The following is a 141,571-nucleotide window of genomic DNA, read 5'->3' as shown; positions in this document are numbered from 1 at the left end:
GTGGTTGGTAAATCCACAGTAACCGAATTTAAACATGCCTGGGATAAACATATATCCATTGTAAGATAAAATACAGGAAATAGTATATGGGCAGACTAGATGGACCATGAGGTCTTTTTCTGCCGTCAGAATTCTATGTTTCTATGTTTCTAACAATGGCACACAGCAAGGCCGAGGGAGGGTTGCCCTTTTGTAAGCAAAATAAACAAATAAGCATTATTTTTTTAAGTTCATTTATATTTTTCTTATGATCAGGAATGTTCAATTTTGTATATCAAACCTTTTGGGGGGAAATCCCTTGGAGATTTGTAGCCTAAATAAATTATAAACTGACACAAAATGTTCAAAAATTGGGTGGGAAGGGTTTTTGATCAAAATAAACCGATAAGCATCAATTTTTTTCAGTTCAATTTTCATATCATTTTGTTCAGAAATGTGCAAACTAGTTGCCCAGTGAAAAAAGTTTTCAAAAAGACCAAATTTAAGTACCTAAAATAATTTATTTTATTTCGGGTCAAATAGTGGGTAAAATTTTGCCCAGAAAAAAGTTAGCCCCCACCCGCCAAAAAATATTTTTATGATGATCAGCAATGTTAAATTTAGTAAATCAATGCCTAAGATATTAAAAATATTTCTGATTTGGAGCGTATAAAAATTTAAAGTGAAAATGATTGCAAGCATTTATTTGGGGGGGGGGGGGTGAGGCCTTATTTCTGATTTAAAAACTGTTCTGTCTGGGTCCCCCCAGACGCCAACACCAACCAAAAAGAGTATCCAGACACACTGGTAAAAAGCAAAGGCAGTTTATATAATTGAAAGCAAACACAGGTAACAAAAACTGTTCTTACAGACAGGAACACTATGAAGCTTCACAGGGTTTTCACGAAGGCCAGGCAATAAAACAGGATTCTTGTTGGCAAAAACAACACTGGAGATAATGAAACCCACGCCTCCCCCAAGTCTTCCAGGCTTCTAGGCCACAAGCCAAGATCAGAGACGCCAAGAATCGAAGCAAGGTCACAGGATTCCCAGTTGATAACTCTCCACAAGACTGTAAGGGCGGGCCTGCCTTTTCAACCCTGCTGAGGAGAACCACACCCAAACCCAGCTGTTGCCAATTCAGGGATGGAAATACCTTTCTAATTGGCCCCGTCTTTGAGCTGCACGTCGCTGCCTCATTTCTATTATAGCCTGTGCGTCTTCATCCAATGAATCCAGGCTACTAGCTGGGGAGAGGCCCCCCCTGGGGGTCTCAGCCTGCTCTCCCTCCTCCTCTTCCTGACGTTCCTCTCCCCCGTCTGCCTGGTCCTCCCCCTCCTGTTCACTGTCCTCCTCCTCTGGGCATGGATCCGGCAGAGCTCCAGCCGGTCCCTGAGGAGCCTCAGGCTGAATCACAACAAAAACCCCCAATAAGCATCATTTTTTTCAGTTCATTTATATTTTTCTTATGTTCAGAAATGTTCAAACTACCAATCCCACACCAATTTTAGTAAAATTGAACGCATTTTGCAGGCTAAACTATCTATAAATTGAAAAAAGTTCACAAAAAGGGGGGTTGCCTTTTATGAGCAAAATAAACCAATAAGCATTAATTTTTTCAGTTCAATTTTCATATCATTGTGTGCAGAAATGCTCAGACTTCTTTCCAAGTGAAAAAAGTTTTCAAATTGATCAAACATAAGCACCTCAAATGAAGAATTTTTGGTCCAGGTCAGGGTGACCCGAGAACAGAACTTTAGGGACTTTTTTTTCAGCAAGAAAGAAGCCCCCCACCCCCAAAAAATTATCATAGAGAGAACCCCTGAAATGATGCAAAGTCATGAAATTTCAAGTTTCAGATATGCAGGGAAAATTTTTGACAGGGTCTCAAACTTTGATTTCGGGTTTCGCAGACCCGAACAGAACAGCAGGGTCAATATTGACTCTCCCTGTCAGTCTTCTGCAGTTTTCCTGGCAACCTTTACAGAAATTTTCCCCAGTCTTTTTCTTAAGGCTGACAGAAGGGGGTGGGGGGTGGGCAGGATTGTCCCAAGGTCACCCAGCTGGATCGATGCCTAAACTGCGACTAGGATTCCCGCTCTGCCCGTTTCTAGCCTGAGGCCTTAATGCCAACCCCAAACTGGCTCTCAGCGGCCAAGGAGAAGTGTGTGAATAAAATGATCCATTCTGGGTGTCAAATGTATCACATTTGCTACAGCTCTCTTGCCTCAGTTCATCTCGTCTTCCTTCTAAAAAGGGAACGCTCAGGTAGAGATGTCAGCTCCGCATCCTCAGCGGTGAATCCAGAAGCCAAAATTTCCTTTTCTTTGTTATTTACTTTTCTTCCTTCAGTGCATGTTTAAGACTTCCATTTTGCGATGGCCCAACAGCTTCTGTAGTTGCTTTCCTATTCCAATGTAATTTAATATTTTTGCTGCATATTTATCTGAATAAATGTGCTTGTCTTAATGCTTGCATTATGTACTGTGTTGTTGCTTCTTTATTGCTTACTATCTTTTATCATAGTAGTATTTCTCTCTCTCTCTCTCCTCTGTCTGTCTGTTTATCTATCTATCTATCTATCTATCTATCTATCTATCTATCTATCTATCTATCTATCTATCTATCCATCTATCTATCTATCTATCTCTATCATCTATCTATCATCTATCTCTGCCTATCATCTGCCTATGTCTATCTGTCTATGCCTGTTTATTTGTCTCTGTCTGTCTGTTTCTCTGTTTCTCTCTAGCTATCTAGCTATCATCTATCATCCAAATTGCTATCTAAACTATATCTCTCCATCTCTTTGTTCTATTTGTCTGTCTGTCTATGTCTTTATTCTATCTCTCTTCACTGCAGGTAAGTCTCAACATATAACCACAATTGAGACCAAACTTTATATTGTTAAGTGAGAAATTTATTAAGTGAGCTTTGCCCCATTTTATGGCATTTCTCATCACATTTAAATTTAAGTGATTTGCTGCAGTTCTTAAATGAGTAACACGGTTGTTAAATGAAGCTGGTTTCCCCATTGACTTTGCTTGTCAGAAGGTTACAAAGGGGATCACATGACCCCAGGACACCAGAACCATCATAAATGTGAGTCGGTTGTCAAGCATCCAATGTAAATCATGTGACCATGAGGATGCTGCAATGGTGATAAGTGTGAAAAATGGTCATAAGCTACTTTTTTCCAGTGGCATTGTAACTTTGAATGGTCACTAAATGAATTATTATAAGTTGAGGACTACCTTTATTCACCTCCCCTTTTAGTATTATATCTCACTTTGTTGTGTCTTTCATTAATTGTTCTATGGCACAATCATACTGGAAATCTAAAAATTAGTCTCTTTGATGTATTCATAGCATTGATTGTTCCATTCTAAGTGGACCAGAATACCTCCAGAACCGCCTTCTACCGCACAAATCCCAGCAGCCGATAAGGTCCCACAGAGTTGGCCTTCTCCGGGTCCCTAAACAATGTTGTTTGGCCTTCTCTGTGGCAGCCCCGGCCCTTTGGAATCAACTCCCCCCTGAGATTAGAACGGCCCCCACCCTCCTTGTCTTTCGCAAATTACTCAAGACTCACCTATATCGCCAGGCATGGGGGAACTGAGATACCTTCCCCAGGCTTTTATATTTTATGTTTGGTATGTATGTGTTGTATGGCTTTAAATGATGGGGTTTTATGTGTCTTCTTTCTTTTAATATTAGATTTGTTCCATTGTTATATTATTTTTTATTATTGTTGTGAGCTACCCCGAGTCTTTGGAGAGGGACGGCATACAAATCTAATTAATAATAATAGTAATAATAATAATAATAATAATAATAATAATTATTATTATTAAGTCACCATTTACTATTCTTATTTCTTTTTCTAGTACTTCCCTAATTTCATTTTTCTACCTGAAGGTCACCTTTGGCTCCTTAGGGGACAGCAAAGGGGTGGCATCATTAGATAGTTCCAGTACTAACTTGCAGGGTGAAACACTCCTGGTTCCCTCGTGCCTGTCACTGATTGGAGAGCCAGTTGTGAAGGGAGCACAAGTCTCCGCCCACCTGCCTGGAGGCCACCATTTGGGTTCTTTTACCTGCTGTGCATGCGCAAAGCATTCTGTGCACAGAGGTTAAGAGAACAAAAATGGGGACATCCAAGTAAGGTGGGTGGAGCCAGCTCTCTGATGACTGGCAGGCACAAGTGAACCAGGAGCATTTCACCCCCGCTAACTTGCCTTTGGGAATGATTTCAGAGGAAGAGAATACTCTACTAAGAGATTCTATGCACTTTTTCTTTTGCTCTTATTATGACCTCTGCTGTCTTTTTGATATAGTTTATACAGTGATACCTTGTCTTACAAACTTAATTGGTTCTGGGACGAGGTTCTTAAGATGAAAAGTTTGTAAGATGAAACAATGTTTCCCATAGGAATCAATGGAAAAGCGATTAATGCGTGCAAGCCCAAAATTCACCCCTTTTGCCAGCCGAAGCGCCCGTTTTTGCGCTTCTGGGATTCCCCTGAGGCTCCTCTCCATGGGAAACCCCACCTCTGGACTTCTGTGTTTTTGCGATGCTGCAGGGGAATCCCAGCAGGGGAATCCCAGCATCCCAAAAACAAGCTCGCTGGCAACAGAAGTCCGGAGGTGGAGTTTCCCAGCGATGGGAGCATTAGTGAAATCGCAGCATCGCAAAAACATTGAAGTCCTCGAAACCCAACCTCTGGACTTCTGTGTTTTTGTGATGCTGCAGGGGAATCCCAGCAGGGGAATCCCAGCATCCCAAAAACAAGCTCGCTGGCAACGGAAGTCCGGAGGTGGAGTTTCCCAGCGATGGGAGCATCAGTGAAATCGCAGCATCGCAAAAACATTGAAGTCCTCGAAACCCAACCTCTGGACCTGTGTTTTTGCGATGCTGGGATTCCCCTGAGGCTCCCCTCGCTGGGAAACCCCACTTCTGGACTTTGTTGCAGCATCACAAAAACACGGAACACGGAAGTCTGGAGGTGGGGTTTCCCTTGGAGGGGAGCCTCAGGGGAATCACAGCAGCGCAAAAATGGGTGCTTCACTGGCAATGGAAGTCCGGAGGTGGGGCAATCCAGTGGCGGCGGTGGGTTTGTAAGGTGAAAATAGTTTGTAAGAAGAGGCAAAAAAATCTTAAACCCCGTGTTTGTATCTCGAAACGTTTGTATGATGAGGCATTTGTAAGACGAGGTATCACTGTATTTAGATACAGCCACACTGGTAATTTCCTTTCCCTCCAATTTCTCTAATACTTGTGATATATACATTTTCTTTAAATGTAATCATTTTAATTTCAAGACTCCCTGCACTAGGCCAAAGGGACCTAAATGCAACCTCATCCTTTGATTTTCGGTGACATGTGTTTTGTGACCTTGTGGCTTTCTTGAAAGAGCATATTTATTTCCCAAGTCTACTCTGTCTCCTGAACGGTTACAAAATTTTCCTTTCAGTGTCCCGCTCTTTGGGAGGATAAAGAAAAGGTCTTGACCTTCTGTGTGAAGATTACTCATGTAGTTTTTTAAAAAAATGCTATCATATTCTCCCTGCAATGTTTTTCCCCCTCAAGCCTAGGCAAGCTTAGTTCCTTTGATCTATCTTCATAAGTCTTTGCTTCCTATCATTTAATCATACTCCTGCCCTTCTCAAACCTCTTCCAGATTTAATTCTTTAATCCTTCTTAAAGCATGAAACCTAGAACTGGAGGAGGTCCCTGTGTAATGCAAAATAAACTAGAAATATTCATTAAATAATTGTTACATTTTAGAATGACCCAGTTTAGGAATGAATTCAGGTTTTGGCGACCAGTTTTCAACTATGCTCTATTATCCTCTATATTGCTTCTTCAACTTTCTACCATGACCATTATAAGGACCAGAAATCCTTTGGGATCCTTTATAAACAGAGGTCTTCAACCTTGGCAACTTTATTTGGTGTGGACTTCAAATCCCAGAAATCCTCAGCCACTCATGCTGGGGCTGAGAATTTCTTGGATTTGAAGTCCATACCTCATAAAGTTGCCAAGGTTGGAGACCTCTGCTTTAGAACCTGCTCTTCTAGGTATCTGGAAATTGCTTGTGTCAGTGTTTTCCAAACTTGCCAATTTTAATATACGTGGCCTTCAGCTCCCAGAATTCTAGTAGTTGAAGTCCACATATCTTAAAATTGGCAAGTTTTAGAAACACTGATCTACATTACACTCTACAGCTACTCCTTAATGTACAACCATTCATTTAGTGACCATTTGAAATTATAACTGCACTGAAAAGTGACTTGTGACCAGTGAAGGGCTACAAAATTTTTTACTACCACACTGTGGGTGTGACTTATTTTGTGGGTGTGGCTTGCCAGCCATGTGACCAGGTGGGAGTGACTTGATGATCATGTGGCCAGGGGTGGCTTAAAGGTCATGTGACTGGCTTAAAAGTGGCCAACCTGATGTCACTGACATCAAGGGTTAGAGTTAGGGTTAGGTTGCCTGGCCTCTCCTAACCTCAAAGAGATAAAATTTCCCTATCTATTTACTATTACTGAATATCCAAAATATACTATTTTGGATATACTAATTCTATGTATATATGCCATATGTGCATATACATATTACACACAGGCACACAAAAATATACATTATCTACTATATAAACTGTATGTGTATGTACACACGCATGCAATTTTACACATTCAACCTCATTTACTGTGACAGGAAAAACATACCCAGAGCCCAGAAGAGAAAAAAAAAGAAAAAAATTCAAAAATTTTCTACCGGTACTGCATACCTGACTAAAACTTCTCTACTGTACTGCGTACCTGACTGTACCCGTAGGAGCCCATCACTGCTTGTGACTATTTTGCACACATATGTCCACCATAGCATTCCCCAAGGTCATGTGATCACAATTCATATACTTCAAAACCAACTCACATTTGTAATGGTTGTAATGTGCCGGGGTTCATGTGATCCTCTTTTGAACCTCTGACAAGAAAAAATTAATGGGCAAGCCAGTTTAATCTAAAAATCACGTTACTAATTTAATACTAGCCACGATTCACTCAACATCTTTTGCAAGAAAAAATATAAAATGGGGCAAAAACACACTTAACAAATGTCTCAGTTAGCAACAAAGAAATGTTGGCTTCAATGGTGGACATAATTGTAGGACTACCTGTATATTATGCTCCCTGCAGTCTTTGTTCCTTGATTTTCCCAAGTTTCTTGCAATTCTACTAGACATTCGCAGGAAAGATTTATTATTATTATTATTATTATTATTATTATTATTATTATTATTATTATTATTATTATTTATTGGATTTGTATGCCGCCCTCTCCGTAGACTTGGGGCGGCTAACAACAATGATAAAAACAGCATGTAACAATCCAATACTAAAACAACTAAAAAACCCTTATTATAAAACCAAACATACACGCAAACATACCATGGGCGTCCTCTTCGATCCACAGCTCACATTAGAGAAACATCTTTCAGCTGTGGCGAGGGGGGCATTTGCCCAGGTTCGCCTGGTGCACCAGTTGAGGCCCTATCTGGACCAGGACTCACTACTCACAGTCACTCATGCCCTCATCACCTCGAGGTTCAACTACTGTAACACTCTCTACATGGGGCTACCTTTGAAAAGTGTTCGGAAACTTCAGATCGTGCAGAATGCAGCTGCGAGAGCAATCATGGGCTTCCCAAGGTATGCCCATGTTACACCAACACTCCGCAGTCTGCATTGGTTGCCGATCAATTTCCAGTCACAATTCAAAGTGTTGGTTATGACCTATAAAGCCTTTCATGGCACCGGACCAGAATATCTCCGGGACCGCCTTCTGCGGCATGAATCCCAGCGACCGGTTAGGTCCCACAGAGTTGGCCTTCTCCGGATCCTGTCGACTAAGTAATGTCGTTTGGCGGGACCCAGGAGAAGAGCCTTCTCTGTGGCGGCCCCGACCCTCTGGAACCAGCTCCCCCCAGATATCAGAGTTGCCCCCACCCTTCTTGCCTTTCGCAAGCTCCTTAAAACCCACCTATGTCGTCAGGCATGGGGGAATTGAAATTTCCCTTCCCCCTAGGCTTATAGAATTTATACATGGTATTCTTGTATGTATGAGTGGTTATTTAAATTGGGGTTTTTAAGATTATTTTAATATTAGATTTGTTTACATTGTCTTTTTATATTGTTGTTAGCCGCCCCGAGTCTTCGGAGAGGGGCGGCATACAAATCTAATAAATACAAATACATGCATGAATTGTAAAGGCCTAGGGGGAAGGAATATCTCAGTTCCTTGTCCACTCTCCAAGGTTTACTCCCCAAGATTGTCATATCTGGATTTTCCCACTGCTGTTTGACTTTTTAAATCAGAGTATGATCAAGGAAAATCTTTTCTGAATAAATGGTTTTGGATTTTCACAATATTTGAGGAGAAGCTCCCAAAAGTCCACTGTCAATCAAACAATTAGGTTACCACCTCTGGATCTTCAATAACCACATTTACAAGTGGTGCTTAAGCTGGAGTCCTAACTGTCAGTACTAACTAACAAGAATAGGTTGCAATTTTTCTTAGCTGATTTCTTTATTGTTTTTCACCTCGAGACAGGAATCTTGCCAAACTAAAGCAGAGTGCCGTACTTGGACCATAAATTACATACTTTGGGAACTATTAAAGAAGAGCTGTCTTCACTCTCTCTCCCACAAACTGCCTTGTCTTTTGCTCAGCTGGAATGAAATCACTCCTTCCTGGGAATCCGCCCTGAGTCTTCGGAGAGGGACGGCATACAAATCCAATCAATCAATCAATCAATCGATCGATCGATCGATCGATCGATCGACCGACCGACCGACCGACCAACCAACCAACCAACCAACCAACCAACCAACCAACCAACAAACAAACAAACATAAAAAAGCATCTCATCACACTTATAATTACACATACACACACACACAATTATATAATTGCATGCATTAGACAAATCCAGATAGTCCTTGTTTAGTGACTGTAGTGGAGCCTGGCAAGTTGGTATTAAATGAAACAGATGCTGAGTAAAAACACAACTGTGCCTATGATTTTATTCTAACTTTCCTTTCCTTTGCTTTGCAGACCTGCAGAGGGCATGAGTACAAGGTTGCAAATTACTTATGCATCACTATCATAATGGCAAACAGTTACTAAACAAAGCAGTTGATAAACAAGGACTACTATATAAGATGCTGTTTAACAAATGCAAAGCTTCTTACTCCCAGCAGAGTACGGTGCTATTTGACTACCACTTTGGGTACTGTCTCACCTTACCTGTTTGGCTAATAGCTGAATAGCCTTTTCACAATGATTGTTAGTACAGTACTTGAAGCTTTAACTGAAACTCTTAAGGACCCTTTCTTCTTTCTTTAGAAACTCTCTCTGGCAAGACAACCTAAAGCTGACCTTCTAGCAGTGGGAGAGAACATGCTGTACTATTCAAAAAAGAATTGCTGAATGTAACCTATCCAGGAGCTTGGAGTGGGACAGAACCCAACCCATGTTGACCTCTCTTGCATCAACCACAAACAAATCATTAAAATACTTTTCAGCATAATGTCTTGTACAGCTAAGAGCAATATGGTCCATTGACATGGGACTTGGAAAATCTGAATGAAGGTGAAAAATTCACACCCTAGTTTATAATAACACAGTTATTAAATAAATCTGGCTTCCCCATTGAGTTTGCTTGTCGGAAGGGATCACATGACCCCAGGGCACTGCAGCCGTCATAAATATGAGTCAGTTGCCAAGTGTCTGAATTTGGATCACATGACCATGGGGATGCTGCAACGGTGGTAAAAGTAAGATACAGTCATAAGTCACATTGTCTGTTCAAACGGCCACTAAATGAACTGCTGTGCCTACTGTATATATGGGTATCTGACTGCACTATAATTACATTTCTTTCTAAATGTGTATTTAGGGTTTGGGCTTTAAGTCACAATGCAAAGGGAGAATAGAATTCTTTCATACATGACAAAATAAAAATATGTGCTACATAAAGAGTCGGACACGGATTGCTCGGAATGACGTTTATTCAAAGGTAATAACAACAAGAACAGTACGGAAGCAACGTACAACCTTGTTAACCTCTATTTATATCCCCAGCTGGCTGAGGAGAGAACCAATAGCCGTCTCTCGATTTTCCCGCTCAGAGTTGTCACCACCCCCTTTTTACTAACCAATCAGGGTATATGATAGCTCCTCCTATTGCTGTTTGTCTCTAGGCAAATCCTGCTTGTTTGTTTATATGGGGACATAACAGGTATCTGACTGCACTATAATTACATTTCTTTCTAAATGTATATTTAGGGTTTGGGCTTTAAGTCACAATGCAATCCTGGCTTCCAAATGATGTTTAGCTGTTGCATCCACAGTGCAGATTCCATATGCCCCAAACAATATGATCATGGATGAGAGATGCTGGGGTGCCTTTTTCACAACATCAGCAGGACCACATATCCCTGCTTTATGCCTGCATTACGACTCCACTGGAACAATGAGAGTGGAGGTATGGAAGATAGTTTGTTCCATTGTTATTTTATTTATTAATTTATTTGCAAAATTTATTACCTGCCCATCATACCACATGGCGGCTTACAATATTATTGCTACTGCATCTGTGGTCATTAGCTCACCCAAATCGTCTTATGTGCCTTTTTCTCATTCTGTGCTTCCCTCTTCCATGTTCATCAGATAAAGATAGATGTTTTTATAGCAACTGGATTTAACCGGGGAGAAAAAAGAGTGCTTTGTCAAGCTAGCAATAGTAAAGGCCTGGCATCTCTGACGGAACTGGAGCTAAGCAGTGGTCTCTTGGGCATGCTTGATCTCTCCATGTGTTCACACAGTTTTTTTAAAAATCTAGATGATGTGACTTAACATATGGCAAGAATGTTTTTTTTATAATCCAAGCAGCTCTTAAAGAGACTTTGGGGAGGATCAGCTTACAACTCTGAGCGCAAGAGAAATCTTGCCTCCGCATCAATCAGATGTTCAAAACTTAATGAACGGAGTTGGTCTTTTTCATCGTTATGAAAGCCGCTCCAACTATTTGATATGTACAACTGAGAAATACTTTCGCTGAGATTACATACATACATACATACATACATACATACATACATACATACATACAATATTTAATATTTAATAACACGATTTAAGTATTGCCCACAAGATCATATGCTGCAATGTCCTACCGGTCAATGACTACTTCAGCTTCAACCGCAACAACACAAGAGCACACAACAGATTCAAACTTAATATTTACCGCTCCAAACTTGACTGTAAAAAATATGACTTTAACAATCGAGTTGTCGAAGCGTGGAACTCATTACCGGACTCAATAGTGTCAACCCCTAACCCCCAACATTTCTCCCTTAGACTATCCACGATTGACCTCTCCAGGTTCCTAAGAGGCCAGTAAGGGGCGTACATAAGTGCACTAGTATGCCTTTCGTCCCCTGTCCAATTGTCTTTCCTTTATCTCATATATCATATATATTTTCTTCCTTTCATATATCTTCTCCTCTATTTTTACATATTATCTTTATATATATTACTTCATGTCCATTCTCTTCCATATGTATTGTGTATTGGACAAATGAATAAATAAAAAATAAATAAATAAAATATATACCAGGCCGATTGCCAACATTATCCGTAGCTCAACAAAATGCATAGATAAGAAGTTCTCTCCACTCTGACAAAGGTTTCTTTCTCAAAGTTGGGAAATGAGGACATCCCCACTTACCTAAGTCATAGTTTATTGCTTAAAAGACCCATCTCTGGTTTGTGAGATCTCTTCAATTGGTTCTATATATAGATTAATAGCTACCCATAAATGGGAGGAAAGGGGCAGCAGCTTTCCTTTAGACATTATTTTTATTTTCCCTTGCTCAGAGCTGAGCCAGACTGCCTTCCACTCAGCTCTGCAGTCTTGACATCTAATTAAGTAAGTACCCTAAGTCTTTCTTTTCTAGAATGTATAATATATCATGGTCCCAATGAGAAGAAAACACAGGTTGTCTAAAGTGCTTTTTTTGCTTCTTCATTGAGTGACTTTTTTTTTTAATTTAAGAGCAGAGATAGAGAAATGATAACAACAAAAACATAATGGGTGTGGGTATGAAGGGCTTAATTAAAGCCAATGGGATGTGAAGAGCTTTAGAGCTGCTACCCAAAGGTCCGTCAGGTGTTTAAGAGGCAGCTCTCGGAGGAGAGACTTGAACTCTAGATCTATTAGTGAAGCAAGCAAGGAGAAACTGTTTTCTTAAAATTCACGGAAAAGCATTGTGTTTATTAAGGGATTAGGCATGGCTTCATTCACCAAACCTTTATTCAATTTATAGACCTATTAAGGCCAAAGTTAGAAATCGAGTGAAGCCATAAAAAAGTTTTCATTTGAATTCATCTAGGAATACTTTTCAAGTAACAAGCGAAACTTATCAAAACTCACAACGGTTTTTCCCATAGAAACATCCCATTTCTTCCTCCATCACATTTGACGGAGATGGATGGATGGATTTCTGATTGTTTCTGATTGTTGACGCATTCTAGCATTCGCTCGATGATACAGAATTATCTTTTCTAAAACAAACAAAGAAACAAAACCCCAAAACCTTGGTCTCCTATTGGTTGGAAAAATTATTTTTTTGCTTCTTTCTTAAATGATGCCTGCTGCAGAATAGAATTACATGAAAAAAGGCAGAGGGAAAAAGTCCTCCTCATGAGGAATAGCATAAATTGGGGATGTGCGGCAGTGACTTCCTTTGATTAACACATCCTTTAGTGCCTAACGAAAAGGATGCAGAATATTCAGAGTGCATTTGGGATCTGCATCTTGTACTGCTGTGGGCTTTAAGCCTATTTTTATACATGGGATTTGATGGCTCGTGTTTTCAGCTGAATCTAAATTATGTTGCCGGGTAGCTTAGCTCCAGGGCTAATTAAAACACATGAGTATGGTAAAATAATATTGCCTTTTGTCAGCATATTTAAGTTTAGTGGAAGCATTCTACGGGTGCCTATCCATTCGTCATAATTCTTAAATGAAATTCCCAGGATAGGATGAAAGGGCAGCTCCATAACTTTTTCCTACAGGTGTGATTTTAAAAAGCATCTCTATCCATAAATTGGAGGCAACGATAGGTATACCTGACTTGCATGATTATTGTGTAGCAGTGTCAACTTCACAATATTCTTTTACACAAGATAGTAAGCATTTCATCTTCATTAGAGGCACCCTGTGGTAAGATGGGTGACCAATACATTTAATAAATAAAAATACATTATAATTCAGCAAAATTAATCTAATTATGAATCATTTAATAGCGCCAGTGTGTTGGATGGAATAGGCGATCATTTTAAAAACAGGGATAATTAAAAATTTGCACCAAAATGTGGTAGGGAACCATCCTGGCCCATTCTATGTATCTGGGAGAATTAAAATCTGGTAGAATTAGAATCTGGTAGAATTATCCCTACTTAGTGATAAATTACTATATATTAACTTGATATATTCATGAAAATCACTTTTTATAGTCCCAGCTTTAAGTTTTTACTTTTGTGATGTGTACCAACTACAGTTCACATTTTGGATATTTATTTATTTATTTATTTATTTATTTACTTACTTACTTACTTACTTACTTACTTACTTACTTACTTATTTATTTGGATTTGTATGCCGCCCCTCTCCGAGGACTCGGGGCAGCTCACAGCATATATAAAAAAAGAACAGTAATATAATCCAATTAGCACTACAATATTAAAAACAATTAGAAAGAGAAGATTAACCTAAAAAATTAACCAAACATTCAGCAATCATACTTAAGGCATTCAGTGGTCAGGGGAAGATCTAAGAGTCCCAAGCCTGGCAGCAAAGATGAGTTTTTAAGCTCTTTCGGAAGGCAAGGAGGGAGGGGGCAGTGCTCTTCCCCTAGGTCCCACCAACCGACATTGTTTGGTTGACGGGACCCTAAGGAGACCAACTCTGTGGGACCTCACCAGTCACTGGGATTTGTGCGGGAGAAGGTGGTCTCGGAGATAATCTGGCCCTGTGCCATGTAGGGCTTTATAGGTCATAACCAACACTTTGAATTGTGCCTGGAAACTGATCGGTAGCCAATGCAGTCCACGGAGTGATGGTGAGATGAGGGCATTTCTTGGAAGGCCCAAGACTGCTCGCGCGGCTGCATTTTGGATAAGTTGAAGTTTCTGAACACTCTTCAGAGGTAGCCCCATGTAGAGAGCATTTAAAATGCTCATTTAATGTTTTGTTATGTCTTATGTGTTATGTTTGTTTGTTTTTTTCTTTTTTATAATCAATAAAAAATATTTTTTAAAAAAAATAGAAGGAGGGTTGGATTCAAGTGTGGGTTCTGACTTACCTCGCTACTGGTTCCCTTCCTCCTGTGCTGTGTGGGAGTGCACAGGCACATTGCTGAACACCCACTTTCAGCCGGTGCACAGAAGTAAAAAACAAGATGGTGGCACTGTAGAGTCGGTTTGGGGCGTGTCCAGCCAGCCATCGCTGCCATTTTGGTGAGCGGGGGAAAATTCCCTCTACCAGGTCTAAAGAACTGCTCTGAACTGGCAGGAACCTACCTATGGTTTTGTTTTGGATCCCACCAATGGATAGTGGGACTGTGACCCACACTATGTTTCCAGTGTTCCCATCAATCCTCTCCCAAAAGGTTTATTTATTTATTTATCTATCTATCAGTAAAGAAGAATATGTGCAGCTCAGGGTTGAACTGTGGGGTCCTTGGTGCTCCCTGACCTTGGCTGCTTACTTGCAGATGTTTCATTACCCAACTAGGTAACATTGTCAATGCTAGCACAGGATAATTTTATTTTTATTTATTTTATTTATTGGATTTGTATGCCGCCCCTCTCCATAGACTCAAGGTGGCTGACAACAGTAATAAAAACAGCGTATAACAATGAAATGTCTCCAAGGAAACAACCCAGCGCAAGGAGTGCTAGGGACTGATTTATTTATCACCTTATTCATTTATCACAAATGAATGCCCAGCTGCCACAAAGAGAGGGATTCTGGGTGGTATACAATAAAATGTTAAAACATAAAAAGAATGTGCAAACGTTATCACTTAAAAAAGAGGCAAAGATGACTAATAAAAATGTTAAAATTTCTTTAAAAAGCCAAGAGAGGGCTTTCAGGCTGCTAACCTCCTCCGTGGTGGTGTGTGCTCTTCTGCGCTCCCTGTTCAAAGCTGCAGAGTCATGTTTTTGTGCTTTTCTGAAAGGCCAGGCGGGTCAGGGGAGGGGGATGAAGGGGATGGGTGGGGAAAATATTCCATGGGGTGGGGACAATGGAAGAGTTGGCTCTCTTCCTGCCATTGGAGTTTAATTGACAGGATCTGCAAAATACCTTCCCTGCCTGTCTGGATGGTATAAACCAATATAATGAGGCAAAGACGGTTGCATAGATAACCTGGCTCCATGCCACGTAGAGCTTTAAAGGTCATAATCATCACCTTGAATTGGACTCAGAAGCAAGCTGGCACCCAATGTAGCTTGCGCAGCAGAGGTTTTCTTTGGGAGCATGAAATTATCTATGGGCACACATGGTGTACCAGTGGAAGTTTCTGGATACTTTTCAATGGTATCCCTGGGTGACGTGCATTGCAAGAGTCCAGGTTCAAAGTAAAGGGATTGAGTTCACTCTTTGATTCAGTTTTTACTAAACTGAAAAATAGCAGGTCTGTCTTGTTCCCTAGGTATGTGTGAATGCATAAAATCAATGAATATTTAATCTCATCTCTTTTACTAGAAAACATACTGCATACATGCTGCATGTATTGGTACATTTAGATGTGATCTGACTATTTGAGATTGTCTTAGTGTGTCTTTTCAAGTGGGGGAAAAAAGGCAGAGGCTATTTTCCATTTCTTTATTTTTACAACCCAACCACCATTTTGTGACGTGCGTGTTTGTGTGTGTGTGTGCGAGAGAGAGAGAGAGAGAGAGAGAGAGAGAGAGAGAGAGAGAGAGAGAGAGAGAGAGAGAGAGAGAGAGAGAGAGAGAGAGAGAGAGAGGCATGTACATTCTCAATGAATAAAACAGACAAATGCAGGTTCATTCCTCTTTCTACACTCTACAATTTAATTTCCTCACACTTTCTTGTTTATAATACTATCTAAAAATAAAATGTTTCTTGCATTTTGCTTAGAGAGGGAAAAATAGCTTCTTGTTTGTTGCTTCAAACCGGAACTGGTAAAAGAAATTCCTAGCAGAAGCTAAAGTGTCAAGCCATCTAGATTTATCTCAAAAATTGATGAAACCTGATTTTGAAAAAGAGAAACAAACAACCAATTATGGCAACAGCAACCAGAATCTATAATCCAAGAAATAACCAGTGGCTTGTTTAGGAAATCACACTATTAACTTAAATGTTTTTAAATATTAAAAAGAACAGTTTAAAGAAACACCCCAAATGGCCACTAAACAGTTGCACAGGAATTAATTAACACTTTTTTGGTAAGAGTCCAAGCCTTGGCATCTGTCCAAGAAAAGCTGTTTTATAAAATGGTCCCAGGGATTTCCTGTACTGTGTTCTTCTTCTGAAAGAAGTGTTTGTTCTCAACGGTTTTCACCATTTGAAAGTTTAACAATAATTCTTTTGGTTTTAATTCATTCAAAATATGGACTTCTAAATGCTACAGGATCTCTGCCTTGATGGCTTCTATAAAAATCTGGATTTGATCTATTATAATTTCATAATTTTTCACTATCATAGCTCTTTTAAAAAAAACAACAATCTAGGACTATGTTTTTACTCCCTCTTTTTCAGCTTCAGTGAACCAAGTAGCTACAATGCACGATGGGTCTGTATTTTGTTTAATTAAGAAAATGCATTTTTATCAAGATTTGGGCAGATTAAAGTGAGAAAGCAGTGTGTTTCAACTACCCCTGATACTGGGTTGGCCCTACATAATTGGCCCTTTCAGACATGATCTGAAATTATCAACTGGCTATCAGCTATCCATCTTTTCCTTGCAGTAGGAAGAATAACTTTTCACTATCATAGCTCTTTTAAAAAAACAACAATCTAGGACTATGTTTTTACTCCCTCTTTTTCAGCTTCAGTGAACCAAGTAGCTACAATGCACGATGGGTCTGTATTTTGTTTAATTAAGAAAAAGCATTTTTATCAAGATTTGGGCAGATTAAAGTGAGAAAGCAGTGTGTTTCAACTACCCCTGATACTGGGTTGGCCCTACATAATTGGCCCTTTCAGACATGATCTGAAATTATCAACTGGCTATCAGCTATCCATCTTTTCCTTGCAGTAGGAAGAATAACTTGCATTCGGACATGTTTGTTCATAGCTGGTGGGTTTCATTGCTTGAAGACATCGCAGCAGACTTGATTTGGCTGTAGTGCAGAAAAGGAATTCTCCTGGGGAATACCAAACATGAATTCTTGGTTTGCATCTACATTTGCTGAACCCTTCTCTCCTTTGCTAATTTTCATCTTAGACTATTGCAAGGGAAAATGCCTGAAGGTAATTTATTGGTGAACATTGTAGCAGGTTACACTCTGCATTTTAACACCAACTTCAACTTTGGATTGTGACAGGGCAATTAGAGCATTCCAAGCAATTAATGCCACTGGATTTAAAGAATTCCACAATACAGGTAGTTTTCTACTTATGATTGTAATGGAGCCTATTTATCATGGCCATATGTTATGATGCTTTTTAAAACAAGTCACGTGTCCCAATTTTATGACTGCCAAATCAAATGCTGCAGTCATTAAGCCAACAAATGGTTTGCTATGGACTGTTTTTGCCAACATTCAGAAATAAATGCCATGGTTATTTTTTTTTAAAGCAAAAGCATACTAAAACATGATCACATGACTATGGGATGCTGCAAACATAATTATGGGTTGGTTGTTGAGTGTCCAGCGTAACGTCATATGACTGCAGATAGTGTCTGGCTATCAGAACTTCAGAACCAGGTTGTAAGAACCTATGGGGAGATCCATTGTAACTTTGAACTAAATGACCAGCTCTAAATCAAAGACTATTTGTATTTGAAGATGTATTTCCTTGACCAGTGATGGCAAACCTTTTTTCCCTTGAGTGCCGAAAGAATGTGTGTGCACACTATTATGCATGTGCGAGTGCCCACACCCATAATTCAGTGCCTGGAGAGGGTGAAAACAGCTTCCTCCACCCCCAGGGGCCCTCTGGAGGCCGGAAATGGCCTGTTTCCCAACTTCTGGTGGGCCCAGTAGGCTTGTGTTTTGTCTTCCCCAGGCTCCAAAGACTTCCCTGGAGTTGAGGGAGGGTCAAAATGCCCTCCCCATCCCCCCGGAGGCTCTCTGGAAGCCACAAATGCACTCCTAGAGCCTCTGTGTGAGTCAAAAATCAGCTGGCCAGCACACATGTGCACATTGGAGCTGAGCTAGGCCAATGGCTCACGTGCCAGAAGATATGGCTCCGCATACCAGCTGTGGCACCCATGCCATAGGTTTTCCATCAGTGTCCTAGACCAATACTGACTGCATAACACAACCCTTTGTCTGCATGACGTTTTCTCCAAGACTGTTTTTAGATATGACTATTAACATCAATATACAGGGTCCATTCTTCTTCTAGAATGAAAAGTTTCAATGTTTAGGTAGTAATTCCTTACTCTTTTCCAAATTAGGTAATGGCTAGATAAATATATATTGTCCTGGAGGCTTACATAGAGTTTATTTGTCTCTCAAAGTTTAGAGTGAGTCAGTAGTGTGGACTTCCTATTTCATTGTCTCCTTTAGTTGGTGGTTTGTAGAAGACTCAGATATCTTATTGCTTGGAAAGAAAATTAGCTCTTTGTCTTTCCTTAAGAGGAAGTCAATTATTATATTCTATCAAAGGGACTAACTCTTAATTTTTAGTGGAAACATGATCCAGCTCCAATATCCTTGTAGAAGTTGACCTATGGAAAGCTTCAGCAGCCATCGTAATTTGATCACCTTAAGTGCAGAATGTAATGTATGTCATGTTGCTTGTGGAAGTATGGTCTAACCATTTAGGACAGGAGGTTGAAGTAGTTCATCATTCAATGAAATGTACAAGTTGGATCTGGACAGTATGGTGGCACTTGCAGGTTCTCACTGCTTTTACAGGCGTAATGTAAGCAGAGTCTCATCTCAGCTTCTATATTTGTAGGAGATGTGGGCCACACCAGTCCACAAATAGCAAAGAGGTGTGGCTTGTGTTTTGATATGCAATACTGCTTATGTCACCATCCTTGATCTCATCTACTCTCAAAGCTGAGATAGCAGCTCTTGAGAGAGTCCAGCATAATAGAATTGGAAGGGACTTTGGAGGTCTTATAATCCAACCTGTTGCTCAAGTAGGTGACTCTTCTTCAGACAAGTCCAGAAAAGAAGCATCAACCATGAGTACTAATATTACTTTTAGTACTCAGAGTAGTAGAACCTTGCAAGTCTGAAAGTACATTTCTCTTCGCATACCTAGTTAGAAAACTAGGAAGGGTCCCCTCTGAAGTACTTTTTCCATCCTGACCATTCATTCAGAGTTGTGGCTTTTCCTCCTGTTTTCCAAGGCTTTTTTCACATACCATTAAAACAGCCCAGATCCAAGCTGCTCCCTGCTTGAGATAATGGCAAATAGTATGCTTTCTTCTAATTCAAGGTGGCTGGTACTCAAAGCTGGTCATGTATTACTTGAAGCAGAATCATCCTCAGGTGCCTTTATGTCTTTCTGGAAGTAAATCTACAACAGCACCAAGCTATATAACAAATATTTTGCTATGGATTTGAGGCATTCCTTCTGCTTAATAGCAGAGCTGTTCCTGTTATCTAGGATTTGGCGATAATACCACATCCTTAATCTTCCCATAGTACACACACACACACACACACACACACACACACACACACACACACATATATATATATATATATATATACACACACACACACACATAAAGTATGAAAGTAAGTATGCAACATTGGATTTCACTCTACAGAAATAGGACTCCTGCTAGCAAAGTGAATTCTTCTAATGCTTGGGAATTAGCTTATATCTAATTCAGTGAATATCTGTCATCAACATAAAATAGTAAAGTTCTTTCCAGCGGCTTTCCCATCTTTGACATGATCACATCCAGCCATGCTTGATGCTAATGATGACAATGATGGTGATGAGTTGTACAATATTTAAAATAAGCCAAGCAAATATTTTACAAGCATTTCAGAAGACGAGGTTCATCATCTTAATGCAGATTAGATGTAAGTAGGAAAGGTTGGCAGAGAGAGCAGCAGAATATGTAAAATATTTCATTTTGTAAAGTTATATTGAGAAGACTTATCTAGATTTATAACTCAAAAGATCTTGCTTTATAAAATATTTAATCTCCCCATGCAACAAATGACAGATTGTAGGGAGGAAACTGTCTTTTAAGGGATCTGCCATGTATCAATCAATGAGAATATCTGTAGCTCAGGGTTGAACGGTTGAGTCCTAGGTGCTCTCTGAACTTGGTTGTTTTGTCAAATATGTCAAACACACATTAGATAGTACATATGTATAAACATGATTTGAATACATGAAATGAATAAAAATAAAAATAAAAGGGTACATTAGGAAGGTAGGCATGCTGGTGTGCTTATGCACACTCCTTACAGACCTCTTAGGAATGGGGTGAGGTCAACTTGCAGATGTTTCATTACCCAAGTGGGAACTTCATCATTTTCACTGATGATATTATCTACTTTGGTAATAAAAGGTCTACAAGGCAACAACCAAGCTCAGAGGGCACCCAGAACCCTACAAATCAGCCATGTTTTCTAACCATTGGTTGTGGATCCCATCTAGCCAATGTCCCTAATTCCTGCATCCAGTAGGAGAAAGAGTTGTAGATGCACTTTAGATATAGGACCTCTTAGCAGAATACTGTAAAGCAAAACAGTATTTACCGTATTTAAGGACTGTGTATTGGCACACTTGAAAAATCTTTTGGAGTTTCTGAACCTTGAGGGCATAAGTAAAGGGATGAAAGGAATTTTAGTTACCCCGTCAAATCCATTTAAAAAAAACCCAGAAAATGAGGAAACAATGTTGATGACCCATCATTTCATTTTATAGTGATATACAGAAAGAGATGACAGTTATTGTATGGTGACCATAACCAAATAAAACAGTGAGGAATTATTTCAGTGAACTATAAGATGCAGACGCCATGTTTTTCAGGGAAAATAATTGAGTGGCATCTGGTAATATTAATACAATCAAATTATCAAAATAAAATAGTTATATAGCAAACCACACTACTTCAAAAATTGTAAAGAATAACTCTTATGAAACTGTGAATAAGGATTTCAGTTCTATAATCCTGGAAAAGTTATATGGTTCTTACATGGGAATTAATTGTGGACAAAAGCATAAAACTTGTAAAGAGTGATTTTTGATCGTAGATATCAATTCCTAGGCAAATATTTTGGAGGTGTTTAATATTACATAATGAAATAATGAAATGAAGTGGATTGGACTTAAGACATCAGTATTATGCTAATTGAAGAGCTTGGTTGATGGATTTATAAGCATTCTTAGGATTAAAATGTATATCGCCTAAAAAGTGAAATGAAATATTCAATCCAACCTATTTTGATGGCATATTTTAATTGCTGCAGCCACTGGCGTTCAACAATGAATGCTTTTACATAGTCCATTTCAGTCTGAAGGATGTGATGAAGTGGCCAGAAAACTCTGATCAAAATGAAATGTAATGTTTTTAATTTATTATAATTTTTAATTATTATTATTATTTATTAGATTTGTATGCCGCCCCTCTCCGCAGACTCGGAATAGTGAACAGTGGCAGATTCCATCATGTCGCCTAAGAGAGTACCGTTCTACCAAAAATCGCACAAGCATTTTGACCTGTCTTATCACAACCGTGATACTAGATATATGCTCCAGGAATATTCAGCAAGGAGGTAAGGAGTATCACTACTGTTCCACATGAAAGCAATTAACATCTGCATACCTTTTAGTTTATAAAACTAATCAAAGTGAAAGAGCTATGCTATTATTAGATAGGAATCTACAATTTCTTGTTCCGGTGTTTTTCATGAGAGCATTGAAATTGACTTCCCAAAGGTATAACAGGATACAATTGAAAATTGTGGGCTAACAATTTGAAGATTCCGATTGATTGATTTACTTACCACATATGTAAGGTTTAACCGTAACCCTCTTTCTGTTATGACTCTGAGTGGCATGCAATGTTGAAAGCAAGTTAATAAGAATACAGTAGTCCCTCACCTATCACTGGTGTTACGTTCCAGACCTGGCCGCGATAGGTGAAATCCGCGATGGGGAATTTATCGACTGATAGTACTTATTTAAGTATTTATATTGTAATTGTTTGGTAGTTTTCATTGTTTTAAGTGTTTATAAACCCTTCCCACACAGTATTTATTTTAGATACAGTATTTAAATACAGTATTTACAATTTTAGATATACTGTATATATTTTTTAAAAAAACATGACGATCGAGTTCGGCGGGCTGTTTAAATCTGCCGATCGGCTTCCTCAGAAACCCGCGATGAAGTGAAGCCGCAGTAGGTGAAGCGCGGTATAGCGAGGGACTACTGTAGTAAAAACAAATAGTGCAACATTCAGAAACAGTAGCATAGCAGTAGCAATGTAACAGTAGTACTGTTTCAATACTATCTCAATTCACAATATTCTTACCAAGGATCCACCATTCAACTTAACCTTAACCTTAACCATAATGCTGGGCATAGATCCCTCTAAGCTGAGCAGTGAGCAATCGCTCACTTAAAAATCATTATCAACTCAGAGTTTTCCAAACCTGTCCAGAAGCCGAGAGGGAAAGAGTGAGAGGGAAGGAGAGAGAGAGAGGAAGAGAGGAAGAAAGAGAAACAGATAGAAAAAAGAGAGGAAGGAAAAGAGAAAGAAAAAGAATGGGAGTAAGGAAGAGAGAAAGAAGATCAAAATCTAGTTTGAAACTAGCTCAACTATTTAAGTGGCATTTTGATATTGATAGAGTTGCCCTATTATGAGCTCACTGTTATAGACACACAGTACAGTATTTTATTTTGAAATTCTCTGAGGCAAAACAGGGTGGGTTTTTTATTTATTTGTTTGTTTGTTTGTTTATTTATTTATTATTTCTGTGCCGCCCAGTCCCAAAGGGACTGCCGCTCAGACACTATACTTTTCCGCCCACCCCCCCAAAAATTAGAGGGAACACTGATGCTGGGGGAATAGCCAGGTTTTAAGAGTTCATTTAAATGAAGGTCCAGAGTAGGGTCCATACATTTACCCAACAATTCATAGCATTGTCAGGATGATAATACACTTCTACCCAAAAAAATAATAGAATTATAGAGGTAGGAGGGCATAGTCCGCTACAACACCTCTGAGAAGTGACTATCAAATCTGTAGTTGAAAGAATACATTCTTCCAAATTAATACATTCTTCCAAAGAAGAATGTATTACTTTACGTGGCAGCCTTTTTCTACCTTTTGCCTTATTATGGAAGGATGATATTAGGAAATGTATGAGCCGGTATTGGGGCCTAAAAATTTCATAAGAACAAAGCAACAATAAAAAAAAATCAAGATGGTTCTGCAGGCACATTTTGAAAAGAATCATCTCCTGTTTGCAGTCTGACTATCATTTTGCAAGGGATTAGCAGCTTCTTCCTTCTACTAAATATAACAAGGAATTATTTTAGCAAATTGAATAGGGAAAATGAAACTTGCGTTTTCTTTTGTAAAACACAAACTTTGGCATTTTCACTATAGAGATATTAAATTTATTGTTTTTAATATAATGAATTTATTGATAAATTCTGAATGTTCATGAATTTTCCTATTACAGTGGTATCTCAGTATTCATTGTTAATTGGTTCTGGGATGTGCGATGAGTACAAAAAATGTGTGCCAAATAAATTTCCCCCCTAAGGAATAATATAGTGAGTCAAAAGGCAGCCAACACCAACAAATTCTAGCTTGTGGAACAAATTATGAGTACTGGGACAAAACTTTTACATCAAAATGTGTTGAGTGCCTAATTGGATGAGTTTCAAAGCAATTGAGTACCAAGGTATCAACGTATTCTCTTGCGATTTGAATCTGTGATGGAACTCTAGTTCCTCTCAGCAGGGAAGTGGAAATGTATCCTCACCACATTCCCTTGTGGGAATTACTGAGTCTGAAATATTCCCTGGATTCAGAAAATGTGAGAAGTTTGAGATAAGTCTTCATGAGCCCCAACAAAAGAAAGAAATACGCTTTGCCAATCTCAGCCTTCACAAGTTACTTTGTTTTAGATGGTGGTTCAAGAGAGCACATGGTTTCAGCTAATTTGCCCCTCATGGCCCTATCTCCATGCAAGCACCACTTGGGCTACTACAAATTCCAAGAAGGAGAATTTTATGCAAGATCCAGAATTCAATTCAATTCAATTCTAATAAATTGAATTGAAGATCCAGAATTGTGCCATGAAGAAAGCTCATGGGAGATAACTTAATTATTCTATCTGGGAATGTTTTGTTTGGAAAAAGGAATATCTCCTTGGGCAGTGAGGGCAAACTTTTTTTTCCTTGGGTGCCAAAAGAGCATGCATATGCGCTATTGCACATACGTGAGTGCCCACATCCATAATTCAATACCTGGAGAGGGTGAAAACAGCTTTCCCCATCCCCCTGGAGGCCCTCTGGAGGCTGGAAATGTCCTGTTTTCCAATTTCTGGTGAGCCCAGTAGGCTTGTGTTTCACCCTCCCCAGGTTCCAAAGGCTTCCCTAGAGCTGGGGGAGGGTAAAAATACCCTCCCCCATTCCCTGGAGGCTTTCTGGAAGCCACAATTGCCCTCCCAGAACCTCTGTGCAAGCCAAAATCAGTTGGCTGGAACACACATGCACGTTGGGGCTGAGCTAGGACAACGGCTCACGTGCCAGCAGATATGGCTCCGCATGCCACCTGTGGCACCTGTGCCATAGCTTCACCATCACTGCCCTTGGGGATATTGGTTTATCATTCCAATCAAAATGAGGTCTAGAATGGAAAAAGTGTTGTTTCAGATTCCTACAACTTTAAAATTTAGTGTTTCTGACCCCCTTCCTCCTCCTCTTCCATCTCAAAGCTCAAATTTATTATTTGAAATAATTTCTGTACCAATTTGACTTTTGTATGGTACGTCAAAGATTACACTCCAGAGGTGGATTCCTACTGGTTCTATAGAACCATTAGTAACTTGGCAGCCTGGGTGGTTGGAACTTGCAGCGACGCAGGCCTGCCACCCCCCCCGAGCCAGTTCCCTCGGAAGCGCCATAGGTGCTGCCATCTTGTTTTTTGCTTCTGCACATCCACAGATGCTTTCCTTTATTACTGTGAAAGCATGTGCATGACGCACAATTCACCTGCCCATGTAGCATAGCTCTGAGTGAACTGGCAGTAGCATAATCCAGAATCCACTCCTGCTACACTCCCCAGAATAGTGGCTGGTGCTAGAGCCAAAATAAAATGCAATTTACTTTAAAATTTAATTAAAACTAAATGAAATGAACTCGTGCAATTAGAATCCTCCTTTTATAACAGTAAACTTGGTAACACTTTTGCAGATGTATAAGAACTACCGTATATACTCGAGTATAAGCCGACCCGAGTATAAGCCGAGGCACCAATTTTTGCCACAAAAACTGGGAAAACGCATTGACCCGAGTATAAGCCGAGGTTAGAAAATGCAGTGGCTACTGGTAACTTATAAAAATGGAAAACAATAAAATTACATTAATTGAGACATGTTTTAGAATATTTATTTTAAAGAAAACCAGTAAACTAGCTCTGTAAATTTAAAAGAGGGTAAACAAATTAACAATATTAACAATAAATTAAAAAGTAAAAAAAGTAGCTCGATCAGGAACAAAGCTAAAACCTAACAGTTAAAATCCTTCAAAACTGGATTCCTTCTCATCATTAATTGGATTTACATTATTGTTCTGTTTTTATATATGCTGTGAGCCACCCTGAGTCCTTGGAGAGGGATTGCATACAAATCCAATTAAATAAACAAACAAACAAACAAATAAATAAGTGTATCCAAAGAAGAGCTTCAGCATTAGCTGCTGTGAGGTTATCAGCATAGAAAACCAAATAGATAGATAGATAGATAGATAGATAGATAGATAGATAGATAGATAGATAGAAAGATAGATAGACAGACAGACAGACAGAAAAATAGATAGATAGATAGATAGATAGAAATAGATACAGATAGATAGATAGATAGATAGATATAGATAGAAAGATAGATAGACAGATAGACAGACACACAGACAGATAGAAAAATAGATAGATAGATAGAAATAGATACAGATAGATAGATAGATAGATAGATAGAAAGAAAGAAAAATAGATAGATAGAAAAATAGATAGATAGAAAGATAGAAAAATAGATAGATAGAAATAGATACAGATAGATAGATGATAGATAGATAGATAGATAGATAGATAGACGGATAGATATAGATAGAAAGATAGATAGACAGACAGACAGATAGAAAAATAGATAGATAGATAGATAGATAGAAATAGATACAGATAGATAGATAGATAGATAGATAGAAAAATAGATAGATAGAAAAATAGATAAATAGAAATATAGACAGATAGAAAAAGAATTCCTGTCTAGCTCTGCCTCATAACACATTATTAGATCCTATCCAAGCAAGGACAGCAACTACCACAAAATACCATTTTTTAAACAGTTTAAATCCTTTCAAAGGAGGGGGAGGACAACCTGACAGCAGGGGGCCTTTTTAATCCGACTAAGGACAATGCAGAGAGAGCAAAGAATAGTTACTCACCATTGCTTTTTCTCCCTCTCGGTTGGAGCAAATGGCTGCCTCATTTGCTTGAGGCAGGGAGAGGAACTACGGCGTGCCAGAGGGGACAAAAGCTGGTGCCTCCTCGCTCTGGCTCAAGCAATGGCGCCCTCGTGTGGTGACTTTGTCAATGACCCGAGTATAAGCCGAGGCTGTGTTTTTCAGCCCATTTTTTGGGCTGAAAAACTCGGCTTATACTCGAGTATATACGGTATACCTAAGACCTTTGAAGGATGCAAGACTTCATTTTGTATCTCTTTGCTCTATGTGATCTAGGACCTATCCATCTAAACTGAAATAGCAATGGTCTAGATTAGGATCAGAATAAATCGTCCTATTAGATTATCTTTCCCTACTTAAAAGGTAGACAAAGGCAGATGAGAAATGTATGAATAGGTGATGTATACAAATTTGCCAGCGGCCAGGTATTTTCCCCGCTCTGCCTAAAAAATTATAGAAAGCTTAAACTTGTTCAAAGTGTTGCTGCCATTGTTATTATGATTACTGCTACTAGAAGTATTATTATTCATTTTGAAGGGCTGCTTCCAGACAGGCCTACCAAATACCACCCAGCCCAGGAAGAACAACCTGCGTACTTTGTGCCCGAAAATACCATACGACGTCAGAAGATGCCTCACAGGAATATCAGGAAAGGTAAACCTTTCTTTAGCTCTAACCCTGAAGGCTATCCAGGGCCAAACACTTGTCTACTGCTTGGTTAAGCAACTTTAAGGTACTGGCATGTGGAGAAAATGTCCTTGATTGAAATGCTTAGATGTAGCAAGGGTGGGTGAAAAAGGAGAAGAGTAGCAGTTGGCCCATATAAGGGAAAAAGCCAGAGAGGAGGAACTAGGAAAGACATCAGGAGTAATCCAGAATAGATATATTTTTATTGTCAAAAAGCAATGTTGAGTTGGAATACTCAACTGGATCTTGGACAACATTTTTTTTTAACAGTCAGGGGCAGGGGTAGGCAAAGTTGGCTCTTCTATGACATATGGACTTCAACTCCCAGAATTCCTGAGCTAGCATGGATTGGCTCAGGAATTCTGGGAGTTGAAGTTCACAAATCATAGAAGAGCCAACTTTGCCTACACCTGCTCATGGGGAATGATGCTTATCTCCATAGCTTCACAGACACGGAGTCTCAGGTATATCCCTGAATGTTGCCTAGAATATTGTTATAAAAGGGCCCTCTTGCTTTTGCTCCCAAAGGCCTTCAGAATTTTTTTTTATTAACTTGATAATTTTCAAATCCTCAGAGCTCTGGTGAATTGGCTGATGAGAGCTTCAACACACGTTCACTTGCAGCATAGCAAGTTCTTCATTAATTTATTAGACTGAGAATACCAAAGCATTGGGTGTCTCTTAAATCTCATACCTGATATCTTCCCATGTTAAAAATAGATTTTAAAATTGGGTTAAACACAAGTCAGCTTTTCAGTTTAAAACAAACATGCAAGGTACTTAAACTCTAAAAGGTTGAACAACTTACCTTGAGTATAGATGTTTCTTAATCATTGAGGAGGTTTAAGGTGATCTCGAGTTGAAGCCAGGAGATGTCCTCCAGGCTACTCTATTCCTATTTGTGGGAATGGCTGTGTGCCCACTGACGTTCCATACATCAAATATATCAGTGACCTGCTCTCACTGTGTTGTGAAAAATAAAGTTATGGCGATACCTTCATCCCGTTCCTCCGCAGTTCAGTTGAGGATCCTCATGTTTCCTCTTGGCAGTCTTGCTTCTTGCAAGGAAATGAATGCTGACCTTGGTTCAAGTGACCAATCTATAGTTAGTGATTTGGTCTACCATGAGGAACTGGGTCCAGAATGTACAGAAATCAGCTGGGATTCCACATGAGGCAAAATGGTTTCCACAACAGGGAAGACTTCCTTGGTATTAGTTGTTTATTTATTAATTTATTAATTTATTAATTTATTAATTTATCAATTTATCAATTTATCAATTTATCAATTTATCAATTTATCAATTTATCAATTTATCAATTTATCAATTTATCAATTTATCTATCTATCTATCTATCTATCTATCTATATCTATCTATCTATCTATCTATCTATCTATCTATCTATCTATCTATCTATCTATCTATCTATCTATCTCTCTTTCTTTCTATCTCTCTCTCTCTCTCTCTCTATCCATCCATCCATCCATCCCTATCTATCATCTATCTATCTATCTATCTATCTATCTATCTATCTATCTATCTATCTATCTATCTATCTATCTATTTGATTTCTAGGTTGCCCTCCTGAGACTTAGGGCGGCTTGCAACATATTAATACATAACAATGGAAGGAATCGAAAGTAGATAAAACATCACTATAAATCCCCTTAACTTAAAACATATCATGGACAATGCATCTCATACAAGTCTGTCATACTTCCAACAATCAAACAATAACAGGGGATGTAGCAAAGTGACCAAGTTCAACAGCCCCATGTCTGCTGGCATACATTTGTTTTTAAGCTCTTCTGGAAGGACGGGAGAGTGGAATCTCCGGGGGGGGGGTTGATTCCAGAGGGCAGGGGCAACCACAGAGAAGGTTCTTCTCCTAGGTCCCGCCAGCCAGCATTGTCTAGCTGATGGGACCTGGAGAAGGCCGATACAGTGGGCCCTAACTGGTCGATAGGATACATGAGGCAAGAGACGGTCCTGTAGTTAATCAGACCCTAAGCCATGTAGGGATTTAAAGGTATCACTAGTATGGTGGTCCCTTGGAAAAAAAGAGACATAGCATTCACATTAGGAATATCCGATAGGAGAAAGAGAGGTGTGTGTGTGTGTGTGTGTGTGTGTGTGTGAGTGTGTGTGACTTATTTTCCAAATCTTATTAGTACGTCTGTCATCAATCTTTTATAGCAGCTCTGCCATGACAGCATGGTAGCGTCAGCTCTTCAAATATGCTGCATAACTAACTACGCAGTAGAAAAGGTGACAATGTTGAAAATATTTTCCTCTTCTTGTCAGCCTTTTGCTCATTTAAATTCATATTTATTTTAGAGATGGTTAGACACATATGCACATGTATGGTTTAAAAATGAATTGGATAGGCTGGGCTATTTTTCCAGTTATCTGAATTGTGCCTTGCTATTTGAGAAATCTGAAATGGTATTTTTAGTACTGAAAATACCCCTCCAGTGCTTGAAGCAATTCCAACTTATTTATGTAGGTGTCTAAAAGTTCTTCTTATTGGTTTAACTTCTTTAGAGATGGACCACGATCCCCTTCCTCTTTCCCTCTCACTTTCTTTTCCCTCCCTCCCTTCTTCTCACTTTCGTTTTCCTTCCTTCCTTCTTTCCTTCCTTCCTTCTTTCCTTCATCTCACTTTCCCCCCTTATTTGCTTCTTCCTTCCATCCCTCCCCTTTTCCTCCTTCCCACCCTCCTTATCAATTTCTTTCTCCTTCCTTCCTCCCTCTCTCCCTCCCTCCCTCCCTCCCTCCCTCCCATAGTCAGTGATGTCATGATGCAGCCAATAATATCATGACTTTATTGTGGTAATCAGCTTTGGAAGGATGTTAGAAAGCTTCAGGAATAAAATAGATAGACCTCTTCTCCCCGGCCCAAGTCTTCGGGGTGGGGCGGCATACAAATCTAAATAATAATAATAATAATAATAATAATAATAATAATAATAATCTCTCAGAATCACAAAGAAGATTGGGAATGAGTGTATTCTAGAGACATTGATGTTATCCCAATCCCATTTAGTCTTACCTAAATTTGCCCTAGTCTATTGTATGGTAATTCTCATGTCTTTGTGGTATATTTGTTGTTATATAAAGCTGAGGAAGACTGGCTAACATAGGTTTTTTGATGTCAAGAAAGATGGTAGAGTTGGAGACAGGAGGAACTGTGGAGAGGGGTGACATACAAATCTAAATAATAAAATAAATAAATAAATAAACAAACAAACAAACAAACTGTTGCCTGGAAAGTTGTTTTGTGTAAACCTCTTTATAAAGACAACACAAAGCAACTTTGTTCAAACTAAGGACTTCCCAGCTTTTTGACGAATTCCTTCCCTGTGATTGGGGATTCTCCACCAAAGAATCTCAAGATAGTCTGATGTGGTTTGAGCATTAGATTAAATATAAACAATAGTATGTCCTCATTGGATGTTTCATTGTTTACCATATGATCTTGATTGCAGAATTACCAACCTCAAGGGGTTTTTGTGGGGATAAAATGGGATGTACATGGATGCATCTTAGAGGAAATGTACAACTTACATGTAATTAAAGAGGGCCACTTCAATAGAGTTCATTTATTGATTAGATTTTGATCCTGCCTTTACTATTTCTATAAATAACTCAAGACGGTGAACTTACCGGTACTTGGTACTCCTTTCTCTTCCTATTTTCCCCACAACAACTCTGTGAAGTGAGTTGGGGAGAGAGTGTGGGGTGGGGGGGGGGGAGAATGGCCCTAGGTCCCCCAATGGCTTTCATGGCTAAGGCGGGACTAGAACTCCTAGTCCCTTGGTTTCTAGGCCAGCACTTCCACCACTACAGCAGAATGTAGTTTTTCCAACTTAATACTGTCAAAGGGATAACTTTCATAACTTCCCTTGACCTGCTGCAGTATTTTGGTAACTTCAATAATAGGAGAAACCTAATTAGTTTTCCCTCTGATCTTGCAGGAGTCTGGAGAAAAAGTCTCTGCACTGGAGTGAAGAGAGAAGGATCCGATATGTCAAGAGTTTGGCTGCTTTACAGGATGAAATTCATATAGCCCGACACCTTGCTAGAGAGCAATTGGATAAAGTTGCCATACAGAGGATGGTACCTTATTTTCATTTCTTTTCTATTAGAAGAAAATAATCACCACCAATTACTTGTTTTCCTACCAGAACAGGCTGAACAACTCATGCTTGTTTGTATGATTGGTCTCTTAAATTGGGGTTTTTTAGATTGTTTTTTAATATTGGATTTGTTACATTGTTTTCTTCATTGTTGTTAGCCACCCCGAGTCTTCGGAGAGGGGTGGCATACAAATCTAATAAATAAATAAACAAGCAAGCAAGCAAGCAAGCAAGCAAGCAAGCAAGCAAGCAAGCAAGCAAGCAAGCAAGCAAGCAAGCAAGCAAGCAAGCAAGCAAGCAAGCAAGCAAGCAAGCAAGCAAGCAAACAAACAAACAAACAAACAAACAAACAAACATTAAACCATCAATTATTTGAACTGTGATTTGTTAAATAAGTCACGAGGGCTGGATTGCCATATTATACTGCATTCCAGGGTCTCCAAACTTGGCTACTTTAAGTCTTGTGAACTTCAACCCTCAGAATTGAAAGTTGGCTGGCTGGGGAATTCTGGAAGTAGAAGTCCATGAGTTTTAAAGTTACTAAGTTTGGAGACCCCTGCTACGTTCCATCATTTCTAAAAATTGTTGCTAGCGTCAAGGCAAAACAACACAAGCCAACCTTGTTATGAGAACAGCTGAAGTTGACCTGAAGTCACACCTGTCATTTACAACTCTGGTTAACCAACAGCATTGCTTGATTCTTTCCAGAGAATATTCCTTCCCCGGATCGGTAGAATTTAGAGATTTTAAAAACCCACCTCTGCCGCCAGGCATGGGGGAATTGAAATACTCTTTCCCCCTAGACTTTTACAATTTTATGCATGCTATGGCTGTACGTATGTTTGGTTTTATAATAAGGGTTTTTAACTGTTTTAGTATTGGGTTATTATTATATGCTGTTTTATTGCTGTTGTTAGCCGCCCCGAGTCTGCGGAGAGGGGCGGCATACAAATCCAATAAATAAATAAATAAATAAATAAATAAATAAATAAATAAATAAATAAATAAATAAATAAATAAATAAATAAATAAATAAATAAATAAATAAATAAATAAATAAATAAATAAATAAATAAATAAATAAATTTATTAACATTCTAAATATTTATTTAGTGGTGGTTTGAATTAAACTAACTAATTCTGGTTAATAAAAATAACACATCTTATTTGATGTCTTCGAGGATTATTTAAAAACATGAAATTGTGGGCCATAGATTTTTCTAAGTTAAAAAAATGCTATAAAATTATAACTTAGCTTAATGCATGAACTCAAGGGCTCTTTCCAGGTTATGGAGTGATTTTGCCACAATTACTTTACAGGTAGAGGAAAAAATGGCCTTGGAAAGATATGCGGTTGAAGAAAACATCAGCCGAGCCCCGGAATTTTTAGTGCGGCTGAGATCTCATACCGTGTGGGAAAGGATGTCCGTCAGGCTTTATTGTACAGTCCAAGGATTTCCCACCCCTATTGTACAATGGTAAGCCTTTGACTCTTCTCAGGAATCTCAAGACGGTGCTAAGTGTTAATCATTGGCTATGTTTAAGAACCCTTTATAATCCTTAAAGGCATTCTGGATGGATGCCGTTGCCTTGACGTGAATAACACAGAAGTTTCCTACTTTATCCTTGAAGGCATAGATCGGAGACTTCAGAGCTTGAAATGTGTTGCACGCTGAGACGTTCATTAAGAAAAGTTCAGGGGGCAGAGTGCTATATGAACCTTCTGAACAAAGCTGAATAACTCTTCAATCAGTCGTTAAGTCCCAAAGTGATTTTAATAGTGCTTAATTAGGATATGAAAATATAAAAACTTAAAACTCAACAGAGAAAATGATATTCAACTGAAACTATATGTGTACACAGGAAGAATCTAGAGGTGGGCTGCTAAGGTGGAACAGTGACGTGTGCTCGCCTCCATGGCTCTGAGTGCTAGCAGAATCCAGTGCAATTATGCTACTGCACCTGTGCAGGTAGCAAAATCGCACGCAGAGACGCAGGTGTGCTTGTGTTTTGGCACGGTTTTTTTGCTTTCTGCGCATGTGTTCCACCTTGGCAGCCCACCTCTGGAAGAATCATACTATAAATCAGTGAAGGGCTACCAAAATGTTTACTACCACACTGTGGGCATGTCTTATGCATTTTCTTTCAACATCTTTCAGTGCAAATTGGGTGTTCTGGGGTGGGGCTCCATTTTCACTACCTCACTGTGTTCCCCCCTATCTGGGCAGTAGCCCACCACTGCTATAAATCTATTCTCAGGGTACCTCAAATCTAACCTCAGGGAACCTCTGTGAGTAACCTTTGCAAAGCTCCCAATGAAATCCAACAATTATCCTCCATATTTGGCAACTGATTTAATTTACTTCTGGCTAAACTGAAACTAAGGCAAGGCTAGTTTGGGTTTGGAAACACTACCCTGGGAAGTTATAATTGAGCTACTTCCCAATTTATGGAAATTTTAGCTTCATTCCACCTAAGGTTCCTGGGACACAGCTTTCCTAGCAGGTCTTTAAGAGAGAAGTTAACTTAATGGCTTTTCAAAGTGCCACCTTCTCCTGTGGAGATGCCAAGATATGTGTGTGTGTGTGTGTAATGTGATCTATCTATCTATCTATCTATCTATCTATCTATCTATCTATCTATCTATCTATCATCTATCCATCTATCCATCCATCCATCCACCTATCCACCTATCCACCTATCCACCTATCCACCTATCCATCCATCCATCCATCCATCCATCCATCCATCCATCCATCCATCCATCCATCCATCTATCTATCTAATCCCAACACATGCCAAATCTTTCAGTTTTACCTGAAAACTCCTGGTGATTTTCATATTCTTGCTTGTTTCTGCAATATCATGTTGATGGTTATCGAAAATGAAGCCAGCACTGAGTGTTTTTACTGTCAAACTAAAGAGTGCCATCAATTTTGCCTGAATTACATTGCAATTTGATTTTCAGCATAAACTGAGAGCTTTTGATGTTTATGTTTTTGGTTTTGGTTTTGCTTCTCAGGTACAAAAATGAAGAATTGATAACTCCTGCAAGTGAGCCTGGGAAGTATACTGTCGAAAGCAAATATGGAGTGCACATGTTGGATATAAACAGGTAGATATCTGTGATGGAGCAGTTATTAAGGCAATCTTGATACTTGCTTTACAAAAAAAATAAATGCCATCAAAATCCACAGGACTGATTTCCAGTTACAGAGCATGGGAGATTTGCCTACAGTTGAATGTATATTGTGGTTTGGGTTCTTTGTGAAAGTTAACATTCTGTCCATTACTTAACTCTTACATCCCAATGTTCATCAGCCATAAAGAAGGCACCATAAGCAAGGGGGATCCTGGCTGGGTCAGATTTATCCACTCTGGACAGTTTCCACAACCTTGACAATATGCCGATGAAGCTTCTCAGTCATCCAGGTAGAATTGTTGAGCAATGGCAACTGGACATCTTTTCTTTTTGACTATCTGATGGTTTGAGAGAGAAGTGAAGATTTTTTTAAAAATGCCAAAGTAGAAAATCCCTCCGTCAACAGAGGTGGAGCCTTAGGCGCAACTTGTCCTCGGAGAGGGGTGGCATTCAAATCAAATCAAATCAAATCAAATCAAATCAAATCAAATCAAATCAAATCAAATCAAATCAAATCAAATCAAATCAAATCAAATCAAATCAAATCAAATCAAATCAAATCAAATCAAATCAAATCAAATCAAATCAAATCAAATCAAATCAAATCATAAATTTTATATGCTACTTTTGCCTCAGTCCCCAGGAAAATCAAGATCACCTCACAGGCTCACCAGAGAGGGCATACTTATTTATTATTTATTTGAGTTGGAAGGGTCATCTAGTCCAACCCCTACTCAAGAGGGAGACCCTACATTATTTAGGACAAATGACAGTCCAATCTCCCTTTGAAAGTCTCAAGTGTTAGAGCACTCACAACGTCTGAAGGCAAGCTGTTCCACTGGTTGATCGCTCTCACCGTCAGAAAGTTCCTCCTTATTTCCAGGTTGAATCTCTCCTTGATCAGCTGCTATCTGTTATTCCTCGTCTGGCCTTCTGGTGCCTTAGAAAACGGCCTGATCCCCTCTTAATGACCTACTTAGGAGAAAGGACACTTAACTACTCTCTGCCTTCTAATCTAATGAGCCCATCCAGACTAGGTGAGAAATAAAATCACCCAAGAGAATATATACGGGGTCTCTCTTAACCAACTTACAAAGAGACTGAAGAAGCTTCTTGGATAAGCAGTGAAACATTTCAAACCAAAAAGAAATGACACCCAGTTGCCATGACTCAACTTACTGTCAACTTTGTTCACTTTAAGATGTTTGGACTTCAACTCCCAGAATTTCCCACCAGTATAGAGTTGCAGTCCACACAGCTTAAAGTGGCCAAGGTTGAGAACCTTTGACCGATGGTATATTCTTTCTCAGGTAAGCGTTGGAAAAAGACAACAGTCTTTGTTTGTCTCATAGGGGGTTGGATGGGAACTCTTCCTTCACTTCTTTAGCAACTTTGGGAATGAAGAGAGGTGCTGCTGGAGAGTCAAATAGGTCTATAAATTCACAATGAAGATTGCGCTGACACACAATCACACAGTATACACAATGGCCTAATCCATTAAACCAAACATTTATATTCATTTCATTTATTCAGCTTTATTTAATTTTTTATTATTTTTATTTTTATTTTATTTATTTATTTTTATTTATTATACAGTTTTATTTAATTTTTTTAAAAAGAATCCCTGTGTATCCCTGTGTGTGTATGCAGTTATATTGTGTTGTTTAAGTGTTCCCTTATGTTTTTGAGTAGTGTGTGTGTGTGTGTATACACAAACATACATACATGAATATATATAAATAAAAGGGAAGTGCAATGTCTTGAGATTTATTTTTCCCTGTTCCAGGGAGAGAATCTGATGAAAATCTCCCTGCCTTTCCCATAGCAGAAATCCCCAGGAGGGGAGAGGGTGTTTTCCTTTCTGTATGGACAATGGACAGTCTAGGAGAGCAGACTTTGAAGAGCTTGTGATTTTAAAAGACTTGTGCATTATGGTTCTGATGTAATTTGTCCTCTTTGGCCTATTATTACACCCACATCCAGTTGCAGCTTGCTACACATTTAATGGAGTGGCATTCATTCCTGGATCTTTGCCACAAGCAATTTGGCTTCCAAATGCCCCACAGAAGAAAAAACAGATCCTAGATGTGATATTTCATCTACTTTGGCCATTGTTCATTAATTATTATAAATCAAGTTCCCTGGAATTAGCTGCCAAGTCAGCCAATTAGCTTACAAATAAAAGGATGTGATTTAGTTGAATGCTAATAGCCGAAAGAGTTTTCCTTTCATGGGGTTCTTTTCCTTTTATACAAACTTGTTTTGGAAGCTACACCGAGTGCTCCTGTCCTCCCCCCGCAAACTACAGTGTTCCCTCGCTTTTCGCGGGGGATGCATTCTGAGACCACCCGCGAAAGTTGAATTTCCGCAAAGTAGAGATGCGGAAGTAAATACACTATTTTTGGCTATGAACAGTATCACAAGCCTTCCCTTAACACTTTAAACCCCTAAATTGCAATTTCCCATTCCCTTAGCAACCATTCAGATTATTACTCACCATGTTTATTTATTAAAGTTTATTAAAAAAAATATTTATTAAAGGCAGGCGAAAGTTTGGCGATGACATATGACGTCATCGGGTGGGAAAACCCGTGGTATAGGGAAAGAACCCACAAAGTATTTTTTAATTAATTTTTTTGAAAAAACGTGGTATAGACTTTTTGCGAAGTTCGAACCCGCAAAAATCGAGGGAACACTGTACATATAACAGAAAGTTATTAAATATCTGAATAACAGCCTGATATTTTCAGGATATCTAACAGTTAGGATTCTCTACGTATTTCAGTATTCTTCTCAGCTGTTCATGCCACTGAGCTGAGTTTCAAGTCATCTGATATGTGGCCACTTAAAGCCGCTGAGCAATTTCTTGGCTCTCATCTTCTCGGGACTCTGAAGCTGAGGCTAAGAAAACCTTTCCATCTGATGTGAGTGTGACATTCATTCCTAGGAACATACGAGTGCTCCTTGGCTCCACTGGAAACATTCTTGAGGAGCCAAAGCGATGGCATCGTCTCATCATTTTAAAGGGGCAACTGGGTACCTTTTTGTTTGCACAATTGGATATCTCAGTGGACTTTTACATCTGCCCTAAAGTCTAAAGCTTTTAAACTTTGGTCAATCTGATTCATATTCTCTCCCTTCTCCCTCTCCCTGTCTCTGTCTCTATGTGTATCTGTCTGTTTGTCTGCCTGTCTCTCTCTCTCTCTGTGTGTCATCTATAACTCTCTCATCTCTCTCTCTCTGTCTCATGTACCTACCTACCTACATCTATCTATCTATCTATCTATCTATCTATCTATCTATCTATCTATCTATCTATCTATCTATCTATCTATCTATCTATCATCTATCCAGCCATCCAGCCAGCCATGTATATGTGTATCTATCTATCTGTAATCTATCCATCACCTACCTATCTACTTATTATCGCTCTCCTTCTCTCCCCTTATTTTCTACCACCTATTTATCTTTATCATCTAATTACCTCTCCCTCTCCCCTCCCTCCCTCCCTCTCCTTTCAAATACGAGATCTTATTTGACTCCTCAAAAAATGTTTATGTGCTTCCTTCTTGAATGTAAGCAAGAGGACAGAATGGCTTCCCAACAGACAAGAGACTAGTGGAGTTACTTCAGGGAGTAATTTCCAGCACCTTATACAAAAGGCAGGGGGTTTAAATAGGGAGCCAATTTGGCAGGGAACCAATCAGAATTTTCCTACTTTACTTCCCTGTCAGACTGGAGTAAGCCAAAAATCAGCTGCCTGGCACACACATGCACGTTGGAGTTGAGCTAGGGCAATGGCTTGCGTGCCAGCAGATATGGCTCCATGTGCCACCTGTGGCACCCATGCCATTATTATTATTATTATTATTATTATTATTATTATTATTATTATTATTATTATTATTATTATTATTATTATTGCTATGTCAATACAACACAGCAAATGAGATCACTATGCTGGATTTCGTATTTCATCACCAGTCGGGCGCTTCCCAAGCACCTAGGACTGTGTGATGTAGTGGCGAATTATGTTTGCTGATCCCAGTAAAGCGGCCTTTTGCAATTGACAGATGGAGATTTTGTCAATTCCAATGGGTTTCAAATGTCCGCTGAGATCCTTTGGCACTGCATCCAGCGTGCCAAGTACCACTGGGACCACTTTCACTGGCTTATGCCAGAGTCGTTGCAGCTCGATTTTTAGATCTTCGTATTTCACTAATTTCTCTAGCTGCTTCTCCTCAACTCTGCTGTCCCCTGGGATTGTGATGTCGATGATCCATACTTTCCTTTTCTCCACAATTAGGATGTCTGGTGTGTTATGCTTCAGAATTCGGTCAGTCTGAAGTCAGAAGTCCCACAGTAGTTTTGTTTGCTCATTTTTGACTACTTTTTCGGGCTTATGATCCCACCAGTTCTTTGCCACTGGTAAATGGTAGTTCCGGCACAATTGTTATTGTTATTGTTATTGTTATTGTTATTGTTATGGTTATGGTTATGGTTATGGTTATGGTTATCATTATCGTTATTAATTAGATTTGTATGCCGCCCCTCTCAGAAGACTCAGAGCACCTAATAGGTTCACCATCACTAATCTAGGCAGTCCTAGAAGTTATTGGCTTCCAGGAAACAGTTGAACCTGGCCATGTAATTTTCCCAGGTTTCTCTGGCTTGGTTGAAAGGCATCGGTGGATGTATGAATGAAGACATTGTAGCTTCTGTTACAGTCTTTCTCTTTGTTCTTTGTTCTGCTTTTGAATCTGGCGCCTCGTGTTCCCCACTACCATCTGGTCAGGCTGGATTCCTTTGCCTTGGTTTTTAAAACTCTTCAGCATCCCATCTTCATTGCCAATGTTGAGTTCCAATACTGAAGAGACATGAGACTGGGGGAGTGACTTCAGCTCTTTATTAGGTTACAGGTAGTAACTTTCAGCACCATATGCAAAAGGCAGTGGGTTTAAATAGGGAACCAATCTGGCAGGGAACCAATCAAAATTTTCCTACTTTACTTCCCTGATGGACTGGAGTGAAAACTTCCCAACTTTTTCAGGCCATAACAGTAATTCTTCCTTACTTCTACAGATACAGCATATTCTATCTTATTAAGTTGCTTTTATTAATGTAAACATTCAGGCTTCTCTCAAGGCTAGACTCCCCATGATGCAGATCTGTGATTCTTCTGCAATACAGCCAAGCAGCCTGAGTGAAAGGATGAGCCAATTAATAATTTAGGGAATTAATGTTGGAGAAGGCCTGTGCTGTTTCCCCAATAGAAACACCTTCTCCACCCAAATTGTATTAATTCCACTTTGAAGCTAGAAAAGACAGAAGCCCACTGTGAGAAAAACAGTGACCACACAATAGATTTCTGGAAATATATAGGAAGTCTCTCTGGTCCAATGTGGACAATTGAGATCTATGTGGTCTTTTACATATTCTTCCTTTTCTGATACACATTCTTTTATTTATTTATTGTTTATTAATTGGATTTATATGCCACCCATCTCCAGGGACTGGGGCGTCTTACAACATATAAAAAGGACAATACAATACAAATCCTAAATCCAATTAATATAAAACACACTTATCTAATCTAAAATCACCATTATTTTAAAAATCAATCATTCCCACTCAACAACAAACATACATAGCAGTCGTTGACCAGGGGGCTAGAGTCTAATGGCCCCAAGCCTGGCAGCATAGATGAGTCTTTAGACTCTTACGGAAGGTGAGGAGGGTGGGAGCAGTATGAATCTCTGGGGGGAGCTGATTCCAGAGGGCCGGGGCCCCCACAGAGAAGGCTCTTCCCCTGGGTCCTGCCAAGTGACATTGTCTAGTTGACAGGACTTGGAGAAGGCCAACTCTGTGGGACTAACTGGTCGCTGGGACTCATGCAGCAGAAGGCGGTCTCACTATAGTAATTCTTTTGCCGCAAGATTCTTCAGGTGTGATGAACTGCTTATCATCAAGGCTGTTGATTTTTCCTCAAGGAAATTGGAAATTTAAGATGCCTAGGCTGAAGAGAGTTGGCACTAAACAGACCTTTATAAATATTGATATGGTAACCAAATGCGGCTTTCTGTAATCCTATTGGTAAATCTCAAAATCTCTTCCATCTTCTACCATTCCAGCAACATTAAGTTGAAATATTCCAAATGGAGTAAATCTAACACAAGGCATCCCCCCAGCTTGGAGTTGGATTAATTCCTAGCTATGTTGAGTCTCCTTGTCAAGATTTTTTTTAAAAAAAGAAATCCTTTTAATTCAAACTTCATCCCTCATGCTTTTTAATAGCGATTTTGTAACATAAAACACTTTTGTGTCTTCTAATAGAATGCAATGCACAAGTAAAGATTTATCTCTAGGGGGCGCTGTAGTCCTTATATATACCTAAAGAGAGTCAAAAATGAATTCTCAAAATGAAATGAATATGAAATTTCTGAGAGGTGTCATAATGCCTAAATCCTCTGACTATGAGGTCTTTCCTCAAGGTTTATTTTGTCTTTTTCCTCTTCTTTCACTGGCTTCTTGTCATTTAAAATAGGGCTATGATAAGCCTTCTCTCCTTTGTAGAAAATAACCTTGCCTGTACTGTAAAATCTCCAGCTCTATGACAGACCTTCGGTGTCACTTTTTTGTCGTTCAAACCATTTTGCATAACACCCCCAGTCAAGTATGAAAGAAACATTACATTCGTTTTCCTGGACATTCTCAGAAGTTCTTTCCTCCCTCGACTTGAACTTTGGAGAGGAAATCTGATGCTTAAACTTTCAATCAAAGGGGCGGAAACTTTAAAGAGACACCCACAAAGATGATGTCTATCACCCAGCAAACAATTTAAGTAATATGACCCCAGATGTGGACACTCCCATTTATATCATTAGAAAAATCCAAGAGTTTAAAAAACCTTTTTTTTTTTTTGCAGGAGATTATGTACTTGGAGCGCCACAGAAAACAGGATTCTAATATGAGTCCTTGTCAGCTTTTGATAGTGCTTGGACCTACATTTTATATTATTCTTAGCATGTCATTTGTTGAAATGGACAAGTTTGATTATAATATCAGATGTTAAGGCACTGGATGAAAAGGCCTTTTTTTTGATGAATAGAATTCTAGTGGATCTATACAGGATTCCTAATAAAACTTCATTAAACCATTAACATGTCTGGGAAGTCAAAAAAACTTCAAGAAACTTATCTGTCCCATGATACTAATTTAACAAAGAGCAGAGTTTCTCTCTGTGCTGATATTTCTGGATGCCATCTTGTACTCTCATCAAAACTGTTTTTATCCGTACTTGCAAGGTTATTTTAAGTTGCTGGGTGGTGGCAAGGAGCTACAGTAACTCACCGCCTGAGAAGTAATAGCTTCACCTCCGGCTGAGCCAGTCCTGATCAAAGGTGACTTGAACCCATGGCCTCTCATTTTCAGAGAGAGAGACTGACAAAGGACAAAAGGGAGAGTGATGGAAGCAATTGCACTGGCCATTTGTGACTTACTTTTATTGAACAGAAAGAACCAGGGGAAATGACAGGAAAGAGAGAGGATAGATCTCATTTACTCTGACAAAGAAAAAAAAATACACAAGAAAATGTAGCTCACATTGCCCACATTTCTCTACTATTATACAGCAAGTGTAGTGTTTCCCTTTTCCTTGGTTTGATGAAAGCCTGCTCGATAGTAAATTGAATCTCAGTTATGGAACTAATGTAATAAATGATAGAAGAAAGCAACTACCTGTTAGAAACCAGCACAATCACAGCCACTAAACATTAAACCGTCTCTCCAGATTCTTGACAATTGTCTCTCCTGCATTTTTTATTTATTTATTTTGTCCAATACACAATACATAGAAGAGAATAGACATGAGGTAATATATATAAAGAAACATAGAAACATAGAAACATAGAAGTCTGACGGCAGAAAAAGACCTCATGGTCCATCTAGTCTGCCCTTATACTATATTCTGTATTTTATCTTATGATGGATATATGTTTATCCCAGGCATGTTTAAATTCAGTTACTGTGGATTTATCTACCACGTCTGCTGGAAGTTTGTTCCAAGCCTCTACTACTCTTTAGGTAAAATAATATTTTCTCACATTGCTTCTGATCTTTCCCTCAACTAACCTTGTTCTTCTGTTCACTTTCCTATTAAAAACATTTCTCTCCTGAACCTTATTTAGAAACATAGAAACATAGAATACTGACGGCAGAAAAAGACCTCATGATCCATCTAGTCTGCCCTTATACTATTTTCTGTATTTTATCTTAGGATGGATATATGTTTATCCCAGGCATGTTTAAATTCAGTTACTGTGGATTTATCTACCACGTCTGCTGGAAGTTTGTTTCAAGGATCTACTACTCTTTCAGTAAAATAATATTTCCTCATGTTGCTTTTGATCTTTCCCCCAACTAACTTCAGATTGTGTCCCCTTATTCTTGTGTTCACTTTCCTATTAAAAACATTTCCCTCCTGGACCTTATTTAACCCTTTAATATATTTAAATGTTTCGATCATGTCCCCCTTTTCCTTCTGTCCTCCAGACTATACAGATTGAGTTCATTAAGTCTTTGCTGATAAGTTTTATGCTTAAGACCTTCCACCATTCTTGTAGCCCGTCTTTGGACCCGTTCAATTTTGTCAATATCTTTTTGTAGGTGAGGTCTCCAGAACTGAACACAGTATTCCAAATGTGGTCTCACCAGCGCTCTATATAAGGGGATCACAATCTCCCTCTTCCTGCTTGTTATACCTCTAGCTATGCAGCCAAGCATCCTACTTGCTTTCCCTACCGCCTGACTGCACTGTTCACCCATTTTGAGACTGTCAGAAATCACTACCCCTAAATCCTAAAAGAAAAATATAAAATAGAGGAGAAGATATATGAAGGAAGAAAATATATATGATAAATGAGATAAAGGAAAGATAATTGGACAAGGGACAAAAGGCACACTGGTGCACTTATGTACGCCCCTTACTGACCTCTTAGGAACCTGGAGAGGTCAATTGTGGATACTTTAAGGGAGAAATGTTGGGGGTTAGGGGTTGACACTATTGAGTCTGGTAATGAGTTCCACGCTTCGACAACTCGGTTGTTAAAGGCTCTGTTGAGTCTGTAGTGAGATTGCCTAGTGGTAAAATCCTATTTGCCTCCTAGATTAACCCTCCCCCTTCCCAACCCACATGTATCAGCATTTGAAGGGAAATATCAGTTATTTTCTTGGATGTGAACCACGGTTTGTTCTTTTTGCTGTTTAGGGCTCACTACGATGACACTGCTACCTACACTGCAGTGGCAACAAATGTTCATGGACAAGCCTCAACCAATGCCGCTGTGATTGTGAGAAGTGAGTAAAGCTACATGATGCTGCTGTAAAACAGATACAAATATAGGGATGTACTTGAATGACTTGGTTCACAATGTGGTCACTTTCTTCTAGGATACAGAGGAGACGAAGAACCATACCCTGTTGGAATATTTCCCTATCGCTGTAAGTTCTCCTTGTAGTTCAAAGCAATTCTAGACCTGTCATAAGGCTCAAAGATGTTCCTCCTTCTAGAATCTTAATAAAAGACGGCCAGAAAAGTGTACAGTAGTACCTCTAGATACGAGCTGCTCCACATGCGAGTATTCCAAGTTACGAGCCACGAGGGGAGCGAAATGTCTTTTTGAGACCCGGACTCAAATTCTGGATATGAGCCGAGCGTCCACTAGGTGGCACAAAAATCCTTGCTTCTGGTTATCTCGGAGAGGAAAAACAAAGTTTAAAGCCATTTGTTCCAGATACGAGTTGTTCCACATACGAGCTCCGTTCTGGAATGAATTAAACTCGTATCTAGAGGTACTACTGTACTAGGCTCAATTAAAAGTGTTGATTTTAACCTAGAAACTGAAACCAGTGGACCAGAAGCATTTGACCTGTTGTTAAGTTACACTCTGCTTTCAGTTTAAGATGCATCTTTCTTCTGAATAGAGGTGCTTTCTAAATAATGCCTATAAGGATTAAGAGCAGGAGCGTCTTATCCTCTTGACTTTATTATTTAGGTGAAACTTTTTACCAATTCTGAAAGAGGGTCTTGTGAAATTCCCAACCCCTAAACCACTTATTTTTAAGCACTTGAAAGCGAGTCTTACATTTAATTAAAAAGCAAGCATATTGTCTTTAGAATCTATCTATCCATCTCCTCTCTTTCTCTCTTCTCCCTCTCATCCATTCACCCACCCACATAGAGAAAAAAGAGAGTCTAGCATTTCTAATATTTATTTGTAGCTATTGTGATATTACTTCAAAAAGAAATGTGCAGATTTAATGCATTTTAATCTTTGGCTCCAAACTTGAAAAAAGAGAGATGGCATTTTTACACAAATAATCTTTAAAATGGCACATATTAGGCACTACATGAATTTTCTTTTTGTTTCCTGAGTTCATTATTCTAACCCTGGCTGTGGGGTCACTGGTGCTCTCTGTGTTTGATTGTTTTCTTGCAGACATTTTATTACCCATCTAGGTAACATCTTTTAAGCCAGGCTTTGTGCATGTCCCTTTGAAACTCCAAACATATCTGACATAGTTAGTCTGCAGAGGGACACGGACATCTCTTTAGACTAGACAGGTAAAGATATTTTCCAGGAACTTATAGAAAAGCTTGACTCCTAATGCTAACCTATCTAGCCTATTGAATCCAAAGGCTGGAAATAGAGAACAAGCAATAATCATAATAAAAATAAAAATGACTATCTATCATTCCAGCTCAGGCACAGAATAAAAATCTCTTTTCAAAAATCTTGAAAGATTTTAAAACATGAGGGCTACTTTTTAGCATTAATTTCATCCCATCTTTCCCACAATGTAGCAGAACCTGGCCAAGTATATAGAGTAGAAGACTGGAATTATTGAACTATGTAGTTACTTCAGTTCTCTAGGTGTCCATGAGTGCTATGGTAATTGTGTCGTGGCTTGGTAATTCCTGCTACCATCACCAAGTTCCCAGGTTTTTCTCCTAACCCTGCAACTAAGGCTCTCGTACCTACCACTGGCTTTCTGGCAATAAAAAGTAAATGAATGAATGAAAATAATTTCTGTAATGCAATCTCTTGACTATGTAACTTAGAGATCTCTACATACATAATCCTTCCTTTGGAGATAATCAATCTCACAAGAGATAAAGTAAATCAAGAGTTATTATTTAAAAAAGAAGAAATAAAATTTCAAAACAATGTAACATTAACTGCCCCAAATACACAATTCTAGTAGTGAAGAAGAGTAATTACAAAGCTATTCAGATTATAGGAAAAACAGCAAGTTAATTAAAATAAAATTTGCAAAAATAAGTGATTCTGGTAGATCACAAATCTAATACATGGGTCTAATACAAATATCTATTAGAACTTGAAAGAAAATGATTAGGCAGAGAATGTCAAATTAATATTATAGATCACAATAGATTTAAAGGAAAGAGAATGCTATAAGGCTGACATAAAACCCAAATTCTTTATCTATGTAGAGAAATGGAAACAATCTGTATCACACATACACAAAAAGGAAAAAAAACACCCTAATCTTCCTGCTAGAATTTAATACTATTCTCCCATCCCCAAAAGTACAATTTGAAGCATCTATTCTTCTGCTTTAACTTTGATGCCCATCCAACTTCCTAAGGCAGTGATGGTGAACCTTTTTTCCCTGGGGTACTATAAAAGAGCATGGGTGCACACTATCACACATGTGCGAGTGTCCACACCCATAATTCAATTGGGAGGATGAAAACAGCTTCTCATGCACCCCTGGAGGCCCTCTGGAGGCTGGAAATGGCCTGTTCCCCAAATTCTGGTAGGCCCAGTAGGCTCATGTTTCACCCTCCGCAGGCTCCAAAGAAGACAGGGGAAGGTAAAAACTCCCTCCCCTATCTCCCAGAGGCTCTCTGGAAGTAAAAAAACCTCCCTTCTAGAGCCTCTGTGCAAGCCAAAAATCAGCTGGCCAACACACACATGCACATTGAAGCCGAGCTAAGGAAACTGCTTGTGTGCCAGCAGATATGGCTCTGTGGCACCTGTGCCATAGGTTCGCTATCACTGCCCTAAGAAGTCCAGTAAATTAATTTTCAGTTTTCTGTATCTCTTTGCTGCCATCTAGTGGTCAATCTTTGCAGCTCAGATGTGGGCACTTATCTTCCTTTTTTGCTTACTTTATAACAAGAGGAAGAGTGTGGTCAGCACAATTCCCAGAGAAACCACTAAGCCCTCTGAGGAACAGAAACAGTATTTCCAGTATTTAAAACAGTCCAACTGCCTGCTGTCATCTAGACATTTGCAATCCAGCTACAGTATCTGGACCATGTAATCTGGTTGCTAAAGTTTGAAAAATGAGTGATCTACTAGCAGGAATATAGCAAGCCGTGTACATTTGTGGTTATTAAATGATTTCTAAGGTTCATCTCAACAATTGCCTTTTCAATTAAACCTCATTCTTGTTTGTTTCCAGTGCCACTGCCAGATGAACTCTGCTACACACATTTTGAAGTTCAGTTTTTGGAGAGGTTTGGAGTCACCTTTGCAACGGAGGGGGAAACACTTACTTTAAGGTGTAACATCTTGGTCACACCACAACTGAAACGTCTTCATCCTCGAGTTGAATGGTATAGAGATGGTAAGAACCTCAATTATTAATGTGATTTACAGAGCTTCCTTTACATTTCTGAATTTTTCAAGGATTGCTGAAATTCATGGTAACTTTCCATGAGCTCTGCACCCCAAATGCAGCGGTTGTCAATTAACCAAATGGGTTTTTAATATTTCTTAAACAGTTTTGCATATTTCGTTCAGTATGACGGGAATGTGCCTACAGAGCTCAGAACCTAAAATTTAGGGCACTTTGACTAAGAGGTATCTAAGCAAAACAGTTTTAAGTTTTTAGATTCGGTTACATTGATACAGATTAGTGAATATTTCATAGTATCTGTGGACTGCATCAAATATTACAAAACCAGCCTATAGCATCCATCTGAAACTAGCATCCACCTGAAACATGATAGCTTCTTCCCAATACATTTGCTCTAAAATGGCTGATTTGGAGATCCCAGTGCAAAATATATCTTTATCATTGCTATCTTATTAACATATACTGAAGTGCAACCTGTCTTCCAGATGTTCTAATTAAAGAATCCAAGTGGACAAAACCCTACTTTGGTGATGGACAAGCAGCACTGTCTTTCTCTCATTTGCACAAAGACGACGAAGGCTTGTACACCGTGCGCATAATTTCCAGAGGCGGAGTGCATGAATATACTGCATTTCTGTTTGTCAGAGGTATGACAGCCTTGCTATTCAAGAGATGATCCTGCTTGATTCTTTTTGAGAGAGGATCAGAAGGGGTAGGGAGTTGGGAATTTTTGGCTTTCCAAAAAAAGGTTGAACCTGTTCCTTTGAAATGCTTGACTATTTTGCTTGCAAAATTGTTTCAGGGATTGTAAAATGGACAGGCAAAACTTTGTTGTGGTCAACGTAAAGAGGGAATTCATGGTTAGCATTTATTTTGTCGTATTAGTATCACGAGAAAGAAAAGGAGAATTGTTGTCTTTCTGGTTTGACAAAAAAAAAGGAAATGACTATATAAGGTGGAACAAGGGCTGTAATTTGATCTCATCCTGACATGGACAAGTCCCTAGCAAATCTGGGATGGGTTATCTCAATCCTTAAGGCCAGAAGTGCAGCTGGAATACCATCTTCCTTTACATCCTTTTAGACTGAGCTAAATATCTCAGCTAGTGTTCTCAGCAGATGAGAACACCATAGAGATGAATTGATTTAAATTCCATGACATTTTGGCTCGGCTGATAAGCTCACCACCTTGTAAACAAGTCTAGTTGGTTTCAGTGGAATTCACTGAAGCTCACTGACTGATACACAGTGGCTTGCATGGTACTTGCAAGCTTTCCATGCTATACCATTTGTTCTTGTGTAGTTGTATGGTATGACTGATTTTTTTTCATTTCCTGCTCTGCCGGAAGCACCAACGTTCTCAGTGAAAAGGCTCAGCAGTTCTTCTTCCTACCTTCTCTGGAACTATGCGGTCTTTCTCTGCAATATTGTTCCACGCTCTTCAACAACAGGAGGAAATCAACCTCAGGAGAATAAAGATGGTATCAGGAGAATTGAGCCAGGGAAACCAGAGAAAGCAAAAGTTGCCCACTGTTCACTTCAGTCAAATATTTGGTAACACAACTCCTGAAATATCTCGCTATTAGATCTATTGGCTTGGGTTAATGGAAGTTGGAATCCAAAAATATCTGAAAAGGATTAGTGTGCTAATTTCATATAGCCATCCATTAATCCTTAGACTATTGATATTTGAGGCCAATATGAGTTGTGAAAATGCTTTCATGTTATGGACATACAATATGGAAAGTGGTGGATATGGAGGCCTATCTAGTATACATAGGTTTCTCTTTATGATAGTATTACTGTTTGAATGTTCTGTATTAGCAACCTTTTTGATTCATCTGAATAATTCAGACTGAACCTTCAGCAAATTTGGCTGAAAGCAACTTAATTTATATAAAAAGCCACTGAGAATTTCAGAGTAAAGTCTGAATTAGGATATAACATCTTTTTAAAATGCCCTGCTGCTTATTTACATAAAGGATTCTTCGATTTTGTTAAGGAAGTAAGAAGATGCCTCCTTAATATCTTTAAAGGACATGTTCTTATAAATTGTCTCATCTTCAATCCACAATGGAGATAATATTTAAGTATTCCATTTTGCAAGTCTCTTACAAATTTTCAACAATTACTTTTTTTTTAAAAAAAACCCTTCATATGCTCTCTGCCCCTATTTTCACCCTATACTTCAAAAGGACCAACCTAAGTCAAGATAGATACCCAAACGACTTCTGACAATTGAGAGGAAAGAAGGTTAATTTAGGATGGAGTTTTCAATATACTCTGCAACGATCTTTTCAGCAATCTTTCATTTTGGTCTCTTTTTTGACATGGATATGGAGTTGTTTCAGAATACCACTGCTTTGGATGAGAAGTGTTCCAGAATAATGTTATTCCATACATATAACTTAGAGCAAGATTTGATTCGAGAATCCCCCAATCATTTTCCCTAACATGACTTGCACTAAAACAGTAAGGACATCATCATTCAGTATCTTTATTATTTAAACTGAATAAGGATCAGCAATGAAGACAGTGAGGGGTCCTTGCTGCTCTCTGCTTGGTTGTTTTCTTGCAGACATTTCATTACTCAAACTAGGTAACATAATCAGTGCTAGTAAGGCATGGAGTTTGCTCTTAATTTAAAGTTTAGTGTCTTGCCCTGTCAGTGATGGTGAGAGTGGTCTTAAAGGTTCTAAGGTTCTAAGGTTTACCTGGATTGGCTATCAATGGAGACATGTACAACAACTATTAATGGAGACATAAACCACATCTATACCACAGTAGTAGGTTCTAAAACCTGTTGCTACTGGTTTATATTCACGTGCATGTGCAGAAGCATCCCAGGTAGGTGGAGCCTCCTGCTACTGCCGCTACCAGTTTGCAGAACCGGGCTGAACCAGGAGCAACCCACCGCTGCTACAGACTATGCAAAAGAGATAATCAACAAGCCAAAAAAGATCTTCCCACTACCAATCAAGGATAGGCTAACAACCAAGATCAACATCAGACCAACAATCAAGAAGTAAACAATACCCAATCAAGGAACTGCCAAGCAAGCCAACGTTAAACAGCCCAACCAAAAAGCCTCCCAAACCACTCCCACCAACAACCAACCCAGCTCAGAGAGCATAAAGGACCCCAGGTGCTACAAACCCTGAGATACAAATATTCCTCTTAATGAGGACAACATAATAATTGATGCTAGTGCTTTTCTCCTAGCTCGAGAATGGAAAAAAGGTGAATTCACTTCATTGTGAGGGAAACCCCACTGTCACCCAGTAGTGCTATTTATGGTGTCATATTTATAATAGCTGAATTATATGAGGGTGATTTTATCTGAGCTTTTATTGGGGTTTTAGATGCTGATGCCCTAGTGATGGGAGCCCCAGGGGCACCAATGGATGTGAGCTGCCATGATGCCAATAGAGATTATGTTATTGTTACTTGGAAACCACCAAATACAACCCATGAAGCTCCAGTGATTGGCTATTTTGTGGACAGGTATCTATCGAAGAAATAGCATTTGATTCTTCTATATTGCAAATAAAGTATCAGTGCTGAAAGACAGTTTTTGTATTTGATGTAGGTTTTGCTTTCTGTGTCAAGTTACTATAATATTGTTCAAGTTTTATTTCAGTGGAATGTACGGCCTTTTGTGGGTTTTTCAACAAGTTACAAATATCTAGTTAAGGGCAAGTCTCTTTGAATTGATTTACACACACACATACACACACACACACAAACGTGCACACACACACACACACACACACACACACACACACACATCTTTAATTAGCAGAGAAGACCTGAAAGGCTGTTTTGGATAGAATGACCACATACCTTTTTAAAAAAATAAATAAAGGTCAGTCCTTTTATCTCAGAAAGCTGTTCTTCCAGCTTTATAGTATTTTTTAAAAACTCATGTGAATTCTTTATTTTGGTAATTTTACCTTGCAAATGGCACCGTTTAATGTACAATCCTGAAAACTATAGAACCTGAATTGTATTTTTTCAAATAAATTTATATGTACTGTTTAATTTTAGATATTTTTATTAGAATATATATGTAAATTTTTTGTTTTGCTCTTGAATTATCTTTCATAAAGCAAAATTTTAACGTATATAATTCTCATCTAATGCATCAGATTTATTCCCGTTTCAGGTCTTTCTTTTATTTTTTCTGAGAAAATATAGTCACTGTAATTATCCATTAATAATTTAATAATAATTAGACATGAACAGCACTACACATGCTTCTCTGCAGGTTGCTACCTGGTGATCACAATTGCCAAGTGAACCATTTAGTTCCTTACTCCTTGGCTTCCTACTTGTTAAGTTAATATGTTAATTTCCCTTTTTGTTAGGTGATAGTGGGATTATTTTATTTTATTTATTTGATTTTTATCCTGTCTTTATTATTATTATTTTAAATAACTCAAGGGGGTGAAATAACTCAAGGGGCTGAGAAAAAGCAATTGGCATTTGGCTTCCATCCTTAAGGCTGGACTCACTGTCTCTTGTTTCTTAAACCAGCATGTTAAACCCCAGACCACAGTGGTTCTCCTGATCTTATTTACCCCCAATGACTGATGTCCAATCTTCATCAACTTCACTTCTTGAATGTATATTCAGTGGACCTGCTAAAGATATGTGTGAGGAGCTTTTCACATGCTTTCTCCATGCCACATAATCTTATAGGTCAAATTGTCAAATATTTCTGAGTCATATTCACTTCCTGGGAAATATATCATATTCAACTTATATAGCAGCGGTCCTGCTGTTTGGGTCAAGGACCAACTTCGTTTAACATTTTGCCAAATGCCTGAAGGGGACTTGCAAGTGGGGCACAGAAACATACCCCTCTCTTGCCATTATTATTTCAAGGCACACAATCCTCTATCTTGCATCTCAAGACTGCTAGCCCTTGATGGATCTGTCATCCATTAAGTTATCCAATTCTGCTTTAAAGCTATTTAAAGAGTGCTTGGGTTAGTTTGGTCTGATGGTTAAAGCACCAGCATGGAAATATGGATACCCTGCTTTTAGCTCCATCTTAAGCACAAAACCAGTTCAGTAACCTTGGGACAATCATTCTTCTCACCCTAAAAAGGAGGCAAGAACAAACCATTTTTGAACTCTTGCCAAGGAAATTTCAGGGCTTGAAGGAGGTGCATCAGATGCACAGGAGCCCTGGTAACTCAGTGGTTAGAATGCAGTATTGCAGGTAAACTCTGCTCACTGCCAAAAGTTCAATCCTGACCGGCCTTCCATCCTTTTGAGGTCAGTAAAATGAGGACCCAGATTGTTGGGGGCAATAGGCTGACTCTATAAACCATTTTAAAAAGGGCTGTAAAGCACTATGAAGTGGTATATGTCTAACTGTTATTGCTATTGCTATCCAAAGCTTCAAAGTGACAGTATATAAAAAGGAGCAGGACCACAACTGCTTGGTTGTACTTAATGTTTGGAAGCCAATTAACATCATTTTGATTGTCCATGTTCATGAGTTATCCACAATAATTTCCTTTTTCCTCACTGTATACATGTGAAGTTACAATATTTTACCCTAGTGCCTATTATTTTATACTTCATTTCAACTATATTCGGCCTCTGATTCACCAGTCAGCCAGTTTAAAGCAATCATCCTCACAGCTCAAGTGGATTATTAGAAAAATCTTGAAAATGAATTTTTCTTTTCCATCTTTCTGCTATTTGCAGATGTGAAGTGGGTACCGAAAACTGGGTGCAATGCAACGATGCTCCTGTAAAAATATGCAAATATCCAGTGACTGGCTTGTTGGAAGGACGTTCCTACATATTTCGAGTGAGGGCCGTCAACCAGGCAGGGGTCAGCCGGCCCTCAAGATCCTCTGATGCTGTGGCAGCTCTTGACCCCGTAGACCTGGAGAGGTCACAGAGTAAGAAAAAAAGAATTGCCATATTTCTTTGGGAGAAATTATATAAAGGAGAAATCTTGCTGCTCAATGAGTGGGGTGGGTTAAATTTCGTTTCTGGGCTGGCCATAAATCGGGCTTGCAGGCAGCTTACATATGGCTACTCAAGGGGTTATGATTTCAGCCCATGTATGCTTGTATGGTTATTTGTATGTATCATCATCATCATCATCATCATCATCATCATCATCATGGGCATGGGGTGAGGTATCATCAGTACGCTGATGATACTCAGCTTTACATCTCCACCCCATGTCCAGTCAACGAAGCAGTGGAAGTGATGTGTCGGTGTCTGGAGGCTGTTGGGGCCTGGATGGGTGTCAACAGACTCAAACTCAACCCGGATAAGACGGAGTGGCTGTGGGTTTTGCCTCCCAAGGACAATTCCATCTCTCCGTCCACTACCCTGGGGGGGAATCATTGACTCCCTCGGAGAGGGTCCGCAACTTGGGCGTCCTCCTCGATCCACAGCTCACATTAGAGAACCATCTTTCAGCTGTGGCGAGGGGGGCGTTTGCCCAGGTTCGCCTGGTGCACCAGTTGCGGCCCTATCTGGACTGGGACTCATTGCTCACAGTCACTCATGCCCTCATCACCTCGAGGTTCGACTACTGTAATGCTCTCTACATGGGGCTACCTTTGAAAAGTGTTTGGAAACTTCAGATCGTGCAGAATGCAGCTGCAAGAGCGGTCATGGGCTTACCTAGGTATGCCCATGTTTCACCATCACTCCGCAGCCTGCATTGGCTGCCGATCAATTTCCGGTCACAATTCAAAGTGTTGGTTATGACCTTTAAAGCCCTTCATGGCACTGGACCAGAATATCTCCGAGACCGCCTTCTGCCACACGAATCCCAGCGACCGATTAGGTCCCACAGAGTGGGCCTTCTCCGGGTCCCGTCAACTAAACAATGTCGGTTGGCGGGCCCCAGGGGAAGAGCCTTCTCTGTGGCGGCCCCGACTCTCTGGAACCAACTCCCCCCAGAGATTAGAACTGCCCCTGCTCTCCCTGCCTTCCGTAAACTCCTTAAAACCCACCTTTGTCGTCAGGCATGGGGGGACTGAAACACCTCCCCCGGGCATGTACAATTTATGTATGGTATGTTTGAGTGTGTGTCTGTTAGCAAAATGGGGTTCTTTTAAATATTTTAAATTATATTTAGATTTGTTATAAATTGTTGTGCTATGCTGTGAGCCGCCCCGAGTCTGCGGAGAGGGGCGGCATACAAATCTAAGTAATAAATAAATAAATAAATAAATGTTATCCATTGCATTTTACCCACTGCAGGATGAAGGCCTCTTCCGCGTGTTTCCATGTCTTAATATAAGATCTTCTCTTATATTTTTTGAACCTGAAATACACCCTTGGCCTTTAATTTTTTTTTAAAAAAAGATTTTCCCCACAATGCATCCACACATATACTTTAATTCATAACAAAATACACATGGTTATAAATTTCTATTTAAAGCCTTTGGCCTGATTGCCATGCCTGACTGTACTTATTATCAGGGGATGTCTTATTTTGGGGGTAAATAAGGTATGTTTGTATGGAGAGAGAGAGAAGGGGGGCTGATGGATGGATGGATGGATGAATGAATGGAGGGAGGGAGATGTGGAGGTTCCATTGTGAAGTATTATGGCCAATAACTTAACAGTTGTCCCACATGTTGTATACAGGTAATCTTCAACTTACAACCATTCCTTTAGTGACTGAAGTTACAACAGCACTGGAAAAAAGTGTCTTATGATCATTTTTTACTGTTAAAGACAGTGAAGAGCTACAACGTTTTTTTACTACCACTCTGTGGGCATGGCTTTTACAGGATGCCCTGCATTTCTTTCAACTTCTTTCAGTGCAAATTGGGTGCTTTGGGGTGGAGCTCCATTTTCGCTACCCCACTGCGTTCACCCTCATCCAGGCAGCAGCCCACCCCTGCTTAAAGACCACTGAAGCATCGCCAAGGTCATGTGATCAAAATTTAGGATTTAGCAACTGGCATGTATTGATGACTATTGCAATGTCCTGAGGGTCATACAATCACTATTTGTAATCTTCCCAGGCATCTGACAAGCAAAGTCAACAGATCATTAAGCCAGATTCACTTAATGACCCCTTGATTGACTCAACAATGGCAGTGACTAGTTTAACAACCATGGGAAATAATAATAATAATAATAATAATAATAATAATAATAATAATAATAATAATGGTAAAATGGGGCACGATTCTTAACAGCTGCCTTGCTCACCAGTGGGAATTTTGGTTTCAGTTGGGGCCATAAGGTGAGAATTACCTGCAGTGGTCCAGCTCTCTGATACAATACGGAAAAGATTCCACTGATACATTATATTATGCCTCATCCTTGTTTCATTTTTCTCCTGAGTGACAGGACGCTCTGGTCAGTTGATGAATTTGTTCAGAATAATCTTTTAAGAGTTTGTTCACTTTTAGCATCATCTGAATTAATAACCGCAAATGGTAGAGCTGTCAACATCTAACTTTGTCTAATGATGCTAATAGAAAAGCCCAGCATAGCTGAGAAGCAATCGAATACTACAAAGAAGATGATTCAATGTAATTTTCAGAAGGTGTTCTATTAGTACATAAACTTAAATGTAAACAATGTTTTTTTTCTTCCACCTTCAGCTATTCATATGGAGGGAGGCAGGGACATTATCCTCCACTATGATGACTTTGAAGGTACGTGACTTCTACAGAGGCAAGATAATAGACATACCCACAGTACTTCTGTGGCCGTTACTAAAACTTTTGTCTTCAGGCTGACATTCAAATTTCTTTTTCTGGCTAGACTCCTTTCTTTATGCATTTAATATGGAGTTAAACATGTGCATCTCTCTTATTGCCTACGTGAGGAATTTGGTTAGGAGGAAAACTCGAGAACTAAGTCAATACATTCTTGAGTGATTATTGCTTTGAGTATCAGGAAATTCCATTTTCATTTTGTGCTTGTAAGCATTCTGCATGTTTGCATTATCAGGATTATTCCAGTATTGTTACTTTAATTTTTCTGGTTTTCCACCAGTATCTTAAGAAATTCAATTTGTTGCAGCGCTTTAGAGTTTAAAGCACCATAAATCATACCCGCTGATGCAGTTTAAGGCCACAGTGTAAATATATTTTACCATTTGTCTTCCCAGAGAAGAAACACTTTTCCCCCCTCTCTTTTGAATATGAAACTTAGAGAACCAGAATAGTTAATCAGCATGGGGCTTATTTTCTTTCAAGTTCAAATTGCAGTCCGAAACATATAGGTACAATGTGCTAAAATGCAATGCGATGTTTCTCTTGGTGTCTAGAAAATGCTCGGTGATAATAGTTAAAGCAAATCAAGTCACAAGTTTTATTTATTTTTTCCTCCTTTTGTGGTGAGCTGTTTTGCCTACCAAATATATCAGGGCTCAGCTTTTGAAAGCAAACAGGTGTGGAGATGCCTACAAGAGGCCCCAATAGTGATAGTACAGTATTCCCTCGATTTATGCAGGTCTGAACTTCATGAAAAGTCTATACCACGGTTTTTCAAAAAATATTAATAAAAAAATACTCCATGGGTTTTTTTGCACATCAAGGGTTTTCTGGGGCTGCCGGATGTACAATACTGTGCATTTTATCTCTCCTCCTCCCCTCTCCCCCCTTTAAAGAAGCCATCCTTCTTCTTAAATAAAAGCTCAATTTCTGCCCCAGCCTTCCGATCCCACCACTTTAATTCTCGGAGCATTGGTATGCTCCAATTGAAGCCGAGCCTTCTGTTGCCCGCCATCACCGCAGTGAATGTAGCAAAGCCCCCTGGGTGCCGCCCTGTTGCCCCTGTGGGTTCTGGGGGTAAGTAAAACCAGGAATGGAGGAGAGAGGGGGAGGAAGGAAAGAAAGAAAGAAAGGGAACATCTCTACTTTGTGGAAATTTGACTTTCGTGGGCGGTCTTGGAATGTATCCCCCGCAAAAGTCAAGAAAACACTGTATTTAAAAAAGTTGCTGGGGATTTTCTCTGACTAGAAATTCAAGCAAACTGAGCCATTCCAGATGGATCTTAAAACTTCCATCCTCTCTTTGAACTGTTGATCTTTGATGACAAATGGAGAGCAGCCACAGTTTTTACAAAAAAATGATAATTCATTCCGGTGCCATATATTACCCTGATTCTTACTGTAATTCCTAAAACGAGGAGAGGTTTCTACATCATCCTCTTTTTTTGCCAGTATGATTTTATATTTAATTGCTGTGATCCTTCATGCAAATTTTTTTCCCTTGCTCATTTTTCAGAGGCAGAAATTCTCCGGCTCCACGCTTTGATCAACCTGTCTTCTATTTGCATAAAGCACTAAGACTTTATCAGGGCATTTAGTACCGCACATGAAAGCGATTCAAATATGATCAAAGTTAAACAAAAATCACAGGAGATGAATGCAATATTTCCTCCTCCCTCCTTCAATATTTTTTTTTAAAGCCAGCTGTGAAAAATAACTGCTACTCTTCTTGCTTGGTTTTTCACAAACTGGAAACAAATTAGCTTTGATAAATCACAAAGCTGATGTAGAGCCCTTAATAGCTGAGCAATGCGCTCTAATGAGATATTTTGGAAAGACAACTTTTTGCATCGATGCTAGCCTGGGAGATTAATCTGGAGCTGAACAGTTATTGAGTGCATTACTCTTCTAGGTGATGTTAAACTTCCCGGACCTCCCACCAACCTGCATGCTTCAGAAACCAGCAGAACATACGTCGTTCTCAGTTGGGATCCACCTGATCCTCGTGGCAGAGACCCACTATCATATTTCATCGAGAAGGTACCATGCTTTATAGTGGCATTTGGCTGGATGGCATTTCAGGACCACATTCTTCTTCATGCAGATTCGGTCACAGTTTTGTTCCATATAGTATCAACCTTAAGCTTCCTTTCTCAAATATGGGCATGGGCATTCATTTAGCATGGGCAATGATTTATCCATCCATCCATCCATCCATCCATCCATCCATCCATCTATCTATCTATCTATCTATATCTATCTATATCTATAACTATATCTATATCTATATCGGTCTTGGCATATCCGGGTTTCTTCCTGTGTAGGATTCAGAGATTTCTGGCAACGTTTCGACGAGGTCCCACTCATCACCTTCAGGCTGTTGCTTCTGTCCTTGTTCTAGGGTGAACACACAAAAATCTACAAACACACACACACACACACACGCGCGCGCACATATACACATACATACATACATACATGCATACATACATACATATACATATATGTGTGTGTGTGTGTAAGTGTGTGCCCTATTTTCCTGAAAATAAGACCTTCCCCAAAAATAACACCTAGCATATTTTTACATGGGTGCCTAACATAAGCCCTTCCCCCAAATAAGCCCTACTTAACAGCCTGTGCAGCTGACCACCCACCCATTCCATCTGGTTGCTCTTGCTGCCGTGGCCATGAGGTGAGGTGAGGCAGGGTGGTGATGGAGCTGTTCCACGCGCTCCACACTGACTTATTTCAGGGCCACCACAGCCAGGTCATTTCCCCCCAACAACTGCCTCACAGCAGCAGTACTGGCCCCCTATTGTGCAGCAGTGGCCCATGTGGCTCCTGGCCCACTACTTCTACTTACTCGCAGCCGCAACACAGCAGGAAGCTGAGCAATGTGCTGATGCTGCAGCCGTGAGGCAGGTGTCGGGGCATGGCTGTGGGAATCCTGAGGTAAGCTGGTGCAGGTACGTGGGGCAGCTCTGCCCTTCCAATTCACCTCATGGCCATGACACTGTTGTGTCACACACATGACTGTCTGCAGCTCCATTCGCAAAAAACGGCAAGCACATGCACCCGCCACTCACACCAATGGAGCTTCACATGTGAGCACAAGCACCTATCACTCATGCAAATGGAGATGTGCATGCATACGTGCTCACCCACCACTTATGTGGCTCAGTTCCAAACAGGCCAAGGGGACTCCCAGTCTTGAACAATGCTTTGACCACTTTAAAATGTGTGAATTTCAACATCCAGAAAGCTGAATAGGGAATTCTGGGAATGGAAGTTTGGGTATCACTAATCTATAAATAGCTAGGCTAATAAAAACCATATAATGACAGAATTGAACAAGGCTTACAATATATTTATTTCTCAGATTGCTCTAAATGGTATCAAAACTGTCAGAAATCAAAATCTCTGTTTGAATAAAATCTATTTGTCTATTTGTATAAAGGGGAGGAATTTATCGATCAAAGTCAAACACAGGCACCAACTAGAGCAGAGATGGTGAACTATGACATGTGCAGCCATATCTACTGGCATGCGAGCCATTGCCCTAGCTCAGCTCCGAATGTGCATGTGTGTGCTGGCCAGCTGACTTTTGGCTTGCACAGAGGCTCTGGGAGGGCATTTTTGGCTTCCAGAGAGCCTCCAGGGGAATGGGGGAGGGCATTTTTACCTTTCCCTGGCCTCAAGGAAGCTTTTGGAGCCATGACAGAGCGAAACATGAGCCTACTGGGCCCACCAGAAATTGGGAAAGAGGCCATTTCAGGCCTCCAGAGGGCCTCCTGGGGGGTGGAGGATTCTGTTTTCGTTCTCCCCAGGCATTGAATTATGGATGTGGGCACTCGCACATGCACAATAGCATGTGCACACGCTCTTTTGTCACCTGAGGAGAAAAAGGTTCACCATCACTGAACTAGAGCAAGCAAATCCATGTGCCAGATTATCTAAGAAACAGAAGATTGTGTAGCTATTGTTCATTAAATTCAAGTACTTTTAATTCAAGTACTTTGAGGACATTTGCAGCTCTGTACATGCGGTAATGATCTTGTTCTTTTCTTTACAGTCTGTTGTTGGCAGTGGGACTTGGCAAAGGGTCAATGCTGAAGTGCCAGTCCGATCCCCTCGTTATGCAGTATTTGATCTTGCAGAAGGGAAATCCTATGTTTTCCGAGTTTTGTCAGCCAACAAGCATGGGATTAGTGATCCTTCTGAAATAACAGCACCTATTCAAGCAAAAGAGGACATCGGTGAGGCATGTTCCATGTTGGGTTAGGGCTAGGGTGACTCAGGAATAGTGTTGGGCGAACCGAACCCGAACTTTTAAAAAAGTTCAGGTAAAGTTCGGGTTCGGCCGAATGCTGTGAAACGCCACCACCCAGAAGGAGAGTGTGGAATCTCATCGTGGGATTTCCCACCTCCTTTTGCTTGTGGCGCTGCAAGTAAAAGGGGGTGGGAAATCCCATGAAGGGATTCCTGGGGGCGGGGCTTTGACATCATGGAGACTACTTCCTGGCCGGCTGAAACGGGGAGGAAGGAATCTCCGTGATGTCAAAGCCCCGCCCCCAGAATCCCTTCATGGGATTTCCCACCTCCTTTTGCTTGCAGCATCGCTGCAGCATCCTTTTCGGTAAAAATAAAAGGAAGCAAAAGGAGGTGGGGAATTCCCCAACTTCTTGTTTATTTTTATGGAAAAGGACGCTGCAGTGGCTTGCCGCAAGCAAAAGTTCAGGTTTGGGTTTGGGTTTGGTGAACTCACCCGAACTTCACGGCAAAGTTTGGGTGAGTTCGCTAAACCCGAACTTTGTTGGGTTCACCCAACAATACTCAGGAAGCCTGGCTGACCTTGGGCCAGTCGCCCGCATTCAGCATTGCTTAATTTTCAAGGCCAGCTGCAGACATATTGTACCCTAGACAAAGTCATAACTGGCCACCCCCTATCATTTGACTCATCCTCCCATTTGGTAGGAATTTCAAAAAAGTGCCCTTTGAGTTTTTGAGTTTTATGATTTTCAGATTTGGAAAACGGTTTCATTTTTCTTTTCTCAGACATTTCCACCCTTTTGCACAGTAAGTATCAGAATACGAGTGTGGGAAGGGACCTTAGGGGTCTTCTAGTTCAATCCCCTGGATCAAGCAGGAAACCATTTACCATTTCAGATAAAAGGTTGTTAAAATAGCACCAGTCCCCATTTTTAACCTATGCACAGCATTTCTCAAATAATGGGGTGAGCCCACCTGGGCAGACATGGAGCAATGCTGGGGGGGGGGGCACATGACCCCAGGAAACATGGGGTTTTTTTGCCACAGGGAGTAGGTTTTTTTTTTGCACCAAACAATAGCACACAGCATAGAATAGGAGATAAGAAGTGCAAATAACAAACCCTTAAGAGGCACCATGGAAAAATATTTAACAGGGATGAAAAGAAAGGATGAGAGAGACAAAGATAATGAGACAAACGTAAGTCTCCCGAAAGCTAAGACAAGGAAATATGATGAAGCATAAAAAGTGCTTGGCTTCACTGTGAGGAAAGACCGGTATGTTTACTGTGTCTAAAAATGTTGGCAGCAGACATCATGAAGCCAAATAAATTAAGGCATCACTTAAACATATTACACCACAATCACGCTGCTAAGCCGCTTGAGTTTTTTCAGTGAAAACATGCCAAATATTGCAAACAATCAAAGAGTTGGGGGTGCGCGCAAAATGTTTATTTCTTCCTGGAGCGAAGAAACACTGAGTTGCCCCGGAAGTGGAGTAAAGATGCTGAGACATATTGTGGATTAAATAAAGGGTCATTTTATTAAATTAACATAAATTTAAATAACGTAACTTTAAATACGTAAATTTAAATATTTAAATTCAACATAACTAAGGACCTGCAGAGGCCAAAACTAATGGGGCAGAAATTCCTGCCAGAAACTTCCTTGGCAACATTGGGCAAAACTCCTTGTTGAACCAGGTGAACTGGATCCTGGATCCAAGCCACGCCCCATAGTTGTGTGGGAGAAGCTCACCCTCCAATCCCCGAGGGAAATTGGATCCAGTGATCCAATCCCCTACGTTGTTCCAACCTCTAGTTCCTGGAGAGAGGCGGTCCATCACCCTTTAAAAGGATGCCCAAAGGAGCATGCGCAGTCGCTTCTAATTGCCCATTTCCGCCCCTAACCTGCCAAACCCCAGTGACCAAAGGGAGGCCTATTCTGACATCTATGTGCGCTGTACCCCCTAACCAATCCATCCGTACCGTCAGTGTGGAATAGGCCGCAAAGAATTCCTATTTGGCCCCAAAGTGACCTCCAAAGGACACACTGTTAATAGCAGAGGGTGGGCAGGTGTTCGCTTCCAGGGGCAGTCTAGGCAAGGAGGAGGTCCTGTTCGGATCACCCTTAAATAGGGCGATCAAGGACCTCCCCTTGTACCCAAAATGCAGCGTGCCTTCCTGGCGCGCTGCCAAAAGCCGAACTTCCGGTTTCACAGAAAACGAGAAGTTCGGGGCTCCGTGGAGCTGCCAGCAGTGTCCCCCTGCTCCGGGGGCAATTTTGGCTGGCGGTTTAAGCCGCCGGTCGGGCATCTATGGTAATAATTCTGTGAAATAGTATTTAACTATCCAGCAGGCATGTTGGCTCATGGGGTCTACTACTCCTCGGGGTTTTTTTTGTTTTTGTTTTGCTTTTGTTCAATTATGATTTTTGGAAGTCTTCATGATTTTTGGTAGCCCGTTATAATTTGGTGCCTCTAAGCTGGTGCCTACTCACCCTTAGCTTAGAGCCAGCCCTAATTATCTGAAATGTTGGAGGTAAGGCAGCATATAAATCTGTCAAATAAATGCAAATATACTTAAAATATGTGATAGATAGAAATCCCTTGGTGGCCAAGGCCAGACAACTTGATTGTTTTTGAAGGGAGAAAAAACACAGCTGGGCAAGACAGGGGTATAAAGTGCACAAACCTAACTTTCCAGCTTCTCTTTAGGTTGAAAATATTTGGAGTTTTCCTTTTTTTTAAAAAAAAACACCTCTTAACTTAGTTCCTTAAGACACAGATTTTATATGTTTCCCATTCAAAATGGCTCTAAACTGCTTGATTTTCAGTTATAGTTAATGTGGGCCCCCAGAAAGCATGAAAAAAAAGAGTTTTTCATCCTGAGCCCTCTGGATGCCTAGTTCTTGTATAGAGCAAGAATCAATGCTGGGGGAAAAAAGCCTCCATGGGAATTAATTTAATAATGAACAGCCTTGTGTTTTGTAACATAAAATTGATCAAGAAAGTTTGCGATAAACTTATCAAAGCTCAGAGTAAAAATCATGGTCCTAGTATTTCCTAGGAACTATTGCTATCCAAACATACATATTTGATTTGCTTTGACTTGTGCTATTCAATGGCGTTTTGCAGGGACTTTGATTAGCGCATTCTTTCTTTGTGGGAAACATGGCTGTTAGCACAGTGGGTTTGAGGGTTTTAGGGAAAGATACATAAGCTCCAAATGTGTCTCAGACATCGGCACTTTTGAAACCCAAAGGACCGGCCCAGCTGCCACTGAAATGGGTATTAGTTGTCATGGAGAAGCTCCATCTTCTCCCTGATCTTTCTTGTGTGCAAACAGAGGTAGATCCCAGTGAATGTGGGAGGAGGAATTTTAATGAGTTTTTCTCCCCAAGGTCAGCCTTGTGAATTTCTCCAAAGGTCACATTTACATAATGTATATCTCAGAAGGATACTGGACTTATTTTCAACTTGGAAATCCCTAGACAATTGATAGTTTGGAAACCAAGATTGTTTTTTTTTTAAAATTGCATTCCCTCCTCCTTTAGAAACATTTAGACTATTTCCAAAGTCTAGTAATGGGAAGGACTTGATAGGTGGACAAAAATGCCAGATCCAGTCTAAACATCTGGCTGAAAGGACAACCAATTTTAAAATATTATTATTTTGAATTTGCAGCTTGAGGACATCTTCTAATATTTGTTAGGAAAATTACATGTAGATTTGAGAAAAAATTGTTATAAGTATAGTATAGTATAGTGTAGTGTAGTGCATAGTTCCCTCTAAGCTGAGCAGTGAGCAATCACTCACTTAAAAATCATCATCAACTCAGAGTTTTCCAAACCTGCCCAGAAGCCGAGAGGGAAAGAGTGAGAGGGAAGGAGAGAGAGAGGAAGAGAGGAAGAGAGAGAAACAGATAGAAAAAAGAGAGGAAGGAAAAGAGAAAGAAAAAGAATGGGAGTAAGGAAGAGAGAAAGAAAATCAAAATCTAGTTTGAAACTAGCTCAACTATTTAAGTGGCATTTTGATATTGATAGAGTTGCCCTATTATGAGCTCACTGTTATAGACACACAGTACAGTATTTTATTTTGAAATTCTCTGAGGCAAAAGAGGGTGGGTTTTTTATTTATTTATTTGTTTGTTTGTTTGTTTGTTTGTTTATTATTTCTGTGCCGCTCAGACACTATACTTTTCCGCCCCCCCCCCAAAAAAAAATTAGAGGGAACACTGGTGTAGTGTAGTGTAGTGTAGTATAGAGTAGTGAAGTATAGTGTAGTGTAGCAATGCAATGCAATGCTATGCTACACTACACTTCACTACATTAAACTACACTACACCATACTATTTATTTATTTATTTGTTTGTTTATTTGTTTATTTATTTGATTTATATGTTGGTCTAGAGCCACTCTGGATGGCTTACAAACATATTTGCATTGGCATCCTTCAGTCCCGAAAGACCAATGTGACAAACATATACCAAGACAAACATCTACCAATGTGTAATTGTTATGAAGAGAGTAAGTGCCTTTCTTTGTGCTGCAGTGGTGCCATCAGCCCCTGGACGTGTTGTTGCATCAAGAAACACAAAAACCTCTGTTATTGTGAACTGGGATAAGCCAAAACATGAAGAAGACCTGATTGGCTATTACGTTGATTATTCTGTGGCAGGATCAAATCATTGGGAAGCCTGTAACCATAAGCCAATCAAGTATAACAGGTGATGTTTGAAGAATTGCTTGCTCTTTCACATATGCATGTATATATTTGGTTAATTATTTCGACAAGCATGGCAGGTGGGGGATTCTGGGAGTTAAAATTCACTGTTCTTAGAAGTCTGTAGAGATTCTCAGTCATCCAGGTTAAGCAACTCAAAATGGTGGCTTTGGCCTGACACATTCTTGTTTTTTTCTTTGAAGATGTTTCACTTCTCATCCAATAAGCTTCTTCAACTCTGACGGGATAGTGGGCAAAGTATTGAGAATATTGATTGCTGTATTTGTGAACAACTAGGACTGTTACTGACTTAGATATTTGCCTAATGTAAATAAACAATGTCGTCTGGCGGGACCCAGGGGAAGAGCCTTCTCTGTGGTGGCTCCAACCCTCTGGAACCAGCTCCCCCCAGAGATTAGGATTGCCCCCACCCTCCTTGCCTTTCGTAAACTCCTTAAAACCCACCTCTGCCGTCAGGTATGGGGGAATTGAAACATCTCCCCCTTGCCCATGTAGTTTTGGTCTATGATTGATTGTGTGCTTGTTTTTTATATATATTGGGGTTGCTTTTATGGACTTTTTAACTTAAAACTGTAATTTAGATTGCTAAATATTAGATTTGTTACTATGTACTGTTTTTGCCATTGTTGTGAGCCGCCCCGAGTCTGCGGAGAGGGGCGGCATATAAATCCAATAAATCTCATCTAATCTAAATTTAATACTTATATATTTAATGTATGTGGTATGGTTATTTGAAGTACTGCTCATTTCTCTGGAATATCTGTTACCTCCATGTTTTTCCTCTGTGCATCCTGTGTAACTCTTAGGGGTAGCACAGTTTACTCCTTAACACCTAACACAGCTGATCATTTGCATCCTTTTAGAGAGCCGTTGAAGCACTTGTGGGTTTATCTGTGTCCTCAGGTCGCCAGAGTAGTGTTCCTGGTTCCTGTAGTCTGCAATTTTTTCTTGGGAAATCCATTCCTATTCTCACACCATTCAAAGGGAGTTAATCCCAAACTGTAGAGCTATAAAAGTCTGTAGAGCTTCCCAGTCACCCAGGTAATGGTTGTCCCAAAGGTGCTTTTTCAGGAGGCAAATGGACTTTCTTATTTTTTCTTTGAAGATGTTTCACTTCTCATCCAAGAAGCTTCACAGTTCATAGAGTTGCCAAGTTTGGACACCTCTGTTCTAGGATAATGTTAATTCAACGATTTAATGGGCAATCGTCAGAGAAACCATAAGATTATAAATGAATAAATAAACAAATAAAACAGCGGAGAACATAGCAGGAGGGCTACTTAGGAAAGTGGCTGGCTGCTGGTGGGAGGGAGTTGCCAGCTTTGCAGTCAATCAGAGCTAGGCCTCTTACTGGAATGGAATGAGGTGTTGGGGATCATCTATATCAGAGGTGTGAAACTTGTGGTGTCACATTGTCATCACGTGACTTATCATGACTTTTTTCCTCTTTGCTAAACCGGGGTTGGGCATGGCCAGTGCATGATGGATCCGGCCGGTGGGATGTGAGTTTGACACCCCTGATCTACACTAAAGGGTTTAAGACAGCTCAGGTGGGAAAACAGTGAATTACCTTGAATTAAAGCTGGAAAACAAAGGCATTCGTGTAGAAGTGACAGAATGTCCCCACAAAGTGGTGGCCTGTTGTGCCCATACCCACAGCAGAAAGTGTGGCTCTGTCTTCTGTCCCAAAGACAGAAATAAAGTAATCCTCTCTGAAAAAACCCCAAAGTACAGTTTCTCTGAACCGTCCTTTGTGTAAACTGTGATCAACAGTCTGCAAAAATCCCACTGGGCATATCAGAATGGACAACCTGTTCAGGCCTCCTGTCTTAAAAGCAATGAGGGCAAGTTCCTAGGTTCACAGTTTTCCACCTCACAGCTGTTTTTCACAATTAAATTGTTTGTTGCATGGATAGGGGAAGCCCTTTCATTTTGTAACAACCCAAACAGATGCCTTTAAAATTAAGCAGCAATACCAGATCACCTCTCTGTTTCTTCAGGTTCACCATGCATGGTCTGACAACAGGAGAGAAATATGTCTTCCGTGTGAAAGCAGCAAATGCAGTGGGGATGAGTGAAAATTCACAGGAATCTGACCCCATCGCAGTACAAGCGGCCCTCAGTAAGTGGGACTTGGTCTTTGAAAGATTAAGGGGTGGTCTGAGCAATTAGAAGCCATTTCTCCATAGTAACACCATAGTAACCTCAGCCAGTAGCAGCAGCCATTATTCACAGCCATTCATTTAGTGACTGTTTGAAGTTACAACGGCACTGAAAACAGTGACTTGTGCCCATTTTTCACACGACCATCACAGCATCCTCATGGTCACAGTATCAAAATTTTGGGCAGTTGGCAATTGGGATGTGTTTATGATGGTTGCAGAGTCCTAGGCTCATGGGAATCACCTTTTGTGATCTTCCCAGTTGGTTTCCAACAAGTAAAGTTTATGTGGGAAACCAGATTTTCTTATGAACCTTTCTGCAACAGAAAGGTCGTGAAATGGGGCAAAACTCATTTAAAAAATGCCTTGCTTAGCAAAACAGAAATGTTGGGCTCAATTGGTGTCATCAATTGAGGACTATCTGTACTCTCAAAATGTAAACTTCCCCCCCATCGTGATGCCTTCGTGCATTGCTAGCATGGGGATTAATTTTCCAATAATTGTAAGCTTCCATGTGGTAAGTCATTGTTACATGAAAATACGGGTGCCTGCTATGGGGAAAAGGAGATGAACATAAAAGAAGAATATGTAAACTGAAGTTGGAGAAAACAGCCTCATTGTGGTATTTAAGACCTCAGGGTGAATTATTTTGGCAAACAAAGACACAGAAGGAAGGAAATATTGAGGAAGATAGAAGTAATATTTTGGTCAAGTTTACTTAACTTCTAATACACTTAGATTTAAAAATGCCATTCTGTGTTTATTATGAACAAGACCCCCATTGATTATCAAGGCTGTTATCTGCGTTACAAACACAAGATTTTCTTAGACAAGTCAATCCATATATTCATTGTAATGTAATCAAAGTATAAAAGAAAACAATGTGATATTGTTTTGTTTGAGAACTTACTCAGAAGTTTGCTTGACTTTTATAGCTTGTCCATCCTATCCTTATGGTATCACCCTTCTCAACTGCGACGGCCAATCCATGACCATTGGCTGGAAGCTTCCAAGATACAGTGGTGGATCAAATATTCTGGGTTATTACATCGACAAACGGGAGGCAGAACACCACAACTGGCATGAAGTCAACTCTTCCCTTGTTAAAGAGAGGATTTATAAGGTCTGTATTGTTGCATACTCTAAATACTTTCAGTCAATATTGCTTGATTTTGCCAATTTCATATCAGCTGTGTGAACTGATCCAGACTAGATTCTATAATATAGACCAGGGGTCAGGAACCTTTTTGGCTAAGAGAGCCGTAAACGCCACATATTTTGAAATATAATTCCGCGAGAGCCGTACAATATGTTTAAAGGGCAATTGCACTGATAGTGGTCCTTTAAATCAGTTTCTTATGCCCACAAGAGATTAATTTAAAGCCTCCAAGAGTGTAATATGGGTGGCAGATGTCCTTTAAGGCCATATTTTTTTTTGGGGGGGGGGGGCTATATAATGGATTATGTGGGATTATTTTCAGGGGTGAAGTGGGAAGGGGGGGTTGGTGGGACACACTGTATTACACAGCCCCTTTATTGATGCAGCTCACTGCTGCTGACCATGAGGCTGTGTAACAATTTCCATGTTATAATGTTCACCTTCAAAGCAGCAGCACAGCCAGGGGTTTCTGGAACGTCCAAGGGAGACACAATGGAGGAGGCAGATGCCGCTTCACTAGGGGACGCAGGTGCGTGCTTGCAGACGGCGCGGCTATGCAGGGAGTTATGGGAAATGTAGTCCATGCTCCCTGCCGCTCACCACTGCTGCCAATGCTTATCAGGCCATCAAAGAACTACCAATATCAGCGTGCAGCGCGGCCTGATGGAGCGCGGTGCATGCATCCTTCCCATAGACAGGTAGGAGCCCTGTCTGCGAGCCAGATACGGCCATCAAAAGAGCCATATCTGGCTCGCGAGCCATAGGTTCCCGACCCCTGATATAGACTAAGCAGTATCTTATTTTGGTGTACCTTTCACACTATACTTTTAAAAACAACATTATTTTTATTTATCTAAGTACAACTCCAATATATACTATATTAATGAGCATACTATACACATCAAAAAATACTATTATAATAATGGCTGTTCATATGCATACAAACAGACAGAAATAAGAAATAAGAAAAATGAAATTGATTTGTTCTATTCTATTCTTGTTCTTTCATTCAATGGTATCAGTTCCTGTTGCAACTAATGGATCAATTTGATCTGAACAAAGTGGACAATTTGCTTGTGGGGAAATGCAACGAAGAAAAAAAACCTATAGAAAGTTAACATAATGCAATTTAATTTGTACCTGATTTGAAACTAAATGATAATCATATGTCCTTTGATGACTCAGATTATCAAAATTGTCTGTCGTGTATCAACTTTCCAAATAAGCAGTGTCTCACCAAAAGCTTGAGTCATCTCAGTGTAATATAAAGCATTTTAAGTTGTCATGTACAAATGCTCGTGACAGCAGAAGCTATCTGATCCATTAAGACAGGGGCCCTCAATTTCCAGTCCATGTGCTGACACCAGTCTGTGGCATGCCAGAAGCTGGACCACACCAACAAATGAAGTCCCATCAGCCCCCTCAATTTCGAGTCCATGTGCTGACACCAGTCTGTGGCATGCCAGAAACTTGACCACACCAACAAATGAAGTCCCACCAGCGCCCCCCCCCCGAGAGAAAAACCTCTTTCCATGGAATTAGTCCCTGGTACCTAAAAGGTTTAGGGCCGCTACATCACAGATCACTTTTCCATTATTATTACTTTTGAGTTGCAATCAATCTTCCCCTTTAGGATTTGACCATACAGTACTTGTAATCATTTTTATTTTTTAAAAAATCTTGTTTATTCAGCTATACAGGAGTTTTAAAGTCCAAGTGAAATAAACACTTGCTCTTATTATGAGATCAGATGGTTATTACCAACATTAATTTTGGAAAAAATTTTGGGTTAAAGGTAGAGGATTTGCAAGAAAATGCATACTATGAATTCAAAATTGCTGCTGCAAATATTACTGGTGTAGGAAAATCGTCTGAACCCAGCGAACATTTCAAATGTGAGGCTTGGACCATGCCAGAACCAGGTAAGTAATTTGGATATGAAAATAATTGCCATCTTGAAAACCGATTAGTGTTCAAATATTTTTGTATCTTGTATTAGGGTATGCACGAGTTTTCAAGATTCTGAAACTTAGAAACCGTGGGAAGGTGCATCTGGTTGAGCATCTGTACAACCAATAAAGTTGATTTTGAGGAGCAGCCTTTATGTTCCAAGCAGGGGTGTCTGTGGGGTGAAAATTAAGAAGTTAAGATGGCAGCTATGACTGCATAATTGAAACTTTGCCTCTTTTTTTTTACATGTATCACATACATGAAAAGGGGCAGGAGTTCATCCACAGGGTCACAGCTGTCTTTTTGACTAATTTAACCTCCCACCTACAAATGCCCCAAGTTTCAAGTTCCAAGTTTGCTTTAGATTTACAGTACTTAGAACCTTCCTTCCTTCCTTCCTTCCTTCCTTGCTTCCTTCCTTCCTTCCTTCCTTGCTTCCTTCCTTCCTTCCTTGCTTCCTTCCTTCCTTCCTTCCTTGCTTCCTTCCTTGCTTCCCTCCCTCCCTCCTTCCTTCCTTGCTTCCCTCCCTCCCGCCTTCCTTCCTTCCTTCCTTCCTTCCTTCCTTCCTTCCTTCCTTCCTTCCTTCCTTCCTTCCTTCCTTCCTTCCTTGCCATTTCTCAAAACCCTATCTTTATCCTGCCATTACCTCTTGAAGCCAGAAACACACTTGGCTTTCAAGTATGAGAAACAGGATCGGGTCCAAAATAAATGTTTATATCAAGATTCAAAACACCAAAGGAACATGGGACATATAGTTTTTGAAGGGAAAACTTATCCTCAGTTCCTGCTTTGTTTTAAAAGGTTGAAGGTAAAATTCAGAAAATTTCCAAGTTTAACCCAAGTTGGATTGCTTGTTTGTTTCTATAATTATGCTTAATGTTTGCTTGTCCTGTTTTGGGGAAATATGCCTTCAGGCTCAAGTTTTTGACCCAAAATGAACGAAGCTGTCAAGAAAACAACAATTCTCATGCTGATAGGGAAGCAATTGTTGTTTACCTCTAAGAATCCTTTCTCTCACCTTCTACTATAGATTATTGCCTTTGTACATGTTTGCAAGGCGTCTGTTGAATTTCAAGCAGTTCCTTTGTCTACATTGGATGCATCTGGAACAGAGAAAATGTTTGGTTTATATACAGCCTGCTTTGTCCTGCATTATTTGAATAAAAGGGATTGAATAATGAAATAGGGAGATTGGCACAAATCTGTTTTTGTTCTTTTAATAGGATGCTATTTTAATGCTGATTTATAAATATTAATATGGAGAGCTGGCTGCAGTGGCGTTACTAGATTCGCAACCAAACAGACTCAAAAGATAGTGCCAGATTCTTTCTTCCTTTTAAGGGCCCTTCCATCAATGGCCTTTCTGCCAATTCGATATCAGCCTTGCATGTGTTGTTCCAACAATATTATTCTTCCATATTGGCGGTGACACAGCTCACAGTGTAGAACTTCCATGTAGTTTTGAAGCTGGAGCTCCAGGTTTTTGACAATGGGAAAATTTCCCATTTGCTGGGACTCTGGTCTTATCTTGTCTACTGCTACATCAACTGGAGTTTTCCAGCTGGATTGAACAGTGTCTTCATAATCATGCACCTCCCTCCCTCCCTCAGCAATATTGTGGAGGGTGGTAGGTATGACACATTTAGTGGCTTGGATTGCTAAACCAAAGGTTCACATGCTCAGAGGACCATTTTCCTGCAGCCAGCAGACACCTGCTCCTAAATGGCTTAATTTTTAAAAAATAAAATAAAATAAACAGCACTATCCTTTTTCTGTTTAGGTCCTCCCTATGATCTTACATTTTGTGAAATTAGAAATACCTCCCTTGTAATACTCTGGAAAGCTCCTATTTATATTGGGAATAGCCCTGTTACTGGATATTTTGTTGACTACAAAGAGGAAGAAGGGGAAAATTGGACCACATTCAATGAGAAACCGACACCGCACCATTACTTAAAGGTACAAAAAAAATGTTCTGTTGGCTGTATTTTTGGTTTAATTTTTTAATTTCACCAGAAATAAGTATGTCATCAACAATTTACTTGTTTTGGTTGGGCTTGTTGAGCTCCAGTGTTTAGTTATTATGATCTAAACCAGTGATTTCCAACCTTTTTTGAGCCGCGGCACATTTTTCACATTTACAAAATCCTGGGGCACACCACCAACCAAAATGACACAAAATGATACCCTAAGATACTCTCCTCTCTTTTTCCATCCCTGTCTCCTCCCCACCCTTGTGTGTGTGTGTGTATGTGTGTATACACACTCTTGAACCATTTCCAAAAACAGGTGAGAGCTGGGGGGTTTTCTCTCTTATTCTTTGGGTGCTTTTAATCATATGCTTTAAATCAAGAGTCACTTCTCTCTCTCTTTTGTTTCTCTCTCTTTCCTCTCATTCTCTGTCTCAATCATTTTCTCATTTCTCTTTTTTCCTCCCCTTTTTGCTCATTTCTCTCTCTCTCTCCCTTCCTCTCCTTTTCTCTCTCTCTCTCTTGCTTTCTTTCTCTCTCTCTTGCCTTCTCTCGCTCTCTATCACTCTCTTTCTCTCTCTCTTTCTCTCTTTCTCTATTTCTCACTCACTCTCTCAACAAAAAGTTGTGAGACTGGAACCTGAGCTTCCTTCTTCGCGGCACACCTGACCATGTCTCGCGGCACACTAGTGTGCCACGGCACACTGGTTGAAAAACACTGATCTAAACAACGGATTTCCTAACATTTCACCAAAAGTATCTTCAGAAACAATATGGTTTGCTATGATCTAAGGCAGTTGAACAGGGACTGACTATGGTCCTGTTTTTATAACCAGGTGACTGAGCTACTCGTTGACTGAGCTACTTTCCAATTGGGCCAGATTGGTGAAGGCTTCTCTATTGATTTTTTGCTTGTGCCAAATCCTGATTGGTCATTTGATAGTCTTGGTTCTTGACTGGTCTTTTGTTCATGATAACTTCTTGTTGGGCCTTTTTGAAGTGCCGATTCCTGATTTTTTCCCCCTTTGTACATGCTGGGTTTTAATCGGTTAATCCAAGCAGTTGTGTCCTTATTGGGTTTTTGTCCAGGCAGGTTTCTGATTCATGTAGCACAGAGGTCCCTAACCCCCAGTTCATGGCCTAGTGCCAGACTACAGCTCAATTTGGAATTTGGAAATGATAGACAAGTGTGCATGTGCATGCATGCAAAATAACATTCATGTGTGCTCGTGAAATCATTCCCTTTCCCTCTGCCACCAGCACTGCCTCTACCAGTCTGCCCAGCTGGAAAGGTCAGAGACCACTGGTATAACAGGCCATCCTGCTATGGATGAGGCCAGACACACTTCTCAGTGAAACATCAAGAAATCTGCACTCCAGACTACGGTCACTAAACCTTTGAAGCTCAACACAATCCCACAGATGAAGACCATGAAAGCCAATGTCAATTGACTTTTTTATTTGTTATTTTTTAAACAATAAATTTAACTGCCAGTTATTCATTATTTCTCCTTCATTACTATGGCTCTCCTAACTCTTTGTTAATCAGCGTTGTGTTTGCTTTTTCTTCTAACAATTTCTTTTATTTTCATAAGATAAAAGGAAGAGACGATTTTGGATTTCCAAGTTTGCAAAAATGCATTTGATAGAGAGAATCTGTCAGGCCCCAAACCAAGAAAGACATGTGGTGATTGTGCCAAGCAGATTCCTTTACAGTTCCACACCTATAGACAGAATCTTGCCAAACTGAACATCTTCTATTGGCATCTACTATATTATTATTATCATCATCATCATTATTATTATTATTATTATTATTATTATTATTATTATCATCATCATCATCATTATTATTATTATTATTATTATTATTATTATGTCCATACAACACAGCAAACGAGATCACTATGCTGGATTTCGTATTTCATCACCAGTTGGGCGCTTCCCAAGCACCTAGGACTTCGTGATGTAGCAGCGAATTATGTGTGCCGATCCCAGTAAAGTGGCATTTTGCAATTGACAGATGGAGATTTTGTCAATTCCAATGGTTTTCAAATGTCCGCTGAGATCCCTTGGCACTGAACCCAATGTGCCAAGTGCCAAAGGATCTCTGCAAACATTTGAAAACCATCGGAATTATTATTATTATTATTATTATTATTATTATTATTATTATTATTATTATTTAGATTTGTATGCCGCCCTTCTCCAAAAACTCGGGGCAGCTATATACTCTGAGAATTATTAGGGTGGGGCTATCTTCATCCTCTTCCGTATCAGTAGCGGGTTGCTACTAGTATGGCAAAGGATGGTGCACTGGTAGTGATCATTGCATGCACAGCTTCTGTTATCTTGTGTGCACACACTCGTGTCCTAGCGTGCTTTTGTTTCAGCATATGTGTAGGAAGCAAAATCTTGCAATGGAATGCACGTGCGAGAGAGATTTGGGTGATTTTTTGCATGCACGGAAGCAAAACAATCATCAAAATCTCTCGTCTCTCATGAGAGTTTGCTTCCTGCACATGTGCAGAAGCAAAAACATGCTGGGACATGCGCGCATACATGCAAGCTAACTGAAGCTGCATGTGCAGTGCACTGATAGCAGCAGTAATAGGAATCCGCCCCTGCATATAACATATGGACATCTTACTCCCCTCCCTCCTTGGAATCTACCCCCTCATTCCATTCCATTACATCATCAGAGGAAACTCTTCCACTACCTCTTAAGTTTCATTAACTACTCATGTGTATGTAAAATCTTCCTTGGTTGTATCTTTTCAGGTCACAGAGCTACATGAAGGCAAATCCTACCTGTTTCGAGTTCGCCCAGTGAATGATGCTGGCGTAGGAAAGCCATCCGATATTTCTGAAGCTGTCCTTGTACAGGCTAAGCCTGGTAAGAAATAGGAACTTGATCCTGAAATGTAGAGCTCTCACTGTCAGATTTGTTGTCTCCCAAAGCTGAGTTTTTAAAACCTTTCATTCTTTTCCAGCCATTTAAATTTTGAAAACATTGGTATCAAAATTGACTAGAACCACATCCTCACCCGATGTTCCCACAGCCAAATATACTGTAGTAGAAACACCTATTACCACCATGGAAAAGACTATAAATATGACCACCTGTCATGGAATATCCAAAATTGAGGAGTTTTCCAAGAAAACACAGAGCTACTACCCAAATATTATCACTTAAAACATAGCTGAATGTTTTATAGCTGAAGGGATTAAGAAATCCAAAAACATATTATTCAAAAGCCTCCATCTCCCCTTCGGCATTTATTTTAACCACAAGTTCCTTATGTTTCAGCTTATCAAGAGATTTGTGGATTCATTTCAAAGAACAAAATTACCAATTTCCCCGTTCAAAGGGCACACTAGAACAGGGAATTTATTTATTTGTTTGTTTGTCAAAACATGTATAAGATAGCATAACATAAACATAAGCAAAAAAAAAGTAAGTATTGATAAATTTGGACAATAGGACAGTAAGACAGGGATGGTAGGCACAATGGTGCACTTATACTTGCCCCTTACACACCTCATAGGAATGGGGTGAGGTCGATTGTAGACAGTCTAAGGTTAAGGTTTTTGGGGTTTGAGGAAAAAACCATAGAGTCTAGAGAGTCATTGAGGCCACCTAGAGGTTTATCTGTATCTTCAGTGTCACCTGAGTGTTGTAAATGGGTGTGGAGCCTTTTTGGTACTGCTGAAAGGTCTGTGTTGTAGATTGGAGATAGATGATGTAATATCCTTTCTCCTCTGTGGAGAGAGAGCTGTTTAATTTTGACCTAAATGGCCTCTTTCACCCATCTTTCAAACCAGTGGTCCTCTTTGTCCAAAATGTTGACCTTGCAGTTTTCAAGAAAAACCAGAAAGTCCAGTTGTGTCTTCAAAAAAGGCAACTTTTGGACAACTGTGAACTGAATGACTGAGAATCTCCATAAATATTCGCTTCCATAAATGTTTATTTTTTTATTTGTTTGTCAAAATGTGTACAAGATAATAGGTATGGATGGGGAACCGTAGTAAGATGCAGAAATCCATACTGTGTAGCACCAATAATCTGAGATGATGGATCTCTCAGTATGGCAGCAGGTTCAGCATGCTGGAAACTATGGCAGGCACTGAGGCTGTTACATGAGGGTAACAAATATAGAGGTATTGCTTGGACACCGAATAAAGCAATATCACCCTTCCTTGCACTCTGCCTGCCTCTGGCATTTGATTCTGAGAGTATCCTGGATGAAGTATTACCAGTTTCATCAGCTCTGTTTTTTTATTTTTCTGTAAAGAATTTTAAAAAGTTAAGTTGTCTTTCCTTTTTGATTTGTAAATTCTATGAATTCTTTCAGGTTGCAGCAGGAATGTGAAACAATTAAGAGAAAGTTTGGGCTAATTAAAGTAAAAAAGGCCTTAATGGGCTCAGATTTGGGGAGAATGAATATTTATCCTAATGCTTATATTTTGAATCACTATCCTATCTTATTAGATACAAAGGAGATCAGTGCTGGTGTGGATGAAGAAGGCAATATTTATCTTGAGTTTGACTGCAAAGAAATTACAGATGCTTCTCATTTTACCTGGAGTAAATTTTATGAAGAGATAAATGATCCTGATAAATTTAATATTGAAACCATTGGAGATCAGTAAGTTTGTCAGGTCCTTTATGAATGCTTTTAAAAGTATGGTTCCTTTTAGCAAAATGCTAATTTTGCTTTCTTCCTTTCTTTTTTCTTTTTTAAATTAAAAATATATTTCAGCTCTAAACTCTATTTTAAAAATCCTGACAAAGATGATTTGGGAACTTATGCTGTTGCTGTTAGTGATACTGATGGTGTCTCATCTAGTTTCATTATGGATGAAGAAGGTAAATATAAATTAAACTTCTTAAACTTCAGATTTGAGTAAAGCTGCCATTTGCATTTTCTTCTTTCTTTGCCTGAAAGGATTTAATACTTATTTAGAAGATAAAAAAACTATTTACAAAATAAATAGTCTGTGGTATTGGCATTTTTGTTTTATAAATATGCAATAATATTTCACAATCAAAGTCTTCCATAGAATTTCCTTGTTATAACCACAAGGTTTTAAAGCAGACCTGGGCAAAGTGTGGCCCGGGGGCCAATTGCGGCCCGCCCGCTGTTTGTGACCGGCCCGCGGAGGTTGGAAGGAAGGAAGGAAGAAGAAATGGAGGAAGAAAGGAAGGAGAAATGGAGGGAGGAAAGAAAGAAGGAAGGAAGGAAGGAGAAATGGAGGGAGGAAGGAAGAAGAAATTCTCTTTCCATGCCTTTTTGTAAAAGTCCAATAAATACTCATTTTTTAATTGTTCATTGGTTTCATTGGCCTTTCCAATAAATTTAAAACAACCCCCCCCACCTCTCCAGGGAAAAAGGGGAGGAGGAGGAAGAAAAGGAATCCAAAGCTACTTTCAGGCAAAGCCTCCACTATCTTTTCTCAACTGACAATATAGGTCAGTTGAAGAGAGGCATTTGAAAGGAATATTTTGAAAGAGAAGTAAAGAACTGCCCAAAAGCAGAAATAAAAGGCAGAGAAAATCAAAGAGACAGAAGCTTCTCTCCATCTGGGGAAAGAAGGAAGGAAGGAAGGAAGGAAGGAAGGAAGGAAAGAAGGAGAAATGGAGGGAACAAGGAAGGAAGGAAGGAAGGAAGGAAGGAAGGAAGGAAGGGGTGGGCAATTAATTTATAATTATAATATAATTAACTCAGTTCTACCTAATAATATACAGTATTGGGTAGAACTGAGTTAATTATATTAATCCGGCCCTCTAAAACCATCCCAATTTCTCATGCGACCCCATGGCAAAATTAATTGCCCACTCCTGTTTTAAAGGACCATTCCTTCAAAACATTATAGTATTCAACCTTTACCAACTTCTGTATCTCATAGGGAGCAATCTCTCTCTCTTTCTGTAGACGAATAAAAGTTTTAAATGGGCTGGCTTGCTTCTAATAAAGATAGAAATGAGAGCAAAACATTTGTGCTTTTCTCTAGTTAATTTTGTCATTTCTTTGTTATTTGAAAATTGGCAGACCCTGCAATTACTTTCATTTCCTGATACTTTATTAGCAATTCTAATATGCTAAGTCTAGCTAATCCTGGTCCCCAGTGCTTTGCACAATTTTTGTGAGAGCTTATTGACAGTTACTACATATACTAAAAAAACCCCATTTTCACTTCACCAAATTTTATGCTTTTGCTGAAATGACACCGCATTTAAAATGATACGCTAACGCTATGGAATTATGTTGGCAGATAAAACAAGATATTGATAACATGACTGAACCTGTGAATATTTTACCCCATAATTTCATTTTAGTGCATTTTTTAATAATTGAAATGTGGGCCATTATTTTTAAACTCTTGTGTTGCATTTGATAGTAAGCTATGGTTTAGATAGAGAATGAACTATCCTGGACTATTGTATTTTCCTCACTTTTTTCCCCTCAATAAGTGGTGCTGTAAGATGTTCATAAATTCTAGCTTTGTTATTTGAGCTATAGCCAGCATCAATTATAGTTGTTTTAATAACCCAGTTTTGAAAGCAGTGATTAAATGGAAATTTGTTTTGATTAAATAATAATTAAAGTTAAGTACAGTGATACCTTGTCTTACAAACTTAATTGGTTCCAGGACAAGGTTCTTAAGATGAAAAGTTTGTAAGACGAAACAATGTTTCCCATAGGAATCAATAGAAAAGTGATTAATGCGTACAAGCCCAAAATTCACTCCTTTTGCCAGCCGAAGCGCCCGTTTTTGCGCTGCTGGGATTCCCATGAGGCTCCTATCCATGGGAAACACCACCTCCGGTGTTGTGTCCAGAGGACTTCTGTGTTTTTGCAATGCTGCAGGGGAATCCCAGTAGGGGAATCCCAGCATCGCAAAAACGAGCGCTTCACTGGCAATAGACGTCCGGAGGTGAGGTTTCCCAGCGAAGGGAGCATCAGTGAAATCGCAGCATCACAAAAGCACCGAAGTCCTCGAAACCCCACCTCCAGACCTCTGTGTTTTTGTGATGCTGTGATTTCACTGAGGCTCCCCTCGCTTGGAAACCCCACCTCCGGACTTCCGTTGCCAGTGAAGTGCCCGTTTTTGCGCTGCTGGGATTCCTCTGCAGCATCACAAAAACACGGAAGTCTGGAGATGGGGTTTCCCATGGAGGGGAGCCTCAGGGGAATCCCAGCAGCACAAAAATGGGTGCATCCCAGCGGCGGCGGTGGGTTTGTAAGATGAAAATAGTTTGTAAGAAGAGGCAAAAAAATCTTAAACCCCGGGTTTGTATCTTGAAAAGTTTGTATGACGAGGCGTTTGTAAGACAAGGTATCACTGTATTTGGTGGTTGTATGATATAACTAAAATTAAGCCATAAGTGGTAGTGTTTTTTCAGATTTTATTCAAGGGAAAGGCATGGGATGGTTACACACTGGGGGTGCAGCTAAACTTGATTCTATCACAAGATAGTTTATCATCAAAGCTTGATCCCTTCATAGGATGGTTTGTCACGATATCAGAATCTAAATGTTTTCTTATCTCCTGTTTTTCAAAATTTGAATTTTCAGACTTGTGTTCCTTTATTGAGCTAAAGTTTCTGGGTATTGCATGAACTCGTCCATTTTTTTAAAATAATGTTTAGTTTGACGACCAACATATATAAAAAAACAATAGGTTAAAATTTGCTCTTCATTTCAGAGCTTGAGCGTTTGATGACACTAAGCCGTGAAATCAAGAATCCAAGTAAGTATGAGGCTTGAATCTAATACGTAGTCCCTGAAGTAATGCATTTGTACACGGTGATTGAAGTAAAGCAATAAAAAAGCTTTTTGGTAGAACAGCTTGCTTATCCTTCTATTAATTAAATGCAAATATTAGTTTCTGTTTAAAGGAGATCTTCTTCACTATTGCAAATGTATTTGGATGAATGAAGTCAGATGGAATATATCTAATATTTGCTGGATTACGTATTTAAGAGCTGTAAATGGCGCAGTAAATGCAGCTGCAGTTTGTGGTCCTTAATCATGCAGAACTTTCCTGTGATATAGATAGAAGAGAATATTTGTAACTTAGAGTTGAACTGTGGAGTCCTTGGTGCTTTTTGAGCTTGGTTGTTTTTCTTGTAGACGTGCCCTTACTCAAATAGGTAACATCATGAGTACAGAGATGATGATGGTGATGATCAATTACGATGTTACATAGCAATGAAATACCTGCAAGAAAACCACCAGACTTAGTGAGCACCAAAGACCGCACAAACCTGTGAAAATACATTAGAAAGCTTTCATTGTATTTCTATTGTATGTTGATTAAGATTTTTAGAAACACCAAGCTATTGGCACTTATGTTTTGGATAAGTCTCCAGGGAGTTCCTTTATATATGTTGTTTTCTTCCAGCTATTCCTTTGAAGTCTGAATTAGCCTATGAGATTTTGGACAAAGGAGAAGTACGTTTCTGGATTCAGAGTGAGAGTCTTTCACCGGATGCCACCTATCGATTTGTCATCAATGATAGTGAAGTTTCCAATAGTGATGTAAGTATAGAATTTGGATGATATAAACCATATTTATCTGGGTTCTCATTTCACCCATCTCTGAAGGATGGAAGGCCGATCAACCTTGAGCCAGTCAGGATCATGGCAGTGGACAGAGTCAGCCTGCAATACTGCACTTTAACGACTGCATCACTGGGGCTCTTTTGCATTATGTCAATGTAATGTCAGAATAGAGGAAGCATTACTAAAAAGCATAAAGTTAATGGGATGTTAGCAATGCAAAGTAGAATCAGCCACATATAGGTTGCACAGACAAAACATAATCTCGTCCAAAAACCTCTGTGAAAATATCTGATGGTCCTTTTCTTCATTTTAGTGAAGGTCCTGTAGAGGCAGACATCATGAGTTTTTTGACATAACCTTTCCATAATGACCCAGAGCAGTGTGGACATTAGGTAGGAGGACATGAGGAATCTGTGGAAAATGTCAGGTGCTGGTGCTAAATCTGCCTGGTGGGAATTGGGAACCAACAATACTTGGAAGATATTCCCCTCTACCCTTGCGGAGAAGCGCAACTAAGATGATTAAAGGCCCAGAGGCTAAAACATATGAAGCATGGCTGCAGGTTTTAGGTTTGCCTGGTCTAGGGTAAAGAGAAATTAGGGAATGACATGATAGCAGCATTTATAGTATTTGAGGGGCTTCCAGAAAGTAGAGAAGGTCAAATTATTCTCCAAAGCACCTGAAGGCAGGGCAAGAAACAACAGATGGAAACTAATCAAAGAGAGAAGCAACTGGGATAAACTTCCTAACACTGAGGACAACTATCAAGTGGAACAGCTTGCCTTCATAAGTTGTGGGTGCTTCATCACTGGATGCTTTCCAGAAATCTAGGCACTTATCTGAAATGGTATAGGTTCTCCTGCTTGAGCAGGGGGCTGGACTAGAAGACCTCAGAGGTCCGTTTCAGCTCGATTCTACTCTAAACATCCTACACAATTGTATCCAACTTCTTTTTTCTACCCTTCCTTAACCTTTTCTTTACTGATAGCCCCCCATGACATGCCTTCTGCAGTGGACAGCCTGAAAAGATGGAGGGCAATCACATTAGTCTGTAAGATGTCTATATTGCATAGGTTTGCTTTATTGCCTTTGAAGGATATGGATGATTTTTTTGCAAAGCACTATTGTTAAAGAATGAATTACTATTTTAACAAAGACAGGGCAGTCTGCTTCTGGAGTTCTCATTTGTACCCTCCAGTGCTTCATTACATTATACAAAAAGGAGCTCTTGTTCCTTCCACTACAAATAGCAAGGTGTTCTGCTTCCCTTTAAGTTTCATAGGAAAAATTGCTGGGTCATTTCCCTTTCATTCCTTTGCTTCATCTTTTTAAGAATATAGAGTATGCAGATTCCAAATTTTTGAAACTGAGCTCTCCTCTCAACTCAGACAAGGTCCCCACTCCTGATGACTTCAGGGACATAGTCATATACAGTAATTTTCTTGTTCACAATATAAAAATGGCTTGCCATTCTCTCCTTTGGAGGCATTTCTCCCAAAATTGACAGTTTAGCTTACAGCTCTCTCCATCTCATCTTGCTCAGCTCCTTCCATTCAGCCAAGGTCAGCTCAGTCCTATTTCATAGATGGGTCTATCTCAGTGAATGCCTGGAATTAAATGTACAAATAGTACATTTGTAGCACCAATATACTTTAAAATGCACATACATTTCCCCCCTTTTCTTCACTGAAGAGGTTTTATTATGCTAGTTACATGAAAAGCTTTCTCATGAAATATCTTTTCATTTCATTGCACTGTTCTATTATGTAGAGACAGGTCTAAAGAAGAAACATTCTGCATTAGAAAATTGTAACTTGCTTACTTTTCATACCCTTAGTGGAATCCTAATCCTGACTGACAGTAATGGTTGGTTTTTGTTGTTTGCAATTCCAGTGCGAATAAACTCTTTAATTTTCTCCCTTCTTTTCTAACTTTTATATTATTCGCAATGCTACAAAAGTTTTGGAATCAGAATCACTGCTTTTATTTTCAAAGTACCGTCCGTATATTACCATATTTTCTGGAGTATAAGATGCTCCACAGTATAAGACACACATTAGTTTTGGGGAGGAAAACAACAACAACAAAATACTGCGTCTGCCTACCAGCATCCATTGGTATTCATTCATTCATTCATTCATTCATTCATTCATTCATTCATTCATTCATTCATTCATTCATTTATTTATCCAATACACAAATACATAGGAAGAAAAATAGACATGTAGTATTATATATAAGGGTAAAGTGAACTTAGAGGAGAGGATATATGAAAGAAAGAAAATATATATGATAAGTGAGAGAAAGGAAAGACAATTGGACAGGGGATGAAAGGCACACCAGTGCACTTATGTATGCCCCTTACTGGCCTCTTAGGAACCTGAAGAGGTCAATCGTGGAGAGTCTAAGGGAGAAATGTCATCTGGCTAGTGTCCTTGCAGCAAACAGCCTAGTCAACTTTAGCATGGTATTGTAGTCTAATTCAGCATAAGCGGTTGGATTGGCCTCCCAGAATACCACCAATCAGCTGTTCCAGGCTGCAAAGATCCCCACAGTCCATTGCTGTCTCCACACTTTGCATTTTTGTCCTCTGCACATTGTGTTTTTGACCACCACGCATTGTGTTTTTGGCCTCCGCATGCAGAAATTGACATGCAGAAGTGGCGATTGGTGGCAATGTGTTGAGATGACCCCTGCAGCCTGTGTCTGAAATGGAGTGTTTGGAGGCTGAAAACATGACCTGCGGAAGCCAAAAATGGTCAAAGGGTAGGGGCCGCAGGGTGGGCAGGGCTTCATCAACATTCGCTGTATCAGATGCACAGACATTTCCATCCACATTTGCGGGGAGGGAAGTGCATCTTATAGTCCAAAAAATATGGTATTTTACTTCTTCAATTAAAGTAGAAGACATGCAAATACATTTGCACTTGAAGCTTAATTATATTTTTTGTAGGAACTCACATCTAAGCTTGTATTTATGGCTGGCACAAAACCACTGAATTTCATCTTACTGCATAAGGGTTGAAGTCAGAAGCCTAATTCCTTATTTATTTGTTTGTTTGTTTGTTTGTTTGTTTGTTTGTTCGTTCGTTCGTTCGTTCGTTCGTTCATTCATTCATTCATTCATTCATTCATTGGATTTCTATGCCACCCCTCTCTGAAGAATCGCAGGTAGTCCTCATCTTACGACCAGAATTTCCATCATAAGCCATTTATGTGTTCATAAATCATAAATTTATTATAAAATTAATTTTATGACAAATTTTGCAGTGGTCATTAATCAAATCACTTGTTAAGTAAATCCCATGACTGTTAAGTGAATCCAGCTTCCCATTGGTCACAACCCATGATTATGTGATTGAAGGAGGTTGCGACTGATCCTAAATGCCAGCCGGTTTCCAATGCCCAAACTGTGGTCCCATGACCACAGAGATGATGTGACAATTGTTAATGCTATTCTACAAATAGCTCCTGATTATTTTAGATGAAGAATACAGTTTTCTTCTTGCCATTGGACCAAATAGATACATTTTCAACAAGATTCTAAGTGGAATACATTTATTTTGCTTTTCCTTTGAAATATATAACATTGTATCATTAAAAGAAGATTAATTTTATTAATATCTCTAGTTGGTAGTTTTCATCTCGTGAAATGTGGCAATAAAATAAAAGAAGTACTATATGCAAGCATCACATGAACAATAAATTATCTGTTTCTTTTTGACTAGCTTGTAGAACTACACTGCCAAGAATTCCATTTCATTGGCTCATTCAGCAAGACCCATGGGGAATTATAACTCAGCTATAACTAGTGCTCCAAAATTTCCCCATCCCAGTGCAGAAAGATTACAGTTAAAATTAGAGGCTGCCATAGAGCAAGGGTGTCCAAACTTGGCCACTTAAAGACTTGAGGACTTCAACTCCCAGAATTCTTCAGCCAGTCTTAAAGTTGCCAGATTTGGTGGCCAAAGTTACTATAAAGGTGGGTGTGCTCTGCAATCTAGTAGCCCCACACTTTTTGGTATCTTTGGAGAAGTTTTCAGGGCTGGACCTTTGATTATCTGGTTGTATCCACCATTTTGACTTTATGTCTCTTCCCAATGAATATTCCTGGTTAATATATTTTTTTTCTATATCAATTTAGGGACAGAATAGCTTTTCTGGGAGTTTGGTAGAATTCTCTGCTTTTACTCTTTATTAAAAACAGATTTGGTCTAAGCATTATTATGCTGCTTCTATCATCCTACACCATCTGAATATTCACTTTTAATTTGGGTAGTATTTATCCTATCACAGATTCACTAGAGGAAAGAAATTGACATTTGTTCCCAGTAGGATTCCTGACAGATTTTTTTTTAAAATGCCCTTCCTGGGAACAATTTTATGTGGCCTTAATCTAGTCATGGATTTCTTCCCCTGTGGACTAACATAGCTATGATTGTTTTTCACATACCTAAGATTAAACAAAGGCCATACAGCATGTGCATAAATCAGCTCCCTGCTGCGCAAATATCTAAAATGGAGCCTGGGGCATTGTAAAATTGCAATAGCCATTTGAAGCAGGTCTTAATTCTCACACTGTCTAAAAAAGGGAATGTGTAGAGATGGTGAAGGGGAAAATCTGATAAGTAAATCTGTTTGTTTTTGACAGAGATACAGGAAGAAAGAGACTCCCTGCTGTTATAGTGAGGACAGATTCAAATAGTGTGGACAGATCCATAGATATGATCCATAGGGTCCACCATTTTTAACTTCTGTGGATCTCTCTTCATAGTTCATATATTTCATATTTTATGAATTTGATGAATTTATGAAACATAAGTTGTTTCAACTTCTACCCTCAAAAAAGATGCTTTAGGGCACTGCACAGAAAAACAACTAGACACAAGGACAGTTTTTCGCTGAATGCCATCACTCTGCTTTACAACTAATTTGCACAACACTGTCAAATAATTTACTAAGACTATTATTATTATTATTTTCTTCATTACTAGTATCCATTTCTTCCCTCTTATTACAATAACCATGTTGCTTGCAACTTTCAATTTATATTGTGTTTTTTTTCTGAGTACGATTTGATAGCTTATTAGTAACCTTGACTATCATTAGGTGTTGTATCTTTTTATTCTTGATTAATTAATTTTATTCTCCTTATGTATATTGAGAGCCTAATTCCTTGTGTGCCCAATCACACCTGTACAATAAAGAATTGTATCATATCGTATCACATCACATCCTATCCTATTCTATTCTATGCAAAAGGTCCCAAAGGGGGTGTCCGTGAGTGCACTAATGTGTTTATTGTCCCTCTTGCCTTCTAAGTTTCTCATTTTCCTTGTTCAAATGTATAATTTTTGTTAGACAAATTAAAACAAAATTCCTTAAACTCTGACTACTCCATAACAGAGATGAAAGGTACTGGAGTTATAATTCCCAACAACTTAATTTTGTCCTCAAGATTTTAGTCACTCTGCCAGCCTGTTTCATTCTGTGACATTTCTCAGTTGTAGCCATCCTATACTTGAGGTGACCTTTGACCTATCTAATTTCCAGGCACATAAGATTAAGTGTGACCATGCAACAGGCACTATTGAGATGGTTATGGACCACTTTACTCTTGAAAATGAAGGTACCTACACGGTTCAGATTCAAGATGGGAAAGCCAAGGGTCAATCCTCTTTGGTTCTCATTGGTGATGGTAAGTCGCCTAAACTTCTTGACCTGGACCGTATATAATAAGCTTTCTGTCTCTTGGAATATCTGATTGATCCATTTATTTCTCCTCTTCTGTCCTTTTTCAGCTTTTAAGGCAGTTTTGGCTGAGGCCCAATTGCAGAGAAAGGAATTCCTGAGGAAACAAGGTAAAACGGGATCAGCTGGAGATTAGTTTTTCCTTTCTTTCCTTCTTTGATGGCAGAAAAATTCTGTAAAAACAATGCATATCCTTAATTCACACATTGGGATTAGTGAGGTTTACATAGTGTAGCATTTATAGTAATCAATGCTTTGTACAATTAAGTCTACAAAAGAAAACAGTAATGGCCCACATGCTGAATTAAATGTGGTTGGATTATATTCTTTTGTCATTGATGTTCTTTAGGATTAATTTCTAATGTATGTCCATGCTGTCATTTTGTTTACTTGTTTCACATGCATTTAGTTTTCCTATATTTTAGAAATTCCTTCCTCCCTCCCTCCCTCCCTCTCCCCCCTCCCCGAATGAAGATTGTCTTTGGCCTTTGAATAATATGGAGAAACTGCTGGATGGAACCCAGGGGTGAAATCCAGCAGGTTCTGACAGGTTCTGGAGAACTAGTAGTTCAGAAAGTTTGAGTAGTTCAGAGAACCAGTAAATACTACCTCTGGCTGGCCACAGAGTGGGATGGGAATGAAGACTTTGCAGTATCCTTCCCCTGGAGTGGAGTATGAATGGAGATTTTGCAGTATCCTTCCCCTGCCACACCTACCAAGCCATGCTCACCACATCCACCAAGCCACACCCACAGAACTGGCAGTAAAAATAAATGGATTTCACCACTGATGGAACCAAAATAAAACCTTTTCTGGTTTCTTTAAGCTTTATAATTTATGTATATAATTATTCTCTAGTCCTGTGTTCACTAATGATCCTGGGTTTTCACACAAAACATTACAAGCTATTATCATTCCCATGTTTAAAGATAGCTGAGGACTTCTGGAATTCCAGGTGAACCTTGAACCTCAGAGTTTTCTCATCTGCTTTATTTTATTCCCATTCCAAAGCCTACCCGGAACATCCATCTGCACATTTTTTATGTTCTTATGTCAATAATAGGGAACCTAATTTATTTCCCTTGTGACCTGCAGCTGATCTCCCATGTCACCCTACACATCGGGAGCCATCAGATATGTTGTTCCAGTAGTTCTGTCTCTCCTCTAACAGAATCTCTGGCTAGTTACACAGAGTTTCTGGCATGCAGCATTTTGATGCATCCAAGTTCAATAATGTATGCATCCTAAATCGAGAGAAAAGTACAACAATGAATTCAGATTCTTTGGATTCTGCCAGAGGGACATTTTGGGGTACAAAGGAGAGTCAACATTGCCTCAGTTTGTAATTCAGAGCTAACTTGGGTGATTTTAGAATATGTTTAGCAAGGAAGGAAAGAATGCCAACATTCCTATGCCGAGCTGTTTTTCTGATGTGGAACAGTGGCGCCTTTATCACCATAGGAGCTTTTAAAGTTGATAAATCAGTATTCAAGATAGGATGGATTTCTCCGCAGTGGATCCAGTTGCTGAAAGGCATTTTGCTTTGTGGCATTTCAATTTTAACATCTTCATTTTGAAAGTGGAATAATGAACCAGCCTACATTCTTCCTAGGACTTTATAAAAAACATTTACAGTGATACTTCATCTTACAAATGCCTCATCATACAAGCTTTTCGAGATACAAACCCGGGGTTTAATATTTTTTTCTTAAACCCAGGGTTCTTAAACCCCTCTTCTTACAAACTATTTTCACCTTACAAACCCACCACCGCCGCTGGGATGCCCCGCCTCCAGACTCCCATTGCCAGTGAAGCACCCGTTTTTGCGCTGCTGGGATTCCCCTGCGGCTCCCCTCCTTGGGAAACCCCACCTCCGGACTTCCGTTGCCAGTGAAGCGCTTGTTTTTGTGATGCTGGGATTCCCCTGCAGCATCGCAAAAACACAGAAGTCCGGAGGTGGGGTTTCCTATGGAGGGGAACCTCAGGGAAATCCCAGCAGCGCAAAAATGGGCGCTTCGGCTGGCAAAAGGGGTGAATTTTGGGCTTGCACGCATTAATCGCTTTTCCATTGATTCCTATGGGAAACATTGTTTCATCTTACAAACTTTTCACCTTAAGAACCTCGTCCTGGAACCAATTAAGTTTGTAAGACAAGGTATCACTGTATTTGTTTTTGCTAAAGAATTGGAGCAGCCCTACAAACTTTCTGTAGTCATAAATCCAAGTCTTCTTTTCATTTAATAAGTAGCTTTCCTTATGTGGCCATTTATTCAAGGACCGGAGGGACAAACCAGGTGTAGTCATTTAATGAACCATCTCTTTCCAGTTTTATTTTTCCTATCATATATATTAATTCTCTGAAGATCCAAATATGGCATATTTACCCCTTTCCCCTTCTTCTAGGTCCTCATTTTGAGGAGTTTTTGCACTGGGAAGTTTCTGACGAATGTGAAGTCTTGCTGCTGTGTAAGGTGAACAATAATTTTTTGGATGCATTTTAACGAAATTGCTTTCTAAAAGGGCACAAATGTCATTTCTTGCAACCAGAGCATGAATTTAAAACAAAGGCATGCTCTCTCTTTATGAAACATTTTGTAATCTGGAGATGTTTTGCAGAAACATCAAAACAACCTAAATGAACTCCCGCTTATGCTAATTGACCTTAAGCATATTTGCAGTATAATCACATGTATATTATCTCAGAATAAATCCTGTGAAGTGCAATAGAAACACACACACACACACGCACACACACACATTTATGTGTATATAATTATCTATTAATTAATTTTATATTTATATAAATATATTTATATATTAATTAATTCTGCCTATCTTTAATGCTAAATATCTCTTTAAAGTGTGCATATATGCATGTACACATACATATAAACACATACATATATGCACAGTAAAATACTTTTACTGTGTAGCTAGCACAGTAAAATACTTTATAATTTTTGAACTTGTTTGATTAACTGAGATTCTTACTTATTACAGTGTTCCCTCGATTTTCGCGGGGGATGCGTTCCGAGACCGCCCGCGAAAGTCGAATTTCCGCAAAGTAGAAATGCGGAAGTAAATACACTGTTTTTGGCTATGAACAATATCACAAACCTTCCTTTAACACTTTAAACCCCTAAATTGCAATTTCCCATTCCCTTAGCAACCATTTAGATTATTACTCACCATGTTTATTTATTAAAGTTTACTTTTAAAAATATTTATTAAGGGCAGATGAAAGTTTGGCAATGACATATGACGTCATCGGGTGGGAAAAACCGTGGCATAGGGGAAAAACCCGCGAAGTATTTTTTAATTAATATTTTTGAAAAACCGTGGTATAGACTTTTCGCGAAGTTCGAACCCGCGAAAATCGAGGGAACACTACTGTATTACTTACTTACTTATTACTGTATTTATTTTAAAATTAAGAAGGCACAGGTTTTTCTCAGCTTTCCAAATTATCAGAATTCGAGTTGTTTCACTTTCTGTATGTTTCCCACCTTCTGATGGGCAATAGTTAGCCTCAGACCCATGATCATATCTATACTTAAATGAAATTGCTGATTGCAGAGCTATGTTAAGCAATACAGAGAAATATTATCCATGGGCTTTGTAATATGATCAAGTGCACATAACAATGGACTAAACCATAATTATGAGACAAAGATGATCCTTGAAAGACCACGTGTGGTACTACCACAAGCCATAAAACAATACTGTAGTTGGGGAGAAGCAGGAACTCACCTGCTGATTCAAACATTCTTTTTTCTTTAAAAAGTCTGCTAGCTACACCCTCATTTATGCAGAGATGCAAGTATATTGTATTTTTAAAATAAAAATTACATAGAGCATATCTCATAACCTGGCTGCATAGGGTTTTTTTGCAGTTTGCTGTTGATTTTGGAGAGGACCAATTCCACACATTATTTTAAAATAAAAACTACATTATTCACAACTACATAGATGTACCTTCCCTTCCACCTGAAGTCAAAAGGGGGAAAATGTAGGCTTTCTTTTGCCTTATCAAGGCCACAAGCCACAAAGAGCTAACTATAGCATCTGGCTCTTGGGATGGGATTTTTCATTGCATTTTCTGTTGTCCATTTTCAGGTGGCAAATACCAAGAAAGAGACTTTTATGCAGTGGTACCGAGATGGAGCTGGGATGGATATCAAAGAGCCACCCGATTTTCAAAAAGGCATTTGCTGCCTGACTATTCCAAAGGTATGAATACAGTGAACCTAATTGTGCCTCAGGGTAGCTCAAAACCATAGAGTTGTATTTCCTAGATACTCTGGAAGTGTAAAAGTAAAAAATTTCATTCTTTCTAATGTTCAGGCACGTGCAGGTTATATTTTAAAACTAATGTCACAACAGCTTACGCAACACCTTTTCAGTTATTAATAAAAATATCATGGTTAATAACTTAAGGAAGATAATAGCCTTCACAGCTGAAGGGCCGTTGAGCGACAACATTCTGCTCCAGTCAGTAGTACAAATGACAGATGGATGAATGTTTCTTTAATATTGGGATTAAAAATTTTGTATTTGGATTTTATTGTTGTATGCTGCTCTGAGTCCATTAGGAGAAGGGTGGCCTATAAATCTAAAGGCTTTAATGATGAGCCAACAATTTGTTGCAGCTGCCACAAAAGTCAATGCAGTTATGGGTTACATCAACAGAGAATAGCATCAATATTTCAAAAAGTGACAGTACCATTCTGTAATACACTGATGAGGCCTCACTTGGAATACTGCATCCAATTATGGTTACCACAACACAAAAATGATGTTGAGTCCCTAGAAAGTGTTCTGAGAAGAGTTACAAAGTTACAAAGATAATCAAGGATCTGGAAGATAAAATTATAAGGGAATTTGGATTATTTGGTCTAATCAAGAGAAGGCTCAGTGGAGACCTGATAGTAGTCTTTCAATGCTTGAAGGATTATCACAGGGAAGAATGGATTGATTTATTCTTTGTAGCACTTGAGGGCAGGATAAGAAGGAATCAGAGGCAGATCAAATCTGAAACTAAGAAATAATTTTCTGACAGTGAGAATGATTAATAAATGGAAAACTGGTCTTCTGGAGTTGTAGGTGTGCTATCACCAAAAGTTTTCAAGAAAAAAATGGACAGCAATTTGCCCTGGATGGTATAAGGACTTCTGCCTTGGACAGGAGGTTGGACTAAAAGACTTCCAAGGTCTCTTCCAGCCCTGCATGATGTTATGATTCTATGGAGACAGGCAAAAACATGGACAGTCCTTCCATTCTACTCATGGAAAAAACGTTGCCCTCAGTGCAGACAAATTTACCAAAGTTTTAGTAACAATTATGAACTTGACTCTAAAAGCTACAACCAGACTTGGAGAACCATGTTTTAATTGTGTCAAAATGTTTGCCTGCCCTTTTGAAACAACAAACATTCTGAAAGTCTATTTAAAAGAGGCAAAATAGCTCAGTGACACCTCTTTCAACTCTCTGGAAATATGTCTCCAGGCTTATGTGTTCCCTAGCTTTGTGTTTGCGATACTCTTTCTTCACTGGTACATAAGCAGTTCTATTTGCTTTATGATTTCCTTTTAACTTTAGACAATTTTTACAACTATACCTCTACTGACTTCTAGCTTCCTCATTGTCAAACAGGTATAGTTAATGGAACAAAATAAGATCTTTATCCTATTTAGCAGATCACCAGATATTCCTAAATGTTTAGATTTTCATTTTTGTTCAATATATGCAGTTTCTTATGATTCCAGGATGTTGTAACTTCTGTATAACACAGCTTTAATGACCTCATTTGAAATATTTAACATTTTGGGAAGGAAGGAAAGAAGGAAGGAAGGAAGGAAAGAAGGAAGGAAGGAAAGAAGGGAGGAAAGAAAGAAGGAAGGAAGGAAGGAAGGAAAATATAGAAACTTTCTCTTTATGCATTCTCAGATCAGTCCTAATTACAGATATGACCAAATCAAAGTCACGTATATTATCAATTGATTTATGTTGGAAAATATTTTTTTATTCAAATCCAGAATTGAAATCAGTGGGGCTAAAAGTTTTGACTGGATTATAACTGAAATCCATTGTTGATTTGCAATGTTGATTTGAAATTCTTGATTATTGCAATGCGCTCTACATGGGGCTATCCTTGAAGAGTGATTGGAGACTTCAGCAGGTGCAAAATGCAGCGGTGCATGCAACAATGAGTATACCCGAGTTCTTGGAGAGGGGAGGAATACAAATCCAATTAATAAATAAATACCTAGGTATGTCCGTGTTACTCCATCTCTACGCGAGCTGCATTGGTTGCCAGTCGGTCTCTGAACCTAATTCATGGTATTGGTTATCACCTTTAAAGCCCTAAATGGCTCAGGGCCAGACTATTTATGGGACCACCTCTGACCTCATACCTTATTGTGGCCAGTAAGGGCCCACAGAGTTGGCCTTCCCCAGATCCTGTTGGCCAAACAATGTCAGTTGGCTGGACCTCAGGGAAGAGCCTTCTCTGTGGTGGCTCCAACCCTATGGAATCAACTGCCACCCTACTGATCTTCCGGAAAGCCATTAAGACCCAGCTTTTCTGACAGGCCTGGAATTAGATTGACTGCTGTGTGTGTGTATGGTCCGTTTAAATATATTATTTATTGTTATTACTGATTTTATTATGCATTTGTGATTGTATTTTAATACTGTTTTATTTATCCTATTTGTTAGCCGCTCTGAGTCCGCTTTAGAATGAGCGGCATATAAATACAATAAATAAATACAATAAATAATTTTCAAGGCTTCCAAATAACTATGCTTACATGAATACTTACTCTACTTCATTTAAAAGGTGGCAATTGCTAGATAATTTCTTCTGTTTTAGATGAAACTGGATAATAATGGCTGTAAACAGAAAATGAGAAGACAAGTTCAGAAGTGTTTCTGTATCAGCATTAGAAAATGCAACTTTAGAAACAGAGTGGTTAATGCCTGGAACTCACTACCTTACTCTGTGATTTCGTTCACGAAACCCCCGAAACTTTATCCCTAGACTGTCCACTGTTGACCTCACCTGATTTCTAAAAAGTCAGTAAGGGGCGTGCATAAGTGCTCCAGTGTGCCTACCATCCCTGTCCAATTGTTCCCTCTTATCAGTACCCATCTTATATATATAAACAATGTTATATCTATGTATATTCCAAATACATAATGTACTTGAAAAATAAAATAAATAAAATAAATAATACCCGATTGCCTTTCTGTCAAAATGAGTAAATCTCTGAGCTTTATCAAGTCATTTGTGATTTATATAGATTATGCTTATTTGGGATGCCTTCTGAATTAAAAAGTGTGATAGGCAGCTTAGTTCATTTTTAGTGGAAGGTGTTAAATAATTGCCTCAACTCGCTAGGCCCACATTGGAAATCTACTCATGTCATTTTTGCTCAGACAAAATTCAAACTAAATTTGCTTTCTGAGAGAGGAAATGTAGCCTGACTGTAAATGGTTTTCATTAATTTTCGTGTTATAATAATATTTCTGTATTTTTCCTCCTAGCTGTCCAAAAAGGACCAAGGTGAATATAAGGCAACACTATCAGATGACAGAGGCCAGGATATATCTGAACTTGATGTATCAGGGAAAGGTAATGCCACATTTTGAGCAAGTGAATGGTTCATCATTTATTCCAATGAATGAAAAGGAGTTTTATTTCACTACAGTTGCCTTCCAGATATTTTGAATGTCACTGCCACAAATGTCTTTCCAATGGCCATACAGGTTGGCCTGGAAAATCCTAAAAAAGAAGATCACAGGAATGAAATAGTATTTTCCCTTCTCTTAAAGTATACAATGTGAATATTCCTCTGTGCTCTAGTGTAGACAGGTCCCACAAAATATTTCTCACGGTCTATAGACCTTTCCCTCAGACAATCAAGAATGGTCCTTTCCTTTAAAAATGAAGATGGCAGCCTTTGGATTTTTGACTTTGGATGAAGAAAGGAGATTCACCAAGCACAGAAGCCAGAAATCCAGTAGAACCTGGTTCAGCATTGCTATTATCATGCTTTGTATGTTGTCTCCTACCATTTAAAACTACGTGGAATTGCTGACACTCATGCATCCATATGTCTAATATTGCAATTACCCACAATTTGGCAATTCCCACAATTCAGGAGGCATGAAGAAGAACAATGTATTTGGTGAACCCAAATTCTTCATAATTGTCCTCTAACATGGCAACACACCTGTCCATCTACTGTGGTTGTCCTTGTATGTGCATCTCATTAGACTTAGAGCCTGTTTTGCAGCAGAGGCGGAGTAACGACACAGACACAGAGAGCTGGATTTAAAATTGGGTCATTTTATTAATTAAATTTGCATAATTTATTCATTAAATTAGCATAATTTAACTAAACCTAACAAGGACCTGCAGGGTCAAACAATTACTTCCGGGGTGGAAATGACGTCAGAAAAACTTCCGGGGCAACTATGGGCATAGCTCCATGCTGATCCAGGTGAAGGGCCCCACCCTCACCTGGATCCTGGCCATGCACCTGCATGTGGTCTCGCCATCTAACCCCTACAAGGGGATAGAAATGGGCGGGACCCAAGGACAGGTTCCCCCCAATTGCTCAGATCGAACTAAAGGCACCATGGTGAGAACATGTCAATCATCCCCAAAGATGCCCAACGGAGAACTAAAGGCACCATGGTGAGAACATGTCAATCATCCCCAAAGATGCCCAACGGAGAACACGCAGTTGCTAAATACCACCCAATTTCCGCCCCTAACCTGCCTACCCAAATGACCAAAGGTAAGCCAATTTTAGACTAATCGGGGAGCAAAGCACCCCCTACCCATCTATCCGTCACCGCAGTGTGGAATAGGCGAAAAAACGGTCACAGAAAATACCGAGACCACTAAAAATTTCTATTCGGCCCCCAAAGGGCGACCCACAGTGGCACACTGAAAGATAGGGAGGGCGGGCGGGTGTTTGCTTGCTCGTCGTTGGGGCAAAAAGGAGGCCCCAAGCCTGCTAAGCCTCTTTTATAGGGCTGGCAGGCCCCGCCCCCGACGACATCATCGGCCTGGGTCGATGACACACAATGGCTGGGATCTCGTGAAATCTCGCGAGATCCCGGCATTCAAAATGGCGGCTGCACCGAGGGCCGTGTCTCCCTGGCCCTGCAGCAAATCCGGGCTGGGGTTGAGTCACCGGCCGCGCATTCTCATGCCTTTGAATCTAAAATGCAAGTTTTAGAAAGCTTTCTGATATGTTGGGGTTTGTAACTTCCTGCTATCACTTAGGTCAACCTCATGAAAATATTTACAGTATTTCAGAGTGGCATTTGTGTGGTGTCTGGGGATAAACCTAAACTAAGATAATTAAGCAAGTTATTTGTCATCCACGGAATGAAGAGACTCATTTATTGTCTCATATTATTGTGTGAACCAAATAGTTCATGAAATATAGAGTGGTTTATTGGACAACATATGACATGGGAACATGGGAAGTGGATAGTTAATCCAGAGTTTTGTATACATGACATGAACAATGAATGCAAGAAAAGAACACCACACAAATATATTTTTCACAGATTTTCATTTGATAGCAATTTTCCATGAAAGAAACCTGATCAGCATCCTCAGTTTGTTCTACAAGACAATTACAACCTAATATCCATCATAGCAACCTTTTCTGGAAAGAGGAATGACTGTGGAAGAATAAGCCAATTGACCTTTGTCATCTCAGAGTGTTTTACTCTGGCTCCTAATAGGTTCCCAGACACAAAAGAAGTTTACTCATCCATGAGTTGTATGGAAGGTCAATCACAAATACCAATCTATCCCTCCTTTTGCTGACATTTGTGAGTTCTGTATGGTGACATCTGCTACCTTATGAGGTGCCAGCCCTGTGATTCTTTGCACAGTAGCACACTTTGGATAAAATAACAGGCTGGGGAAAATTTGTTATCCTTTAAAATAAAAAAAAGATAATTGGAGAAGTCTAAGAAGTATCCCAGGGATGCCAAATAATGAGTAGGTGTGTGAGGATCCAGCTGCTGCTATCTCCTCCTCTTAGGATTTCTGTCTTGCTGCTGCTTTAAATGTTATCCACCTGTATACATTTAATGGGTATACATTTAATGGGTATACATTTTAAAAATGTAAAATGGCAGCAGTATTGGTTGGCAAGGTAGCAAAAGATGAATGAGATTTATCAAAATCACCAATAAGACACAATATACCAGAGACAAAGCTTAAATTGGTCCCGTTAGGCTTATCTACGTACCTTACTTCTACGAAGGTTACAACAAATAAATGCAAAAGGAAGAGATACAAACTATAAGGTTTTCTGAAATAACATTTATGCTATTTTTGATGTTTACCATAATGCTTTCTCATATGAATACCACATAGCAGACTGTTCTGTACTGATTGGCTATTGTTTCTCCTTTCTCCTTAGTATATGATGATATAATCCAGGGATTGAGTAGAGTCAGTGGTGAGTAAATGTCACTTTTATTTGTTTTATTTAGACTTGTATGCCCACCCATCTTAAGCACAATTCTGGGTAGTTCACCAAACGAATAACCATAAAATCATAAACCAAGTGATGTGGTAGCTCAGTGGTTAAGAGGCTGAGCTTGTCTGCTGGAAAGCTGGCAGCCCAGGTTCGAGAACCAAGTGCCATAAGAGGGGGTGAGCTGCTATCCTGCCTAGCAGTTTGAAAACATGCAAATGTAAATAGATAAATAGATACCACTTTGGTAGTAGTGCAACAGTGCTCTGTGACATCATGCTGGCCACATCACCACAGAAATGTCTTCAAACCACACTGGCCCAATGGCCTTAAAAGGGAAATGAGCTCCATCCCCTATAGTCAGCAATAATAGTGTAATCAGATCGGCAAGCATTCCTTTACCTTTACTATAAACTATAAAATTGAAAAATAAAAACTTGGCACCCATCATCTCCTTAGGTTGCCTCACCACTAGCTTCCAATATCCTGATACTATCCAGCACCTGGATAAAAGGCCAGGTCTGATGGCCTTCCAAAAGACTAAAAAGTGATCTTTGAAGATCACTCTGCAAGAAGAAAAGCAAACCTAGAATGAAGGAGAAATTTCTTGACAGTTAGAATCAGTGTTCCCTCTAATTTTTTGGGGGGTGGGCGGAAAAGTATAGTGTCTGAGCGGGACTGGGCGGCAAATAATAAACAAACAAACAAACAAACAAACAAACAAACAAACAAACAAACAAACAAACAAATAAAAAACCCACCCTATTTTGCCTCAGAGAATTTCAAAATAAAATACTGTACTGTGTGTCTATAACAGTGAGCTCATAATAGGGCAACTCTATCAATATCAAAATGCCACTTAAATAGTTGAGCTAGTTTCAAACTAGATTTTTATTTTCTTTCTCTCTTCCTTACTCCCATTCTTTTTCTTTCTCTTTTCCTTCCTCTCTTTTTTCTATCTGTTTCTCTCTCTTCCTCTCTTCCTCTCTCTCTCCTTTCCTCTCACTCTTTCCCTCTTGGCTTCTGGGCAGGTTTGGAAAACTCTGAGTTGATGATGATTTTTAAGTGAGTGATTGCTCACTGCTCAGCTTAGAGGGAACTATGGTTAGAATGACTTGCCGTCAGAAGTTATGGGTGTTCCCATCTATTCCATCAGTAGAACGACTTGTCATCAGAAGTTATGAGTGTTCCAACACTGGGGTTTTAAAAAAAGAGATTGGACAGACATTTGTCTGAAATGGTATAGGGCCATGATGGTGAATCTATGGAACGTGTGTCACAGGTGGCATGTGGAGCCATATCAGAGGGCGCATGAGATATTTCCTTATGTCAGCTCCAGTGCACATGTGCATGCTGGTCAGCTGATTTTTAGCCTTGGGGAAGGCTATTTCACCCCCCGGATGCTTTAGAGAAGCTTCCCTCAAACCCTGGAGTGCAAAAAAACCAGTACAACAGTCAAACCAGAAGTGTGTTTTCTGAACTTTCGGTTTGTCTGTGTGCTGTTTTTCGCACTTTGTGGCTTCAGGAAGCTTCCCTGAACCCCCTGGAGTGCAAAAAACAGCACAACGGGCAAACCAGTAGTCCATTTTTCCAAACTTCTGCTTTGCCCATTTGGGTGTTTTTTCACCGGCCCAGGGTTCAGTGAGGCCTGGGTGCATGCATGGGGGACAAAGGGGATTGTGTGCATGTGAAGGGGCAGCACAGGGGGTTTGCACATGCATGTGGGGGGAGGGGTGTCAGTATATGCACACATGCTAACACACACACCCTTTTGGTCCATAAACCAAAAAAGATTTGCCATCGCTGGTATAGGGTCTCCTGATTGGGCAGTGAGTTGGATTAGAAGACCTCCAAGATCCCTTCCAACTAATTTACTCTCTATTTCCAAGTTTTAGAAAATAAGTATAAAATCTTTGAGTATTAACTAACATAGAGAATACTACATAGCAATATTTGTATCACCCGAGTAGCTAGTGTTTGATTAGAATGCAGTACTAAAAAATGCAATTGGGCTTAGTTTGAGGTGACAGAGAATCAGCAAGGTGTTACTCATGGCAGGAGTAAAATATTTCCCCATCTGTTAGGATTTGGTTCATTTATTGAAATAGGCTTAGGACAATTCAGTTTATTATATCTGCAAATAAGAATTTATCATGTTCTTAGTCAATGATTTAATACTAAATCATTTTAAATTTAGTATCACACTATTAAATAGAAACATATTCCTAAGTTGACATTTACTGGCACTTTATAAGAATAAACAAGCAGAAGGTGATAATAATGTTTTCTTATTTTTTGTCATTTATCATCATTACATAGTAAATGTTTTTAATCAGTACATTTTGGTAATGAAGATAATAGTTTTTAATTAGGAGGGAGGATATTGGACAGATTTCTGATGGCAGCATTTTTTAAAAACATTGATCAGCAATTGCCAGTAACAACTTTTGAAATAAATGTCATTTATATTTACATCTAACAAAAGACTTTCGTACTACAGTTTTAAGGTGATGCATATTTTATGGGAAATGTTTAGCAGAAGTGTTTGGAGGTTCAGAAAGTGAACTTTGAACATAATATCCACCGTATTAAGAAACTGCTGTTATTATTTAACAGGTTAAATCTTACAAATTTAAAACTGATTATAAGCAACATTTTTTCCCTGACTGCAGGTAAATCAGCTTCTCCTCTGAAGATCCACTGCACTCCAGAAGGAATAAGGCTGCAGTGTTTCTTGAAATATTACATGGAGGAAATGAAATCAAGCTGGTATCATAAGTAAGCGAGCTGAAGTTCTGAATCCTGCATGAATGTCAACTGTATTCAGTAGCTATTGAAAACTTATTTTGGGAATGATGCTAATAATGCAGGCAGGAAAATTACAGCTCAGATGGTCATTTCTAACTTTTTTAAAAAAGGAATAAATTTACATTCCCCTGTGATAGGTTTTGCATGACAAATGAGCCAATCTATGTTTTCATACTGTCATCAGCACAGCTGGCAGCTTTGCCTGTGAATCCCCAGTCACCGCTGAATCATCCTAGGACCTTGCAAAGCAAGGAACAAATCTTCAAGTCAGCAGACGCCCCCGGCGCCAATCCTCCAAAAGCAGAGATCTATCAGGGCTTCAAGCTACAGATCTGTTTGGCCAAGGAAGTTGATGCTTATTATTTATTAATTATATCTATATATAACCTTTAAATATATATATATATATATATATATATATATATATATATATATATATATATATGTAGATTGTTCTGAGTTCGGGTTTTGCCCTGTGTAATGTTTTGCATGTCTATGCGACGTTTCGGTAAAATCACATTTACCATCATCAGGCTGGAGTTCCAATCTCTGTGTTTTTGCAAATGAATATTAGCAACTGACATTCCTTCTTAGCATGTAGTGTGGGGGTGGAGATTTGCTTTGAATGTAGCAAATAGATTGGGTGACTATGCTTCCGTGATCTGATTGGTTGGTGTAATCATGGTTATAGAAGGAATGGTATGAAGATTATGAAGTGTTTTGTTTAAGTCTGATTTCCAAATATAAAATTCTAAAATCATAATAATTAAAGGATTGACATATTGATTATAATGAAGTTTTTATTTTGTTTAAGGCTGGTTTCCAAATCTCTGGCAGACGTGAGGTATCATCCCGTTTATTTAAACAAAAAGATCTTTTTTCAATTTCAATAGCTTCTAGAGAGATTCTTTTATATAAATTCTCTGTTTTGTGGAGTAATTTAGTTTTTTCAAAGTCAATTTCGTGCCCTGTTCTTTTAATGTGCTGGACAAGGGAGGAGGTCTTCTCCTGTTTCTTGACTGCATTCATATGTTCTGCCATGCGCTGGCTCACTCTTCGGTTAGTTTGTCCAATGTATGTGGCTGCACATGTTTTGCAAGGGATTTCATAGATACCTTGGTATTCTAATTGGATTTTATCTTTGGGGCTCCTTAGGATATTAGATATTTTTTGGTTAGTGCAAAATGAGGTTTTGATGTTATGTTTTTGTAGAATTTTACTAATTTTATCCGTGGTGCCTTTGATGTAAGGAAGGATGGTGGTGCCATTGTCCTGTTCTTGATCTTGTTTTTTGGGGGGTGTCTCTTTATTGATTAGGTTTGTTATTGTTTTCTCTTTGAATCCATTAGAAATTAGTACATCTTTGAGTTTGTTCAATTCAGTTTTTAAGTGCTCATGGTCAGCTAAGCGTTTGGTTCTGGTGATGAGAGTTTTGGCCACTGAGGTGATTTGTGCGGGGTGGTGGTGTGAGTGTGCATTTAGATAACGGTTGGTATGGGTTTTCTTTTGGTAGATAGTATGTCCTAGGCTGCCATTGGGTTTTTTATAGACCAGTACATCTAGAAAGGGAAGTTGATCATTGATTTCTGTTTCCATAGTAAACTGTATTTTGGGGTGTAGGCTGTTGAGATGAGTGAGGAAATTGTCTAGTTTTTCTTTACCATGTGGCCAAATTACAAAGGTATCATCAACATATCTCAGCCAAAGTTTGGGTTTGTATTTGGCTTGCTCTAAAGCATTATTTTCGAAATATTCCATATAGAGGTTGGCTATGACAGGTGATAGAGGTGATCCCATGGGGGCTCCCTCTATTTGTTTATATCTTTGTTCATTATAGATGAAGTATGTATTGGTCAGGCAGTGGTTGGTAAGGTCTAGGATATATTTGGGGGGTTTGTGTTTGTCTTGGATAGCTGTCAAGGCTTCTGTAATAGGTATTTGTGTGAACAGGGACACGACATCGAAACTTACAAGTAGGTCATCGGGTTGTAGGTTTTGTTTTTTAATTATTTGTATAAAGTGGGATGAATTTTGAACATATGAGGTAATAGTTTCTGTATATGGTTGAAGGTATTTGGCTAAAAATTTGGCAAGGTTTTGTAGAGGGGAGCCTATAGAACTGACTATTGGCCTGAGAGGTATTCCTTCTTTGTGTATTTTTGGAAGGCCATAGAGTTTTGGACATATGGAAGATTTTTCTCTGGGGATGATTTTTTGCTGGATTTCTTCGCTGATGGGAGAGGCCTTGATTTTAGATTTGGTGGTTTTTTCTAGGTAGGTGGTAGGATCTGTGCTTAGGAGTTTGTAGGCCGGATTTTTTAGAAGATTTGTCATTTTTTCTTTGTATTCTGCTGTGTTCATTACTATAGTGGAGTTTCCTTTATCAGCTGGAAGGATTATTATATCCTGGTTTTTCTTTAGATTGATAAGTGCCTCTCTTTCTTCCTGCTGTATGTTACTTTTTGGAGGTTTACTAGAGCACAGAATATTAGTGACTTGGAGTCTAATTTTGTTAGCAGTATCTGGGTTGATCCCATGCAAAGTTGTTTCAATTCCACATATGATATTTTCAGTTGGTATTCGTCTTGGAGTTATTGCAAAATTAAATCCTTTTGAAAGAATATTGGTTTCTGTAGTGGTGAGTATCTTGTCTGATATGTTATGTACTGTTTTGGTCATAAGTTGTTGTGGAGGGCTGGGTTTTTGCTGTACCTCTAGTATTTGGAGTTTCTTATTATGTGTGTCTGTTTTGTATTGGGTTTCTGTTTCTGCCCTCCAGATTGATATTTGTTTGAATTTATCCCAGAGTAAAGGATGTATTTGGTTACTGATTTTAAGGTGAAGAGAGAGTAGACTTTTGTTGATTTCATCAAGTATGAATCTTTTTTTGTGGAGTTCATTTCTGATTAGGGCTAATTCAGTTCTTTTTAGGATCCTCTCTATGGTTGGGGTTTTTGGGTGGAATTTTAGTTGGAAGTATTTGGGAATTATTTTTTTTTTTTTTGTCCCTGCAGTTGCGTAGGAATGTGAGATCACATAAGATGGAGGCTTTTCTGACTTCAAGTTTTTCATAGGTCCTAGTCAGTAGGAAAGTGTCCTCCCCGTAGAGGCAAGATATTTGTTTTCGTAAATTTTCACGGGTATATGTATGTAGATTGTTCTGAGTTCGGGTTTTGCCCTGTGTAATGTTTTGCATGTCTATGCGACGTTTCGGTAAAATCACATTTACCATCATCAGGCTGGAGTTCCAATCTCTGTGTTTTTGCAAATGAATATTAGCAACTGACATTCCTTCTTAGCATGTAGTGTGGGGGTGGAGATTTGCTTTGAATGTAGCAAATAGATTGGGTGACTATGCTTCCGTGATCTGATTGGTTGGTGTAATCATGGTTATAGAAGGAATGGTATGAAGATTATGAAGTGTTTTGTTTAAGTCTGATTTCCAAATATAAAATTCTAAAATCATAATAATTAAAGGATTGACATATTGATTATAATGAAGTTTTTATTTTGTTTAAGGCTGGTTTCCAAATCTCTGGCAGACGTGAGGTATCATCCCGTTTATTTAAACAAAAAGATCTTTTTTCAATTTCAATAGCTTCTAGAGAGATTCTTTTATATAAATTCTCTGTTTTGTGGAGTAATTTAGTTTTTTCAAAGTCAATTTCGTGCCCTGTTCTTTTAATGTGCTGGACAAGGGAGGAGGTCTTCTCCTGTTTCTTGACTGCATTCATATGTTCTGCCATGCGCTGGCTCACTCTTCGGTTAGTTTGTCCAATGTATGTGGCTGCACATGTTTTGCAAGGGATTTCATAGATACCTTGGTATTCTAATTGGATTTTATCTTTGGGGCTCCTTAGGATATTAGATATTTTTTGGTTAGTGCAAAATGAGGTTTTGATGTTATGTTTTTGTAGAATTTTACTAATTTTATCCGTGGTGCCTTTGATGTAAGGAAGGATGGTGGTGCCATTGTCCTGTTCTTGATCTTGTTTTTTGGGGGGTGTCTCTTTATTGATTAGGTTTGTTATTGTTTTCTCTTTGAATCCATTAGAAATTAGTACATCTTTGAGTTTGTTCAATTCAGTTTTTAAGTGCTCATGGTCAGCTAAGCGTTTGGTTCTGGTGATGAGAGTTTTGGCCACTGAGGTGATTTGTGCGGGGTGGTGGTGTGAGTGTGCATTTAGATAACGGTTGGTATGGGTTTTCTTTTGGTAGATAGTATGTCCTAGGCTGCCATTGGGTTTTTTATAGACCAGTACATCTAGAAAGGGAAGTTGATCATTGATTTCTGTTTCCATAGTAAACTGTATTTTGGGGTGTAGGCTGTTGAGATGAGTGAGGAAATTGTCTAGTTTTTCTTTACCATGTGGCCAAATTACAAAGGTATCATCAACATATCTCAGCCAAAGTTTGGGTTTGTATTTGGCTTGCTCTAAAGCATTATTTTCGAAATATTCCATATAGAGGTTGGCTATGACAGGTGATAGAGGTGATCCCATGGGGGCTCCCTCTATTTGTTTATATCTTTGTTCATTATAGATGAAGTATGTATTGGTCAGGCAGTGGTTGGTAAGGTCTAGGATATATTTGGGGGGTTTGTGTTTGTCTTGGATAGCTGTCAAGGCTTCTGTAATAGGTATTTGTGTGAACAGGGACACGACATCGAAACTTACAAGTAGGTCATCGGGTTGTAGGTTTTGTTTTTTAATTATTTGTATAAAGTGGGATGAATTTTGAACATATGAGGTAATAGTTTCTGTATATGGTTGAAGGTATTTGGCTAAAAATTTGGCAAGGTTTTGTAGAGGGGAGCCTATAGAACTGACTATTGGCCTGAGAGGTATTCCTTCTTTGTGTATTTTTGGAAGGCCATAGAGTTTTGGACATATGGAAGATTTTTCTCTGGGGATGATTTTTTGCTGGATTTCTTCGCTGATGGGAGAGGCCTTGATTTTAGATTTGGTGGTTTTTTCTAGGTAGGTGGTAGGATCTGTGCTTAGGAGTTTGTAGGCCGGATTTTTTAGAAGATTTGTCATTTTTTCTTTGTATTCTGCTGTGTTCATTACTATAGTGGAGTTTCCTTTATCAGCTGGAAGGATTATTATATCCTGGTTTTTCTTTAGATTGATAAGTGCCTCTCTTTCTTCCTGCTGTATGTTACTTTTTGGAGGTTTACTAGAGCACAGAATATTAGTGACTTGGAGTCTAATTTTGTTAGCAGTATCTGGGTTGATCCCATGCAAAGTTGTTTCAATTCCACATATGATATTTTCAGTTGGTATTCGTCTTGGAGTTATTGCAAAATTAAATCCTTTTGAAAGAATATTGGTTTCTGTAGTGGTGAGTATCTTGTCTGATATGTTATGTACTGTTTTGGTCATAAGTTGTTGTGGAGGGCTGGGTTTTTGCTGTACCTCTAGTATTTGGAGTTTCTTATTATGTGTGTCTGTTTTGTATTGGGTTTCTGTTTCTGCCCTCCAGATTGATATTTGTTTGAATTTATCCCAGAGTAAAGGATGTATTTGGTTACTGATTTTAAGGTGAAGAGAGAGTAGACTTTTGTTGATTTCATCAAGTATGAATCTTTTTTTGTGGAGTTCATTTCTGATTAGGGCTAATTCAGTTCTTTTTAGGATCCTCTCTATGGTTGGGGTTTTTGGGTGGAATTTTAGTTGGAAGTATTTGGGAATTATTTTTTTGTCCCTGCAGTTGCGTAGGAATGTGAGATCACATAAGATGGAGGCTTTTCTGACTTCAAGTTTTTCATAGGTCCTAGTCAGTAGGAAAGTGTCCTCCCCGTAGAGGCAAGATATTTGTTTTCGTAAATTTTCACGGGTATATGTATGTAGATTGTTCTGAGTTCGGGTTTTGCCCTGTGTAATGTTTTGCATGTCTATGCGACGTTTCGGTAAAATCACATTTACCATCATCAGGCTGGAGTTCCAATCTCTGTGTTTTTGCAAATGAATATTAGCAACTGACATTCCTTCTTAGCATGTAGTGTGGGGGTGGAGATTTGCTTTGAATGTAGCAAATAGATTGGGTGACTATGCTTCCGTGATCTGATTGGTTGGTGTAATCATGGTTATAGAAGGAATGGTATGAAGATTATGAAGTGTTTTGTTTAAGTCTGATTTCCAAATATAAAATTCTAAAATCATAATAATTAAAGGATTGACATATTGATTATAATGAAGTTTTTATTTTGTTTAAGGCTGGTTTCCAAATCTCTGGCAGACGTGAGGTATCATCCCGTTTATTTAAACAAAAAGATCTTTTTTCAATTTCAATAGCTTCTAGAGAGATTCTTTTATATAAATTCTCTGTTTTGTGGAGTAATTTAGTTTTTTCAAAGTCAATTTCGTGCCCTGTTCTTTTAATGTGCTGGACAAGGGAGGAGGTCTTCTCCTGTTTCTTGACTGCATTCATATGTTCTGCCATGCGCTGGCTCACTCTTCGGTTAGTTTGTCCAATGTATGTGGCTGCACATGTTTTGCAAGGGATTTCATAGATACCTTGGTATTCTAATTGGATTTTATCTTTGGGGCTCCTTAGGATATTAGATATTTTTTGGTTAGTGCAAAATGAGGTTTTGATGTTATGTTTTTGTAGAATTTTACTAATTTTATCCGTGGTGCCTTTGATGTAAGGAAGGATGGTGGTGCCATTGTCCTGTTCTTGATCTTGTTTTTTGGGGGGTGTCTCTTTATTGATTAGGTTTGTTATTGTTTTCTCTTTGAATCCATTAGAAATTAGTACATCTTTGAGTTTGTTCAATTCAGTTTTTAAGTGCTCATGGTCAGCTAAGCGTTTGGTTCTGGTGATGAGAGTTTTGGCCACTGAGGTGATTTGTGCGGGGTGGTGGTGTGAGTGTGCATTTAGATAACGGTTGGACAAACTGCAGGGACAAAAAAATAATTCCCAAATACTTCCAACTAAAATTCCACCCAAAAACCCCAACCATAGAGAGGATCCTAAAAAGAACTGAATTAGCCCTAATCAGAAATGAACTCCACAAAAAAAGATTCATACTTGATGAAATCAACAAAAGTCTACTCTCTCTTCACCTTAAAATCAGTAACCAAATACATCCTTTACTCTGGGATAAATTCAAACAAATATCAATCTGGAGGGCAGAAACAGAAACCCAATACAAAACAGACACACATAATAAGAAACTCCAAATACTAGAGGTACAGCAAAAACCCAGCCCTCCACAACAACTTATGACCAAAACAGTACATAACATATCAGACAAGATACTCACCACTACAGAAACCAATATTCTTTCAAAAGGATTTAATTTTGCAATAACTCCAAGACGAATACCAACTGAAAATATCATATGTGGAATTGAAACAACTTTGCATGGGATCAACCCAGATACTGCTAACAAAATTAGACTCCAAGTCACTAATATTCTGTGCTCTAGTAAACCTCCAAAAAGTAACATACAGCAGGAAGAAAGAGAGGCACTTATCAATCTAAAGAAAAACCAGGATATAATAATCCTTCCAGCTGATAAAGGAAACTCCACTATAGTAATGAACACAGCAGAATACAAAGAAAAAATGACAAATCTTCTAAAAAATCCGGCCTACAAACTCCTAAGCACAGATCCTACCACCTACCTAGAAAAAACCACCAAATCTAAAATCAAGGCCTCTCCCATCAGCGAAGAAATCCAGCAAAAAATCATCCCCAGAGAAAAATCTTCCATATGTCCAAAACTCTATGGCCTTCCAAAAATACACAAAGAAGGAATACCTCTCAGGCCAATAGTCAGTTCTATAGGCTCCCCTCTACAAAACCTTGCCAAATTTTTAGCCAAATACCTTCAACCATATACAGAAACTATTACCTCATATGTTCAAAATTCATCCCACTTTATACAAATAATTAAAAAACAAAACCTACAACCCGATGACCTACTTGTAAGTTTCGATGTCGTGTCCCTGTTCACACAAATACCTATTACAGAAGCCTTGACAGCTATCCAAGACAAACACAAACCCCCCAAATATATCCTAGACCTTACCAACCACTGCCTGACCAATACATACTTCATCTATAATGAACAAAGATATAAACAAATAGAGGGAGCCCCCATGGGATCACCTCTATCACCTGTCATAGCCAACCTCTATATGGAATATTTCGAAAATAATGCTTTAGAGCAAGCCAAATACAAACCCAAACTTTGGCTGAGATATGTTGATGATACCTTTGTAATTTGGCCACATGGTAAAGAAAAACTAGACAATTTCCTCACTCATCTCAACAGCCTACACCCCAAAATACAGTTTACTATGGAAACAGAAATCAATGATCAACTTCCCTTTCTAGATGTACTGGTCTATAAAAAACCCAATGGCAGCCTAGGACATACTATCTACCAAAAGAAAACCCATACCAACCGTTATCTAAATGCACACTCACACCACCACCCCGCACAAATCACCTCAGTGGCCAAAACTCTCATCACCAGAACCAAACGCTTAGCTGACCATGAGCACTTAAAAACTGAATTGAACAAACTCAAAGATGTACTAATTTCTAATGGATTCAAAGAGAAAACAATAACAAACCTAATCAATAAAGAGACACCCCCCAAAAAACAAGATCAAGAACAGGACAATGGCACCACCATCCTTCCTTACATCAAAGGCACCACGGATAAAATTAGTAAAATTCTACAAAAACATAACATCAAAACCTCATTTTGCACTAACCAAAAAATATCTAATATCCTAAGGAGCCCCAAAGATAAAATCCAATTAGAATACCAAGGTATCTATGAAATCCCTTGCAAAACATGTGCAGCCACATACATTGGACAAACTAACCGAAGAGTGAGCCAGCGCATGGCAGAACATATGAATGCAGTCAAGAAACAGGAGAAGACCTCCTCCCTTGTCCAGCACATTAAAAGAACAGGGCACGAAATTGACTTTGAAAAAACTAAATTACTCCACAAAACAGAGAATTTATATAAAAGAATCTCTCTAGAAGCTATTGAAATTGAAAAAAGATCTTTTTGTTTAAATAAACGGGATGATACCTCACGTCTGCCAGAGATTTGGAAACCAGCCTTAAACAAAATAAAAACTTCATTATAATCAATATGTCAATCCTTTAATTATTATGATTTTAGAATTTTATATTTGGAAATCAGACTTAAACAAAACACTTCATAATCTTCATACCATTCCTTCTATAACCATGATTACACCAACCAATCAGATCACGGAAGCATAGTCACCCAATCTATTTGCTACATTCAAAGCAAATCTCCACCCCCACACTACATGCTAAGAAGGAATGTCAGTTGCTAATATTCATTTGCAAAAACACAGAGATTGGAACTCCAGCCTGATGATGGTAAATGTGATTTTACCGAAACGTCGCATAGACATGCAAAACATTACACAGGGCAAAACCCGAACTCAGAACAATCTACATACATATACCCGTGAAAATTTACGAAAACAAATATCTTGCCTCTACGGGGAGGACACTTTCCTACTGACTAGGACCTATGAAAAACTTGAAGTCAGAAAAGCCTCCATCTTATGTGATCTCACATTCCTACGCAACTGCAGGGACAAAAAAATAATTCCCAAATACTTCCAACTAAAATTCCACCCAAAAACCCCAACCATAGAGAGGATCCTAAAAAGAACTGAATTAGCCCTAATCAGAAATGAACTCCACAAAAAAAGATTCATACTTGATGAAATCAACAAAAGTCTACTCTCTCTTCACCTTAAAATCAGTAACCAAATACATCCTTTACTCTGGGATAAATTCAAACAAATATCAATCTGGAGGGCAGAAACAGAAACCCAATACAAAACAGACACACATAATAAGAAACTCCAAATACTAGAGGTACAGCAAAAACCCAGCCCTCCACAACAACTTATGACCAAAACAGTACATAACATATCAGACAAGATACTCACCACTACAGAAACCAATATTCTTTCAAAAGGATTTAATTTTGCAATAACTCCAAGACGAATACCAACTGAAAATATCATATGTGGAATTGAAACAACTTTGCATGGGATCAACCCAGATACTGCTAACAAAATTAGACTCCAAGTCACTAATATTCTGTGCTCTAGTAAACCTCCAAAAAGTAACATACAGCAGGAAGAAAGAGAGGCACTTATCAATCTAAAGAAAAACCAGGATATAATAATCCTTCCAGCTGATAAAGGAAACTCCACTATAGTAATGAACACAGCAGAATACAAAGAAAAAATGACAAATCTTCTAAAAAATCCGGCCTACAAACTCCTAAGCACAGATCCTACCACCTACCTAGAAAAAACCACCAAATCTAAAATCAAGGCCTCTCCCATCAGCGAAGAAATCCAGCAAAAAATCATCCCCAGAGAAAAATCTTCCATATGTCCAAAACTCTATGGCCTTCCAAAAATACACAAAGAAGGAATACCTCTCAGGCCAATAGTCAGTTCTATAGGCTCCCCTCTACAAAACCTTGCCAAATTTTTAGCCAAATACCTTCAACCATATACAGAAACTATTACCTCATATGTTCAAAATTCATCCCACTTTATACAAATAATTAAAAAACAAAACCTACAACCCGATGACCTACTTGTAAGTTTCGATGTCGTGTCCCTGTTCACACAAATACCTATTACAGAAGCCTTGACAGCTATCCAAGACAAACACAAACCCCCCAAATATATCCTAGACCTTACCAACCACTGCCTGACCAATACATACTTCATCTATAATGAACAAAGATATAAACAAATAGAGGGAGCCCCCATGGGATCACCTCTATCACCTGTCATAGCCAACCTCTATATGGAATATTTCGAAAATAATGCTTTAGAGCAAGCCAAATACAAACCCAAACTTTGGCTGAGATATGTTGATGATACCTTTGTAATTTGGCCACATGGTAAAGAAAAACTAGACAATTTCCTCACTCATCTCAACAGCCTACACCCCAAAATACAGTTTACTATGGAAACAGAAATCAATGATCAACTTCCCTTTCTAGATGTACTGGTCTATAAAAAACCCAATGGCAGCCTAGGACATACTATCTACCAAAAGAAAACCCATACCAACCGTTATCTAAATGCACACTCACACCACCACCCCGCACAAATCACCTCAGTGGCCAAAACTCTCATCACCAGAACCAAACGCTTAGCTGACCATGAGCACTTAAAAACTGAATTGAACAAACTCAAAGATGTACTAATTTCTAATGGATTCAAAGAGAAAACAATAACAAACCTAATCAATAAAGAGACACCCCCCAAAAAACAAGATCAAGAACAGGACAATGGCACCACCATCCTTCCTTACATCAAAGGCACCACGGATAAAATTAGTAAAATTCTACAAAAACATAACATCAAAACCTCATTTTGCACTAACCAAAAAATATCTAATATCCTAAGGAGCCCCAAAGATAAAATCCAATTAGAATACCAAGGTATCTATGAAATCCCTTGCAAAACATGTGCAGCCACATACATTGGACAAACTAACCGAAGAGTGAGCCAGCGCATGGCAGAACATATGAATGCAGTCAAGAAACAGGAGAAGACCTCCTCCCTTGTCCAGCACATTAAAAGAACAGGGCACGAAATTGACTTTGAAAAAACTAAATTACTCCACAAAACAGAGAATTTATATAAAAGAATCTCTCTAGAAGCTATTGAAATTGAAAAAAGATCTTTTTGTTTAAATAAACGGGATGATACCTCACGTCTGCCAGAGATTTGGAAACCAGCCTTAAACAAAATAAAAACTTCATTATAATCAATATGTCAATCCTTTAATTATTATGATTTTAGAATTTTATATTTGGAAATCAGACTTAAACAAAACACTTCATAATCTTCATACCATTCCTTCTATAACCATGATTACACCAACCAATCAGATCACGGAAGCATAGTCACCCAATCTATTTGCTACATTCAAAGCAAATCTCCACCCCCACACTACATGCTAAGAAGGAATGTCAGTTGCTAATATTCATTTGCAAAAACACAGAGATTGGAACTCCAGCCTGATGATGGTAAATGTGATTTTACCGAAACGTCGCATAGACATGCAAAACATTACACAGGGCAAAACCCGAACTCAGAACAATCTACATACATATACCCGTGAAAATTTACGAAAACATATATATATATATATATATATATGTTTTCGTAGACTTTCACGGGTACAGGTATGATGGTCTTGGTATATTCGGGTTTCTTCCCGTGTAGGATTTGGAAATTTCTGGCGACGTTTCGACAAGGTCCCACTCGTCATCTTCAGGCTGGTGTTTCTGTCCTTGTTAGAAAGGATTTTTTGAAATGACCGTCAGATCATTAGTATTTCTATTATTATTAATACAGTTCTGATGCTAAGGAGTTAGACATTGTACTCCCCCACCCCATCTGAAGAGAGCTCTGTACCAACTGCCAGTATGGCAAGGGCATGGCCAGCACGTGACTCATCTGGCCTGCGGAGTTTAGACATTCTACCTCCTCACCTGAAAGGAACTCTGTTCCAATTGTGTAGAGGGAGAGAGAGAGGGAGAGGGAGAGGGAGAGGGTAGGAAGCAAGGAAGAAAGGAGACAGGAAGTTAGAGAGGAAAAAAGGGAGGAAAACAAGGAAACTGGCAGTTGGAATAGAGTGGATGGATGGAGAGGGAGAGAGAAGAAAGGAAGGAGAAAGAGAGGGAGGGAGGGAAAGAGATAGAAGGAAGAAAGCAAGCAAGCAAGTATTTTCAAGCTTTAGCTACCAATTTATCAAGCCCAATCACATAGTTTTCATAGCGAAGCATGGGTAGCCAGTACTAGTTACTTTATAAATATAACTCAAGATGCTAAACAATCTTAATACTCTTTTCTCTTCCTCTTTTCCCCACAACAACAACCTTGTGAGGTGCGTTGGGCTGAAAGAAAGTGATTGACCCAAGGTCACCCAGCTGGCTTTCATAGCCAAGACAGGGTTAGAATTCACAATCTCCTGGTTTCTAGGAGAACATCTTATTCACTATATTTTTAACCATTTTTTAATAGATGAGCTTCTTGTTAGGTCAAATCCCATCAAGTTGGATTGAACTGGTCTGGACACCTATATTACCAGGATTGTTCAGTTGGAAATGAACTGTTTTTTACCTGATTTGATTTCACACACTACCTGGGAGTTATTGAGTCCTAAGCATTAAATATGGAAAGCAATACTATATGAAGGTCATTGTACCTAAAGTTATCAGTAAGCAAAAGCACAAAGTTAAGGAAAATATGTTACGATTCCCAGATACTTTTTAAAACTTGAAAACTTCAGATGAAATATCAGGTTTCCCTTGAATTCTTCGTGGCTGCTCCATATGTGCTTGAAGAAATGCCTTTGATTCTTCAGCTAAGTATCTCACAGCAAGCACCTTACTTAGTACCGTAGTTCTATGAAATTTCAAATGAGGGTTTTCCCCAGCCCTGTCTGCAGATATTAGGTGTTCTGCATGGCTTCTAGCCACCCACGAGCAAGGTAATGAATCAAACACATAACAGAAGAGCAATTAAACAAAAAGGTTTCTTTTTTTAAATTAGAATTTTAAAGATTGTTGGTTTTTAAATGTATATTAATTGGTTTGATCTACTATTGTCTTTTGTATATGCTGTGACATGCCTTGAGTCCTCGGAGAGGGGCGGCATACAAATTCAATTAAACTTGAAACTTAAACTTGAAACTTTTATACACAGAAGGCTACACGCCTTCTTGAATGCAAGACCAATGCTGATTTATCAGTCCAGAAGTTCAGAATTACATACTTCAGTCTGCACAGCCTTTTCTGCTTGAGTGTCAGAAAGTGCACAGAAATCCAAACCAAAACGAAATCATGCTGCAGCAATGTTTCTCTCTTCAAAACGCAAATGATAATCACCCACGCAATGCACTCCAACCCTCCCTTTTTTATCAGGGTTTCAGCAGCATCATTAAATCTTAACAGCTGTGCTCTATCATTTGTTTCTACACTTGCACAGCTGCTCCTGCATTCCTAACATTCTCATCACTCAAGGATTCAGAATAGGGTTACTCATGACATCTTCCCCTTTTGAGTTTGAAGAACCTCTGGCTGGAGGGCTGGCTGAACCCATTCCTCTGTCTGTCTCTTCCTGCTCCCTGTCTTTCTCTGCCTCTGCATCTGCCTCTGCCTCTGCTTCACTGTCTGACGCATCTCGCTGCAGCCAGACTGGTCTTCTGTAAACAGATGACTCGCACTGTTCTCCATCAAAATCCCCAGCCACAGGAGCTGGCCTGAAGCCAACCACAACATTGGGGATTGTCTTCCACTCTCTTTCTTTGCTGGGCTCTTCAAATTTGGCATCTTTAAGGTTTATGGATTTTAGCAAAAAAAGCCAATACAATCCTAAAATGCATTAATAGAAGGGTACAATCTGGGTCTAGGAAGGTACTAATACCACTCTATAAAGCCTTAGTTACTCCACACCTAAAATACTGCATCCAGCTTTGGTCATCACACTATAAAAAAGACAGTTGAGACTCTAGAGAAAGTGCAGAGGAGAACAACCAGGATTAGGGGACAGGAGACTAAAACATATGAAGAATGGTTACAAGAACTGGGCATGGCTAGTCTAGTGAAAAGAAGGACGGGGGCAGACATGATAGCAGTGTTCCAATACTTGAAGGGCTGCCACAGAGAGGAAGGGATGAGGCTATTTTCCAAGGCACCAGAAAGTCAGACAAGGAATAATGGATGGAAACTGACCAAGGAGAGACTCAACTTGGAAATAAGGAGAAAATTTCTGACAGTGAGAGTGATCAACCAGTGGAACAGCTTGCCTTCAGAGATTGTAAGAGATCCAACAATTGAGTGTTTCAAGAGGAAATTGGACCGCCATTTGTTGGAAATGGTTGAGTGGGGGAGTTGGATTAGATGACCTATAAGGTCCCTGCCAATTCTAATACTCTGTTATTCTCTGTTCAACTCCCTGAATTCTCCAATCAGCTGGAGAATTCTGGGAATTGAAGTCCACAAGCCTTAAAGTTGCCTAGTTTGAAGACCCCTGGATTAACCAGTCATATAGCTGCATGATTTTGCTTGCTTTCCTCTTGAGCATCTCTTTAATCTCCTCTATTTCCTCTTAGAATATTCAGATAGTCTTCCTTGTCGTTTCTCTCTCTTTCTGAAAATGCAAGATACATCCTGAAACCACTATAAATGATAAACAGCAGAAGTAATAGAAATCTCCCTAGGAGAGAGATGCTTTTCCTTAAAAAAAAAAAAAGCAAAAGCAAAACAAAACAAAGTGCTTTTAAGCTTCATGTAGATTATTACATTGAAATACAGATAGAACAAAAATAAGAATGAAATAAATTAGAAATGAAAGAGGAAAGAATTTAAAAGAAAGGCCAAGCGGAGATGTTATTTTCTGAAAAAAGGATCTTGCTGATTTTTTAAAAAATTATCTCTGAATTTCCTTCTCTTTATAGGTACAAAGGATATAATGCTTCAACGGGTTTTTGGTCAAAGATAGTCCTTCTGACTGAAGTCTGCAAATCCTCAACCTTTTGCAAGATTGTATTGAGGCTGCAAAAAAAAAAAAAATCTGCAGTTTTTATTATTAGATTTCTTGATATTCAAATAGCTCACATACTTCCAATAATAAAAGTGTAGAAAACTTTTCTGACCTGCAACTTCAGTACAATGTTGCAACAAGTGTATGTTTTCAGTTTTAACTATGGTTTTAACATGGCTTCTTGTTTAAGATACACCAAAGGATTTGAACATGTCTGGTGGCATTTGTTGTTAATTTTTTGAACATCAGCTTCCCACAGACCCTTTTTTGTGTGTGTGTGGGGGGGGGTCACGTGGCATTTAAATTTTTGCTTGAGACTTTCTGACTGCTTGAAACTAGCTTTAAGACAATAAGGAACATCCCCCTCAGGGATGAAATTCAAAAAGTTTCCCTACTCATTCTGTGGGCGTGGCTTTGTGAGCATGGCAGGGGAAGTATACTGCAAAATCCCAATTTCCTCCCCACTCTGGGGACAGCCGGAGGTGGTATTTGCTGGTTCTCTGAACTACGCAAAATTTCCGCTACGGGTTCTCCAGAACCTGTCACAACCTGCTGAATTTTACCCCTGTGTAATTCCTTGTGCTTTGCTTTAATTCACCTTGTGCTTCCTTGTGCTTTGCTGTTATGTAGTGACACATTGCCCTGAACTGTGGGAAGGGAGAGTGAAGGAGGGAATGCTTTGGGAAATGAAAGTAAGTGCTATGTCTCCTTAAGACACCGTCTCAAGGTCACCTATCTGGAAGAAGGAGTGGGGTCACATAACAAACTACACGCGGACTGACTCTTAAGAAAATATCTTGACTGAACCTGATTGGTTACACTGATGGGGCAATAAAGACAGTTAAGGAAGGAAAAAGTAGAACTTAGGAAATGTCTATGGAGATTTTCAGTCATCCAGGTCATGATTTTCTCAAAAGTGCTTTTTCAAGAGGCAACTGGATTTTCTGGTTTTTCTTTGATGATGCTTCTTCAACATTCTTACAGGGATTGCCCCAGAACTGAAGAAGCTTCTTGAATGAGAAGCAAAGAAAAACCAGAAAGTCCAGTTGCCTCTTGAAAAAGCACCTTTGGTAGAACTTAGGGATTTGGGTGCATGATTTTCAGTTCTCGTTTTGCAATACTGCAGTACACTCAATTTCTAATGAACTATGCCTGTCAACAAATGGAGCCAAGGATCATTTCTATTTAGAGCACAGGTGTAAAACTCATGGCGTGATGTTGCCATCATGTGACGTTTCACGAGATTTCTTCCCTTCACGGGGCTGGGGTAGGCGTGGCCTGCATGTGATGAATCCAGCCTGTGGGCCATCAAGTTTGACACCCCTGATTTAGTGGTTTAAGTTGCAGCAGGACTGACTAGTCCTCTCCTGTTTTGTAATGTCCAAGTATATGAAAATGATGCACGTTTGATCGAATGTGGTCTCTTGGTTCACCTAGGGAAGCTAAAGTTTCTTCAAGTGAAAAGATGAGAATTGGTGGTAGTGATGAAGTCGCATGGATACAGATATGTGAGCCTACCGAAAAAGATAAAGGGAAATACACCTTTGAACTGTTTGATGGCAAGGAAGCCCACAAGCGGACCCTTGATCTATCTGGGCAAGGTATGAATATTTACCACCCATGCAATATTTTATCCCTGTCAAATATATTTTGGAAATTGCCCTATTTCTCTTTGGGTTATTCAAAAGCATCCATTCTGTGCTCAAAATGTTCCAGGAACATGCATTATCTTTATTCATTCCACGTCTCATCAAGACTGACTTTGATCCCTGCTTTCAGATTTTGTTTGATGTTTCTGTACCACACTGTAGGCTGTGGGTGGTGGTGGGGGAAGCAAGGCAAGTACATATGCTTGCATTTGTGCCAACTCATAAAGTCAAGTTCCTAACATGCTGAAATGTTTCACTGCAGCTTTCGATGAGGCCTATGAAGAATTCCAGCGGCTCAAGTAAGATTTTATTTATTTATCTTTTGCTTTGGATATAAACTTTGCAATTAGTTTATTTTGGCCATCAGTGTCATTGTACTAGGATGTTAATTTTTTTTTCTATTTTATTTTGAACTTCAGGGCGGCTGCTTTTGCTGAGAAAAGTAAGTATTTGAAAGTAAATAAAGAAACAAACAAAGGAATATTCAGTATGAAAATGGAAGAACAGGAGATAGCATGCTAGTAAAAATGAAAAGAGTAGCTTTGAATGAATTATGAAAAAGTCAGTCTTATACAAATAATATATTTTAATCAAATATTGTGTAGTGGGCTCTAGTAGGTAAGAAGCAGATCAACATTTATTGACTCAAAACTGGAACTGAGGAACAGCAGGCAAAATGCCTGTAATTTATATTATAGACCCACAGGTCCTCAACCAATCATAATCCTTGAAAAAGCCCACCCAAATATGAATGTTCTAAGTTTCCCTCCCAAACAGAATTAACAGTTAGGGTCATCTAAAGTTTAGTTTCATTTTAGCACAAAACATTTGGAGGTAACAGTTAGGGTCATCTAAAGGTTTGTTCACTTTAGCGGGGCTTAACACAACCATATATATTCAGTACATAACATCAAACATGATGAATGATTGTGGTAGAAATATGAGGTGTATATAGATAACCAGATTTGCTTCTTTGGTTCAGTGATTTGGCAAACAATTTGATCCTCCTTAGATCTGACCGGGATTTTCTTTTTCCATTCAGGCAGGAAACATGAATATAAAATCTTGATTCAGATATTGTTTTCTCCTCTTTTATCTAGTTAATAATTTGATATTATTGGATGAATGAATTCTTTATTATTGCCGAGGGCCATCCAATAGTCTAGAACTAGAACATCCGAGCGATAGTGTATATATAATAAAGCACGCGTAGACAAACATAGAGGCAATAGATTATAAGACAGCAACTGGAGAGAGTGATGGATTATCAGTTTTGCTGATGCCCCGTCAGCAGAAGATAATGAGAGGATGCCAGCAAAACAGATTGGCAATTTTTTTCAACAGGTTTAGTTGTCTCATACAGTCCTCTTTTCCTTCAATGATACTCTCTCTCTCTCTTATTATTTTATTATGGTATGGATGCTTACTGCAGAAGGCTATTTTAACTGCTAGCCATTGGCTATAATAAAGAATTCATTCATTTGGTAATTGAACATCGACAAATAACTAGATTCTCCCCTCCCTCAAACATCATATTGATGGAATGGAACAAAAATTGTGAGAATAGAAATATAAATGGCTTATGAGCATAAGGAGTGTCAAATACTAAGTGCAGAAGTGTGCTTTCATTTGTCATCTTTTTGTATTAAAATGAAATTTCAGATGACATTTTTGTTTCTTAGTGAACAGGAAATTATGTCGACTGCCAGCAGTTCGATTCTCATCAGCTCAAGATTGGCTTAGTCTTTCCATCCTTCTTAGGTCGGTAAAAGGAGGACCTAGATTGTTGGAGGCAATTTGCTGACTTTGTAAACTGCTTAGAGTGGGCTGTAAAGCACTTTTAAGCAGTATATAAGTCTAAGTGCTATTGCTATTGTTATCCCCTCCTTTGAAATAGAAATGATCATGATAAGGATTTGTGTGTGTGAAATGCATACAGTATCAAAATTGGCCTTGCTAAGAAGCTCATAATATTTTAGAACAATGGTCTCCAACTTTTCTGGCTTTGCACACCGATGTGTGTGTGTGTCATCTATGTAGGAGAAGGGATGGTTTTGTGTGAGTGGCAGAACACTTACTGCTCTACTTGCATAACTAGAGCTCCATTTGCACAAGTGGAACTGCTTGCTTTGCACTTGTCCACCATTTGCACAGCTGGGTTCTGGATGGGCCATGGCCCAGTACTAAGCTAGGATCCTGTTTTAGAAAGATCAATGTATTTGTTTCTTGAATGGCAACCTTCACATTGGTCTGGATAGACTATGTTTGTGGGAAGGTATGTTTTTCACTTGCTTGTCTGCCTTTCCATAGGGGTATTACTGGTTAGGCAATTTATTTGAAAAATGTTCCAAAGAAAAGAGCTGCCCTAAGGCAATAAATCTGGAAAACTATGGAAGTTTAAAAAAAAGATAGGTGCAAGGATTAGGGTACACTGAGATAAAAGCACTGAGAATTAGAATATTGCTACGATATTTCACAATGATATTTCACTTCAATGCCTCTGCTGCTAAAGCACTTTAGGCAATCATTCTGGAAAACAATTCACCATAATTTGAAGCTAGGGCTGTCAGTTGCACACTGTGACTGTCCTCTCGGTTCCTTTCTCCATTTGCTGTCATGGTATTATTTTTAAGTGTGGATAAATATATCTGTTTCTTCCCTGACAAACCACTTGTGACACCTCCGGGGGTTCTGTCAGGTTTATCTACAACAAGCTAAGTATGTTTGGGGAACCAAATGAATACACCTAGTTGGGATGAAATTCACTCCAGTTTGAAAGGGAACATGTAGGTATGCCTTTGGGGAGACCTACATAAGTTAGTGTAAAACATATATGATATCTTTCAGGGAACAATAAACATCTGGTTTTTTGTTATGTGTATGGAAGTGCAGAAAAGCTGGTGGGTGATTAGTAACCTGTTCTGTCGAGCTCTCTGGTAGAATCCTCCCAAAAATGCACAATTTCAGTCACACACACACATTTGAAAATTCAAAACAATGTTCTTTATACCGAAAATGCAAATAAACAGAGCACCCTTTTTGTCTAGCAAAGAGCCCTTGTCTCCAAACAAATTGGTAATTTGTAGAAGTCCCTTATCAGTTCTGTGATACTTAGCTTGCAGCTGTGAGGCAATTCATAGTCCTTCTTCTTTCACAAAGTGAAACACACTTTGCTCTGGGTTAGTTTCAATGCGGGGAAAAATCAGCACACAAAGATCAAAGTCAGCAAAGCAGTCATGAAACACAACGATCAGAAAATCCTCCACAATGGCCAAACCCACAGGCTGCTCTTTATAGCACCCTCACTAATTACCACAGCCCCACCCAACCACAGGTAATAATCTCTCAGTTGTTGTTGCCTATGCATTGCTCTCCGCATGCGTGGCTGTATCATTAACTCTTGTTCTGAATCCAAGGAGGAGCTAGATAATTGAGCTCCTTCTGAGCTGTCTGCCACACTCTCCTCCTCCCTGTCACTCATGTCTTCTTGGTCAGAGGATCCTTCATCAGCAGATTCCACCAGGGGCAAAACAGGCCTGCAGCATGTGGATGTCTCCCCCACATCCACAGTCCTTGGGGCAGGAGCTGGTCCAGAGCTAACCACAACAGTAATCTGGCAGACAAAAATCTAAATATTTGAATACTTTTAGGAAGTGAGTTAGCAGGTAAAATAAGTATCAGTATTAAACCTCAAACTCAATAGATATATTAATTTGTGTTTAGGAACCAATAGTGGTGCAATAATTTTAGGAAGTATGTTAGGTGGTCAAAATAAGTATCAGTGTCAAACCTCAAACTCAATAGCTATCTTAATTTGTGTTTAAGAATCAATAACGGTGTGGATAAATTTCTATAAAAAGAGTCATGGTGGCACAGTGGTTAGAATGCAGTACTACAGGCTACTTCTGCTGACTGCTGGCTGACTGCAATTTGACAGTTTGAATTTCAGCAGGCTCAAAGGCGGACTCAGCCTTCCATCCTTCCAAGGTTGGTTCAATGAGAACCCAACTGACTTTGTAAACCACTTAGAGAAGGCTATAAAACATTGGTACATAAGTCTATTATGCTTATTAGAACTCAGCGGTTAAAGACATTAGTGATGTGGAAGAATTAAAATGAGTGATGTAATATCAATATGCAAATTCCATTTTGTTTGTACTTGTGTCCTGATGTTGTTAGTTTTGCTATGGGTTTTGATGGAACATCCATTTGCTGCGCAAGTTTCCTAGCAGTTTTTTAATATATATTTTATTGATTTTTTACAATATAAAGATACACACCACCTAAAACAAGTGTTTGTGAATTGTGCCCACCACCTGACAAAAATTCATACCCCACCACCAAATTGGGGGTGTTTCTTGTATAAACCATTTTAACCCAAGAGCAAAGTATCTATTTACATATTATAAAGTGATTCCAATTTATTTCTTGTAGCTTGGTCTCGGATTCTACTCGCCATATATCGTCCTTCCTAGCATATTGAGAGGTATCAGTGCCTCTGATAATAATAGATAATAAAGAACCAAATTAATCAGTAATCAGTGGCAATCCTATCTTCTAAGAAGCATAAAGCCACCAAATTTAGTAGCCATCACTGCGTCTTGAGTTACGAAATTTTCTAGTGTACCTATGCTGAAGGAATTCATATCTCTTCAATCTTTCCTCATTGAGCTTCCTCAAAGGTGTCATTTTTATATGGCTATATCAGGTTCCACTTATTCATCCTTTTTTTCTACAAGTTGAAACTTTCCTTGTGAGCAGTGGCCTCAACTCCTTGAATCCAAATAACATTATTTCCCTTCTTAACTCTCCAGGATCCCATTGCTGCTGCTTCTTCTTCTTTTTTAAAATTCTAATTACCTTAAACAATTCCAGACTGCCAGCGAAAACGGCCATCTCAGGGCTCTATCTAACTCCAGATCTCTGTCTGTGACTATAATGTGTTTAGTATTGTCATCTGGTATCAAGCTTTCAGCAGTGTGTCTTATTTCATCATTGAGTTCTGGACATTTTCTAATGCAGTTTGTTGCCAGTTTGATGAAGCATCCTGATGACCTTATGGTCATTCCATTTCTAATCATGGCTACATCCAGTCATTTTAGATTTCCTGTAGCAACTCTTCACTACTACTGAATCAATCAGCAATACCCAACGCCACTATTATCTGTACAGAAAGCCTGCCAAACAGATAGATGTAAACAAGGCACCTTACTATGGTTAACAAAAAATGGTCAAGAAGGCCGGTTTCATTTTTTGCACTAAGATTCTCCTTTCAGAGATGGGTGACAAAGGTAACCACAACCAACTCTTTTGAGGGATGTTTTGGTTTTAAAACACTATTAGAGTAGAACAAAGTCTTGAATGGTAGTAAGGTTTGGAGGGTAGCAAAGGCTGCTGGTGTTCTTCTGTATGATTCTTTCTTTCTTTCTTTCTTTCTCTTTTCCCCTTTCCCTCTTTCTCCCCCTTCTTTCTTTCTTTCTTTCCTCCCTCCCTCCCTCCCATCTCCTCCCTCTCTCTTTTCATATTTCTTAATTGCCCATCTCTCTCAGAGCCATAAGAGAGTCTTCTGTAGTGGCCTTGCTTCACATCAAGCATGGAGTCAGGGTAGATGGACTCCTGATTGAGAAGGACCGGGTGGTATTTAATTTTGGTTTGCTATTGCTGCATCTTTTCTGAGGTAGCCAGAGCACTTAGACAGAGCATAGTGACTTTATATTTGTATTTTCACAGATCGTGGTAAAGTGATTGGTGGTTTGCCGGATGTTGTGACCATAATGGAAGACAAGGTATGGATAAAACCCTTTGGTCAGTTTAGTTCTTTTTTAATAGGAACTTTTGTGTATACAGAAAAAAGGGCCTCCTTTAAAAACATTTGAGTAGTATGAACCCATTGGACTTTGAAGAAGAAGAATAGATAGCATATATATGCTTTTAAATTGGGTATTGGAGAAAACACCTGAAAATACCATGGATAGCACAAAATAAATGATGATGATTTAGGTAGGTAGGTAGGTAGGTATGGAGATGAATGGATGGAGATAGATAGATAGATAGATAGATAGATAGATAGATAGATAGATAGATAGATAGATAGATAGGTGAATCAGCCAACAAATCAACCAGGGTCTTCTCAAGGCAAAAATGATGAGGCTCAAATCATCATACTTGTGAAGACCCAATTTAATTTAATTTAATTTAATTTAATTTAATTTAATTTAATTTAATTTAATTTAATTTAATTTAATTTAATTTAACTTAACTTAACTTAACTTAACTTAACTTAATTTTTTATTTTATTTTATTTTATTTTATTTTATTTTTTTATTTATTTTTATTTTTTTTATATTTTATTTTATTTTATTTTATTTTTTCATTCATTCATTCATTCATTCATTCATTCATTCATTCATTCATTCATTCATTCATTTATTTATTGGAAGAGAAGATGAGGATAACCAGGATTAATGAATTCATGGGAAGATCCTTAAAAAAAACCCAGATTAGGGACAGATTGTCTTTGAGACAATCCATCTATGCGGTTACTGAGAATTTAAAACAACTTAACAGCACATCCAAGATTACTGCAGATGGGTAGTGTTGGGCGAACCAAACCTATAAAGTTCAGGCTCGTGCTGAACTTTGCAGTGTTCGGCATGCCGAACCCGAACCCGAACTATTTTCAAAGTTCGGGTAAAGTTCAGGTTCGGGTTTGGGTTCGGCCGAACACCCCGAAATGCCGCCGCCCGGGAGGAGATGGGATTTTCCACCTCCTTTTGCTTGCGGTGCTGCAAGCAAAAGGAGGTGGGAAATCCCATGAAGGGATTCCAGGGGCGGGGCTTTGACATCACGGAGACTACTTCCTGGCCGGCCAAAATGGGGAGGAAGGAGTCTCAGTGATGTCAAAGCCCTGCCCCCAGAATCCTTTCTTGGGATTTCCCACCTCCTTTTGCTTCCTTTTATTTTTACAGAAAAGGATGCCATAGCAGTGCTGCAAGCAAAAGGAGGTGGGAAATCCCAAGAAAGGATTCCGGGGGCAGGGCTTTGACGTCACGGAGACTCATTCCTCCCCGTTTCGGCTGGCCAGGAAGTAGTCTCCGTGATGTCAAAGCCCTGCCCCCGGAATCCCTTCTTGGGATTTCCCACCTCCTTTTGCTTGCAACACCACTGCGGCATCCTTTTCTGTAAAAATAAAAGGAAGCAAAAGGAGGTGGGGAATTCCCATTATTTTTACAGAAAAGGACGCCACAGCGGCTTGCTGCAAGCAAAAGTTCAGGTTTGGGTTCGGGTTCGGCGAACTCACCCAAACTTCACGGCAAAGTTCGGGTGAGTTCGCCAAACCCGAACTTCATTGGGTTCGCCCAACACTTCAGATGCGGGCTGCAGCTAAGAAAATAAAAGACGCTTGCTGTTTTTCCTGGGGAGGAAAACTATGACAAATCTAGAAAAACATACTAAAAAGCAGAGACATCATCCTGCCAACTAACCCCAAAACTTTACCCTTAGACTATCCACTGTTGACCTCACCCGATTCCTAAGAGGACAGTAAGGGGTGTGCATAAGTGCACCAATATGCCTATCATCCCCTGTCCTAATGTTTCTCTCTTACTAGTATCATGTATATAAACATTGTTATAACTTTGTATACTACCAATACGTACTTGATAACATGGGGCTAAATAAATAAATAACAAAAGTTTGTGTAGTCAACTGGTTGCAATGTATGGACCATAAGAAAGGATGAGCACCAAAGAATTGAGGTCTTTGAGCTATGGTGCTGGAGAAGACTCCTGTGAATCCCTTGGACTGCAAGGCAACCCAATCGCTGGTCAGTCCTAGAGGAGATCAACCTTGACTGCTTTTTAACCCTCCTGTTCTGTTTAAGAAAAGTAACAAATCTTATGTTCCCGGGTCACCCTGACCCGGACCGAAAACTCTTCATTTGCAGTGCTTATGTTTGGTCTTTTTGAAAGCTTTTTTCACTTGGAAAGTAGTCTGAACATTTCTGCACACAATGATATGAAAATTGAAATGAAAAAAGTAAATCTTATTGGTTTATTTTGCGGATATAATGCACGCCCCCCTGTTTTTGTGAAATTTTTTTCAATTTATGGATAGTTTTGCTTGCAAAATGCATTCTATTTTACTAAAGTTGGTATGGGATTGGTAGCTTGAACATTTCTGAACATAATGATATGAAAATTGAACTGGAAAAATTGATGCATATTGGTTTATTTTGTTGATGAAATGCACGCCCCCTCCGTTTTTTTTAAATAGTCTTCACTTTATGGATAGTTTTGCTAGCAAAATACATTCTATTTTACTAAAGTTGGTGTGGGATTGGTAGCTTGAACATTTCTGAACATAATGATATGAAAATTGAACTGGAAAAATTGATGCATATTGGTTTATTTTGCACATAAAGTATGCCTCAATTATTTCAATTTATATAAAAATTATGCTGTTAATTTCAAACTTACATACTTTTTTTTAGTAAAATGGATTTGTTTCATAAAATTAGTTCTCTGGCTACAATGTGGTTGATTTTCAAAAGGATATTCCAAATATTTCTAGACAAATATGTATAAACAGTGACAATAATGGCACACAGCAAGGCCGAGGGGGGGTGGCCCTTTTGTGGCAAAAATAAACCAATAAGAACCATTTTGTTCAGTTCCTTTATATTTTTCTTATATTCAGAAATGTTCAATTTAGTATATCAAACCTTTTGGGGGGAAATTCCTTAGGGATTTGTAGCCTTAAAAAATAGAAATTGACACAAAATTAAAAAAGGATGGGGGGAGGGGCTTTTTGATCAAAATAAAAATATAAGTCTCAATTTTTCCAGTTCAATTTTCATATCATTATGTTCATAAATGTTCAAACTAGTTTTCCAGTTGAAAAGGTTTTCAAAAAGACCAAATTCAAGTGCCTAAAAAAAATCATTTTGGTCCGGGTCTATATGACCCGAACAGACTAAGTGTGACTTTTTTTTTGCCCAGAAAAAAAAATTTTCCCCCACCCCCACAAATATTTTTTTGATGGTCAGCATTGTTAAATTGAGTAAATGAATGCCTAAGATTTTAAAGAATATTTCGGATTTGGAGCATAAAAAAATAAAAAGTGAAAATGGTTGCAAGCAGCCAAGGGGGGGGGGGAGGCCTTATTTCTGATGTTAAAAAACCAATAAGAATCATTTTTTTCAGTTCCTTTATATTTTTCTTATATTCAGAAATGTTCAAGCTACCAATCCCACACCAACTTTAGTAAAATAGAATGCATTTTGCAAGCAAAACTATCCATAAATTGAAAAAAATTTCACAAAAACGGGGGGGGCGTGCATTATATCCGCAAAATAAACCAATAAGATTTACTTTTTTCATTTCAATTTTCATATCATTGTGTGCAGAAATGTTCAGACTACTTTCCAAGTGAAAAAAGCTTTCAAAAAGACCAAACATAAGCACTGCAAATGAAGAGTTTTCGGTCCGGGTCAGGGTGACCCGGGAACATAAGATTTGTAACTTTTTTTGCCCAGCAAAAACTAAGCCCCCCACCCCCCAAAAAAAATTCTCATAGAGAGAACCCCTGAAATGATGAATAGTCATGAAATTTCAAGTTTCAGATATGCAGGGAAAATTTTTTACAGGGACTCAAACTTGGCTTCGGGTCACATACGACCCGAACAGAACAGCAGGGTTTTAAAAGATCAGATCCTGAAGATAAAACTCAAATATTTCGGCCACCTAATGAATATGAAGGACTCACTGGAGAAGAACCTAATGCTGGGAAAGATTGAGGTTAAAAGAGGATGGCAGAAAATGAGGTGACTGGATGGAGTCACTGAAGGAGTAGGCATCAACTTAAATGGACTCCAGAGGATGATAAAGAACAGAAAGGCCTGGAGAGACATTGTCCATGGGGTCATGATGGGCTGAACATGACTTCACAACAATCACAACAATAACACTTTATCAACCAATCCATAAATTATACATCTCATACAAGTCTATAATAGATGCTAACTGGAAGGTATATCTAATGCAAATTTATCTTTGAAGAATATGCTTAATGCTTTTGCTATTGCACCTAAGACAAGAAGATATTGTGAATGAATACCCAAGTGATTTAATGAACTGCAACATGGAAACCGAAAGCACAAACAAAAATATGCCTTTAACCTGTGCCAGGGCAGAGTGAGGCTAATTTACAATGGCTTTTGTCTTAAGTTAAATAAATGGAAGAAATTTTTTTCTTATCCTCGCTTGGATTCTCTTATATACCAGGGGTCCAGAATTGGGCTGTGGCATGCCAGCATCTGGGCTGCACAAACAACTGGAGCCCCATCTTCTGGATGCAGGCAACATGTGAAACCTTGCCCCCTCTGGTGCCCCAAAGATTAGGGACCACTATTATATACAATTTAAAATTATTTCCCTTCTCTAAACCTCCCATTGTCTAAACCCACTGCATAAGTTTTCTTTTTCTTCTTTTTTCTTTTAGACCCTGAATCTAACCTGCACTGTGTTTGGTAATCCTGATCCTGAAGTGGTCTGGTATAAGAATGACAGGGAACTTGAACAGAACGACCATTACACAGCTAAACTGGAACAAGGGAAGCATGCCAGTTTGGTAATTAAGGGGGTGTCCTCAGAGGATTCTGGAAAATACAGCATCAGTGTCAAGAACAAGTATGGGGGCGAGATAGTCGATGTCACCATCAGTGTGTATAAGCACGGGGAAGAGGTACCTGACATTAAACCTCTCCCAGGTGATAGGATAAGAGAGATACCTGCGAAGCCAGCTGAATAACCATAAATGACAAGAAGCATGTTGGGAAACGAGTGTGCTTGGTGAACAAAAGGCTTGAGAGAAGCTGTAGTTTTGTTTGTGTAATAGTTCTGCAATGGAAAACTGGCAATGTTTAGGAGTTGTTGTTTTTTGAAGGCTGCATCTTGGTGTCATTTTCTTATAATGCCATCACAATTGGCAATGATGTCACTCTGAATAGAAGTGTTTTTCGGCTTGCCGGTAATAAAAGTCCATAATCACTGGACAGCGGCTGTCACGAGTTTCTATGTATTTCAATCCTAGTTCTTTCTACCCCCAAAACGCAATTCCCTGTCTTGCAAGTGGAAACTGGGAACTGCTTAGCTATAGATCAGGAACGCCGCTTCTTAATCTGAGCTGTGAACTCTTGTGGCTTTTTGTAAAAACCCTGCTGAACTCAAAACGCTGCAGCGATGTAAACGAATCGAGGGCCGCAGCTGCAAATAAATCAGAGGAGCTGAGCACATGACCTTCTAAGTTATCCTTTGTGGCATTGCCTGTTTTGTAGTGCAAGCAAATTTTTAGTCATACTTTACAATCACCACGGACTCATTTAAACCGTAAGTTTCACAGTTGTTTGTTTCTCTCCACACACCCCACCCCGCTTTGTGCTAATAAAAATCTCTAAAGTCACCTTGTGGTTCTCTCTCTCTGCACCAAATGATTCTTAACTTAGTTGCATTTCCTCTCTTTGGATGTTTCATTATGGTCTGTTGCAGCTTCACAGCTGGAAGAAGCCAGACCATTGAAGAATAAATAAAAGAAATGAATGATGGCTAGTCAGAGTCACTCCATTTTACTTAGCCACATTATTTTTCTCTTTTTATAGTGTGGCCAACAAGAAGTTAGAAATCAGGAACTGATATTTGGTAGCAGCCTTGGGCAGTGCTTCTCAAACACTGGTGTGTGTGCCCTGGGGAGGGGCGTTGAGTGATGCCGGGGGGGGGGCGTGTGACCCCAGGGAATATGCATGGTCCCTTTTGACCAATTCCTCCAGTCGGGGAGTGTTTTCCCAGTTGCAGTTCAATCTTGACCAGTTCAAGATTGACTCAGCTTTTATTTCTTCTGAGGGTGGGTAAAATGAAGATCCAGATTATTGGGGACAATATGCTGACTCCATAAACCCCTTAGAGAGGACTATAAAGCACTATAGAGCAGTATAGAAGCCTAAATGCAGTTGCTGTAAGCATAGGTGTCTTTGGGTGAGGTAGGCAGAAACCAGTGATGTTGGTTGTGGTGCAAACCCTACCCATTATCTAATGATGATGATGATGTTCGTACATCATGTTCGAAGAGGACCTTGACATCTAATTGGTTGTGGGCTATACGCAATGTGTCCGCAAGTGACTGGTAAGGCCTTTATGGGAACCAAATATTCTGTTGCATGTTGGGCAGACATGAGTGGGCACCATTGTCACAGCATTTGCAACTCTGGCTTTGTGGAGCAAAAGGACAGAGCTTATGTCATGACATCACAACTCACCTTCACTTTTTTTGGATCAATCGTGATTAGGAGTGGACACCTTTGCTTGGCTCTTCAGGAAGTCAACTCTCTCTCTCTTTCTGACTCTCACATTACTTTAGTGGGATTATTCATTGGTTTTGGATTAGAAAGTTAGACAAAGATGCTGTTTATTTATTTGTTTATGTCACACTTTTTAACGTCCCATCTCCTTCAGAGGTGAAATTGTATTCTTCTATGGGGTGTCGTCTCTGAATGGATATTTTCATATGTTTGTGTATGGCCACAGCTGGCCCAATGCATTCTAAAGCCTGAAGCAAAAAATTAGATTGGTTCCTTAACATTCCACCTATATGAAGTGACCCAACTTGTCTATTCTTATTATTCCAATGTTCCATTCCTCTATCTTATTTGAGGAAAGGAGACAAAATTAGGAGATGCAGAGAACCTGCCAGGACCACACAGCTTTTACCTATAATAGAACTGCTTTGAGGCGAGATGAATGGCAAATAAATCAGATAGATAGACAGATAGATACAGATACATCGATCTTTAGGTAGATAGGTAGGTAGGTAGGTAGGTAGATAGATGATAGGTGGATGTAGATAAATGATATAGATGAGGAATCCCCAACTTTTTTGCTTTGTGGACTGATGGCAGTGGCAGCAATGGGGCAGGGGTGGGGGAGAGAGTAGTATATTTGTTTATTTGCTAATTTGCTTATCTATCTATCTATCTATCTATCTATCTATCTATCTATCTATCATCTATCTATCTATCTATCTATCTATCTATCTATCTATAATTTATATTGCCGCCTGTTCATGGCTTACAGAAGATAAAGCCTCATATAAAAATAATAAAACGAATAAAAGAGTCATATAATAAATTAATATAATAAAATCACCACCGCCCATGTCCCTGTGACAGCACCTCACGTGAGCCATTTAATGGGCTCCATCCCACTCTGGGTTCCCCAGGCTGCTGGCAGAACCAGATCTTCAGCAGCTTCCGGAAGAGTGCTAGAGTGGGAGCAGTTCTAATTTCTGGAGAATGTTCCAGAGAGTGGGCCCCCCACAAAGAAGGCTCTTCTTCTGGGTCCCACTAGGTGTATCTCCCTAGGGGATGGCACCAACAACATACCCTGCCTCTCAGCTCTGATGGGTTGGGTAGATGCCGTGACCAGAAAGAGACAGTCCCTCAGTTATTTATTTATTTATTTGTTTGTTTGTTTGTTTGTTTATTTATTTATTTATCTATTTAACTATCTATCTATCTATCTATCTATCTATCTATCTATCTATCTATCTATCTATCTATCTATCCATCCATCCATCCATCCATCCATCCATCCATCCATCCATCCATCCATCCATCCATCCATCCATCCATCCATCTATCTATCTATCTATCTATCTATCTATTTGCATGCTGCCACTCTCCGTAGCCATGAAGGGGTTTAAAGGTGACAAGCAGTACCTTGATTTACACCCGGTAGCAAATTGTCAGCCAATGCAGCTCCCGCAGAAGTTATACATGAGTACACTGGGGTCTGCATAACACCATGTGGACTGCTGCATTTTGCACCAACTGGAGCTTCTGGATGCTCTTCAAGGCAGCCACATGTAGAGCATGTTGCAATAATCAAGACAGAAAGGGATTAGGGCATGAGTGACTGTGAATAGGGACTGTTGGTCCAGGAAAGGGAAAGGCATAACTGGCATACAACCCACAGTTGCACAAAGGCCCTCATGGCTATGACTGCCACCTGCTCTTTGGTGTAGTTGTGAAGATGCTGGCCTAGGAAGCAGGAGACTATGCGTTCTAGTCCCACCTTTAGCATGAGATTTAGCTGGATCTCTTTAGGCCAGTCACTTTATCACATCCCAACTTACTTCGCAGGATTGTGGTTGTGAGGAAAATAGGAAGAGGAAGGAGTATTAGGTATGTTTGCCACCTTGAGTTACTTATATAATAAGAAAGGTAGAATTTTTTAAAAAAATCAATTAATTGAAGAAGCAAACTGGGTTAATCTCTCCTTTAGTGTTTCCCAACCTCAACAACTTTTAGATGTGTGGACTTCAACTCCCAGAATTCCCTATGCTGACTGTATGCAGTTGAAATCCACAAATCCTAAAGTTACTGAGGCTGAAAAACACTGATCTAGCCAGGTAGTCAAACTGGCAGTCCATGGACTGGATATGTCATGTGTAGTCCACACCCACCCCAGCTCCACAAAGGCAAAGCATGTGCAGGTCCATGACACAATCGAGTTTGACACCTAGGGTCTAAATTAATCTCTAGATTCACTGATGATGTTCTTTCAGCAAACACACCTGCATACATAGAGGGATTAAGGTGGGGAGAAAGACTCCAATTATTATTTTGCATTCCAGCAGCCTTTGAGAAGTATCCTTGGGCCCTGAAGAGAAGGTTAAACTCATCTTGAGTATGCTGTTAGCTGGCCCATTTTAGCTAACTAAGCTTCAGCCATTACCTTTCAGGTATGAGGGAAAGAATTTATGATGACATTTAATCTTCTGCTGAAGTAAAGAAATTAGTACATGCTGGAATGATATTTTCAAAAGGTTGAAGATTTTTATAATAGCCACTTAGATTCCTCCCTTCACCCTTAGAATTCAGGGAAACTACTTTATTTGGATTTTTTTACAGGTTTGTGAAGAGAGAAGAGATACCATAATAGCCTGATTACAGGTAATCCTTAACTTACAACAGCTTGTTTGAAGTTACAACGGCATTGGAAAAAGTGACTTGTGACCATTTTTCACACTTATGACCATTTTTGCAGGCCCACACATGGTCATGTGACCAGAAATTAGAAGGAGAAATGTTTGGTTCAATTGTGGTTGTAAGTCAAAGATATCTGTATTCTCTAGTTGTATATTAAATGTGGTGGGTCCCCCCCACCCCAATACTATACATCGAAAATAGGCAACATGGCCTATCAAAAATCTAAAATGTATGGGATTTAGGAAATACGTGGTTTGACATGACTGAGTTGGATAAAACCAGGCATGGCATGGACAAAATAGATTAGGAAAATGGTAAAGTATGAGGCCAGCAGTGAAGGTCTACCAAAGTTTTTACTACCACACTGTGGGTGTGGCTTATGTAGGACACTCTGCATTATCTTTCAACATATTTCAATGCAAATTGGGTGCCCTGGGGTGGAGCTCCATTTTCGCTACCCCACTGCATTCCTCCCCCACCCGGGCAGTAGCCCATCCCTGGAGGCCAGTCACTGAAGGCAGTGATCCAGTACAGACCAAAGCAAGCATTTCTGCAACAACCTATAAATAATCTGTGACAGAGGTCTTCAAACTTAGCCACTTTAAGACTCTTAAAGATGCCAGGTTTGGGGACCCTTCATCTACCAGTTCATTATGTTGAGAAATGTTTTTTGTCTGTAACCTGAACATGAGCTCAATTCATGGAGGACATGTGAACTTTTGCTGTACTTTCAAATAACAATTGCAAAGAAACAATGGCAACAAGAGGTACAAGTAGTCCTCGACTCACCTTCGTTCATTTAGAGTTGCAACCGTTCAGAGTTGCAACAGCACTGAAAAAACTGACCTATGATCATTTTTCACATTTACAACCATGGCAGCATTCCTCGTGGTCATGTGATCAGAATTCAGATACTTGGTAACTGGTATGTATGTATGTATGTATGTATGTATGTATGTATGTATGTATGTATGTATTTATTTATTTATTTATCTATTGGACTTTTATGCCGTCCCTCTCCGAGGGCTTGGCGTGGCTCACAACATATAATAAAACAATATATAATATTTCAGGTCCAATTATTAAATATAAAATCTAAAAACTAAAAACCATAAAAAAAACCAATCATTCCCATTCAATCAGGTTTGTTTCAGTCCATTCATTGGCCAGGGGCCAAGAATCAAATGTCCCCAAACCTTGCGGCATAAATCAATTAAGACTCTTGCAGAAGGCAAGGAGGGTGGGGGCAGTACAAATCTCTGGGGGGAGTTGATTTCAGAGGGATGGGGTCCCCACAGAGAAGGTTCTTCCCGTGGGCCCCGCCAACTGACATTTTCTAGTTGACGGGACCTGGAGAAGGCCAACTCTCTGGGACTTATCTGTTCACTGGGATTCATGTGGTATTTATGATGGTCCAGGAACATGATCAGCTTTAGCATCCTTCTCAGGAGTGAGCTCCACTTATCTTCACCACTGGTTCGTATCACTCCACTCGTGCACATGCATCTCCTCGTTCAATTTTGCTTCTGCGCATGCTTAGTAGCAGGATTCAGCCTGAAAAATAGCTGAGGAACTGATCAGCTGTGCTTCAGGTGAAGAAATAAAGGTCAGTATTAATCCAGGGGTACCAGGATGGCCCCTTTTCAAGCAGTGGAAGAAGGGAAGAGGGGAAAACAAAAGATGGTGGCACCTATGGACCGGCACTGACCTCAATGTTACCAGTGGGTCACTACTGGTTTGGGCAATCCCATCCAAACCAGAAGGAACCCACCCCTGGACCTTCTGGTAAGCAAAACCAATTGGGAAGTCAGATTCATTTAACAACTATGTTATTAACTTAACAAGTGTGGTGATTCATTTAACAATCTTAACTTTTCTGTAGCAAGAAAAGTCATAAAATGGCATGAACACTCACTGAATAAATGCTTAACTTAGTGACAGAAATTTGGGGCTCTGAAAATTATCTGTACATTTCACAAGCACCCCGTGGTAAGGATGCAAGAGATCCATTGGCAGACTTTTAATCTGTCTGTGTTTCAGTTTCACACAAACACAGAACTGCTGTTGTGGGAAAATAGGTGGAGCTCCTGAACGAAAGGTGAAAGCCAGATGTGCATCAAATAAATCCAGAAATAAAATACAGGTGTAAGGTGAATGTTGACCTGATCCAGCCAGACTAATCCTATGCTTTTTACATTGAAAATTATAATTTAGCCTTGATTTTTGCCAATCCATCCAGCTAGGTGGAAGCACCTAATCAATTGTGGCTGATTTTGGTCCTGTTTATATTTGGATGGGAGACTACCAGAAAATAATGGAGCTGCGCATTAGACTGAGAAGTTAAATTCCAGAAAAGGACAATGGCAAACTGGAGTAATGTTGCAAAGAAAAGAGCTTGGAAAATGTTTTCCATCCAAAGTTGAGATTTACTGGAATTGGGCTTTATTTTGATCTTTAAAGGTTGCCAAGGATGACACCTGAATTTTTGCATGCCAGCATAGAACAGGGATCTCCACCCTTGGGAACTTTAAAACTTGTGGACTTCAACTCCCAGAATTCCTCAGCCAGCAATTCTGGGAATTGAAGTCCTAGAAATCCTAAGGTTGCCCAGTTTGGAGACCCATGGCATAGAGTTTTTGGCCTCTAGCTGTACACTCTCCTTTATGACCGGCATAAATCTTAGTAGTCAACCTCATTTTGTAGAAAGGAGAAAGATGGGAGGGGAAGAGGGAAGAGTAGTAGGAGGAAGAGGAGGAGGAGGAGGAGGAGGAGGAGAGAGCAAGGAAGGAAGAGAAAGGAAGGAAGGAAGGAAGGAAGGAAGGAAGGAAGGAAGGAAGGAAGGAAGGAAGAAGTAGTCTTAGTTCTTAAAGAAGGCTTTAACGGAGAAAATAAAGTGGATATTTCAAAAACCTGTGAGTATGAAACCTCTAGATGGCACCGAAAGAATAAAGTTTCAGAAGAAAGCTTCAGGAAAAACAGTCCAATTCTTTTCACTTTGGTCGTTTTGATGCAAACGTGTCATTTGGGGAATGGGAGATTATTAAAAGCATTATACTTCTGCCAGAAAATTATAGCTTCCAGGAGATGAGTAGTCTTTTGGTTTTGTTTTTTGACAATACGACTGGATGATGACTTCACCCGGTGAAATGCAAAATGCGGCCCCGTGAGGCATTACCCAAGTCTTGTGATGCTGTACTTTTCAGTGACAATGACTATAAAGCAGCTCCCAATGCAGCCGTTTTTAGCTGGTCATAAGAAAAAGAAATACAAGTGATCGCTGTACATGCCAAACCAACCCAAAGGCACTTTTTTTCAAGAGGCAACTGGACTTTCTGGTTTTTCTTTGAAGATGTTACACTTCTCAACCCAAGATGCTTCTTCAGCAGAGTTCTCTTTCAGCAGAGTTGAAGAAGCGTCTCGGATGAGAAGCGAAACGTCTTAAAAGAAAAACCAGAAAGTCTAGCTGCCTCTTGAAAAAGCACCTTTGTAACCATCATGACCTAGATAACTGAGAATCTCTGTAGACATTCACATGCCAAATTTTGAGACTTTGTGGACTTGGACTTGGAAGTACAGTTGGTCCTCAATTTACAATCATGTGTTTAATGACCATTCAAAGTTTACAACTGCACTGAAAAAAAAAGACTTACAACCAGTCCACACACAACTGTTGCAGCATCTACCCGGTGGTGTAATCAAAATTTGGGCACTTGGCAAAACTGGCATTCATTTATAACAACGGCAGGATCCTGGGGTCATGTGATTGCCATTTGCCACCTTCTCAGCCAGCCTTTGAAAAAGCAAACTCAAAGCAGGGGATGGGTGGGGAGGGAGCCAGATTTGCTTAAGGGCTGCAGTGTTCCCTTAACAACTGCAGTGATTCACTTAACAACTTTGGCAAAAATGGTCATAAAACAGGACACAGCTCAATTCACACCTGCCCTGTTCAAGAGCAGAAACTTTGGGCTCAAAGAATGGCTCCAGCCAGTCCCAGCTGAATGGATGAATGTTTTAAAATTAAGTTTTTTTTTAAAAAAAATGTTTCATTGTTTTTACATTATTGTTAGCTGCCCACAGTCCATAAGGAGTTGGGCAGCATACAAAATCAAATCAAATCAAATCAATCAATCAATCAATCAATCAATCAAATAAGTAAGTTTGTAAATCGAGGGCTACCTATATTGATCACTGGTCAACCTATGATTCCCACGTCATCTGAAATCTAATAAGTTTTTCTAAATGAATCATCATCAGTGAGTTCACTTCATACCCTTTGGAATTAGGAGACAAAATTGTCACATCGTGGAGTATTTGCTGAGTAGCTTTCCTTTTGCAGGAATCATCAAGGATGTTCTTTTTTAAAAAAGACAGACAGAAAGAAATCCATTTACCATTTGAGTCACAGCTACTGTACGTGTGTGATTGCGATCTTGCCTGACCACTCACTGTGGATGGTAAATTGATCTCTTCCACTGTCGGAAGATGGGAAGGAAAGGAGGGGTGGGGGGAGAGAAAATGATGAGAATGCAGCACTACTAGGTATTACAACTTGCCTCCAGAAGTTGTGAATTCTCCTGGAATGCACAGGAAATTTTTAAGAAGAGATTGGAGGACCATTTGTCTGAAATGGTATAGGGCCGTGATGGCGACTCTATGGTATGCGTGCCACTCTGCATGTACATGTGCCTCCCCTTCCCCTTTTTCCCCTTCCCCCTCCCTCCCCTTACTCCTCCTTTCCTTTCCTTTCCTTTCCTCTCCTCTCCTTTCCTCTCCTTTCCTTTCCTCTCCCCTCCCCTCTGCTCCCCTCCTCTCCTCTCCACACAACATGTCCAAATTATGAAATGGACTGTAATTGAATTTGCCAGGTCTTATAAAAGAAAATAATATCTCATAATAAAGCTTTCACTTATACCCATATTGGTTTTCTGGTCACAAAAATATCTTTCCAAGGAACCCTTTTGATTATATGTGTGGGGATCATTTTCTTGCTACAATGCGCCAGACAAAACAATGATATGATATACAGCTTTAATGACATGCTTTTATCTTTAGGCTGCAAACTCATAAATAAAACCCTCTTTATCTAGACAAATGTGCTGCCCTTTCTATTCTTCCAGCGTTTGTTGGCATGACTACAGAACAAATTACTTTGCACTAATTAGCATAATTATCAATGTTGGTGTTTGACGGACATCTTGAATTGGAAAACATTTGATTGAAAGCTGCCTCTTTTCATGTCAATACAATTAAAAAACCTTCCCACCATAGAGACACAAGGGTAAGGTATATAGTAGTTGATGTTCAGCATTGCTCAGGGGAGCCACCCACAATGTTTTTTGGGAGTTATAGTTAGAATGGAATAGGCAACTTATAGCCAGGTTTTCCTCTATTGGAAGACCTTCGAGATCCTTTCCAGCTCTGTTATTCAGTTAGTGTATGGTATATTTTTTATGGAGTTCTCAAATATCACACTGCTGATTTTTATCAATAGAGTGCTGTAAAATAAAGCAATGCCAATTCCCACTGAATTTTGGCAGGAAAAAATGCACTGATTTCTGGGGGGAAAAATCCTCCCTGTGGATGGAAAAAAAAAGAGTCAGGTCTTTCTCCAAGGCTTTATCTCAAGAAAGAGCAGCAGTTGTTTTTAATTGGAGACCTATGCTGAAATATACATTGATTTTGAGATTGTGGAAAGAGCACAGAGAAAACAGTATAAGAAAAAAAAGAATGACAATTGTTCTTATTCTTATACGGAGGAGTCATTCAGTCTGTCATCTGCACCTCTGTAGCTGTTTGGTTTGGTTCTGCAACCCAACAAGACCGACACAGACTTCAGAGGATAATCAGAACTGCAGAAAAACCAATTGCTGCCAATCTGCCTTCCATTGATGACCTGTATACTGCACGAGTCAAAAAGAGGGCTGTGACAATATTTACTTACCCCTCGCATCCTGGACATAAACTGTTTCAACTCCTAACTTCAAAACGTCTCTACAGAGCACTGCACACCAAGACAACTAGACACAAGAACAGATTTCCCCCCGAACGCCATCACTCTACTAAAACAAATAATTCCCTCAACACTGTCAAACTTTTTACTAAGTCTGCACTTCTATTTCTACTAGTTTTTTCTCATCATTCCTATCAGCCATTTCTCCCCACTCAGGACTGTATGACTATAAGTTGTTGCTTGTATCCCAATATTTTTATTAATATTGATTGTTTCTTCATTGCTTATTTGACTCCTATGACAATCATTAAGTCTTGTACCACATGATTCTTGACAAATCTATATTTTCTTTTATGTACATTGAGAGAATTTGCACCAAGGCAAATTCATTGTGTGTCCAATCAGACTTGGCCAATAAAGAATTCTATTCTATTCTATTCTATTCTATTCTATTCTAGTGATGATATGTTGAAGAGGAATCTGAATTCTTCCTGCTTCTTCCTGCTTCTCTAAAATATCTGAAGGCAAGGCAAGGAGGAATGGATGGAAATTTATCAAAGAGAGAACCAACCTAGAAAGAGAAATTTCCTGTTAGTGAGAACAATCAAGCAGTAGAATGGCTTGCCTTCAGTAGTTGTGGGAGCTCCATTATGGGAAGTTTTTAAAAAGAGATTGGACAACTATTTGTCTGAAATGGGATGGGCTAGAAGGCAATGTCCCTTTCAATTCTACTATTCTGTATTCTTTTTCACATGTTCGTCCTAGCTTACAATGTCCAGCAAGATTTCAAAAACAATGACGATCTCTCAAGAAAAAGCAATCATGTCAATTTCACTGCCCCTTCATTTTTTCTCATCAAATGTCCAGGTGACTCACTTTTTATTTCTTTTATTTTACAACCCTATTCTCCTTTCTACTTGTGGGTCAGAGCTCAGTTGTCAAACTTCCTTCAATGATATGTTCTGAATTGAGGATAGAATCTCAGAATGGGGAGGGAATCAGGTAAAAGGATGAAAGCTTTAAAAAATCCAGTTTTTTAAAGCACAGATTTGTGATCAAATCTCTAAACTTATTTAATTTTAATGATATGCAGAAAACCATCAGATTAGAATCTTGGGCCTCACTGTACTTAGATTAAGCCCTTCAGCAAAATGTCCCAGCAGCCTTCTTTCTAAAACTTTAAGACAAAAATGTATATATATTAAGTTCAGTCATTTTGAATGGTAGAGCCTTATTTTCTAGCACTTCTTAAAGTGGCCCATTCTTCCCTCAAACAGGTGCCCAACTTCCATTTTACTGTTCCAGTAGATGCACCTAGGATTAGATTTTAGGAGAACTTCAACTGAAGAGATTGTTGTTCTTCCTAAATGCTAACAATTGCAACATTTAGAATTGAATGGTCCATGGGTTTGCACAGCACCACTATTGTTGCCACGTGTACAGGGCCACCATCAGGAATTTTGGGGCCCCATACAGCCTAAGTGTCTGGGCCCTCCCTCCCTTCTTCCTTCCTTCCTTCCCTTTTTCTTTCTTTTTTCTCTTTTTGTTTTTCTTTTCCTTCCTTCCTTCCTTCTTTCCTCCCTCCCCATCCCCTCCCTCCCTTCCTCTTTCTTTCTCTTTCTTTTTTCTTTTTCTTTCTTTCCTTTTTTCTCTTTTTTCCTTTTCCTTCCTCCTTCCTTCCTTCCTTCCTTCCTTCCTTCCTTTCCTTTTAAATTTTCAAACTGTCTTCTCCATATTCCTGGCTGAGGAATTCTGAAAGCTGCAGTCAACTGTCTTCAGCCATTGTCCAGCCCTGCGCTACGAACCCCTCCCTCCACCCCCTGAAGAGGCCGGGGGCTTCTTTGCAAAGCCAGTGGCAGTGATGCCAGAACCCCCTTCCCTGGGGATGGGAGCGGGGGGGGGGGGCTCCACTGGTCTCCCTCGCCAAGACCTTCAGCAACACATCAGCCCTGCTGGGCAGGCCTCTTAGCCCCCGCCAAAGAAATGGGGGTTAAGGAAGACTCCCACCCCCCACCTTGCCCCAAACACACACTGGCACTCTGTATAACCCATGCGGGGACTTTGGCTTCCCCTCTGCAGAACAGAAGCTGGGGACCTCTCCCTCCACATACACTGGATCCCTATGGCCCATCCGAGGGCTGGCAAAATAGGTGTGCCCCCCCCACCTGCTTTTCTATCTCTCTCTCTCTCTTTCTCTCTCTTTCTCTTTTTATCTCTCTTTCTCTCTCTCTCCTTTTCTCTTTCTTTTTCTCTTTTTCTCTCCCTTTCTCTCTCTTTTTCTCTCTTTCTTTCTCTCCCTCACTTTTTCTTTTTGTCTCCCTTTCTCTCTCTTTATATCTCTTTCTCTCTTTTTTCTCTCTCCCAACCTCTCTCTTTCTCTCTTTCTATCTCTTTCTCTCCCTCCCTCTCTCTTTCACTTTCTCTATCTCTTTCTCTCCCTCTCTCCCCTTCTCCCCTTCTCTCTTTCTTTCTCTTTCTCTCCCTCCCTCTTCTCTTTCTCTTCCTCTTTTTATCTCTCTTTCTCTCTCTTTTTTCTCTTTTTATCTCCCTTTCTCTCTTTCTCTCTCTCTCTTTCTCTCCCCCTCTCTCTTTGTCTCTTTCTATCTCTTTCTCTCCCTCCCTCCCTCTCTCTTTCTCTTTTTATCTCTCTCTTTCTCCCCCCTCTCTCTGAAGTGGGGAGGGACGGGTTGGCACCAACGGAGCTCGAGATGGGTGCAAAAGCAAACTACTCTGCCGGCCCAGGCCTGGATCGTAAGGAAGGAAGGAAGGAAGGAATTGTAAAAGGGGCGATCAAGAGAGGAATGGGTGAATGAATGGACAGAGGGTGGGAAGGAAGGAAGGAAAGAGGGAAGGGACAGGAAAAGAGGAAGGGTGCAAAGCAAGCAAGGAAAGGTGTGAAAGGGGAGAGTAAGAGAGGAAGGAGTGAAAGAAGGGAGTGAGGGAGGAAAGAAGGGAGGAAGGAGAAGGAAAGCAAGAAATGGAGGGAGGGAAGGAAGGAAGGAAAGAAAGAAAGGGGGAAGGGACAGGAACAGAGGAAGGAAGGAAGGAAACTTATGAAAGGGGAGAGTAAGAGAGGAAGGACTCAAAGAAGGGAGGGAGGGAAGAAGGTAGGAAGGAGAAAGAAAAGAAATAGAGGAAGGGA

At 39.3% G+C, this 141,571-nt stretch overlaps 1 protein-coding gene across 1 annotated transcript; it reads left to right on the top strand.

The window, feature by feature from the left end:
- Nucleotides 1–21,905: 21,905 nt before the first annotated feature.
- On the top strand, nucleotides 21,906–128,262 carry MYOM2 (myomesin 2). The gene is made up of 36 exons (XM_070738708.1): nucleotides 21,906–22,012; nucleotides 27,471–27,587; nucleotides 31,600–31,741; nucleotides 33,082–33,239; nucleotides 34,784–34,876; nucleotides 44,169–44,257; nucleotides 44,351–44,401; nucleotides 47,393–47,557; nucleotides 48,055–48,216; nucleotides 50,931–51,072; nucleotides 53,290–53,489; nucleotides 56,175–56,228; nucleotides 58,204–58,331; nucleotides 60,364–60,547; nucleotides 65,110–65,284; nucleotides 67,302–67,423; nucleotides 68,399–68,586; nucleotides 70,418–70,544; nucleotides 72,353–72,531; nucleotides 75,324–75,438; nucleotides 77,035–77,191; nucleotides 77,306–77,412; nucleotides 80,253–80,297; nucleotides 80,952–81,088; nucleotides 86,666–86,810; nucleotides 86,914–86,973; nucleotides 89,267–89,334; nucleotides 90,980–91,093; nucleotides 94,409–94,496; nucleotides 97,321–97,359; nucleotides 100,050–100,155; nucleotides 117,228–117,391; nucleotides 117,702–117,738; nucleotides 117,859–117,881; nucleotides 123,170–123,225; nucleotides 127,940–128,262. The coding sequence occupies exons 1-36, from the start codon at nucleotides 21,906–21,908 to the stop codon at nucleotides 128,246–128,248; spliced, it is 4,353 nt and encodes a 1,450-aa protein (XP_070594809.1). The 3' UTR covers nucleotides 128,249–128,262.
- Nucleotides 128,263–141,571: the final 13,309 nt, after the last annotated feature.

The sequence above is a fragment of the Erythrolamprus reginae genome, chromosome 1, assembly GCF_031021105.1.
Source record: "Erythrolamprus reginae isolate rEryReg1 chromosome 1, rEryReg1.hap1, whole genome shotgun sequence".
Taxonomy (NCBI): domain Eukaryota; kingdom Metazoa; phylum Chordata; class Lepidosauria; order Squamata; family Dipsadidae; genus Erythrolamprus; species Erythrolamprus reginae.
Note: the sequence above shows the minus strand (reverse complement) of the source record. Positions and strands in the feature narration are given on the sequence as shown.

Excerpts from the sequence above, each read along its gene's own strand:
- MYOM2 (XM_070738708.1), top strand. The coding sequence starts at position 21,906 with ATGTCGCCTAAGAGAGTACCGTTCTACCAAAAATCGCACAAGCATTTT. Across the intron at positions 34,877-44,168 it reads CACATGTTGGATATAAACAG|GGCTCACTACGATGACACTG; the intron begins GTAGATATCTGT and ends TTTGCTGTTTAG. Across the intron at positions 60,548-65,109 it reads TCAAGCAAAAGAGGACATCG|TGGTGCCATCAGCCCCTGGA; the intron begins GTGAGGCATGTT and ends TTTGTGCTGCAG.